Consider the following 140,943-nt stretch of genomic DNA (forward strand, 5'->3'; position numbering starts at 1 on the left):
GCTAGTGTAATATAATCAAACATGCACGTTAATCGACTGCAGAGAATATTTGAAATATCTAAGTAGACTTAAGTAATAGTGGCTATTCAATTAAGTGAGCCAAAATTAGCTGAATCTTACCTGCCTAGGAGAAAATGAGCAAAAGTGGCATCAGTCTTCAATACTCTGTTTTCAGCCATCTTGATCTATCAAAGTCCTCTCCTGGACAAACCTTAGTTTTTAATTTCTGACTTTTTCATGATGTTGTCAGGAATCATAGCAAGGATTTTTAGGTTGAGTAAAGTCAGATATTTGCGATTGGTGGATAGCAGGAGGGTGGAGCAACAGACTCAAAACCCAAAATGTAAACACTATTTGCAGGCTGACATTTGATTTTTTTGAACATTCTGGATGGACCACTGTTGTCAATGATAGAAGATTTTCAAATTAACATGAAATTAATGTGATTCCTTAAAGTCTGATATGTTGGGGCCATTTTATAATTACTTTAAATACGTTTATTTAAGACTGCTCCTTTAACTTATTTTCTTACAGTTAATCTGGGACGTTTGTTTGATGTTGATAGTCTGGAAGACAATGGGATTTATGTCAGTTTAATGTGAATCCTTGCATCGAAAATACAATGAAACGCAACTTCTTGCAGCACCGCCCCTCCGGATCGTACGGATGTCTGAACCAAGCGGCGCTGCCTCTGCAGTCCGGGCGGTGCTGAGCCAGCTCGGGGAGGGGAAAAGGAGGGGGACTGGTGGATTTGAGGACTCTGGTCCTGCGTTGCTTTTACTCTCTCAACTCTCTCCGTGCCGGATTCCACTGCGCTCCTGTCGGCCTCAAGGTGAGCGTGAACCGGAGCCGAGTAGGAACGGACCTGTTTGGTCTGACCGAGCCGAACCCCTATCTCGATGTTTTAGACTGCACCGGTTTGTTTGTTTGTTTGTTTTTGTTTGTGCGTGCTTGGAGTATTAGCATTCTGCTGAGTATTAGCATCCTGTGGCTGCTGCGGTTTGGCGCGCGTCCACTCGACGACATGTAAGCTCCTTCTGCGGCATAAACACAGTGTAGACCGGCCATGGAGCTCTCCTTCCGGCTACATCTTCGTGCTGAGAAGTGTGTGTGTGTGTGTGTGTGTGTGTGTGTGTGTGTGTGTGTGTGTGTGTGTGTGTGTGTGTGTGTGTGTGTGTGTGTGTGTGTGTGTGTGTGCGCGCGCGCGCGGCCTTTACTGTCCCACTGCTGATGGTTGTGCAGATGAACTGCGAGTTTATTTGCTGGCTCTCTGGTGATGATGATGATGATGATGATGGCTTGTCAGGCGTGGTCATCTCTTTTCTCATCAACATTCCCAGAATATTCTTGCTTTAATATTCCCAAAGCAGATAGCTTTGGCCTTTTGGGAGTTTCTGCTGAATTTTTGATGTGTGTTGTTGGTTTTGATTTTTCCTAGTTTGGGAAATTTCTGGCCTTTCCTTCCACTCCTGTGGTGATTCAGCAGCTTTGTGGGCTTTTCTTCTGTTAAGTTTTTGCTTATATATATATATATATATATATATATATATATATATATATATATATATATATATATATATATATATATATATATATATATATATATATATATATATATATTTTTTTTTTTTTTTTTTTTTTTTTTTCTTTCTGCGCAGACCCTCTTTCATATCCTGTGGAGTAATTATATAATCAGATACAGGCTGCCTCCTTCTCTCCTTCACTTCTCCCCCTTGTGCTCTTCTCTTTCCCCCCACTCCTTTCTCCTCCATTTGTCCGCTTTATTACCTCAGCCCATCTCCACCCTTCTCTTTGAATCATCCACAGCTGGGAAACAACTTGTGCTTTCTTCCTTGTCTAAACTAAACTGACTCATAAACTTTCCGTCTGTTAAAACTGCAAATGTTTATCATCATCATCATCACTCAAAATTCTTTACATCTCTAAGAAGCTAAAGAAGTGCACCAATGCATAAACCTGTTGTGAAATAAAAAGTATTTACCTAAAAATGCAGCATAAAATATCAATAAGGATTTTTATAAAGATAAGTGTGACACAGAATAGATACTCAAAAATATTGAAGAGATTCTCGTAGCGCTCCCCTGCAGGGTTTCTATTTTAATTTTTTGATGGAAAACGTATAGTTTAACTAAAAACTTCTCCTAAAGTACCCCAGCCTTATTCTTTATGTCCTTGGATTGCAACGTGTAGTTTGCTTAAAAAAAATAAAAATTAATGAAAAGCGATGAATTTTACTCCTTTGCTTGTTTGGATCTAAATTTGTTCGCTATCCCCTCAAAACAATCATAACTGGATCTTTGAAGGAAACGGCTGGATTGAACTGCACCCACTACTTTTTCAGAGGGAAGTTGCATCGATAACTAGACGAGTCTGCTCAAGCATAAATTGTTAACCTCTGTTTGCATAGGAAATGTTCAGGGTATCAAGGTGCTACGCGGAACCATCCTGACTATTGACAGAGGAGGGTGGGTCGGGGGCAGAGCCAGAGGTAGGGTCAGAGTTTGAGTATAAATGTACCAAAAACACAAATGAAGCTACAATAGTACTACAGTACTACTGAATTACTGTAATGCAGTAGTACTGTAATACTAATCTTGGACACTGATCACCTCAAAACAGTATCATAGATCCTGGCGCGCCTCTCTTTCTGCCTCTACCTCCTCCCTCCTGATCCTCCTCATGATGAAGGCTTTTTCTTCTCCTCTTTCTCTTATGTTGCTTGTGGACTAATTCTTAGGGTTACTTTTATGCTTCTTTATTTCACCTCCAACTTGAATTGAGGATATTTGTCAACTGCAGCTCTAACGGAGTGATGAAGAGGAGGAAAAGGAGAGGAAGGAGATAAATGTAGCAACTGTGACCAGATGAGAGGGAGGAATGTTCTGGAAAATGTCCAATGGACAGGAAGTGGAACACTGCAACACAGACAAGGGAGGGGGCAAAGATTCAGCTAACTATAAATAATTTGGTCACCATGGAGATAGAACAGTATCACCTGTCAAGAAACCTGTCAAGAAAAGCAGCTTTTGATTTAGTTGATCAATGTAGGTTGTCATTGAAATGATATAATTTTTAGAACTTTATGAAGACGATTATTGACTCAACCATTACTGCTTTAATGTACAATAATAGCATTTACTTTCACATCATTATGTATTTGCACTTAATCTGTTGCTGTTACAAGACAATTTCCACAGTGGCTTAGCCTAGGTTATTTTATTTTAGCTTAGCTTGTATACACACTTGTTAATGAATCATCTTAGATTAAAACACTTTGCTGGTTGGATGCAAGTTCTGTATGTGGAAGTTGACCTTTTGACTTCATTGTCAGCCAGCTGTACACACACACACACACACACACACACACGCACACACACACACACACACACACACACACCAAATGGAGGATTAAAGAATCCCTTAGCTAAAACCTGCTAATGTTGCTTCCAATATCAGTGAATAACAACCTGACCCCACCAGAGCTCCTGATTCTGCTCTGCTGCGGTTTGTTCCTCAACTTGTAGTAGGATTTCATGACGTAGGTCCTTAACTGTTACATCTCCATAGAAATACGCAGGTGAACCTGGGTTTGCTGTTTACACTGCTGCTCTGAGCCGAGCCCTTACGAACCATCGAAACACTAAAAACAGGTCTAAATGGTGATTTTTCTTTACTGCTCACATTGTCTCAAATGCTGATAATCTATCGTCAAGTTGGCCACCCATTGTCTGTGTTCAGAAAACTAGTGCTGTCAAACTATAGCCTCGTCTCTTTTCTGCCATTACTGTCCAAGACCTTTTAGTGACTGGTTTTGAAGCAAATTACTGAGTTCCTGTCAAGAAACCTCCTCCTTGACCAGAACTAATCTGGCGTCAATCTTGGCCACTCTGCAGAAACACCCTTGTTGTCTGGGATGGAGATACTCAATTCGGCCTCAGAATCTACTTGTTCTTCTGCTCTCATTTTGCTCGACTCGTCAGCTGTAGTTGATCCAGTCAACTGATCCTTCTCTCCATCCTCTCTGGCCTATGCATCACTGGCAGAGCACTTTCCTGGTTTGAATCTTACCAATCGTTCAGGGTGTCGTGGCAAGAATCAGCTTTCGTCTCCTCACTAGCTCTCTACTGGGGTCCCTCTAGGGTCATTGCGGGGGTCCTATACTATATAAATAATATCATATATACAGCCTCACTGGGGCCAGCAATCAATCAGTCATGGTTTTTCATATCACTGCTATGCTGTTGACACCCAGCTGTACTTGTCGTTTGCCTTTGCTGAACCATCAGTCTCAGACAAGATTTTAAACTGTCTTGGACACATCTGCATGGATGCAGGATCATCACCTCCAGCTTTAACCTTGGTAAAAAGGAGCTCCTGTTTATCCAGGCCAGCCAATGCATTAATCACAACATTGACATCAACACTAACACCTTGTTTCTTGCTCTTACAAAGGCTGTTCAAAATCTCATGGTTGAGGTTAAACTGACTTTTTCTGATCACGTAGCCTCAGTCTCCTGGTCATTCTGCCTTTGTCTTATTCAGCATCAGAAGAATTAGTTGTTCCTCACCCAGCACACCACTCAGCTGCTGGTACAAGTCATGATGAAGTCCTGCATGGATTACTGCAATTCTCTTCTTATGGGATTGCTGATGTGCGTGCTTCAGATGGTCCAGAATATGGTGGTGCTTCTGGTCTCCACCCAACTGAAGTGGGCCCACTGCTGCTGGTGCACCACTGGCTAGCTGTAGCTGTCCACATTCAGTTCAATACCTACAGCTGCTCTTCTTAATGGAACAGCCTTGTTGGAGCCCATCTGCCCCTCTTCTGCTGTGTTCCTCATGTGATGGTCATCTGCTAAAACTACTTCAGACATGACTTGATTGTATCTCAGCACAGGTCGCTTTCGACAAAAGCAAACTGTAAATGACTGAAATGTTCTGGTTGGCTGCATGTTGTCGGCATTTAGGTTGGCCGCCTCGTGTTGCCTCATGGTGAATTTAAAGCAGGATTTTTTGGGGGTGTGGCTTTTGGCCATGCTTCCTGTTGCTGTGTTAAAAAGATCAGGACAAACATTTCTCCATGTGACTGATGTCAGAGACGTGGTGTTGAATACAACACAGCTCTGCTGTGAGCCTCGGCTAATCAGTGAGGGAGGGGCCACAAGCTGACAGGAAGTGAGTGATTCTCTGGAATGAGGGTGCCGCCTATGAGCCACAGATGCTCGTTGGTGGGGGGGTGCAGGTTCTGGTATTCTTCTTTGTTTCTTCTTCAGGAGGAAATGAGGCAATTTCAAGCACCTGAACAACCTTGTGCTGTTTCAATATCTCCACCAGTCACTGCTTTACAAACACAGTGACCTCTGAACTTTACAGGCCTCCTTCCTGCTGGTGGAAATGTTCAGTCCTACTGTGGGTTCCTCACCTGCTGTCTGGTGCAGTGGTGCTTTCTCTCAAACTGGTGTTGAGACATTTTCTGCCTCAGTGCTTCTACTCTTCCTTCGTCAGTCCTGGAAGCTGCTTCAGCGCATCTGTTTTTTATCTCATGTTGCTATGGTGACAGAGAGGCTTACATCACTGACCTCCACCCTCCTCATCTCCAGGGCAGCAGTGTAACAGGAGCTCTGGTGACATCATAGTGTGTGTGTGAGTGTGTGTGCATGTGTGTGTGTGAGAGAGAGAGAATTTTAAGCAGATTTACACCAGTGTGTTTTGTATCCACAAATACACACACTGTGAGTCATGTGAAATGAGTTTGATGACATTGGACATGGAGTGGGGGAGGGATTATATGCCCTTGACTGTCACTCTCTCACTCTTGCTCTTTCTCTCCTGGATCATCTTTTAGAACTGTTTATAGCTGAAATGACACATTTTTCCTGATTTGCTGGATTGTTGTGACTGTGTTTCTGGGTGACCTCATTGCTGGTCTATCTGTCTGTCCGAACCCCCAGGTCTCTCTCTTTCTCTCCCCCCCCTCTCTGTTTCTCTTTCTCTCTTTCTCTTGCTCTTTCTCGTCTTTCTCAGTCTATTGAACAGATCAGGTCAGATGTCCCATAATGCACTGCTGTGGTACATGAGCAGGATTGTGGGCTGTGGTGAGAGTGAAAGGTCCTGGCAGGTGGCCAGAACAGCACTATGGGATGGATCACCATGACAACATGGCCAACCACCTGATCTGGATAGAAATAAAATCCTGTCTGCTCCACAGTCTCCTGTGTCTTCCATTCAGGTTATTGATCACCCGATCAATAAAGTGGATTAGTGTTTTGGTAGGAAAGATATTCTTTAGTTCTGCTGGAATAACAAACTGATGATGGACTGTGATTGGCTGATCAACTCAGCTGTTCTTGATTCCTTTCACAATAAGTGACTCAATGTTGCTGCTGGTGCTCAGTCAGCAGGTTAGCATGATGTCTGTATGGAGACGACTGACGTTTCCCTCTCCACATCTTTGGATTAATTTTTCAAACAGACTAATACACAAACAGCCTGGAGCCAGTTAAGGCATCACTGCTGGAAGTCAGAGGTTATTCATGAAGGAACAATCCAGCTGTTCATCAGAAAATGTCAGTTCTTCCCTGGAGCTCTTCATCCCAACTTTCCAGTGTGGGATAGCAACAGTTTCCGGAGCTGGGGACAAAGAAGCACTCCATGATGCACAACAGTTATCGGACCCATAAAATATTGCTCCCATATGAGGGAGAATGATGTCACTTTTTAATCAGCCTGATAAAAACTTATGAAACTCTATGAAATGCGTTCCGCTTCACCCCGCTAAATTAGCCGATGACGTTGATGTTCCTGCCTGATTTAGCCACTAGACATCCTGTCCACAGCCCCAGTGATCTCCTAAGATGTTTGCCCCATTTTTTCAGTCAAACAAATCAAATGTGTAGCTTCACGGTCTTTGAAGGAAGCTCATACGTGAAGTACGTCATGATTTTAGCTTCTGTGCTGCTCACAGTTAGATGGTAAGATTAGCAGCCTCTGACACTCTGAGAGGCCTAATTATGAACTTTGCTTATTAATATAGCACTCAGCACTGGCTAAACCTCCTGAGTGTCTCCAGCGAGCTGAACCACTGGTGTCCTCCGTGTCCTCCACTGTTAACAGGACAGTTACCATCTTTCCAGATTAGCTCCAAATTCTGTTTTCCTTGACTCAATTACCGTATTTTCACAACCATAAGGCGCACTGTAATAAAAGGCACGGTCTCAGTTATGGGTGCTATATCTGTATTTAAAACATACATAAGGCGCACCGTATTATTAGGCGCATGCTGAAACATACAGTAAAAAATGACAATCGAAGTAAAACAGTGAGTATCGACACATTTATTGAACAAAATATTAATTCTTCTGCCACAAAACCATCAAAGTTTTCATCTTCTGTATCTGAATTAAACAGCTGCACTATTTCAATGTCCAACATCCCGAATTCCTCTTCTTAATCATCTGAATCGAACTCACCGACCGGTTCCGGTTCAGCGTTGATTTTGTGAAAGCTCTTACAATACATGAAGACGGTATCATAGCCCACGCGTCTACAATCCACCCGCATATGATGGCATAACTTGCCCGCCGCTGCCTCATAGTCTTTGTGAAGGAGTGTTCGCTTTCCGTCATCCAGCACTCGGTCCGTTTCCGTGGCAGCCGAGAACCACGGTGAACGACGACTTCTCGTGCCCCGTTGTGCGTATCGCCACTGTGCTGGTCCCTTTTTCTCCACTTTGTGGGTCAAAGGGATGTTAAAAGTCAGAGGGATCTCATCCATGTTGGTGATGTGGCTGGGCGCGGTTATCTTGTCGCGGCAGTAGGTGCGGAAGATGGCCACCCTCTCCTGGTAATCCGCGGGCAGCCGCTGCGCAACAGTTGTCCTCGCGCATATATAGAGATGCCGCCTCCTCATAAAGTGAAAACACTAAGATTTCTCAATTTCCATTTTCAGCTGCATAATCAATGGCCTGCAGTTTAAAGTAAGCCTCATTCATACGCGTCTCACTTGACCGACGCCATTTTAGGGGATCCTTACGCGTAGGTGTGCCGCTAATCAATTGGCGGAGTGTTTACCGTAGTGCACCCACCAAAGGCGCACAGCAGATTTTGGAACTCGGTCCGCACACAAGGCGCTCCATATTATAAGGCGCACCGTCGATTTTTGTTTTAGGTGCGCCTTATAGTCGTGAAAATACGGTAACACTTAGATATTGTTCAATCTGTGCTGAGCTTGGAAACATTTCAAAAGGGCCAAAAGTACTAAAAAAAACAGGACTGACCATGGACTCCCTGACATGCATGCTGTCTGTTGACCTGGCAGTGTTCAGGCGCAGGTAAAGGCGCGATGATGATGTTGACGTGATGATGTATGAAAGGGAGGGACTAGCTACTGCTGGTCATGTTAAGATGCCCAAATTCTGAGCACAGGTGGGTCAGCCTGTGTTAAGATATCCTGCAATGAAGTGGTAATTTCGGTGAAAGCAGTATTAGTTATCCACGTGAAACCGGGAAACACTAAACCGCTGTTAAACAGAACTTCCTGTTGTCTGCTGTTCCAGTTTAACTTGTGAGGAAAACAACTCGCCCCAGTGAGCAAATATGACCACATGACTTATTGATGAGAGCAGCTGAGCGTGAATGAACTGCTCGGTTCTAAGAGCAGTTCAACAGAATGGTAAGAGCAACGGACTGGTCGCAGAATAAAATCCACTAAAATTTCCATACTTACTTTCCTGATTTTCCATCATGCAGCAGGGCAACAGAACCACACCGCATGTTGCAGAGATGTTGTTGCCATCCTTTAACCACACTGTCACTGTGCACATTAGTCCTTCTGCCCATCCATGTGGCTACTGGAAGGGCGCTGCCGTTGTTCCCACCCCAGGGGGAAGGGAACTGTGATGGCCTGATGGATGACTTCCTGCTCATGTTTCTTTAAACAATGTGAAGTTTAAAAACTGGGCTTGAAGCTAGAATTGATTAATTGAGCCTTTTATTCAACATTCAACAATCTTGTACGTAATTTACACGTTCAAAAAGGAGTGGGAAGAAGTAAATACTTTTAAGGCCCTGCCCTTGATCGCTGATCATTGTCAATAGTAACTTCGCTGTCCTTAAACCCTCAAATTATTTCTCATTAGATCTCCTGTACTTCATTTTTACATGCAGGTTGTGCTTCATGGAATCCTTAAAACATCTCTTTAACCTTTCCATTTGCCAATAAATGCTGATTTTAGTTTGATGCAGTTTTAGGTCAAAATTCAGTTTTAAACTCTAGATCACATGACCTTTTTTATCAAACGTTTGACAGATTATTAATATTAAAATAGATTCAAATTATTTTCCTTAAAATCTCAAATATTTTACTATTATCAAAATATCAACTAAAACATCATTGCCCTCTTCTATCTAGGTAAAGACTCTTGCATAACATAACACAGAATCCATCTCCTAAGGCTAAAATCACAACTACCCTAACCCTGACCCTAAAAGCAACTAACCTCAATTTTAAACCCATGTTTTACCCCTCACACAGTCCTTTGAAATTGTGAGGACAAGCTAAAATGTCCTTACTTTGCGAGAAGAATGAGGATTTTGGTATTCAAAATGTAACGTACAAGAACACACGCACACACACGTACTTGCTCTTCAGAGCACTGTGGCCTGTGTGGGAGTTTGCTCGGGACTTCCATTGCGTTGCCATGGTGAACAATCGCTACTGGAGAAGCAGAACTGTAAAAATGCAGATTCTTTTCTACATCGAAGCTTTGGAATGTTGGTGGGCAAATGCTCGGATCCTCCTACACATGTTACCCAATGTGAATTTTAGTTGTTTTAACCTGATTTTCAAAAATGTGTGCATCAACAAGAAAAGTGAATAAAATTCTTGAATATAACCTTTAGTTTGAGAAGACCGATCTGGTATAAGATCCCATTGAAGTGGCATCTCTTTTCTGTCTCTCCTTTGCATCACAGCCTTGGTAACCATGGAGATCTGTGGGCTGAGCTGGATAATGTTCTTTCAGTGAAAATAGAATAAGGAATAATGTCTTAAATCACGGTTTCTTTTTAAATAGCAGTGAGTTTGTTGCTTGGATGATGACAACTTGAATTTAGTTTTCTGGTTCTATGGTTCTACAAGTCATTGGTGGAAATAAAGATTGTTCTTGTTTCTGTGGGTCATAGCTGTGAACATAGTCTCCTGTTGTTCAACAATGTGTCCTCAGGCAAGGAGGTACAACAAGAACAGGACTGGTCCAAGTCTAGAACCTTGTGGAACTCCATGAATAAACTACTATAAGAAGAGGAACAAAGAGGAATCATCTGCTTAATCTGATCTGAACCAGTTTAATCCCAGTGGACTGCTCCAGTCTCTGGATCTGGATGCTCTGATCAACTGCATCATAGGCAGCACATAGGTCGAGCAGAACCAGTACAGAAAGCAGTCCACTGTCTGCAGCTCTGAGAAGCTGTTGATTATTTAGTCAAACAAATGAAATATGTTAATGAAAATGTGAAATCTATAGAAGTTTATTCTTCTGCAAATCAACAGTTTAGAGCAGGGGTGGGGAACCCCCGGTCTCCGGGCCATATATATATATATATATAGGCAATGGCCCCCTGGGTGATGAGTGAATTAATAGCCACGAAGCTGAAACCTCACGCCGAAGGAGAGTTCGTGAAGGAGAGTTCGTGAAGGAGTTCCTCGTAGCCGCCGCTGAGGCGCTCGCGCCGGACAAAGTAAAATTGTTTCAAAGCGTGATTTTTTTTTTCGTGAATAACTACTGAACTAAGACATATATGGTTATGATTCCAGTGGCTAACAGTATGGTTTTATGGTCAAGGAATCTAAATATGTAGTCAAAGTATATGTGGGACTAATATTTATGGTCGAAATCACGATATGCCAGGAATTGTTGCGCTTGCCGGAGGTCTGCGCTCTCCGAGTGCTTTCTAGTTGTTATTATTATTGTCTTTATCTTTCTTTTTTTCATTTATTTTCTTGATTATCTTGTTGTATTGCAGTTTTTGTGAGTAGAGGCCTCGAACAGGTCCTTACGGGTCTCTTGCCGCAACTCTGTCCCTCTTTTTTTTTTTATTGTTTTGTATGATCATGAAAACATATTTTACTTGTTTGTCATTTTATTCTATTTTTTTGGGTGATTTTATATGCATGTGTGCTAAATAAATAATTCAAACTCAAATGCAGCAATCATGAGACTTAGTAACACAGTGGTTATAGACTTTTTTTGTCTTTTTTTTGCATCCCTAGGTATGTGTTCATAATAGTATGGCCCTCGGAGGACTTTATAAAAATTGAAATGGCCCTCGATATGAAAAAGGTTCCCCACCCCTGGTTTAGAGACTCTTGAAGGAAATGTTGCAAAAGAAGGGGGGATGACATGGGCAAGAGAAAAGACTGAGACTGGAAGAGAATCCCTCTTGTTCTCCCTCCTTCCATCTTGTTCCTTTCTGTCTCATCCACCCTCACCTTGTTCCCCTTCCTGGCGCTCTTGCATTAATTCTCCCATCTGTTCACAATGATATCATGCTTTTACAGGTGATGTATATATTTCACTTCTTATTTTGTATTATCTTCTTTTATTTAAACACCATTTACCTCTAAATGAATGCAGTGTGAGAAAAGAGAATGACAATATTTAAAAAAATTACGATTCTGAATATTTAAAAAAAACTTTGAGTATGAGGTTTGGTGTTTTTCTTGTAACAGTCCTTGAAAGCATCACAGTTCTCTGGAACAGACTATGTAGTAACGTAATAGAGCCACAGGGTGACAGGATTTCATTGTTTAGCGATAACGATGCCGGAAATAGCTGCAGCCAATCAAAACACAGCCGTGGTCATGTGACAGTTCTTCGCTTTGTCTTGGAGCAAGAATTACTTTTAATCAATATTGTTTGTTATTGATCTGAAATCATTGAGATGTTCCAAACAAATATCTGGCTCAATTTTAATACTAATGAATATTAAGTGTGTTTACTATTGTTCAGTGTCCACAGTTGAAATCATGAAATGGGTAATTTCTGATTCATGCCGAGTTACACTTACTGAACATGATGCAGACACACATTTCCAGTCTTTTTTTTCTCTCGCTGCAGGTTTTGTGGTTTTTCTCAGAGGCCGTTCAATCGCTCAGCTGTCAGGACTCAGCAGTGGCGGGGGTTCAAGATGACGTCAGTGGCATCGGAGTTTGAACATATGGATATCCAGCAACAATTCAACGATGGCGTCAACAACCGCTGGGACACCGATGACTGGGACAATGAGAACAGCTCAGCACGCCTGTTCGAGCGCTCACGCATCAAAGCCCTGGCAGGTAGGAGGGGGCGGGGTCAGATGGTATAAAAATGATGAGTTTGGTCAGGCTGTGTTTGTGTGTCTTGCTACTGTTAGGAGGAGGTATTGCGTGTAATGTCTATGAGACAGCATTTGTGTTTGATGGATGAATAAATGACTTAGATGCACTGATGATAGAAGAAGTCAGTGTGAGGATGGATGGATGGCAGGTTGGATTCTGGAACAGCAGGACTTGGTGGAGGGGATGGTGGTCCTGGATAGAGACCTAAACCAGCTGTGACAGTAATAGAAAGAAGTGGCCTCCACTATAAGAAGCTGAAGGCTTCTGAAGGCACTGAAGGCTGCAGGCAGGAGAAGGTGAAGCACATTCTTCTATTGCCTCCATTACAACAGCTGCACCACAGTTGGCTTGGGGGCTCCTTCTATCAAAGAGGGGAATTTTGGTCCTTGAAAAAATCTAATGTTGGCCCACAGTGAGCCTTGAGAAGTATGTAAGTGAACCAGGAGGCAGATGCAGAAGAAGATTTGCACCAGTCAGGATGCCCTCAGGCTCTTCAGTGGAAGGTTCCATGAGAAGGATCTGATGGACTTTACTGACTTTACTCTATCAGCAGCCTTCTGGAGCAAATGCAGAAAGTAGACGTAAGTCTTTATAGTCCACACGCTGACTTGGGAATGTCAGTGGGATTGAAGTGTGAAATTTATCACCATGGTCACATCAATTACAGCCATGCATACAGGGCTCATTGAATGAGGCAAGTTTGTGTGTTTGTCCCCATAGCAACCACTGAGCAGAAGAAGGGAACATTTGGTTTATGTGCCAGAGCTGCCCTGTGGGGCTGAACCACGAGGACAACAGATGAGGATGATGGATGGTTGATTCAGTGGGCTCGAGTTCCTTCCTCACCCCAACCTTTGACCTCAGAATTGCAGTTTGATTGTTGTTTCAGTGCTGCTTCAGGAGTTCTTGCTCTTCACATTTTATTCAGCTAGAACTTTGTTTTGGTCTGGCATTTGAGAACTATTGTTTGATTAGTCAAAACTGTGGAGTGGACATGATCATGATTTTGTCTGCCGTCATCTCAGGGTCAAAAGAGCGTTTGTCCCTTCTATTGTTTAATGGTCTCAGGAAATACCCCCGTGCGGGTGTGTGTCCTAACATCCTCAGTATTTAATAGTCTAATTTTAGTGCCATTCTTCCTGTTAGAGCATAATGTTGAGCTCTCTCTCTCTCACACACGAACAGGCACACAAGCACACACACAATATCACCATTCTGCATCTCATTTAACTTAATTTTATCAGTCTTGGAATTCTCTCCCTGGTTCTCTCCGTCTCTGTCTCTGTCTCTCTCCCTCTCCCTCCCTCCCTCCCTCCCTCCCTCCTCTGTGTTAAAATCCGTGACATCACTGTTTGAATCAGAGCCAGTGATTGGCTGCATGTTGAAGTCATGGATGGCTCCTCCCTCTCTCTCTCTCTTTCTCTCTCTCTCCATCTGAAAGGTGTTTTCTCTGTCCCTTTCTCTGCTGAACTCGGAGCGTGCCGACGCTGGTTTAGGCTTTGCTACTTTGTCTGGACTCTATGGGCTAGTGAAGGGATGGATGGATGGAGAGAAAGTAACATTTCTCTCTGCTATGTTGCTACTTTGAAGGTTTGATCCATCTGGGATTGTGTCAAATTATTATCCTGAAACTCTGAAGCGAGTGTCCTCACTCTGAAAACCTTGAGAATCATCTTCTATGTGAACTTGTCTTGACTGAATCATTCATTCATGGAGCTCCAGAGTGGCCTCCCGGGCCCCCTCTCACCCGGCGCCCTCTCCCCCACCTTGGATTACTCCACCAATGCCTCCCCGGGATTCAGTGGTCCCGGCCCTTCTCATGGCAACCCAGTGAGGGCTCCCAGCCCCAGTCTGTCAGGCCAGGCAGTGTTCAACTACAACCAGCTGGAGGGGAGATTCAAACAGCTTCAAGGTAAGAGGAGGAGCCCCTTCCAAATCACACCCCCTTCACCACAACCACGTTTGGGACCCATGTGAGAAAGTCAGGAGGTTCAGATACACAGCCAGGGAAGCTTCAACCAAATCTGGATGAGGCAGCAGTTGAGAACTTCTCAAAGGTCCAGCTGGCGACTCTGATAACAGCGCTCAGTGCCGCTGGGGCTGCTGGGTAACATTGAAAGATGACACGTGTGAGCGTCAAGTTCTCTTACAATGTTTGGTCTAACCCTCATTGTGCTCAATGTGCAATCTAAACACCATTTTGTCAATTATTTGTCAGCGTCACACAGTATCAAATTTGAATGAAATTGAGGTCTTTAAGCCTCGTGAGGTCACGTTCTGATCTCTAACTAGAACTCCAAAACCTGCTCCTGCTGCTTCTAGAGCTGTTGGTGGGCGCACTGCGGACCCGAAGGCCATTGGGTCGATGCTACTGAAGACAAACATGGTCCCCTTCCTGCATCTTCACTGTGAATATGTGTGATTAATCCCTCATTTCAGGTTTCATCTCACTGTTGTTCCTCTGCCCATTTTTTTTTTCACACAAGCAGTAAAATTCCAGGCAGGTCAGATTTAGCTGATGGCTAATGGAGTCCAAAACCTTGGACTTTGATCCTGATAGTGCTTCTTTGGCTGGAAGCCACTGTGAAGGCGTGACAGAAGATCACGGCTAGTGTGTTTGTTCCCTTTTGTTTTATCGTGACCCAGACGTTGACTTTGACTCTGTTTGCAGGTGGTCTCATCTTTCTTCTTATCTGTTGACCTTCATAAAGTTTTACTGCTGACGTGTGGGTGGGGTTTAATTGTTTGGCAGAACCTCATTCAACCTCCTTGTCAACAGTTTTTCCTGTAGACTCTTTTAACTCGAACTTTTAACCTGAATCCCTCAAAATATGAAAAAAGTGGAAAAACTTTTTGCTTTAGATTAGCATCATATTACATATTCCAGTAATCAGTAGTGGCCCATCATCACCATCAAACATTAACCAACACTACATTCTTTTAATGTATTCACCTTAGACGGGATAAATTAAACTGACAGCAGAAAATATAAGAATAGCCAAAAAACAAAAAATAATAAATTAGAAAATTAGCTGATGTTTGTTGTCCAATCCAATGTGAAGCCCAAGTGGGAGGGGCTTCACATGACAAAGCAGAATTGCAGCTGATCTCTCATCTCCCAGCATGCATCCTATGTTTTTGAGAGTCAACCAATCACAGGGGAGTTTCTCTGAGCTGTGGGGGTGCAGATTAAAAGAGTAGAGGGACATGGTCTGCTGTTCCTCCCTCCTCTTCTCCTCTTTCCTCTCCTCATCAATGTTTCATGTGCTCCTGCAGAGCAGCTGTCATCCCTCCATCTCTCCATCTTCATAGTGGAATTAAAGGGAAGGTCCAGCAGCCAAAGTTAACAGATAACATGAAGATGTTGCTTCCCTCCCCATCCTCACCTTCTAAACACCGCCCAAACTAATCCTAACCAAGTATCCCTACGTAGCAGATGTGTGCGTGTGTGTTGTGTGTGTGTGCTTTTGTTTGTTTGTTTACTAGTACTGTTGTGATTCAGTGTTATCAGGAGGGCCTGCCAGAACCTCCCGCTGATTCAAGATGCTGCCCCTAAAGTTCTGACAAATGGCCACATGAGGTCACATGACTCTGCTGGTTTCTCGATTAGTTTGCCGATTAGTCTTTAGGTCACACTGTTTGTGTTTGGTCCATCAGACCTATAGGACCTATGGGATGTGTGTATGTGAGGTGTTTAAGAATATGTGTGTATCAAGGTGAGTCATTGGCTAATGGGTTCATTAGTAGTGTTGTGGCAGCTTTTGGTGATTGTGTGGAATTTCAGACCACAGCTGCTGGAGTCTGTGAGTTTGACAACTGTTTTCCTGATCGTCGCTCAGCTGACAGCTCAGTAAATCAGCTGAGTGGATCAGATGGCAGCGATGCTGAAAAGGCTTTGTTCATTTTTTTTTTTCCCTGAAGAGAGGAAGCAGGACATAGATGTTCTGCCATCAGATTTGACTGTAGAAAACACATTTATAGTCAAGTGGATACACAAATTCTGTGTGTGTCCAAGGGTGTTCCAGCTCCATAAGCTTTATTAGAAAATGAATGTAGCTGAGCTGCTCAGATTTATGAAGTGGACTCTATAACTTTACAGCTGAGCTGAGACTCTTGGTTACATTAGCTGGAGAAGGTGATGCTATTGTGTATCTAACCTTGAGCAATATACTCTGTGATCACGACTGAAGTTGCCTCTCATTTAATATAGGAGGGAACACAATCTTCTCACTAACTTCCTTAGTTCCTAATGTTGCTGTGTGAATGTCATCCACAAATCACTGGCAGACAAATCAATCACGTCAAACAGAAAGAGAGAAGGAAAGCGAACGAGTGGTTCAAACATTAAATGATCCAGGTGGCTTCAGTCAGTGTAACAGGCTGACTGTTTGTCAGTGACAGGTTACCTGTTTGAATCAGGTGGGTTCTTAGGCAAGGCCCTTTACGCTATATGCCTATACCTCAGAATAAGGGGAACCATAAATGATAGTCATACCGGCTTAAACACCGCCTGGGTCAACAAAGTGTCATGTCAGGGGTCGGGTAACCAGGGCTACCTGATGTCAAATTGGCTTCTGGAACAAGGCCTTCATGGAGCAGTTCAGAGAACCTGGTACTGCTGGACTGTTAATATGGGAGTAACCCCAGCAAGAGGGGTTACATGCAGAGGACTTGGGAGAAATGGTTGCTTCGAGACCCCACATCCTCACTGACTAAAAAGCAGCTCTTACCTCAGTGTTCGAATATTCGTAATAAGAAGTTGCTATCACAGCCAGAGATTGATGAGGTACAGCGTTGTGACTCATCCACGGTACAAATATGGTACTGCAAGAAGGAGCCAGGTCAGCTTGGGGGTGGTTTCATCATCACCCCCAAATATCGAGATTGGGTACAAAGCCCCAGTGACAGACGGACTCAACACAAGGGCAGCTAACCAGAGAGAGAGAGAGAGAGAGAGAGATTTTATTGATTTTATTTTTTTTAATTGACTTTTCAAAAACTCAATTTAATTTGCCATTACAAAAAACAAAAACATGATCCGAACAACAAGAAAAAAGAAAACAACACTGAGTTGAGGAGGCCTCCAAAGACCAGCTCCTCCTCCTCCACCACACATAGTTCATCATTTAGGCACCATGTGCTCTTAAACTCTTCAATGTTGTTCGTTGCTCGGTAAAAATTAAAGTCCGTTTTTATCCGAGCATTGACCATCCTAGCGAAGATGGTCTGAAGATCATAGTCCAGAGACCCGCCTATCTTGTTCCTCCTGCTCTTGTAGATGGCTAGTTTCGCCTGACCAATAAAGAGGTTCAGCAGCTGGCACTTAGCTTTCCCTCTCCTGTGGTATCTGAAACCCAGAATAAAGATGGTTTGTGAGAAAGCTTCACCAAGCAGGGAGAACATCTGATTCAGCAGCAGGAACAGCACAGAGAGGTGATCGCACTCGGAGAAACAGTGGAACACCGTCTCTCTATGGTCACAGAAGGGACACTCGGCACTGATGTTTGGGTTGATGTGCGATAAGAACCCGTTGACTGCGATGGCCCCGTGAAGGATTCTCCATTGTTGATCCCCGCCCCTCCAGGTTAGTGGTGGCTTGTACAGGGACCTCCACTCTGGCCTCTGAGTCTCTGTGAGGGCCAGTTGGGTCCTCCATTTGGTGTCGACACGGCCTGCCAGGCTGCGTTGGTTTAGAACCATGACCAGTGTGTTATACATAAGCTTCCCCGACGAGGAGCTTAAATCAACAGGCTGCACGTCTCTCAAGAGTGGTTGTGAGCCAGGAACATTCCCCAGCACAGGCGTTAACCTCACGTCTGGACAGGGGTCATCATGATTGGCTGGTTTCCGTCCTTTACAGAACTCGCTCACCAGCTACAGCTCACTGGCCGCCAGTTGGTGTCTCCATCCTCCTAGCATCTGGTTCAGGACCCTCACTGACCTCACGCCTGTGTGCCGAGCCAGTGCTGCTGCGTTGTCCAACCGGGGGCCACACACGTTCACCAACTGCCTCAGTGTGAATACACCTGCCTCTCGCATTTTTTAGGCCAGTTGTGGTCCTGCCTCACACCTGAACCGGGCCCCATAGACCACCGGCTCCTCCAGAAGCCAAAAAATGGAGTTGCAGGTGGCCCATCTCCCCTGTATAAACAACTTCCATACCTTAAAAAGTCCGTTGTAAAACCCTGGGAGTTCATCCAGTCTGACCCCTGTTAGGTCCATTAGGAATAGGGTTGCTGCCAACCCCATTCCACCACATCGCCTCAGCACAGCTTGAGCCACAGGTCTCCAGACCAGATCTGATGGACCACACAGCAGCCTTTGGACAAACTGGAGCCTGAAAGTCGCTCCTCTGCTCTCCAGGTGGACCAAGCCAAATCCTCCTTCCTCCCTCGGCAGAAAAAGGACACTCTGTGGTATCCAGTGCAGACGGTCCCAGAAGAAATCCACCTTAACCGCCTGTATCCTGGACAGGACGTTTTGGGGGGGGGGTCCACACATGCCAGGCGGTGCCACAGCATGGATGACACTAGATTATTAATGACTAGGACCCGGCCTTTGAAAGACATCCTTGGAAGAAGCCATTTCCATCTCTTCAGCCTCCCCTCAACTTTTTTTATAATCCCCTCCCAATTCTTGGTCATAAAGGCTTCATCACCAAGGTGGATGCCCAAGTACCTCAACCCCCCTGCCATCCAGGAGAGGCCCCCCGGTAATGTTAGCTGCTTACACCGTTCTCCCACTGCCAAGGCTTCACTTTTGGCCCAATTAACCTTCGCCGATGACAGTTTGTTAAACCTAGTAACAGTTTCACAGAGGTTAGTGATGTCGTTCTGACTATTGATGAAAACAATGATGTCATCGGCGTAGGCAGACACAACATAACGCCTCAGACAACCTGGAATGGTGAAACCCGATAGCTCTGCTCTCAGTCTCCGGAGGAGGGGCTCAATAGACAGGGCGTAGAGCATCCCTGACATTGAGCAGCCCTGCCTGATCCCCCTCCGGACAACGAAAGGAGCACTCAGGCCACTGTTGAGCTTCAGCACACTCTCAATGCCACTCTCAAGGCCTGGATTCTGGCTATGAAACCTGGGCTGAATCCGAAGGCCTGCAGTGTCCGCCACAGGTACTGGTGTTCAACCCTGTCAAAAGCATTTTTCTTGGTCCAGAGAAATCACACCAAGCCCACGACCCCATGAACCAGAGAGGTCCAAAATGTCTCGAATTAAAGCTATGTTGTCAAAGATTAACCTGCTGGGCACACAGTACGTCTGATCCTCATGGATCACCATCTCCATCACCTTTCTCAACCAAGTTGACAAAATCTTGGACAGCAGCTTGTAGTCGGTGCATAGCAAAGACACCGGGCGCCAGTTCTTTACGTCTTGTAGGTCCCCTTTCTTTGGGAGGAGTGTGAGGACGGCTCTCCTGCAGCTCAGTGGCAGCTGACCTTGGCTCAGACTGTTCCTGAGGACGCACAGCAGGTCCTCGCCGAGAACAGGCCAGAAGGCCCTGTAAAACTCCGCTGGAAGCCAATCAATGCCAGGGGCTTTCCCACCAGCCAGGCCATGCAACGCTGTTGTCAGTTCCTCAGCGGACAGAGGAGCATCCAGCTCCCTGTTATTGTCTTCACCCACCTGGGGTAGACCGTTCAGGAAGAACTGCTCCACCCCAGGCTATTCCCGGCATTCCTTCCTGTACAGATCCTGGTAGTATATCACTGCCCGCTGGCGAATCTCAATAGGGTCCTCAAGCACCTGTCCATTGTTGGCCCTCAGGAAGTGTATCATCCTCCTCTGGCCATTCTTACGTTCCAGGCCAAAGAAAAAGTGAGAGGGGGCATCCATCTGGGTGATGTGTTGGAACCTTGAGCGGACCAGAGCGCCCTGAGCAGCCACACCCAGCAGGTCAGCTAAATCTGATGATTTAGTCTTGAGAAATTTGAGAAAAGTTGGAGCTCCACCACTTCTCTCTCCAGGTCTCCAGTGTCCCTGCTGGCATTGAGGGTGTACTGCAGACAAAACTGTTTGATGTGGACCTTCCTAACATCCCACCACTGCTGGATGGAGCTGTAACTGCGTTTTGTCATTTGAAAATTGCTCCACAGGGTTTTGAAGGCACACGTCACACAACTCACGAGCCTGCACCAGCTTTGTGAGGGTGCTTTTTGATGGCAGATGAGGTTCCAGGTAGTTCCTGTCCAGCAGGGGGTTCTCTGTGCAATTAAAATCTCCGCCCAGGAACAGAAACTCATTGTTGTTACAACCGGCAACAACCTTCTCTACCTCATTTAGCAAAAGCAGCCTGTCCAACCCAGCAGTGGGAGCATACACATTCACAAAAACAAGCTTAACATTTTCAAAGACAGCGGTTATTTTTAACAATCTACCTGGTACAGGTTCCTCTACAGAGGAGGAGAGAGGTACAAAATCTCTGGAGAAGAGGACCCCCACCCCCCCACTGTTGCTGCTTCTATTGCTAAGAAACATCTGCCCCGCCCACTCCCTTCTCCAGCCAGGCTCATTGTCCGGAGTGCTGTGCGTCTCCTGAAGAAAGGTTACGAACTGTGTACATTCAGGCCCCTTGTACTATGGCCTGAATGTTATCATTAAAAGTCTCCTGCATGTCTCGTGAACTGTTGAGAGAGAGAGAGATTGATTTTTCAAAACTCAATTTTATTTCTCATTATAACAACCATGATCTAACACAAACATAGTTCAACCAAACATAGTTCGTCATTCAGGCACCATGTACTCTTGAAACCTTCAATAATGTTCGGCAAGAAATCAATCGGAGTGACAGACCCCCACCCCCCCCAACGTGTGTGTCCTTGTCGGCGCTCTCAAGCTGAGCCCGAATCTTGACCAGCATTTTTTTTAGGCGGAATGTCTCCCGGTCGGTGAAACAGGGCATGCAGTATCTCTCCATCTTTATGTACATCTTAACATGATCCTGGAAGAGCTGGAGGTCTGGAAATTGGTCCTCCACTTGTACAGACCTCTGCCCCTTTGTGACCCTGAGCAACCACTTGATCTTCTCCAGGTGGTAACCAGGGCGTACCTCCACCTTTACGTCATCACGATGCCATTTACGAGCCGATGCCTCCTGTATGCCCACCAAAGAGCTTTGTGTACTTTGTGTGTCCATTGGGGTGCCGTGCATGTCCTGTGAGCTGTGTGTGTCCTGTGGGATACGTGTGTGCGGTGAGCTGTGTGTGTCTTGTGAGCTGTGTGCATCTTGTGAGCTGTGTGTGTCCTGTGGGGTACGTGTATGTGGTGAGCTGTGTGCGTCTTGTGAGCTGTGCGCGTCCTGTAAGCTATGTGCGTGAGGTTCTTCTGTGGACAGTTTATTTACTTTGTCGTTGTTGACCTTTTGTATCCGTGCTCTTCCTTTTCGTGGCCACACTGAGGCTGCTCTCCTCCACTCCAACATCCTCATTGTCCAGGACGGTCTCTATCATTCTTATAGCCGTCTGCTCCACCATCTCTCCGGTGAAACGCTCATTCTGCAGGTCCAGGTGGTCCCCCGGGTGGTCCCCCTGTGGCCCTGCTGGCTCCTCCACCTCCGCGGTTGTGCCCGCGTCGCTCCGCGCGCACGGCGCTGCGCTGACGTGCAGGTTGGCTGGCCGGCGAGCCTCCGCGCCCTTCGGGCACGACCGGATCAGATGGCCCTCCTCCCCACAACCAAAACATTTTTGAGAGTCAGTAGGGCGTGTAAAAACAGTGTAATCGAAATCATCCACCCTGAAACGAAGACCCGGTTTGAGCTCTTCCTCATTATTATTTAGAACCATCGCTACCTGCCGTCTAAAGGACACCACGTGCCTCAGCAGCAGGGACTTGGTCCCGAGAGGAATTAACCTCATCGGGGACACTATGCGCCCGTGTCTGCTGAGCTTCCTCAACAACATATCGTTCTTAAAGAACGGAGGAACATTGGACACCACCACCTTTTTCGCAGGGTTCGACAGGGGGAGCATCGGTGTGTGTTCACCGTTGATTACCACCCCAGCCGCCACCAGCTGATCGGCTTTGTCCATGCTACCCACAAACACCACCACCATTTTATTCATCCTGGACGCGGACTTCACACTTCCGTGCCCCACAATGTCCCCCACAGCCAGCGCACACTCCTCCATGGACACACCGTCCGGTGGAGAGAGTTTGACACCGTGTCCGTGGGTAAGTTTCTCCAGCTCGGAGGCTCCCGCCGCCGCTGCCATGACCGGCATGGCGACCGTGGCCACCAAACAATTCCACCAAAGACAGTGAATAAACCTTGAAATTTCAGAATAGTGCTCCCCAATGTGATTAAACACCACCCAGTGTAACAATAAAGATTCAAATATAGGAAAAGTTTGGAAAAACCGCTGAAATCTGTCTCTCACTCCCAGAGCCGACACACTCACCAGAGAGAGAGAGAGAGAGAGAGAGAGAGAGAGACTTTTGACTTTCAAAGTGTACTTTATTTACAGTGCTCTGTTCACATAAAAACAGTTAAAACCCTAACCTGTCCCTCAGAGCAGCCATCTCCCCCTGCTCTGTTACCTTCACTAAAACCTCGTCATGTCCCCACTGCTGTTTAAAGGCTTCCAGGTTCTCAGCCAAAGAAGAATGTCGAGGGGGTATCCGGGACCGCACCAGCGCACCTTGTACCTTAGTGTCCAGCAGGTTGGCCAAGGCCATCTTTTTGGCCTTGAGGGCCTCCAAACACCCTCGATCTCCTCTGGACTCACAAAACTGCTCCAGTTCCATAATCCCGGTCTCCAGAGCTTCGATTGATCTGGTGATGTAGCGGGTGACATTGAGAGTGTGCTGCTGCCACAACAACCTGATCTGAACTTTGCCATGGTCCCACCACTGTCTTAGACTGGTAAAATCCTTCTTCCTCTGCCTAAAACCAGCCCAAAAGTAACTAAAAGCCTCCTTAAAACCTCTGTCGGCAGTCAGAGTTGAATTAAAATGCCAGTAGGCGCTTTTAGGGCGAATGTCCCTAACTAGCACGCAGCCTAAAAGCAAAGAGTGATCTGTAAAACCCACTGGTAAAAATCACACTTTTTAAAAGTACTAAAATGGTGTTTACAACAGTAAAAGCGGTCGAGGCAAGCCAAAGAGATGGTGTCGTCTCTGATGTGGGACCAGGTGAACTGTCTGTGGCTCGCATGCATCCTTCTCCACACGTCCACCAGACCATGGGAGCGGACCAGCTGCCTCAGAACCTGCTTGGAAACTGGATGCGGTTCTATTTGATTTCAATCTAAAACGTGATCTTCTGTACAATTAAGCGGTTCAATGGCAACAGAGTAAAGCATTCCGGAAAGCGAACACCCCTGCCGCACCCCTCTCTGGACAGTAAAGGGAGCAGCCAGACCACCATTAATTTTCAGTATACTCGCAACATCAGAGTACATGACCTGAACCCTGGCGATAAAACCTGGGCTGAACCCAAATGCGGCGAGCGTCTTCCACAGGTACTGGTGTTCAACCCGATCAAATGCCTTTTCCTGGTCCAAGGAAATAAGACCAGTGTCAATGCCCAAAGAGCTAGAGATGTCCAAAACATGCCGAATCAAGTTGATGTTATCACTGATTCGCCTGCCAGGCACACAGTAGGTCTGGTCTACATGAATCACCTCCGCCATTGCCTCCCTGAGTCGGATAGCTAGCACCTTGGAGAGGATCTTGTAGTCTCCACAAAGCAAGGAGACCGGCCTCCAATTCTTTAGATCCTGTAGGTCTCCTTTCTTTAGGAGCAGGGTGACGATTGCTCTCCTGCGGCTCCGTGGCAGCAGTCCAGTCCTCCAGCTCTCCAGGAATACCTCGAGCATGTCTTTTCCCACCACCGACCAAAAGGCTTTGTAAAACTCCACTGGGATGCCGTCGATGCCTGGAGTTTTTCCGTTTGCCAGGCTCATGAGTGCCACATGAAGCTCTTCCAAGGTCAAGTCCGCTGACAGAAGAGTGTTTGAGGACTCCCCCACCTGAGGAAGATCAGTCAAGAACTCTGTCTCCAGCCCTGGATTCTCCACCGCGCAACTTTTAAAAAGTTCCTTATAGAAGCAAGTGGCGTGTCTTCTGATCCTAGCAGTGTCGGTGATGTCGGAGCTGTCGTTGGCACACAGGCAGTGGATGACCTTCCTCTGGCCATTCTTCTGTTCTAGACAGAAGAAGAACTTGGACGGGGCATCCATCATGGAGGCGTTCATGTTGCGGGAGTGCACCAGCGCCCCCTGCGCTGTAGTGCCCAACAGGCTGGCTATGGCGGCGTTTTTGCTTTGGAGGACTTCAACATGTCCTCTGTTTTCTGTACAGCCCAGCAGGTTCTGTACCTCAGTCTCCAGGTCCTGGAGGGATCTGGTGACGTGCTTGGTGACGTTGCGAGTGTACTGTTGACAAAATTGTTGAATTACAGTTTTTCCAAAATCCCACCACCTGTGCAGCGACGAAAACATGGGTTTCCTGAGTCTGTGTGCCTGCAAAGCCTGTCTAAAGACATGATCCTCTAACAGAGCGGTGTTAACGATGTGACAGTTCTTAAAGATGCTAAGATGATGTTTGAAACAATAAAACCGATCTAGTCTGGCCAAAGACATGCTGTTGTCCCGACAGTGGGCCCAGGTGTACCGTCTGATGGCGTTGTTGAACCCTCTCCATACGTCCTTCAGGTCATAAGTCTCTAAAAGTCTCTTCAGACGGGCAGATGAAGCAGGATGGGGCTCCAGGTGATTCCTGTCCAGTCTTGCATCGACTGTGCAGTTAAAATCGCCCCCCCCATGAATAGGAACTCATCCTGGACACCTCTGACAACATTACACAGGACATTTAAACAGTTCATTCTGTCTCTGCTCAACACAGGAGCATAAACACACAGGAAGACCAGTTTCATGTTTTCATAAACAGCTTTTACCATCAAGACGTGTCCATCCATGATGTGGTGCGTTTCCGCAGACAGAGTCTTAAAGTGTGGGGAGAACAGGATTCCCACCCCAGCACAGTTTGTGGCTGAGAAAGACCTGGCCTGGCCACTCCCTCCTCCAGTCCCCCTCATTGTTCCCGTCGCTGTGAGTCTCTTGGATTAGTTTTAAAGACCAGTCAGTCAGTGAGTGTGAGAGTGAACCTTTATTACATGTATTCCTGACCGAATCTTGACCAACATTTTCTTGAGGCGGTACGTCTTCCGGTTGGTGAAGGAGGGCCCGTCGTCACTCTCCATTCTCATAAGCTGCTTAACGGTATCCTGGAAGAGCTGAAGGTCTGGAAAGGGGTTCTCCACCTGTACACACCTTTGCCCCTTTGTGATCCTGAGGAAAAACTTGATCCTCTCCAGAGAGTAAGCAAGACGTGTCACCTGTATATTACCATAAACGGAAGCCTCCTGTATGTCCCGCGAACTGTCCCTCTCCTGTACGCCCACCAAAGAGCTCTGTGTGCTTTGTGTATCCATTGGGGTGTCATGCATGTCCTGTGGGCTGTGTGCGTTCTGTGGGCTGTGTATGTCCTGTGGGTTGCGTGTGTCCTGTGAGCTATGTGCGTCTTGTGAGCTGTGCGTGTGATGTTCTGCTGTGGACATTTTCTGTACATTTTTTGTATCTGTGCTCTGCCTCTTGATGGGCGTTCTGAAGATGAACTCCTCCTCTCCCTCGTCCTCCGTGTCCAGGACGAACTCAGTCTTTCCTGTACCCGTCCGCTCCACCAGCTCCCCAGTGAGACGCTCACTCTTTATGTCTTTGCTCTGCCTCTTGATGGGTGTTCTGAAGATGAACTCCCCGTCGTCCTCATCGTCCGTGTCCAGGACGAACTCGGTCTTTCCTGTACCCGTCCGCTCCACTAGTTCTCCTGTAAGACGCTCACTCTTAGTGTCTGTGCTCTTCCTCTTGATGGGCGTTCTGAAGATGAACTCCCCGTCCTCCTCATCCTCCGTGTCCATGACGAACTCAGTCTTTTTTGTAACCGTTTCCAACTTCTGGCCCATAACTTGCCTAAGCACCGCATGGAAGCTCCTATTAGGCATTATAGCGGCTAAGATCAGCAGTCATGTGGATCAGTACATGAGCAGAGCACAGAAAGGCATAGGGAACAACACCAGAGGTGCCAAACACCAGCTACTGGTCGACAGGGCAATCGCCCAGGACTGTAGTAGGCGGCACACCAACCTGTGCACTGCCTGGATTGATTACATTAAAGCCTATGACTCAATGTCGCACACATGGATACTAGAGTGCCTAAAGCTGTATAACACCAACAGGACACTAAGAGAGTTCATCCAGAACTCCATGAAGCTGTGGAACACGACTCTGGAGGCCAACTCAAAGCCAATTGCACGGGTGAGCATCAGATGTGGCATATATCAAGGAGATGCTCTGTCCCATAGGCCTAAACCCCCTCAGCCAGATCATCACCAAGAGTGGCTATGGGTACCAGTTCCGAAGTGAAACAACCGTAAGCCACCTCCTTTACATGGACGACATCAAGCTGTATGCCAAGAACGAGCGCGACATCGACTCCCTGATTCACCTCACTAGGATCTACAGCAAAGACAGCGGGATGTCATTCGGGCTAGACAAATGTGGGCGGATGATATCTAGAAGGGGAAAGGTGATCGCAACTGACGGGGTTGAACTACCTGAAGGCAACATCACAAGTGTGCAGGACAGTTACAAATACCTGGGGATCCCACAGGCAAATGGTAACCATGAGGAGGCAGCTAGGAGGTCAGCCACAGCCAAATACCTGCAGAGGTTAAGAAAGGTCCTGAAAAGTCAGCTGAATGGTAAGCACAAGATCCAGGCCATAAACACCTACGCCCTGCCAGTAATCAGATACCCTGCTGGCATAATACCCTGGCCACTGGAAGAGATACAAGCCACTGACATCAAGACAAGGAAGCTCCTCACCATCACACATCACAGCAGGGTGCAAGATGCTGGCAGGCAAGGCATACATGGAACGGCATAACCAGGTGGCTGGCATAGTGTACAGGAACATCTGCACTGAGTATGGGCTGGAGGTCCCAGGGACCAGGTGGGAGACACCCCCGAAAGTGGTGGAGAATGAGCAGGCCAAGATCCCGTGGGACTTCCAGATCCAGACTGACAAGATGGTGGTGGCCAACCAGCCTGACATAGTGGTGGTGGATAAACACCGGAAGACAGTGGTGGTGATAGATGTAGCAATCCCGAGTGATAGCAACATAAGGAAGAAGGAACACGAGAAGCTGGAGAAGTACCAAGGGCTGAAGGAGGAGATGGAGAGAATGTGGGGCATGAAGGCAACAGTGGTCACAGTGGTGATTGGGACACTAGGGGCAGTAACACCCAAACTGAGTAGATGGCTCCAACAGATACCAGGAACCACACCAGAGATCTCTGTCCAGAAGAACGCAGTCCTAGGAACAGCTAACATCCTGCACAAAACCCTCAGACTCCCAGGCCTCTGGTAGAGGACCCGAGTCTGAAGGAAGGAAGGAGGCACCGCCCAGGAGGGCGAGGAAGCGATTTAAAAAATAAAAAAAATATATATATATATATATATATATATATACACCGTATTTTCATGACTATAAGGCACACCTAAAACACTGAGATTTTCTCAAAAATCGACGGTGCACCTTATAATATGGTGCGCCTTGTGTGTGGACTGAGTTCCAAAATCTGCTGTGTGCCTTTGGTGGGGGCACTACGGTAAACGCTCCGCCAATCGATTAGCAGCACACCTGCGCGTAAGTATCCTCTAAAATGGCGCCGGTCAAGCGACACGCGTATGAGGCTTACTTTAAACTGCAGGCCATCGAATATGTGGCTGAAAATGGCAATCGAGCAATCTTGGTGTTTTCACTTGCATTTGAGCATTTGAGGTGGCGGCATCTCTCCATACGTGCAAGGACAACTGTTGCGCAGCGGCTGCCCGCGGATTACCAGGAGAGGGTGGCCATCTTCCGCACCTACTGCCGCGACAAGATAACCGCGCCCAGCCACATCACCAACATGGATGAGATCCCTCTGACTTTTGACATCCCTTTGACCCACACAGTGGAGAAAAAAGGGACCAGCACGGTGGCGATACGCACAACGGGGCACGAGATTCTCGGCTGCCACGGAAACGGACAGAGCGCTGGATGACGGAAGGCGAACACTCCTTCTATGATACCGTCTTCATGTATTGTAAGAGCTTTCACAAAAGCCGGCATCAACGCTGAAGCGGAACCGGTCGGTGAGTCTGATTCAGATGATGAAGAAGAGGAATTTGGGATGTTGGACATTGAAATAGCGCAGCTGTTTAATTCAGATACAGAAGATGAAAACTTTGATGGTTTTGTGGCGGAAGAATGAATATTTTGTTCAATAAATGTGTCGAAACTCACTGTTTTACTTCCGTTGTCATTTTTTACTGTATGTTTTAGCATGCGCCTAAAAATATGGTGCAGTGTTTGCACACGCACACACAGAAAAAACACGGTGAACTCATAAATGATATTTTTCTTTTCATTCCTGTGACGATGAGAGTAAAGGAAAAGGTGTGTTGCCACATCTGTGCCGATGTTACTTGGAAGTCAACATGAGCGCGCTCTCTCTCTCTCTCTCTCTCTCTCTCTCTCTCTCACTCACTCACTCACTCACTCACTCACTGACGGACGGACTGACGTGAGGATACTTTAGTGGACAGTTTAAGCCCGGCTTAAACTTTAAGGGGTTTTAAGGTAAAATAACAATCAATCAAAACAAATTAAAAGGATAGAAGGGTGATCATCACTGAGAGTCCTTAGAATGATAGAAGACCTTACATTTATTTGTGGGAATGTGTTTTGTAATTGTGAATTCTTGTCAAAGTTCTATCCAGAATTTCTATTCCTGACACCTTTTCTTTTCGTTTTAATTCAGGTATTGATTGATGGTTTGTTCTCTAGTTTGTGTTTTGTTTTTTTTCTATCCCATGAAGACGTGAGGACAACCAGATTTATGTTATCGTTATTATTGTAAATAGATTTGAAAACCAATCTTCTCTCTTCTCTCTGGTCTTCTCCCCTGTCTCTCCTCTCTGGCCTCATCTCTTGTCTTTCCTCTCTGATCTCATCTCCTGTCTTTCCTATCTGGTCTCCCTTTCTGTCTCTCCTCTGTAGTTTCAAGACTTTCTCTGGAAACATTCAGTGATGAAGACCTGTGCTGGTCCAGGAGGTGTCACCGGCACAACCTTCTGTAGTTGAGACTGACATTGCTGTTGGTCTGGGTGTGTTTCAGATGAACGTGAGGCTGTCCAGAAGAAGACCTTCACTAAGTGGGTCAACTCCCATCTGTCCCGGGTGTCCTGCAGGATCACAGACCTCTACATGGACCTGAGGGACGGTCGAATGCTCATCAAACTGCTGGAGGTTCTGTCAGGAGAGAAACTGGTGGGTTCTAACGATAACAGCTGAAAGGCTTTTATTGTGAAAGTGGCTTTTTTCTGACAGAAAGGAAAACGGGGCCGATGGCACTTTAACCATCTAATGAAGATCTCATTTTGATTCCTGTTTGATGTTTGTGCTCTCTAATTGTGATGAAGAACAAGGACCAACACCACCTACCTGCATGTAGAGTAGCTTTCATCTAAAAACTAAAAAAGAGTTCTAAATTTTAATCTTATTTGTTCCCAAGCGTCATCCAATTGTTATTGGCTACACCCTATGCTTCCTTATGATGACCTTTAAATAATTAATTGGCTCTGATCAAAGAATTGCAGGTATTATGTGTAATCAGATCAGGAAAAGATTTCAGTCTGAAAATGAAACATCTTTTTATCATTTATTTGATCTTCGACGATTCTCATTTTTAGCAATATTCTTTCCATTAATTTTGCATTCTGTTGTAATTATTGTGTTTAATTTGTTGTGCTGGCACAAATGTGGCCATGCTAGTGATGAAAAATCTTTGACTGGCGCAATTCAGTGGTTTTAAGGGGGTTGGAAAGATGGTTGTACAATTAGAATCATTTGCTGGATGTAACTTGTGAGTCGAAACATTTCACAGTAGCCCCACACACCGTCATAATTCCTGCCTCCCCCAGGGGGCGCCTCCCTCAGTTTGAAGACAGCTGCTATCATTTTATGATGTTAGTGCTTTCTGTTTCTCTGTATTCATCTGAATGATTAGTTAGAACATCCACACAGTAGAAATGTCCAGTTTGAAGCTTCAAGTCTGATTTCTCCTTCTAGCCCAAACCCACTAAAGGACGAATGCGAATCCACTGCTTGGAGAATGTGGACAAGGCTCTGCAGTTCCTCAAGGAACAAAGGGTTCATCTGGAAAACATGGGCTCTCACGACATCGTTGATGGAAACCATCGTCTGACGCTAGGCCTCATCTGGACCATCATCCTGCGCTTCCAGGTGAGCTGCTGCTCAACTCTGCACACATAGATTTGTTAATTGTTCACTTTTACAGAGATGAGACACATAAATATTATTAGTTGTATTGGTGGTATTATTCTTACTATTAGTATTATTATTAGGACTAGTATTATTATAATTGTTATTATTATTGTTGTTAGTAGTAGTACTGTCATTATTGGTATTATCAATCTTATTATTATTATTATTAGTTGTAGTAATAGTATTATTATTAGTAGTGTCATTCTGTGTGTGTGGTGGGTTCATTTCAGATCCAGGACATAAGTGTTGAGACAGAAGACAACAAGGAAAAAAAGTCAGCTAAAGATGCTCTTCTGCTCTGGTGTCAAATGAAAACTGCAGGGTGAGAACCTAACCCTAAACTACATTTCCCATCAGCCCTTTCTGCTGCTGGACTAAAGTGATTTTATTTAATGTGAAAAAGACAAAGAACGTCCTGACTTCCTTCTACTGTTCAGATATTCCAATGTCAACATCCATAACTTTACCACCAGCTGGAGAGATGGAATGGCATTTAACGCTCTCATCCACAAACACAGGTAGTACTCTTCATCATCTTCATTATCATTTACTTGCCACACCTTTACTTACTGTCAGTTGGGGTTTAGATAAAAGATATTTCCTGCCAAATTTTGAAGGAATTCTAGTTCCCCATGAATCCAGTGAACAAAGGTGCCTTATTCTTTGGTAACTGTGAAATGAAAGTCAGCTGTAGTTCAGGTCATGTGCTGCTGATGCAGGCAGATGATTGAATTATTGATCTGATTGGTTTCTCTTCAGACCAGACCTGATAGACTTTGACAAGCTGAAGAAATCAAATGCTCACTACAACCTGCAGAATGCCTTCAACCTGGCTGAGCAGCACCTGGGCCTCACCAAGCTGCTGGACCCCGAAGGTGAGCAGCACACACCTGTGCATAAACACACACCTGTGAACAAAGACACACCCACACACACTACAAGGACCCTACTGCTGATGGACAGAGGGGTAAAGAAGAACAAGAAGATAGACCACTGGGAAGGACAAAAAGAGGAGAATGTGTAATTATTAGAGTTTGTCATCCTGAAGACGAAGAAGTAAATCTGAGTGGGTCTGTGGGGTCAAAGAGGACCAGGAAGACCCCCCCCACACACACACACACACACACACACACACACACACTGAGATTGAGAAAACCGAGCAGCACAACCGACCAGATGGGTGAGAACCAGGGTCAGCCCAGAAGGTCAACAATGTTTGAGACTTCACTAAATCAGTGGAGCTGCTACCTTTAATCCTCACTGAGAGGGATGTCCTGGACAGTAGACAAAAAATTGACAGACTGTACAACTGTTGCTCTGCGTGCAAATACAGGAGGTGTCCGTGTTGAAATAAGAGTGCTGCTCTAGGATAATTATCTTCAGTCAAACATTTAAAGGCTGCCCAGTTCCCATTTTTCCAGATGCTAGTAGCTTTGATCACCAAGATCATTTCTGCAGATTGTGCATGAATTTAAAGATACAGTCGATAGTTCTGTAAAAAATAGGGTTCTTCTTTGTGTGTGCAGACATCAGTGTGGATCACCCCGACGAGAAGTCCATCATCACTTATGTAGTCACCTACTATCATTACTTCTCCAAGATGAAAGCCCTGAAGGTGGAGGGGAAGAGAATTGGGAAGGTGAGTCTGGTTGGGTCCTGCCCCACAGGAATTTAAGATAACTACAACCTTTTCCGTGTTAACCTGTATTCAGGTTCTGGACCATGCCATTGAGACAGAGAAGATGATCGAGAAGTATGAGTCTCTGGCATCGGACCTTTTGGAGTGGATTGAACAGACCATAATCATCCTAAACAACAGGAAGTTCGCCAACTCTCTGGTGGGAGTCCAGCAGCAGCTGCAGGCATTCAATACGTACAGAACTGTTGAGAAACCTCCCAAGTCAGTCCACGCACACCGTAAATAACAAACTTCATCTTGCACTCTGTAGAGATGAACAAGAATTCAATGATGTGTTTAAATGATGTTTGAAGGTTCACAGAAAAAGGAAACCTGGAAGTTCTTCTATTCACCATCCAGAGTAAGATGAGGGCCAACAACCAGAAGGTCTTTACACCGAGAGAAGGAAAACTCATCTCTGACATCAACAAGGTGACATGATCGCAACTCAACCTTACCATTAGACTTACATCAAAGCAGGGATGGACGTGTCTATTGTGGGTGCATTTGTAGGCCTGGGAGCGTCTGGAGAGGGCGGAGCATGAGCGGGAGTTGGCCCTGAGGACGGAGTTGATTCGTCAAGAGAAACTAGAGCAGCTTGCCCGACGCTTCGATCGTAAAGCTGCCATGAGAGAGACGTGGCTGAGCGAGAATCAACGGCTTGTCTCCCAGGTAATGGTCAACATTCAAGGCCACAAGAGTCACTAGGCCATCTGATTATCTCAGTATATCTCACTGGATCAAAGCATCACTTGTATGTGACCTTGTTTCCTTTCCTTGTCACCTTAGGATAACTTTGGCTGTGACCTTCAGGCTGTTGAAGCAGCTACAAAGAAACATGAAGCCATAGAAACGGACATTGCAGCATATGAAGAGCGTGTCCAGGTTGGTCTGTTTGCATGACAACACCTGAAACAGTGACTGCTTTCTGTGATCAGTGAGATCAATCGGTTATGGTGAATCTGCAGGCAGTGGTTGCCGTGGCAAAGGAACTGGAGGCAGAGAGTTACCACGATATTAAACGTGTCACGGCCCGTAAAGACAACGTAATGCGTCTGTGGGAGTACCTGCTGGAGCTGCTGAAGGCCCGTCGGCTCAGGCTGGAGATGAACCTGGGCCTGCAGAGGGTCTTCCAGGAGATGCTCTACATCATGGACTGGATGGATGAGATGAAGGTGACATTATTAATCTGATTTCTCCTGATTTCTGATTATGATGGTTTTTTGTGGAGAAAACAGGAAGTGAGAATTAACTCCAGATTTTTGAATTTCAATCTCCAGACCAATCTTTTAAACCCACAAGCACAGTTGTTGTAGGTGTAACTCTTAATTCTATATTTTCATCAGTCACTAAATTAGCTTTTAAATGCTAAACGCAGCCAAAGTACCCGCTGACACTTGTGAGAGCTCCTACTTTCTCTGGTCTAACGTCCCCCTTTTCCTCAGATGCTGCTGCTCTCACAGGATTATGGCAAACATCTGCTTGGCGTGGAGGATCTGTTGCAGAAACACGCGCTTGTGGAATCCGACATTGCCATCCAGGCCGACCGGGTCCGAAATGTCAACAGCAATGCTCAGAAGTTTGCTCTGGATGTAGAGGGTAAGAAAACCTGTCCTTGCCGGTCATGTGATTGTTCATCAATCAATAAAAGGTCACTTTCCTCCTTCTGCTCAGATTATAAACCATGCGACCCTCAGGTGATTCAGGATAGGGTCACGCACATGGAATTTTGTTACCAGGAATTGAGTCAGCTAGCAGCTGAGCGCCGAGGTTGCCTTGAGGAATCTCGCCGCTTGTGGAAGTTCTTCTGGGAGATGGCTGAAGAGGTACACAATCACTCTTGATAGAGTAAGATTTCCTGGCACACAGAGGTCATGTGACCTGAACATATGTGTGTGTGGTCTGTAGGAGGGTTGGATCAGGGAGAAGGAGCAGATCCTCTCCTCCGAAGATCATGGGAAGGACCTGACCGGTGCATTTCGGCTCCTCAGTCAGCATAAAGCTTTGGAAGATGAGATGAGCGGGCGTGCCGGCCACCTACAGCAGACCATCCGCCAGGGGGAGGAGCTAGTGGCCAACAACCATTTTGGGGCAGACAAGATCAAAGAACGTATTAAGGATATTCAGGTTGTTCATGTTTAAAATGTTCTTCTCAATCCAGGATGAATGAAGCAGAATGATCCATCTTAAATAATAAATGGTGGTGGAAACATGAGACCTGATGTTTGTCAGCTATTTATAAATGATTAACTCCTCCCTTGCTTCCTCTCCTGTCGGTGCTGTAGAATCAGTGGGCAGCTCTCGAGCGTCTCTCCACTGTGCGTAAATCTCATCTGCTGGAGGCCTGTAACAAGCACCAGTTCCAGGTGACCTGCAAAACCACTGAAATAAATCCTACATCAAAAGGACATGTGTTACATGGCTTGATCATAGATGTCTGAGTGTGTATTTGTGTTGGTGTGTATGTGTAACATGTATACCTAATTAAATGTGCAATGTATGTTTTCATTTCCACATATTCAAGGTATAAGCCAGTGTTTTGTCATTTTCTGGCCATGTTCTGTTGTTCACTTGTAGTCTCACAGTCATTCAGTCCTGCTTATATTTCATGTGTCCTGAGGTCGGAATGCCAGGGAACTCCTGGAAGAGGTGTGCTGTTTCCACATGCATTTGACATCAGAGTCCTGTTTGTTCTGCAGGCCGATGCAGACGACATCGACACATGGATGCTGGACATTCTGAGGATTGTCTCCAGCGTAGATGTGGGCCACGATGAGTTCTCCACTCAGGCTCTGGTGAAGAAGCACAAGGATGTGGCCGAGGAGATCGGCAGCTACCGACCTGTCATCGACGCTCTACATGAGCAGTCTTGCACGTTTCCTCCTGAGGGGGCTGGCTCCGAGGCGGTAAAACCCCCCGGCTACACAGTGGCCAGGTGTTTATATATGAAGAAGAGATAACAGAACACCATCTGATGTGTCTGCAGGTTCAGATCAGACTGGCTGGAATCGAAGAGCGCTACAAGGAGGTGGTGGAGCTGACACGGCTGAGGAAACAGGCACTGCAGGATGCTCTGGCACTCTACAAGATGTTCAGCGAGGCCAACGCCTGTGAAGCCTGGATCGACGAGAAGGAGCAGTGGCTCAACAGCATGGAGATCCCTGAGAAGCTGGAAGATCTTGAGGTTGTCCAGCATCGGTGAGGATCTGACCTGACAACAACATCAACACACAGAAGGGTGACATTTTTAGTTATTGGCTGAAATTTAGCTGAATAACAGGCTGAAGAGGGCCGCAGCTCCTGAGGTCCAAATCTGGGACCCTGATTTAGCATCAGATGTCCTCAGGAGCTTACAACACCCTAAAACATAAACATACATTCTGTATTTAAGACAAGAGAACCTTTCAGAACACAAAAAGAACCTTACAGAACACAACAAGACCCAATACGAAAACAAGAAGTCTCCATATGTTGTTTGGGTTGTCAGGTTCGAGAGTCTCGAGCCGGAGATGAACAATCAGGCCTCTCGGGTTGCTGTGGTGAATCAAGTTGCCAGGCAGCTAATCCACAATGGGCATCCCAGTGAGAAGGAGATCAAATCCCAGCAGGACAAACTAAACACCGGGTAAGCCAACAGGAGTGGGACCAGCTGCTAAACTGGGAGAAGAATGTGATTTCACCTCTCCAAGTGGTTCTGTTTGATAGTGTTTGCCTGTCTGTCCAGGTGGAGTCAGTTCAGAGACCTGGCAGACCAGAAGAAAGATAGTCTGAACTCAGCTCTGGGTGTCCAGAACTACCACCTAGAATGCAACGAGACCAAGTCCTGGATCAAGGAGAAGACCAAGGTGCTCACACAAGCATGTTGTCCTGCTCTTCTACGAGTACTTAAACACGTCGCAGATTAGATTTTTCTTATAACAACATTCATGTCAACAAGTACACCTGTTGAACATCAGCTCATGACAGGTGCACCAATTTCATGTGGCGCAGGTGTAAAAGGGCATCGTTAGAAAACAAAATCCTGTTTTCATCATCAGCAGGAAGTGATGATGATGATGATGGAAAACATTGGTAGGATCGCCACTCTTGTCTGTCTTCCAGGTAATCGAGTCCACACAGGAGCTTGGGAACGACCTGGCAGGAGTTATGGCGCTGCAGAGAAAACTGACAGGGATGGAGCGCGATCTTGTTGCCATCGAAGTCAAACTGGGCGACCTGGGCAAGGAGGCGGAGCGCTTGGCCTCTGAACACCCAGACCAGTCCGAAACCATCAAAGGTCGTCTGGCAGAGATCACCAACGTCTGGGATGAGATGAAGGTACTGGAACATCACATACTTGCTATACTGAGTAAAGTAGCTGTATTAAAGTTTATCATCGTCTGCAGGACACCATGAAGAACAGGGAGGAGTCCTTGGGTGAGGCCAGCAAGCTGCAGCAGTTCTTGCGTGACCTGGATGACTTTCAGTCATGGCTTTCACGGACACAGACTGCCATTGCCTCTGAGGACATGCCCAACACGCTGGCAGAGGCAGAGAAACTGCTGGCCCAGCATGAGGGTATCAAAAATGAGATCCGAAACTATGAGGAGGACTACCAGAAGATGCGAGACATGGGAGAGATGGTAACTCGGGGCCAGACAGATGCGCAGTACATGTTCCTGCGCCAGCGGCTGCAGGCACTTGACACTGGCTGGAATGAGCTGCACAAGATGTGGGAGAACCGGCAAAACCTTCTTTCTCAGTCCCACTCATACCAGCTGTTCCTGAGGGACACCAAGCAGGCCGAGGCTTTTCTCAACAACCAGGTAAGCTCTGTATGGGGTCTTCTTGCCATCTAGTGGTGGAGACTCCTGACTGCAGCCTCACCTATGTGTGTACAGGAGTACGTTCTGGCTCACACCGAGATGCCCACCACCCTGGAAGCTGCCGAAGCTGGCATCAAAAAGCAGGAGGACTTCATGACCACCATGGATGCTAATGAGGAGAAGATAGTCGGCGTTGTCCATGCCGGCCGTCGCCTGGTTGCTGATGGAAACATCAACAGTGAACGCATCCAGGAGAAGTTGGATTCCATTGACCAGAGGTGATGATGGTTAAAGGTTCTTCTTTGCTAAAGGTGGATGTCACATGATGATAGTAATTTATGGATGTGTTTTGCTGCAGACACAAAAAAAACCGAGCTGCTGCTGTGGCGCTGCTGCAGAGGCTGAAAGACAATCGAGACCTGCAGAAGTTCCTGCAGGACTGTCAAGAGGTAAAAGTCCCACAGTCCTTTAATATTCATGTAGGAAACTTCTATTTCCTACTGACATTCCTTGTAATGTTTGCACATCTCTAGCTGTCACTTTGGATCAGCGAGAAGATGCTGACGGCTCAGGACATGACTTATGATGAGGCCCGGAACCTCCACAGCAAGTGGCTGAAACACCAAGCCTTTATGGCCGAGCTGCAGTCCAACAAAGAGTGGCTGGAGAAGATCGAAAAGGTGGGCCGCTGCTGCAGATGAAGCGATCCATAAGTGAATAGCAAAGATGTTTGTTATTGTCAAACATTTGATCTTCATCCGATAAGAACGATTCATAATCAGAAAATTCAGCGGCTGGGGCTGAAGTTCTAAAGTCTTCAGGACAAATTCATATTTTAAAAGTGCCTGTTTCAGATTAGTTCTATTAAAAATATGATGTTTTTCTGGTCAGAATTCCAGACATACTGTACATCAGTCTGTTTACATTTGTCTGTTTGGTGAAGGTACCTGTCTTTGTGTCATGTTTATATATACGTACTTGGGGAACACTTAAACCTGCTTAGAGCTTTCCCCAAAGTGGGAGAGATCATGATAATCTGACCTTCAGTCTCCCTGTTATTCTGGATCAATACCAGAGCACTATTCCAGCAAATCTGGATCCATCTCTGATCTTCTCTGTAATTTTAACCTGTCATTTACTCACTTCAGGGAAAGAAACCGCTATGATGTGGCTGAATTTACAGTAGGGCTGTAGGGTCAGCCTCTCTTATTTACTGTATGTTAGAGCTTAGCGCAGCTTACTTTACAGCCCCCCAAAACATTGCAAAGATTTCGGTGATCCTGTGGTTTAAGAATGAGCTTTATGAAGATGTTTTGTTTCAACATTGTTGGATTGTTGCAAATCATCTCTGTCATGTTGCTGAGGTCCACTGATGTTAGGGTCTAGCCCAATAGGTTTTTACTGGAGCAGCTAAATACCAGCGTATTGCTATGTTGATGCTGACCTGTATTTATTGGCTCCCTGTTCAGGGTTAGGGCGGAGCCTAACGCACCTGCCCATGCTTGGCTTACCCAAAAGAACATTGGGCCCGATTCACCAATATGTTCTTACGAATCTTCTTAGATTCTTTCTTAAGTTGTCCTTAAGAAGTTTTTTAAGAAAACCCTACGTCGGATTCATCAACGCGTTCGTAAGCCCCAGAATTGTTCGCAGCTGTGTTCTTAGATTGATGAATGCCATCTGTTCGTAAGTTGAAAGCGCGTGCCAGGTGAGTCTAATTAACATACGATTAGCATAAGTCACCGCCCACTAATGCCCATAAAAGGAACTGCAGCAGGACCCTGTAGACGGAGCAAAAAGCAGCGAAATGCCCAAAGCGAAATGCCCAAAGCTTGCCTCTCCACGCCTGATTTCTGACGCCGTGTTGAACAATCAAGAAAGGATGGCTAACACGCTTGATAAAATTGCCTCAACCCGGATGACTATAGCCAACACGCTTAAAGAAATCAACGAGAATGTAAAAAAAGAAGAATGTAAAAAAAAAAAAAAACGTGTAAAAGCTGTGCTCGGATTTTGACAATAATGCATTTTATTCACAAACGGGCAATTAATCGCGCTCGAACGTGAACCGCGTGCCTGCAGTCTGGCCCCATCATTGCGTCAGGACGCACATCCTCACGGGGTTGTGGCTCTGTGTCCAAACACATCCAGCGCCCCTTTAACATGCCGATGGTGCGTTCAATGGTGGAGCGACTGCGCGCATGCATCTGATTGAATAAAACTCCTGTGGAGTCTGAGGGTTGGTCAGTGGTGTCAACAACCAGGGCATATCCTCGATCCCCTAATAAAATAAATCAAGATAAAATCAAATAAAAAGACAGTTTTGGCATGGTTTCCAATTTGGTTGATTAATGTTAAGTCATTGGCACATTTACGTAATTTTAAAATTCTCCGTAAATCACCAAAAATAGGAAATAAACAAATAAATAAATATGACAGAATTATCATTGTAATATTGAATTTTATTGAACTGCACAAGAGAAGAAAACACAACCATGCCAACATGTCGGCACTGAAATGTGCGCAAGAGTACTCCTGAGTGTTCGTAGGATTTGTTCTTACCTACGAATAAATCCAGGATAAGAAGAAATTGGTGAATGCCACAATCTTCGTCAACTGTTCGTAAGTGGGACTTAAGAACAAATTTGTTCGTAAGAACGCTTCGTGAATCTGGCCCATTCTTCTCAGAAGTCTTCAAAAAGACTAATGAGCGTAACAACACTCTGGAACAGGGGTGATGTTGGTCCAATTGGTCTTCACTATTGAAAGCATCTTGTTTGTTAGCATGGTAATTCCAGTAGCTCTCTCATAATGTTGCATTAGCAATTCAAATATGTGCATCTTCTAGGATGGTCAGACACTGATGTTGGAGAAGCCTGACACAGAGACCATGGCCAAAGAGAAGTTGGCGTCATTGAAGACCATGTGGGCGGAGCTGGAGTCCACAACACAAACCAAGGCCAAGTGTTTGTTTGATGCGAACAAGGCGGAACTGTTTACACAGAGCTGCGCCGACCTGGACAAATGGCTCGCCAGCCTGGAGGGTCAGCTGCAGTCTGACGAATACGGCAAAGACCTGACCTCCGTCAACATCCTGCTGAAGAAGCAGCAGGTGACAAACTAAGGCGATCCGTCAATGTTCGAGACTGTTCCACCGACCCTCTCCTCTCATGATTTCGGCATGGCATGGTGAAATCTTTCCAGATTTCTTTCAAAAATGTGTCAGTTTATGTTAGGACTAAAAACAGATGACCTTGAATAGGCATATGTGAGGAGAGCTACTGTAATGATGATCTTTGAGCAGATGGTGCAGTGGTGAGCGGTGCACCATCTGGTGCAGATGGTGCACCGCTCACCACTGCACCATCTGCTCAAAGATCATCATTATAGTAGCTGGTGCAGTGGTGAGCAGTGTACCCTTACAACACCAGGGTTCTGGGTTTGAATCCCCTGGGCTCTTTTGCATGTTGTCCCTGTGTCTATGTTGGTTCTTTCCAGCTTCTTTGGCTCTCCCCCCACAGGTCACAGATGTGCCTTTAGAGTGACCTAGTCAAAAAAATGAAATCAGGTGTGAACATGACAGGTTGTTTGCTTTTGTCTGTTGTGCTCAAAGTGATGGTGGAATGTTGAATAATAACTTTTATCATTACTGTTGATGAAATGAGTTTCCTAAAATTCTGTCAGAATTTAATGACAGCAGAAAAAATCTAACCCAAATCTAAACTCGTAAATCTTCCTCCATTTCATTTGCGTTTTTCTCCTCTAGTCTGTAGTTGTCATGGAAACAGAACTGTGTGACCTATCTTCCTGCAGATCCTGGAGAGTCAGGTTGAGGTGCGTCAGAAGGAGGTGGAGGAGCTGCAGAATCAATCCCAGGTGCTCAACCAGGAGGGGAAGGGCTCTGAGGAGGTGGACGGCCAGCGCGTCAGCGTGGAACGCAAGTTCCACCTCTTGCTGGAGCCGCTTAAGCAGAGGCGCGAGAACTTGATGGTGTCACGCGAGATCCATCAGTTTAACCGTGACGTGGAGGATGAGATTGTAAGTGTCCTGACCTCTGACCCTTTTACCTTTCTAGTCTGGAGAAACTTCTTTGATGTTCTGCAATACCTGTCTGTCTGGTTCCAATTTGAGTGTTTCCTGAGTGTCCGATTGTTTCCATTCTGTCTGATTCCTGTTTGACTGCCTGTCTGACTGCTTCCCACCTGTAGCTCTGGGTAGAGGAGAGGTTGCCTGTTGCCATGTCCACTGACCATGGTCACAACCTTCAGACTGTCCAGCTGCTCATCAAGAAGAACCAGGTAACTACTGTCAACGATGACACGCAAAGCCTCACGTTAACTTGACCACTGCTAACCTTCTCTTGTGACCTGACAGACGCTGCAGAAGGAGATCCAAGGTCACCACCCACGTTACACTGACATCTTTGAGCGCAGCCAGCACGTGCTGAGGGAGGACGGCCCGACAGCAGAGCCGATTCGCCAGCGGTTGACTGAGCTACAGTTGCTGTGGCAGCAAATCAGGGAAGAGACGGAGAAGCGCCACAAGCGCCTTAGTGAGGCCCACAAAGCCCAGCAGTACTACTTTGATGCAGCTGAGGCCGAAGCTTGGATGAGCGAACAAGAACTCTACATGATGTCAGAAGAGAAGGCCAAGGTCTGTATGTCTCTCTCTCCTTTTCCCTCTCTTCTCTTCTCTTCTCTTCTCTTCTCTTCTCTTCTCTTCTCTTCTCTTCTCTTCTCTTCTCTTCTCTTCTCTTCTCTTCTCTTCTCTTCTCTCCTCTCTTTACCCAGCAGGAGGGTCCCCCTACATGAGCCTGGTCCTGCTCAAGGTTTCTTCCTGTTAAAGGGGAGTTTTTCCTTGCCACTGTTGCTTGTCTGGGGTTAGGCCCTGGGATTCTGGAAAGCGCCTTGAAACAATTTTGATTGTATAAGACGCTATATAAATAAAGATTGATGATTTGATGATGTCAGAACCCCTGAACGCTGACATTCAATCCGACTTTAATTATACCGTGTCTGTGAGCAAGGTATTGTTTCAACCGTGGTTAATGTTGCTTCTTTTCTCAGGATGAGCAGAGTTCTGTATTCATGTTGAAGAAGCATCAGATCCTGGAGCAGGCGGTGGAGGATTATGCGGACACCGTCCATCAGCTGTCCAGCACCAGCCGGGGCCTGGTGGCTGCCGGACACCCTGAGAGGTGAGGGGACGGGGCCACAGAGCAGAAAATTTTTGTCTCTTCTTGGAACTAAGAAGGTCTCCTCCTCTTCCTGGGCGCACAGTGAGCGAATCGGGATGCGGCAGTCTCAGGTGGATAAGTTGTACGCCGGCCTGAAGGATCTGTCAGAGGAGCGTCGCGGGAAGTTGGACGAACGTTTCCGTCTGTTCCAGTTGAACCGGGAAGTGGATGACCTAGAGCAATGGATCGCTGAGAGGGAGGTGGTGGCAGGATCCCACGAACTGGGACAGGACTACGAACACGTGACGGTCAGAACAGTCCAACCAATCCTTCGGCCGATTAAAATTAAAACTTAAATCCTTCAGATATATTTTTTATTTATTTATTGTTTTACAAAGTTTGTATCTCAAAATGTTTGTTTTCCTCATTTTTGGAAGCAGCAGCCTTTTTACTCCCACAAAGTAGAAATTTCCATTTTATAAAAATAATCTTGTTTTTGTTGTGTTTCAGAATAAATAAGTAACTTCAAAGGTTTTTACAGTAAAAATAAAATACAACCTTTTTATCACCTTCAGATGCTGCAGGAGCGTTTCAGAGAATTTGCCCGTGACACTGGCAGCATTGGTCAGGAACGTGTGGATGCTGTCAACCGCCAAGCTGATGAGTTGATCAACGCAGGCCACAGCGACGCCGCCACCATCGCTGAGTGGAAGGACGGCCTGAACGAGGCCTGGGCAGACCTGCTGGAGCTCATCGACACACGGACGCAGATCCTTGCCGCCTCCTATGAGCTCCATAAATTCTACCACGATGCCAAGGAGATCCTCAACCGCATTCTGGACAAACACAAGAAGCTGCCTGAGGAGCTGGGTCGCGACCAAAACACCGTTGAGACGCTGCAGAGGATGCACACTGCCTTTGAACACGACATCCAGGCCCTAGGAACACAGGTACCACCATTGCTGTGGCACAGCACTTTTATACACAAAGGCGCAAGTTCTCTGGGAAACTTGCTCAGGCAAACGTATTTTGCAGGTGTGGCAGCTTCAGGAGGACGCCGCCCGTCTGCAGTCGGCGTATGCGGGAGACAAAGCTGATGACATTCAGAAAAGAGAGGCCGAGGTGAGCGTTAGTAAACGAACGTAGGACGAGTTTCCAGGAAAATGTCATCACAGCGTCAGTCAGCATTTTCAGGAAGTGCCACTTGCTGCTGAACGACTGTGACAACACACCATACAACAGATCAGTGTGTGTTCATGGTGCAAATATTTGACAGCAGAATAAAAGTCAGATTTCACAGATCAAAACATTTAAAAATTGTAAAGGAGAAATAGAATTGAATAGAACTAGTTCTTAAGAAGTTCTTTATATTGTTTGCTAGTGAATAAGTTATTGGCTACTTTAGTTGGGCCATTTGAAGTTGAATTATGTCTGTGAGCAGTTTGTAGTGAAAGGAAAGTTTGGTCCAGATAGCCTGCCTCATGTTTTTCCCTTTGATTGCTTTTCTCTTTTAGAATAGGAATAATTGAACTGACATCATTATGGTGATTTGCTGTCTAAAACCTGTTTTACTTTTTTAAAGATTGAGATAAATCTTGCCTGGTTAGTTTATAGATGTTTGATGTTTCCAGCTGATTTGATTGTCTATTATTATCATCCTGAGGAACTTGTTTTTTTCATCGACCTGTGTTTATTTGCACCCCATCTTATAGATGAGGTTAATTTCACTTTTTTCACAATTTTAATTTTTGTTTAATGTAAATTTAATGACAATTTATTCCTTGAAAAGAAGTACATTTTGTTGATTTCATGAGTAACAAAAGACAGCTGTGTTATCAGGGAACTGCACCAGAATCGATATCTGTGGGACAAAAAAAAAATCAGACTAGTAATGATATAATTTCAGAGCCATCCTGGATTACATCCTGGTTTTCAGTACAGACTTTCCCTAGCTTTGCAGAAGTCACATAAGAAATAAGTGGTTGTTCTTATTGTGGTTGTTTGTGATGGCTTGTTTTTTGACCATCCCCTGTATGTCCATTTTTTCTGTCCACCCAGAGGAGGAAGGGCGAGGTGAGACACCGTTAAACTGAAAGTGACTTCAGCTTTGCATCAGTGCTCCACTGGCTGCTGATTTCCTGTTAATGTGTTGACTAAAATGTTGAACCATTTTAGTCGCAGTTTCACACTTGCAGAAGTCTGCAGGGTTTGTTGAGTTTTACTCCTGTGACAGTTGGGTGGATAGTCTTTAACACAAACATCTAAGCACCACCCACCTGGAGCACTGAGGAGATAAAATCAAATGCTACTGATTGGTTAGATTTGGGCTTAGTTGCTGAGCTGAAACTGAAGTTCTAACATGGTAGGTTTTAACAATGTTTCAATGCTAAAATAAAACTTTGTTACTTGTTTTGGCTTAAGTGTAGCTGCTTCATAGCTGTGAAAAGTCCAGCGTGTCTCTGCTGATGATCTCCACAGTTCCAGGGGATTGATAAGATGTATCCAGGTCACATGATGATGACCTCATGCTGGTTTTGAACTCAGGTTGTAAACTCTGGTATTTCAGGTTCTAGAGGCCTGGAAGAATCTACTGGCGGCAGCAGAGGCGCGTCGCTTAAAGTTGGTCGTCACCGGAGACAAGTTCCGCTTTTTCAGCATGGTACGCGACCTCATGCTCTGGATGGAAGATGTGATCCGCCTGATTGAGGCCCAGGAGAACCCCAGGTCAGATCCACACAGCAGGTCCAGAAAATCTTATTATCAAATCAAGATTCAAGATGTACTTTATTCATCCCCGTAGGGAAATTGAATTGTAGTAGTAGAGTCTGATGGCGGACGGCAGCAGTGACTTCCTGTACCGTTCCTTAGAGCAGGATGGCTGCAGGAGTCTGTTGCTGAAGCTGCTTCTCTGTTTGTCCACTGTTATGGAGGGGGTGGGAGGGATTGTCCATGATTGTCCGCAATTTCAACACCATCCTGTCCCTCACCACCTCGTCCAAGTTTGCAAGTTTACAGCCAACAACAGAACCTGCCTTTTTAATGAGTTTGTTGAGTCTTTTGGCATCCTTTGCTTTAATGCCTGCACCCCAGCACACTACAGCAAAGAAGATGGTGCTAGCCATGACAGACTGATAAAACATGTGGAGCATCCTGCTGCAAACACTGAAGGACCTGAGTCTCCTGAGGAAATAGAGTCTGCTCATGGCCTTCTTGTAGACAGCATCGGTGTTTGTGGACCACTCCAGTTTATTGTCCAGCTGAACACCCAGGAACCTGTAAGATGGGACTATTTCCACATCTTTCCCACTAATGCAGACTGGGGAGGGTAGGAACTTGCTTTTACTGAAATCCACCACCATCTCCTTCGTCTTGGTCACGTTGAGCTGCAGATGGTTCTCCCTGCGTCACCTAACAAAACTCTCCACAAGGTCCCTGTATTCATCCTCTTGTCCATTCTCCACACATCTGACTATGACTGTGTCATCCGAGTACTTCTGGAGGTGACATGTCTCAGAGTGGTACTGGAAGTCAGCTGTGTAGGTGGTGAACAGAAAGGGGGACCGCACAGTTCCTTGGGGAGCCTCTGTGTTGCTCATCAGGGGGTCAGACACACAGCTCCGCAGTCTCACAAACTGTGGTCGACCTGTCGGGTAGTCCCCGATCCAAGAAACAAGGGGAGCATCCATCTGCATGTTCTCCAACTTAGCCCTCAGCAGTCTTGGCTGGATGGTGTTGAAGGCAGAAGAGAAGTCAAAGAACATGACCCGCACTGTGGTGTTTAGTCTGGCCAAGGAGGAGTAAGCCTTCTGTAGCAAGTATATCACTGCGTCATCAACCCCCACCTTGGGTTGATAGGCAAACTGCAGAGGGTCTTGAAAGGGGCTCACCAGAGGTCTGAGGTGTGTCAGCACCAGCTGCTCCATGACCTTCATAATGTGGGAGGTCAGTGCTATTGGCCTGTAATCACTCGATGCCACAGGATGGGTCTTCTTCAGCACCGGGACCAGGCAGGATGTCGTTCAAAGCACTGGGATCCTCTGAAGATGAAGGCTCTGGTCGAACAGGTGCTGCAGTATTCCACACAGCTGCCTGGAGCAGTTCTTCAGCACTCGTGGGCTGATGTCGTCCGGTCCGGCAGCCTTTCTCTGGTTGAGCCTCTCCAGCTCTCTCCTCACCTGGCTAGACGTGAAGGATAGTCCTGTTGGGGGGGATGGGTGACATGTTGGAATCTACGTAGGGTGTCAGCAGGGGGAGGGGGAAGAGGTTGGCAGAGGTGTTAGGGGCACTGGGAGGTGTGAAGGGGACCCATTGTTATCCAGAGGAATATTGAGACAGCTGGTGGAGGGGGAGCTAGAATCAAACCTGTTGAAAAACTGGTGCAACTCATTAGCTTGGTCCACGTTACCATCAGCTGAGCGTATTCCTTTCTTCTGGAAGCCAGTGATTGTTCTCATCCCACTCCAAACATCCCTGGTCTGGTCTCTCCTCCAGCTTCTTCCTATAGGCGTCCTTGCTCTCCTTCAGACTGCGTTTCAGTTCCTTCTGTACTCTCCTGAGCTCAGCCAGATCTCCCTAGCAGTGAAGGCCCTCTTCTTCTTGTGCAAAAGGGCCTTCAGGTCTCTTGTCACCCATGGTTTGTTGTTTGGGTAACAGCGTACCTTTTTGGTGGGGACGGAGTTCTCAGTGCAGAACTTGATGTAGTCAGAAACACAGTCTGTCAGTCCTTCCAGGTCCTCACCATGTGGTTCACAGAGAGCAGACCAGTTGGTGGTCTCCAGGGCATCCCTCAGACAGTCCATGGCACCATCCGACCATTTCCTAACAGTCCTCACAGTGACCGATTGCTGCTGAACCACAGGTGTGTATGATGGGGAGAGCAGCACGAGATTATGGTCAGACTTGCCTACTGGAGGGAGTGCAGTGGAGGTGTTTGCATTGGTGACATTAGCATACAGTAAATCCAATGTCCTATTGTCTCTCGTGTTGCACTGGACATACTGATGGAATGTAGGGAGAGTGGAGGAGAGTGAGGCATGATTGAAGTCACCTGTGATGAGGATAAAGGCTCCGGGATGTTTAGTGTGCAGGTCAGCCGTGACAGAGTGAATAACGTCACGGGCCGTGTTCGCTTTACTGGTCGGAGGAATATAAACAGTGATGGTGATGACATTAGTAAACTCCCGTGGCAAATAGTATGGACGGAGTCCGATAGCAATAAGTTCCATGCGGGACTGCACACGCGCTCCTTGACGTGAATATTCTCCAGGTTGCACCACCTGTTGCTAATTAACACGGCAAGTCCCCCTCCTTTCTTCTTACCGGCCGTGGTGGTGTCTCGGTGCGCTCGCACAGTGCTGAAGCCAGCGATCGTCACATTAGAGTCCGGTATCAGTCCATGGAGCCATGTCTCCGTGAAACACATGATACTGGCCTCTCTGTACTCCCGCTGTGTCCGTGTGAGTGCCTCCAGCTTGTCCATCTTATTTGCCAGGGACCTGACATTCCCCGTTATGACCGCGCGGACGCAGGGTTTAAAATGTTGCCTCTTCATCCTCTGTTTAACTCCAGCCTTACTCCCTCGTCGTTTCCTCCTCAGCTCCTTTGGGATTTGGGCCTTCTCTCCAACCACAAAGGATGGTGGTCTTAGAGCCATCAGCTGGTCTCACGTGTAAACAATACTGGTTCGCTTCTCGGCACAGCTGATGGGGGCCGCGAATAACCCAAGCACCGCAAAACAGAGAAAAAAAGTGTTCGAGCCTCCAAAACATGGTGTCTGAATACTCCAATTGTAAAAGGAAAGAAAGAAAGTAAATACCAAATAGCAAAGAATGTAAACAAGTATAGCAAACACTACGAAAATTTAAAATAGAACAATTAGGTGTAAGGAGCTGCTACTACTGGCTGCCGCCTGTGACAGCGCCATTTTACAATGATTTAAAAATCATTAAAAAATAAAAAAATAATTGTTATTATCAAAAAAAAGTTTGTGTGTGTACGTGCAAGCGCTTTCTGGGATAATCTGATGCTGTTAGCTTCTGCACATATGATGGAGCCTCAGTGGACCTTTCAGATCAGCAGAAGTTTATCCAGGCTCCAATGAAGACAAACCAGCAGAGTCATGGGACCGCCTGCTAATTTGTCGTAACTTTAGTTGCAGCATCTTGAAAGAACATCTTGGAGACAAACTAGAGACTGCAGAGATGATCCTCCAGAGTCACGATGAGATAAGGTGATCTGTTAATGAGAAGTTTAAGACCAAACGCAGCCACCTCAGTTTGGTCTGAGTGAAGCAGAAGGAAGTTTGAGACCATCCTGAAGTTTGACTGACTGTTCTGGTTCCTCTGGTTTCATAGATAAACATAGCTGAGTGTCATTGGCATTGATCGTGTTCTCCTGCTGCTCAACAATGTTTCCTCTGGTAAGCAGGTACAAAAACAACAGGAGTGGTCCAAGTCCAGAACCTTGTGGAACACCATGGATAACCTACTACAAGAAGAGGAACAAACTCTGAATCACTCTGAAAAATCTGATCTGAACCAGTTTAATCCCACCTGCTCCAGTCTCTGGACCTGATCAACTGCATCATAGGCAGCACTGAGGTCCAGCAGAACCAGTGCAGAAAGCAGTCCAGCATCTGAAGCTCTCTTAAGATCTTAAGAGGAACTATTTGTTACGATACATTGTGGTAGCGGACCCGAACGCAGGCCAGGACACAGTGGTGGAGAAGTCAAGGGCTTTATTTACAGGGAAGGGGAGCACACATCAACAGAAACAGTCCTCCTGGACCGCATGGGGATCGGGAGGCAGCGTCCGCCCGTCCCAGGTCCATCGGCGAGTCCCCGAACCAGACGCAGTCCCCCTGGACTGCCGGGAACTCGGAACACCGGTGAGTCCTCAAACGGCTGCAGTCCTTCTGGACCGGCGAGGACCCGGGAGTCCGGCGCGACACGCTCGCCTCACGAACGTGCCCCGAGACCCTGAGGGCAGAGGCAGTCCTCCTAGACTGCAGGGGAGCAGGAGCGGTCCTCCAGGAGAAACGGAACAGCAACAGGAGAGGCCCTCCAGGAAAACCGGAAGCTCGGGGACAGGAGTGGCCCTCCAGAGCAACAGGAACACAGGAACAGGAGCGGTCCTCCAGGGAAACCGGAAGCACGGGAATAGGAGCGACCCTCCAAGGCAACAGGAACACAGGAACAGGAGCCAACACCAAGGAACCCAAACTAGCTCCCAACACGAACAGGAACACTCAGGAAAGTGAACAGACACCCCGGCACTGACAGGCAGGCACAACCTGCTTAAATAGGCAGCAAGATGTAAATTGCCTACAGGTGCGCCCACCTGCAGTGCCAGCTGCACCCAATTGTGCTCAACACCACACCCTGCAGGCCAAAGACAGACACAACCCAGAAATCCCAACACTATTTCTGTTACTGGAATATCACAAACAGGATCTTCCTCATGTGTGTTTTTTCATGCTCTTACAGAGACGTGTCATCGGTGGAGCTCCTGATGAACAACCATCAGGGAATCAAGGCAGAGATCGACGCTCGTAACGACAGCTTCACAGCCTGCATCGAGCTGGGAAAGATGTTGCTGGCCAGGAAACACTACGCATCAGAGGAGGTGGCGTTCAGGAGTTTAAACATCACTGGATTTACCAGCTCACATTTAATCTAAAAGATCCACCTATTTTCTCAGATTAAAGAAAAGCTGCTACAGTTGACAGACAAGAGGAAAGAGATGATTGACAAGTGGGAAGATCGATGGGAATGGCTTAGACTGGGTAGGAAATGACATAATCACCTCATCTGTTCGTGTTCAGTAGAAAATAAATCGCAAAATCTTTCTTTTTAATTCACTTTCATCTACATGTATTTATTAAAACATATTTCATATGTTTAGCAGATAGACATGACAAAAATCACATTTTCTGTTTGATCTCCCAACATTTGTGTTTTTCAACATTTAAAAGTTTTCAAGTTCAGATAGTTTCAAGTTTTTTTTTTTAATACTGTGTGTGTGTGTGTGTGCGTGTGCGTGTTAGTCCTGGAGGTGCACCAGTTCTCCCGGGATGCCAGTGTGGCCGAATCGTGGCTACTGGGTCAGGAACCGTACTTGTCCAGTAGAGAAATGGGTCAGAACGCAGATGAAGTGGAGAAGCTCATCAAACGTCATGAAGCCTTTGAGAAATCAGCAGCCACCTGGGAGGAACGCTTCGCCGCTCTGGAGAGGTTGACCACGGTGAGACACCACAGATGAGAGCAGCTGATCCTGACAAACACTGTTGTGTCTCTGCTGGTATGTCATGAGTGTGTGTCTGTGTGCGGTGTGTGTCCAGATGGAGTTGTTGGAAGTGAGACGTGTGCAGGAGGAAGGAGAAAAGAAGAGACAAGCCCTGCCCACTGAGTCCCTGCTTGTGGATGGTGCTACTCAACAAAGGTCAGAAGAGTTTCACCAGTATCACTCGCCAGACAGCAAACACAACAGACAGATCATTAATGTTAATGACTTTATACTGACACTCATATCCTGATCAATTGTTATACTTTCCACCTTATTTTTATATTATTGGAATCACCTGTGTGTATCTGTGTCTGTGTGTGCACACGTATCTGTGTCTTTACATCTATGTGTGTGTCTGTGTGTTTGCAGGGATGGTAACGTGGGGTCTCAGAATGAGCTGGCGTCTGATCAGGACTCTCCCAGGGTTAGTTATCGCTCACCTGCCTACCAGAAATACAGCAACACCCTGCAGAGAAGCAGGACCACCAGCACACCATGACAGACACAGACACACGCACACTCACGTATACGCACACACAGACACACACAAACCCAGTTTTATTGTTGTCAACAGTAATGTTAATGAAGAATGACCACATTTTCTCCACATATCTCTTTTCCTCCCCTGTTCTTCTCCTCTTCCTCTCTTTCTCTCCCAGCTTGACATCCCCCTTTTACTCTCACCTCCACTTTTAATGTTCCTACTTGTGTATGTTCTTATTCATAAACTTTCACTTGAATTATAGCAAAATCAGCAACAAATCTCTCAAACATCTGCATATAAATGTGTCGTTAGCATACAAATACAGGTGTAAATTGCATGTAACAAATAATAAGCGTATGTAAGCGCTCACAGCGTTAATACACTGCTCAAAAAAATTAGAGAAACACTTCGACAACACATCAGATCTAAACGGGGGAAAAATTATCTTGAATATCTTTCCTGATAAAGTAGGTGATGTATTAGTAACAAAATGATGCCACATAATTTGATAGAAATGAAAATGATCACCCTATAGAGGGGGGAAATCAAAGAAACCCCAAAAATGAAAGTGGAAAAAATGATGCTGGTCCATTTTGCCAAAATGTCATTGTAGCAACTCAAAACGATTCTCAGTAGTTTCTGTGGCCCCCACGTGCTTGTACGCATGCCTGACAAGACGTCGGGCCCTCAGGCCACCCTCATGGAGCCTGTTTCTGATTGTTTGGTTAGAAACATTCACATATAGTTTCAACCCTTATTCATAAATAGTATCCAGGTTTATCCTTAATTAAAAGTGAACGTAAAGAATTTAAAAGATGTAGAGGTTAATTTTGATTTTCTTTAGTCAAGCCAAAAATCGAAACATTTGATTCAATTTGAATATAAAACTTGATTTCAAATTTGTTTTGGCTTTAATCATTTCAAATCTGACTTTCCTGTTTAAAATAAACAGAAATAAAATGAGTCAAGCTGCTAACATTAGCTTTAGATAACTTTGTTTTTTCTCTGTGCGACATCTTCATACTTCATGAATATTTTTTTCTCTGATATTTTTGCATCCTTGGGTTCAAACACAGATGTTGGTGTGAATTCACACTTAGTGAAAATGTTCCATTAACCTCTTCAGTCATCTGAAAGGAAGGTGTGAGTTTTCCATCCTCGCACTCGTCTTTCATTCTTTCCTTTATGCTGATAAAAGCTGACAGAGGTGAAGACCTGTTTTAATCACGTTAACGACATCATCCTGTCTTTATTTTGGAAACACCTTTTTGTTGTCTTTTGTTCTGTCGTTTTCTGACTAATACTCATTTTTAATAAACTGTGAGAAGTATATCTGTTTGTTATTCATAGTGTCATTTTTTGTTGATCTCACCATTGGTTTTTTACATTTTCACATCAACATGTTTGTGTCCCTCATCACTAGCCATCCGCACCCTCAACTTTGTTCATGCTTTTTTAGAAAATTGCATCTCTCAATTTCTCTTGATGTTTCACAATCAGCTGTGTAACAGCTAAACTTCTTTACTTATTCTTTTCTAATGAGTTTATAATGAGTTTATTTTTTCCTTTAAATGATCTTTTAAGCCCAAGGACATGTCATCATGAAAGGGGAGGGGCTACAGATACTTTCTCAGTTATAATTTGTCTTTTCACAGTTGTTTGTGAGTTTTCAACCATTTAAATTACTGAGAATATCTAAAAACCATACTCTTTGGTTTCGCATAAATTCTGTATTCTGATATAAACATATCCAAGGTGGTTTTCTCTGTCAACTGGACTGGGTTTCTTCTCTTGAAGACGTTTCGCCTTCTATCCAGAAGGCTTCTTCAGTTCTGATCTTCAGCTCAAGAGATGATTGACAAGTGGGAAGATGTAGAGCCTTCAGGCTCAGAACTGAAGAAGCCTTCTGGATAGAAGGCGAAACATCTTCAAGAGAAGAAACCCAGTCCAGTTGACAGAGAAAACCACCTTGGATACAATGACCTGGATGACTGAGAATTTACACAGAGATATAAACATACAGAACATGTTTTAGCTTCAGCTCATAGCACAGCTATGCTACTGTTAAATTTTAAAGCCTTCCCATGAAAATGAACATTTGTGGAAACAACACAAATCAAATCAATTAGTTTTTATGTAACTTTTCCATTGTGGACTGGTACGATGACTGGGCTGCATGCTAAAGCTCTCAGAATTGGTCCAGCTCTCGCAGCTCTTCCACTATAGATCCCAGGATTGGTCCGCCTCTTGAGGCTCCGCCGTTGGACGGTTCAGTTTGAGGGTAACGCCTCCAGTCTGAGTGGGTGTGGTGTGAAAATATAATCCTTAATCCTTGGCCAATCACGCCAAGTGCCAATAAGGCTGAAACCCAAACCGACGTCTAAACAAACCTTTGATTTTTTGGTGTTTTCACCGTTTGTCTTTGCTGTTAATGTTACTTTGAAGGCATGTTGCATGGACAGAGTACGCGTGCGTTCTTTTCACCTGTCTCACCATATTTCTAATCATCACTGGTGGCTCCAAGCGCCCTTGATCACATGATCATTGTTTTTCTACAGTATTAATAGTTACATTGTAAAGTCAATAAAATCCAAACTAAACTGACTATTTCTGTTCAGTTTTATACATCATGAATGGAAATTAGATTTATTTACTTTGCCATTGAAATTTTACATATGAATCACTATTATAGGTTCCTTTATGCTCAACGATGTTTATTCTAAACTTCAACCCAGAAGTTGATTTTGGCTGCCTGTCATGGTCAATGCACTGCATGCTTCATTTCTGGATTGGATGCATCTTAACCACTTTTCATTAAAGTTTTTCTGTTTCGCACCATTTCCAGGACAATGGGGACGAGGCAGCGAATGGGGTGACGGAGCCCAGCCCACCGGGGTCACCCGTGGCAACCCGCAAGGGCAAGGTGAACCAGGCTGCGACTCTGCCCGCCAAGACCCAGCGGAAACTGTCTACATCGCAGTTGGAAAGCTTCCTGCACCGCAAACATGAGTGGGAGGGGCATAACAAGAAGGCTTCCAACAGGTGAGCACGTCGTCTTTACCCTCCAAAAAGCCTTTCAGGTAACTTCTTGATGATGGTGGCACTGAATGTGTCTCTGCAGGTCCTGGCACAATGTCTACTGTGTGATCAATCAGCAGGAAATGGGCTTCTACAAGGACCAGAAGAACGCCAGTCAGGGGATTCCATACCACAGTGAGATTCCAGTCAGCCTGAAGGACGCCATCTGCGAGGTGGCGTTAGACTACAAGAAGAAGAAACACGTCTTTAAGCTCAAGTGAGGGTTCTGATGATGATGCAGAGAAGTACTAACCCATGTTTGTGGGTAGAGCAGAGGCCAGAAGGTGGATCTGGGTTCGACCACAGATCCACCTGTCGAGTTCTTTTTTACTGATCAGAAAAACTTTAAGGGTTCTGATGTGATGTTAGCAGCTCTGTCGGTGTTTCCTACACCAACCCTAACCTGTGTTGGTGTGAATGAAAAATTTTCACTTCTGTCTTCAGCGGATCATTCCTGCAGTGGCAGGACGGTGGGACGACCTGTCCGGGCTCCTCAGAACGGAAATGATAAATGTGTTTCCATTAAGGTTCCGTTCCAACATGAACAATATCAATAAAACTATTTTGTCTTCACCAGGATCACAGATGGGAACGAATATCTCTTCCAGGCCAAAGATGATGTATGTTCATTTAATGATTTCTGTTTGTTGTTTTTTTTTGGTTTCTATCGAAGTTGATGATTTTTAAAAACAAAAAGTCACACTACAGATGTGACTCTGCCTTCTCTTCCAGGAGGAGATGAACACATGGATCTCGACCATCTCAGCCGCATTGTCAGGTGACAAGTTGGAGGTCACCACCAGCAGCCACAGCACGCCTGCATCCGCCGCTCGTGCTCAGACGCTGCCAGCCTCTGTCACCACGGTGACAGCTGTGGCGGCGACGACTGAGTCAAGCCCCGGAAAACGAGAGAAAGACAAGGAGAAGCGTTTCAGTCTGTTCAGCAAGAAGAAATAACTCCTCCCACTTTCCTTCCTCTTCTGTTCCCCCTCTTCCCCTCTCTTCCTCTTTAGGTGCTGTTTAAGGTCAGTCCTCACCATCCATTGATCTGATGTATGTCACTCTTTGATTGGGTGGCTGATAACAGCTAATGTGTTACCATAGTAACGTGATGACTGGGCTGACCAGTAAAATAGACCCCCCTTCCTCCTGAAGAGTGACTCTAGCGTACACTCCGAGCCAGAATTCTCCACTCCGTGCCTCTGGACCTTCTGGTCCGGCTCAGAGCGACTCCACCTGGACAGACACTGAGTAACAACACGTAGAATTGTTCCTCCTCTTCCTCTTGGTTTTTTCATCTTCATCTCCATCTACTGTTGTTTGTGATCCGCCCCATCTCTTTGCTCTTGCTACGTGGAGAAGTTGTCCTTCCTGTTTGGGTTCAGTGTTTGAGAGACCTTGTCTTTGCAGGGACGGGGTCAAGATTTAATGCAGCACTACGGAGCTGTTTAGGGCCAGTGTTAGATTCAAGTTAGGACTGTTGGGTCGGGTTTCCTTTTTTGCTTAAACCCTGAAGTTTGGAAAGGTTAAAACTCCAAAGCTTTGAAGTTCTTCAAACAAAATGGTCATTTCTCAAAGTTTCTCAGCATTTCTGCCCTCAAACAGGAATCTCATTTTTTTCATGGGGGTTTTTCTACTCTGAGCTGAAGGAAAAGAAAATTCTAAGAAATTATTTTTGAAAATAATTTTCTCTCTCTAACTTGAAGTTTTTTTTACTTGGTCCTGATCAATTTCTGTAAAACTGTTGCCAGTGAGGGTTAAGTTCTTTGATTACAGCTGTCAATCATCAAATCCCAATCAGTCGACACTCAAAGTTTCTTGAATATTCAGCTTCAGTGTTTGGCTGTAATCGGAGTGTTACTCCGTTGCATTTTCAACTATATGTAAAACTTGTGTATAACTGTTCAAATTAAACCTGTTTCACCATAATATTATTATTATTGTTGTTACTAAAACCTTCAGAGTTTATTAGGATTTATTTGTGTTGCTATATACTAATGACATAAGCTAATCTCAATGAAGGAGCCACCATTGATGGTGAATACATCACCAGTAAGACCAGTTACAATGATTGATTACACAGAAGTGAGTTTTGTTTTCTACTCTTCATATATTATTATTATTGTTGTTATTATTATTATTATTATTAAAAAAAATCATCTCATAACTTTGATCTTTGTTGCAGTCGTTTAATGTTTGTTTGGTTGAACCTGTACGGAGGCCTCAATGCACAATGTAAAGCTAAATTAGTGTAGCAGTGAAGCTGCTTCTGAACAAGTAAACCTGAATTATGTTGCAAATGAACAGTTGCTTGCTTGTTAACTTCTTTTCTTGTCATTTGTCATGGATGACCCCCAGCCCCCCAAACTATTTCACCACGAAATAAAAAATGGTCGCAAAATAAAAAATGAAGGGGGAAGCTGAATAAATGGTTGGGTCAGGTGACTGGGGAGGGCGGGGGGGTTGTTCTGTATTTCTTACATTCTCTGGTAACCTGGTGACTGTAGTTTGCATTCTGTAACCATAGCAAAAATATATTAATATTGCACAATCAACATGACCTTGATGGGGTGAGGGTGGGTGAGGTGATGGGGGCTGGGGTCACTGCTAGTTGGAGCTGCACCTTTAGACTTTCCTCCTCGTGTGTTCCACCTGTGCAAAAGCCATTAAAGTGCTTTCAAACAACCTATCTTCCCTTTCTGAGACTCTTCTTCAACCCTAACCCAGGTTCATCAAAATCCCTGAACATACATACAGTATATGCATACAAGACTTCACAACACAAACATCAAACATCAGCTACACATAAGTCTCTGCCTTTTTGTGCCTTTTGAATTTCTTGAAAAGTGCTCTAGGAATAAAATTGTTACTCCTATTGCTATTATTATGGTCAGCACATTGATGTCACAGATGAGTTTTGACAACAGGTTATTTCAGTAAACTCAAAATTGCCATTTTTCAAAGACCTGCCCACCTTCTCCACAGTTGTTTGTCTTAGAACAGTGTTTCAAGTGTTTCGGACTGCCACAATATGAAGGCCCTGCCTGCAGCGAGGTGGTACCATGGTGTGATGAAAAGGGTTCATGTTGGGTGTAGAGCCCGAGTGATGAAGCACCTGTACAGCTGATATTGAGAGGTGAGATGGCAGCTCTGTCCAACACCATTATGTGACTCATGTCTTCCACCATTTGGTTCTTCTAAAACAATCCCTGGAAATGCCCCCAAGTGTGGAAAAGTCCCGGCTCCCTCGGTCAGGACAGGAAGACTGCGCCTCCCTTCAGATTTACAATACGACAGCAACAAAGCTGCAGTATTCAACCATTTTCAGATGAAAAGCATCCAGATTTAAAGCGGCTGGTTTCCTCCTGTTCTTTAATAATATTAATATTCACACCTTTATTCAGCAGCAGCTGCCAAAGTGCTGTTCACTTTAACGGAAATTGAGTCGAATCATCTTCCTGGCTTTGTTTGTCCTCATAGAAATGATTGAAAAAGAGCGTGTACACACAAAAAAGAATGCTTGTGGACTTCCTGCGTTATCACTTTCAAAGGAAGTGGAGAAGAGCAAAGCACATGACCTTACTTTACAATTAAAAAAATGTTGAAACTGGTTTCCATGTCTGAGAGGAATAATATTACCATCACAAATCACTCTATGGCATTAGCATGTCATTAGTACGCTGTGACAGCTAGCAAAATAAAAGAACAATTCTACTATAAACCACTAAATATGTTATCCATAATCTGTACTTTCACCATTTGTTTTGGTTTTCTTTCTTTTTCCAGGTCATGTGACCTTAGAAAATGGTTAATTTGATGTGTGTAGTTGTTCGTTATGCTGACAGCTGGATCCTGTTGCCCTGTGGTCAGATGTTTCAGAATCTTTTGGATGAAGTTTCTTCTTCATCTCTCATGAACAGGACATGTGGCCTCCCCCTCCTTGCGCTCCCTCCCTCCCACCTCCGGTTATATAAAACTGGCCGATAGTGGTGCAAGCTTCCATTCTGCGAACCAAGACATGAGTAGACATGAAAGTGGTGCGACAACTGGTGCTGGTGGTGGGTTTACTTGTCAGTATTCATTATGAGGTTAGAGCAAAAGATCCTGATGTGGTGGAGACGGATGAGGAGAAGGAGCAGGAACTGGGAGGAAGACCTACAAGAGGATCAGCAGAGTTCTCTCATCACATGAAAGCAACCAAGACCCCCCCTCTGAAGGACGGAGAGAGAGACTCGGCCCAGAGATGGTTAGTCCACCACCTGACAGAAACCAAACGGTAACTGTTAGGGTTGGAGGGGTAAGGTTTGGGAGGTAGATTTAAGAATGTGGAATAGATATAGGGCTGGGAGGGTTAGGGGTAGGAAGAAACTGATGTTGCAAGTTTAAGTTGTCAAGTGACCAAATTTTGATCATCGTTAATTAATAGTCTGACTAGTTAATAGTTGTCATTTATAATAATTGTTGCTGTCACGTTTCACTTTTTATTTTAGAAAATTTTCATCTCAACCCTTTCAACCCTTTTTCATGACATGACGGATTTATTCAGGTTTAAATCGGAAGTCAAAAGATGTCAAACTACTTTACTACTATTTTATCTGACCTCAACGACACATGATGGCTGATATATGATTATATAACAGCTCCACCCATTTATCACTCTTCATTAATCTGTTCATTAGTCACTTCTGCTTTTGATGGTTCTCCTTTATCTTCTGATGGTTAAAGCATAAAGTCAGACAAACTTCTGCTGAGATTGAAAGATGTCTCTGTCTACCTGCTACCTAAGACACACCCACCCACACATACACACACACACGTGCACGCACATGCGCGGTTAACAGATCATCAGATACAAAATGAGTGAGCATGTGTTTTTTTGTGTGTAGGTACAAGCATTCCACCCAGACGGCCCACAGACCAAAGCAACAGATGGTTGCCACCACGCTGCTGTGGTGTTGTTGTCGAGGAAACCACTGTGAAGACAGAGGTGGGTCAGCATCCTGTTACCTCCTTGTTGATAACAACTCTTCTTTTTTTTTGTTTTCTTTGATGGCTGTATGGCAGGGAGGGAGTCTATCCCAGCTACATAAGGTTGGAGGCAGGTCCCCCTCTGAATGAGTCTCCTTCTCATCAGGGGAGCACGTGGAGGTTCGGTACTTTGAGGATTCTCCTTCAAACTTGTACTGAAGAAGACTGAAAGTGAATCAAAATGCCATCTAAACACCAAAGTTTCCACCTTTGCTTTTCTCATTTTTCCTTTTTTCCTAATGATTTATCTTTGTTAGACTTGTTCCAGGAGAACCAGAGAACATTTCCTCTTCCTGTTTTGGTTTTCAGTGGCTGATTCACTTCCTCTGATGTCATCTGGTTTTTCTGCTGTGAAAGATCAGCCTGACCCTCCCTGACCTTAACCCCTGACCCAAACACACCCTCAACAAGACTACTGTAAATTTCCTAATTTCTGTCATTTTCCCGAATAGTCTCTCCCCGTCTATACCTATGCATCTACAGAACCCCCCCCCCCCCCCCCTACACACACACACACACACACACGTACAACAAAGACAGGAAGTTATGATGTGATGTCAACTGAACTTTTAGAATGCTCAAAGTTCCACGCTGGCGTCTCACCACAGAACAAAAACATTGAAGAAAGCTGGTCGTGACCACAAGGGAGAACTGCACAATCAGTAAGGTGAACATTACATAGGAGATGAAAGAAGCTGTAGCACTAGTCATCTTCCTGTTGTTAGAGATGCTACTCTGCCTCCTGGGTCCACTTGGTTATAATGGGATGTAACATATCAACAAGAAAGGGCCCATAACCCTAACCCACCCCCTTCTAATCCCCTCCTCTCCTTCCCTCTCCTCCCCTCTCCAGATTTTGCTGGACACCCAGTTCCCGACATAATGCAAATGGTCATGGTGCAGCTGCAGCCACTCCTGGATGGCTTCAACCATTCGCTGGAGCACTTGAGTCGGCATGTAGCAGAGCTGGCCAGAAACATAGACCTGATGAAGAGCCGGCAGCAGGAGGTGGAATTCCAGGTAACACCACTGGACAGCTCTGCTCGTGATGAGGTGGTGCAGGTAGTGGAGAAGGAGACGGAGAGAGAGAACCAGCATGCCAGCCTGGAGCAGGTGCTTGAGCAGGTGATGGACATCCATTGGCAGATGAAGAACCAGAGGACACAGGTGGAGAACAGGCTACACTCCCAACATGTAATGCTACACTACAACCTCACCAGCTTTAAGACGGATGTGGATGCGAAGTTGAAACGTCACCATAAGATGCTGCAGGTAAAAAAAAAAAAGATTGTCTACATTAAAAATAGCGACAAAACCTGAATCATCTCTCTGTTCTTAGGTCAACCTACAGGCAATGAATACCACCCTGGCTGAGCTCAAGCTGGTAGTGAACCAGCCCACAGAGGCAGAGGCTGAGCCCCCGCAACCCTCTGACCCCACAGCACTCTGGGAAGCCATCAAACGACTGGATGATATGATGGTGAACAACACAGTCAATGTGAGTCGCTCACAACCCATCACATGCTGTTTGATGTCACTCAGTACCTTTCCAGGGCATCATGTAAATCCAACGTGAACATGTGAGCTAGGGGAGCTAATGCTCCTGGATCATGTGACTGAAGGTCCATCTACTCCTGTATGTAAATGAACCAGTTAGACTGGAACCAGACCAGTGCCAAATAACATCCAAAAGTCATCAGAAGAGCAATAGAAAGGTGGAGAAAACTGGAGTTTGTTCTTCAAGAGACTTTTCCTGGGGTCTCAGCTAAAGGAGTATTCATATCCTAATGCAGGTCACCAGCAACTTGATTTCAACACCAAATCCTTTTCAACAACAAGGAAAAATACAACAATTAAAAAATGGACTGTTGTGCCACTACGAGAAAAGAAGGGCTGAGCAGTATGCTCACAAACAGCATTTTAACACATGATGGACTGTATTTGATATTTTTGATGTCTGAACTTTGGCAGCACTTTGTTACTGTCTGGTTCCAAATAAAGGTTTAAGAGTGAATTATTTTTGTATTATCTCTTGTATTATTAACTGAGGCCCTGATCAGCTACCAAATGTGATAAGAGCCTCAGATTTTCATTACGTTTTGGTGGTTTTGCTCTGGTACTTCCACAGGTCAACAGCTTGATAGAGGATGTAGAGATGACCTCAAGAAACATCCAGATGCTCAGGCAGGATTTCAGAAGTCTGGAGAAGCAGATCAACCAGACGGCCCGTAACAGCCAAGTTCAGTTCATGGAGACAGGACTGGAGGTTGAGGCGGCAAGGGAGGTGGTGCTGCAGCGGGTGGCACAGCTGGCAGGGAACCTGAGCAAGCAGAGTGAGCGGCTTCAAGAGATGGATGTGGACCTGGACTACGTGTACAGCATGCTCTACAAAGACAACTCTTCTTCAGATTGTGGATGCAAATCCCTGAAAACTGCTTTGGCTGGACTGGAGAGGTCTGTGGCTAATGTGACAGAGTTAGCCAATAAGAATCAACAGGCCTTGGAAGAAGAGAGTGAGGGAGTGGCAGCACAGTGGGATGTAACCAGTGACTGGGAGCCAGCGGTGCAGGTGGTCCAACAGGATCTTCAGCAGGTACCAAAGTGTGGCCAATCATTTTGTTTCACACCATCCATTCATTAAACAGATTTGTGTGCACAGTCATATATGTATATATTCTCAATAAATAGGGAATTGGTTGAGGCCACTACTTACTGCACTCACTGGTTAGATAAAAACATGCTTTCGGAGACCTTAAATGGCATCATAGCATTGATTACAACTTATTAATTAAAAATGAACATCATGTCATACTACTTGACATGTGACCACAAAGGGAACATCATTTATAAACCACTTTTCATATCGCGTTATGGAATACATCAAGTGCACTAAATAGGTACAGCGATTCGGACTGAGCATTAGAGCACTAGTTAGGAAATGAGTGAAACTTGCTGAGGTCAGAGAAACAGTAAGTTCATACACAGAACATAGTCTCTGTGTTTATGTTATCATTCGGAATACAGTATAGAGAAATTATGTTCAAATTAGTTGTTCTCATTGGAGTTATTCTTAAATACACAGATGAGAGAGTCCATAGTCCTGGAACAGTCCAGGACACAGATTCTGGACCATAGCCTGGCCCAGCTCAGCAATTCGGTCAATCTGCTCACAGCTGAGGTCTCAGTTCTGAAAGATTACAACAGAAAATTGGCTGAGAACATGCAGCGATGGTCTGGCTCCTTCAAGTCTCTGCTGAAAGATGTCGTCCGACACAACGATGTGCTGGGGTTACTGCTGGGCGAAGAGGTGCTGGAGTTTCTGGAGTGGCCCATTCAAAACCAGAGGGAATACTCAATTCTGGCTCTGAAAGAGCAGCTGGGTGTCCTACAGGAGCAAATGAGAAGCCACAACCTAAGCATCAGTTCCCTGCTGGCTCTGCGAACAGGTGAGTTCTCAAACGTCAAAAATCCCATGTGCAAAGCCAGGACAGGTCTTGGTTTTCTTGACCTGCTGGTTAAACACAGAAATGTGTTAGATCTGCAGGATGCAGTTATAATCCATCCATCCATGCATGCATCCATCTATCTTCTACTGCTTGTTTTAGAGGTAGGATCTATCCTCAAAATTCTCCAGCTCAAGGCAGGGCCAACATACACGGAACAACCATTCACACTGTGGTCTGTGGGAGGAGCCAAACTGAACCCACACTGATAGGACACACAAACTCCACCCTGAAAAGCCTGTGACCACCATGTACCATACATGTCATATACTACCATATATACACATATCAGTCTTTACAGTATGAGCATATGATTTGTATTTTCATATTATGTTATTTTTTTTATAGAAATTACTAATAATTAGCAAATCATGACTAATGCAGCTGTAGCTGCTGGTTAGTATTTGGATAGAAATACATAGTGTCAACAGAAATCAATGAAAAACTTCAGGAAGTGAAATTTTGATCAAGTTCAAATGATTTAAGTCACTGAATGTAGATCTTTCCTTGTAGGAACCAGAGAAGAACTGCCATCTGCAGACCAGCCATCATCCTCCCCCCTCTCTTTGCCCATTGAAGACTGCCCCCCCCGTGATAAGAGGAGGGGCAGAGGCAGAGTTTCTAGGACAGAGCGTCAACACATTCAACAGGCCGCACGTAATCCAGAGCAAAGAGCAGAAGGCAGCGACTTGTGGAGCCTGGAGAAAAAGGTGGATGAACTTAAGCTGAAGGTTCTATGGCTGGAGGACAGAGAGTCCAACACATCTGCTGGGAGAGGAGCCACAAATGGTGGTGTGGAGGATAAGTTGCAGGCTGAGGTGACGTGGCTGAAGAGAGGTCTGGAGGAGCACCTGAGGATGTTCAGGAATGTCTTTAGCAATGCTGACCTGCTAGAGAAAACCCAGGCTACACTGGAGCTTGACAAATTGTGGCAGCTAATGAAGACCAAGGATGCAGAAAAAGAGAAACAGAAGCAGAGAGGGGAAGGGAGAGGAGTAAGACAGGGACCTAGAAAGGGCGGGGAAATCCATTGAGGTGGCATCTAGACATCTAGATCTCCTTCTTCTAGCCAACTGCACTATAGATTATCAACTCCTCCTGACATTTAAAAAGTGGGATCTGATTCTTCCAGAAAAAGGTGCAGAAGCCCTCAGCTCGCACATAAATTGAGACAATTGAGTGGGACTTCAATAATGATGATGCTGAAAGTTCTATCTTATCACTCATCTGAAAAACTTTTTAACAGTGTAACTAATTCTTTCTACTGTCTCCAAATTTTGAGCTGAGTTTTGGTAGCAGTTGCTCAGCACAAGCTTGACACTGACAATGGTCTCCAACCTGCTTCTGTTGGTGGATAAAAGTGTACCTTACCTTCCTTCAGGTGTGCTTCAGGCATCTGGCTACTCAGAAGACTCTCTGCTGCAGGGTCAGAATCACTGATGGGACACAATTTCCTTCAAGCTAGCACAGCTTTACTCCAAAGCACTGCTGTGTTGGATTATTTTTTTCAAAGACAGTCAGATATTCAGAGAAATCATTAACCCACACACTGTTGCTGAGAAGACCAACAGAGGCACAAAAATGACAGAAAAGTTTTGTTTACTTTTGGGGAGATTTTCTTTATTTTGCTATTTGGGGTTAGGAAGTGTGGTTGAGGTTAACCCCTAACCCTCCATCAAAACCTTTTTTTCACAGTCAAGAAAGTTATGACAATATTAAAGTTAATTTACATTTTATTTAACTGTTTAAATTGTATTTCTTCTCAAATGAAGTTTAGACTATAAAGATTGATTTAATTGCTTTTAGACACAGTATTTGTGCTAAGCTATGCTAATGGTAACCTGCCATTAGCCTGCCACCAAACCTGCTCAGAAACCATGGAAACATTTTATAATAGAGATGTATATGTAACACAAAATGCAATAAAGATATATCATCTATTGATGTCTGGTGGCTCAGGACTGTGTATTAAAGTAATGATGAACTTTTGATCAAAAAGAGGTCTTTGTGAGGGTTCATTTTAAACCAGAATTGCATAAGATCAAAAAGAATTGAGAGTGGCATCCATCTCCCAAATGAAACATACAGATCATCCTAAGTAACTATGCTGACCTTTTCAGCAGCATTTAGCAGCAATCTTTATATGTTCGAGCCAGCACGTTTCCGTGTGACAGCAGACTGAACTCACGGTGCCCGCAAACAACCACATGGGCTGATGTTTCTGATTTTACAGCAGCCCCGAAACACAACACATTGGAAAAAATGGAAAAGCAAGTCTGAAAACAAATAAATAAAAAGTTGGCGTCCATGGGAAATAAGGTTGCTGTCTGACTGCATGAGCTCAGTGTCTGAGTATGAATAATGGAGGTGGCTCTGGCTTCCATTCCTGAATGAGCAAAGGGATAAAACAAGGACACGCTGATATAATGGATTCTAAACAAAGGAGGAGCCCCAGAATGATACAACCAATCACAAGCAAGCATTCTTCTGCCTCAGGGCCATGGTGTCAACCAGCAACCTATTGTGACTACTCACTGCTCTACCACCAACAGCCATTCAGCCCAACCTTGATTTAAAATGCCTTTGGGTTACACTAAAGCTGTTGTACTGTATAACAGTAACCTAACCTCTCTCCTCCTCTTGTTATAATGTATTTTTATTATATTCATGTGGTTATTACTGGGACATATACATGGTGCTTTAGGTTATCTTTTCTTTCATTACTTGCTGGTGCAGAAAATCAACTTTATTATGTGACATTTACTATCAGATTTAATTAATTTGAGGAACTTTTGTCTTATTTCAAACAAATATATTTTCCCTCCTTGCACTCTGACCGGGGTTGTTTTTTGAGCCAAGGTCAAAGGGGGGGTTAAAAAATATTTTCACTGAAATAAATTATCTTTTTTGACAGAAGAATCAATTGAAATACATGTTTTGTGTCTTTAGATTTGCTGTAGGCAAAGATAATCTTAGAATTGCCAGCATGCTGGGTATTGCAGTTGACTAACTTAATAATAATTTCATGAATGATTATATCTGTCCACAATGAGAAAATCGGAGAGGTTTATAACGATGCTTGTGTGTGAATTTAAAGTGTCCGGGAACCTGACGCGTTTGACACCATTTCCCTGGATGCGCCGATGTTAACGTCTGAGGCGCGGCCATGTTAGGAGCTGTTGTCACTACCCGATTTGCAGCGCAAACCCAATTTGCAGCGCAAACCCAATTTGCAGCGCAAACCCAATTTGCAGCGCAAACCCAATTTGCAGCGAGCATGCGTAAATAGGTCACCATCAAACGTCATATGTCCGAAACCACTCACTACATAGGAGACTTGGATTGAGTGCACTATGTAGTGCACTGACTTTGAAATCCGGTTTTTACACTACACCGGCCCACGTTAAATGACGTCATAGCGTTGCATAATAAATAAGAACCCAGTCGCAGGAAAAAAGTGGCCAGGCCCATTTAATTATTTTAACCTATCAAAAAAAAAAAAAACACTTCCAGCGGTCGTTTATTTTCCCCTTATAAAATACATTTATATCAATATACGAAAACAATATTAAAATTAAGTCCAGTGACATTTTTGCACCATGATGTAATTGTATGTTCTCAAGTGTATCAAAATTTAAACCGTTTTTTGATGAAAAAATGGTTCTTAAACCGTTTATCATAATGCTGAAAAAAATATTTTGAGATTCTCTCAAGAGCCTTCTCAATTCCACGCTCCAGCCAACTTCATCATTCAACGAGTCTCAGATAAAGTACTTGCCCTAAATAAATGTTCAATTATATTTTCCAAGCAGGACAAGTTGACAATTTCTATAGGCTTTGCTGGATCACCAGCTTTTGCCAAAGTGCTGGGCAGTATGCAGCTGCTCAGTGTTACTACAACGTTGCAGAAAACTGTTTTAATCTATTAAGCTTCAAGCTATGTGTGACCACCAGTACCCACCTGAGGGTTATTGTAACCTATAGGGGACGGGTTATCCCTGTATGTCCAGGCCTGTAGCATTGATAACACCATTTAGAGAGCATATGAGACATTTGATAGTGGCCAGATATCATGCAAACAAACACAACAGACATCATGCAAAAGCTCGATCTATCATATAAAGAACATTGTGGATCATGAAGACCAGATGGCGGGCAATATTGAGTTGAAGCCTGCCTTTGCAAATGTTATTGCACGGTGCCCCATTTTGTACAATGTCTGCCTGAGGAACGGTGAAAGCCTTCAGAAAACAGAAAGCCTCTTCCCAGAAAACAAGTGACTCAACAATATCTTAAATCTCCATTGAAAGTGTAAAAACTCTAGAACAGTATAATTAAAATGGCACAGGAGAAGAGTACCAATATGTCACTAAAGTGAAAGAAGCACTACACTTCTAAAAAGTTAGTTATCTCCTTCCAGGCTTTTGATTTGCCTGCCTCGTCACACTACCGCTAATTGGCGATAATAAAATGTGTTATTTTTAAAAAACTCAACTTCACTCAAAATAATCTCCATCTCTGCTTCAAAAAACTTCTTTCGCTCCTTTCGCTTGTGCCATGACTGACAGGTAAACCGGATGCATCAACGTACACCTCCTTTTATGGGGCTCATGCCAATTCGGGGGCGGAGATTTATGCAACTAGCTAATTACCGGGAACGCGCTGTCAATTTACGATCATTTGGCATTCATGATCTTGTTGGATTGCAATACCTCTCGTCTGTCACTGCCAATTCGCGTGTTCTTTAAATGAAGACTTCAAGTAAACAAATGCCAATTTCAAAATGTATTTAGCAATAGAACCAATTCAAGATACAAATATTACAGAGCTCTTGGCCAGTTCATGACCCTACAAACAACAGAGTCAATTGTCAGGGCATGAAGTCTGACAACCTAACTATTCCTTAACCCAGTCTTTATAGAAAGACATATGTAAATTATTGATGCTAATTCAGTCCAATCCAGTCCTTCTTCTTGGTTGACCTCATCTTCTTCTTCCAGCCTCCTTTGGTGTTGGTGCGGTCCTTCTTCTCCATTGTCTTCCCAGATGGCCAGGTCAGAGGTCATATTCCTGTCCAGGAACTTATCAATCACCAGTAAATTATGCTGTCATATTTTATGATGGGGTCTACCATTTCCTGTCTGCCTGGCTCCAACTGTCTGAACAGTATTCATGTCAAGGAAGGGTCAACTGATTTATGATTATTCCTACTAAAGATTATATACTATCCCTAACTTCTAAACTAACTGTAACATAAAACAAAAACATATAGTATAACACATGCTAACAAGATAAAAGATCCTAACAAGATCAAATAATTCTCTTCAATCTAGACACGTGTTTACGATCAGATCTGAGTTTCCCGTGCAGTTTCCCGTGTTCCTGGATACGGAATATGTTTTTAGTGGAGTAGGCTATTATGTGTAATTCTGTTTACAAATTTACTAACGTCTCATGAATGAGACCCACTCTCGACCTCAATCAGACAGTTAGCAATCAAATGAAAATGTCGAATAATGTCCGAGAGAGCCAGAGCGGAAACGGATTTCGGAAACGCTGCTGCGCAAACTCTGCCCCCGTGGGACTATAGAGCGTGCGTAGTAACCTTTTCCTCAGAAATTTCTTGCTTAATTCGCCACTGAGGGGCTCCGCCCCCAACACTGGTTCGGCTCTCTGACAGCTCCATAGTTAAAACCACAGGTTGTTATAAATTAGCTTCAAAAGTGGTCAGTAACACGCGCCATGTTCATAACAACGTATTTACTTCCGTGTTTAAATCTTTCTCCATAAAGAACGAATCGAGCACTTGAATCAGGAAACGGAAAACCGCACTTTCGGAGCCTTTGCAAAGATTGCAAAAACGACAGAGCGCTCCTACCCTCCTGATTTTTAGTAAACGATACAAGAGTGTCGCTTAATTAACTTAAACTAAGCTTTCAAGCCAATTTAAAATTTAGTCTCATCGTAATGCATTGTAGGTATACCTTCTACATGTTTACTCGGTAAAGAGATACAGCAAAAACGATTTAGTACAGTATAGTAATGATTTAGAATAAAAATTTAAACAGCATTTATAATGCTGGTTTACATTTTATTTGTTTGAACACTCTACTAAAGAGATACAGCAAAACATTTTAGTACAGTGTTTGAACAAATAAAATTTAAATCAGCATTATAAATGATTTCTAATGTATTTTTTCCCCTCACTATTTTGTTGTTCGTTTGCTTTTCTCTTGTTGAAAACACGCTAAATGTAAGAGTTAATCGTCACACCAGTTCAGACGATCTTTGCTGGTAGCTAAAGTGCTAACGGTCGTCCAGAAACGAAGCTTATCGGCGTTCCTCGCCTCACATGATGCCTGGTGGCGAAGACATGGCATCCATTGTCCAGCGGATCGCTCGGCAGGCTCTGGCAACGTATCGAAGTCCGCCTCGGCTCGGTGAAGAGGCCGGTACAACATACCTGGATAACCACAACAAACTCAGGGGTCTGATGGCGGAAGTACGAGCGGCAGACCTGAAACTAGTCCCGCGGAGAGCAGACTGCTGCTCTCCTGGCGTGCACGCACCGTCGTACGTGCGTGGTATACCCCCCGTCACCTACATGCATATTTGCGAGACGAACCACTTCAGCATGGGGGTGTTCCTTCTGAAAACCGGGGCGTCCATCCCTCTGCATGACCATCCGGGGATGCATGGCATGCTAAAAGTCGTGTACGGAAAGGTGCGAATCAGCTGTTTCGATCGAGTGGACCCGATGGATCCGTCACCGGTGGACGCCCTGCGGCGCTCCGTTCTCCGCTCCACCGGGGAGTACACGGAAGAGAGCGGCCCCTGCGTCCTTTCTCCTGGCCGGGACAACTTGCACCAGATTGACGCAGTCGACGGGCCCACGGCCTTCCTGGATATCCTGGCGCCGCCGTACGACCCGGACGACGGCAGAGATTGTCACTATTACCGTGTTCTGTCGGCGACGGAGGTGAAACATGGCGAATTGAAGGAGAAGGAAGTCTGGCTGCTGGAGGTCTCACAGCCGCCTGACTTCTGGTGCGGAGGTGAGCCGTATCCCGGCCCGGAGGTCTCCTTGTAATCCAGATCGGTTGCTGTCGTCCTGGAATGGTTGAGGTGACTCTATGGCTTCGGACTTGGTTTTCGCAGCTGATTCAAAGTTCCCTCAGGCGAATCCGGTTCTGAAACTTCACTTTAGTTCCTGTGAATATTTGGAATGTTGATCAGAACCAAACTTTCACGAGAACCCACCTGTGAGTGGGACATATTATAGGGTGTTATGAGGACCAACGGAAAAGAACACAGTATAGGAATTCGCAAATTATTTAATTTGCGTGTTTGCTGTGTCACAGAAACAGTTAAATTAGAATCTATTTCTGTATAAAAGGTTGCATTCTGCATCAAAAGTCTTTCCCTGTTTGCATAAACTCTTCCACCTTTCCATCCCATTGTTCTTCTTCCTCCTGCTCAGTTTGATCTCTGGTTCTGTCCAAAGGGGTCAGGCATGTTGCTAAACTCCCCACTGAGCTTCTTGACAAGCAGGCTGAACCTTCACCTCAGAGCACTAAGGTCTGCAGGAGCCAGAGCTCATAACACCAATCTAGACTACGGAGTAGACCGGAACGTTATTGGGCCACAAAGACCACGTGAGGTGATGAGATTTGAAGAGTTGAAAAAGTGGAAGCTTGTTTGATATGATTAATTTTTTGGCCAGAAACTTTAAGATTCTTAAGCAGGTTAATGTTTTCTAATCCGTCCTGGAACCATCTCAGCAGAACCTTGAAGCTCTGTGTCGTTTAATCATCTTAGTCCTCTTGTTTGAGATTTTGAAAAAGCTTTTCAAACATTTCCAACCGGAATCCTCCACCTTTGTTTCATCAATCACCAATTATTGATCTGATGTTAATTTGATAAATTAACTTTTAATGTAATCCCAATTTTAAAAATAATCCTTGAAATACCTGATTTGAAGTAATGTGAATGTTTGATTTGTGAAATTTCATGTGTGAAAGATGACAAACTGCTGCATCTGCGTTAATGCTGTTATTTATATGTTAAATAAAGCTGTCAATCATTTTAAGGACTTGTTTTATCATAAATCCACAACTGTCAGTGGCTTATCAGTGATAGATCACTAACATGAAACATCCTGCAGCGTCTCTAACGAAAGCCCAGATGTCTTCACAGCCAACAGGACAACTCTGAAACAGGTCTGAGACACAGCTCCACCTGTCAGAACCAGGAGAACAGGCAGATGAAGGATGGAGAAGCAGAACAGACCCAGGAGGTGTGTTTGTCAGTCAGTTGGAGGTGAGCCTCTTATTTTTATTGTCAACAAACATCATAAGCCTATGAAATAATTTAGAGCTGTTGAGATTAAAATTTCAAAATTCTAAAAACAAACCTGATTTATAAATCTGACTAAAATGCAGTCAAAGTTCACTTAAGGTAAAGTCTATTTTTATCTGTCATATCATGTCTGATCCGCTGAAGAGACAAACAAGCATGGACTGAAGCACACAGGGAACCAAGAGTGCGCACTCACATCCTGCAGCTGTACCGAGCACGTTTGGTCCCAAAAGTGCAGATTGGTTGGCTTATTTGTTAGTCTGACCATGCTTGAGCGCAATCGGGCACAGTTGGAAGTGGTGTGGCTACACAGTCTAGGTGGTCATTATGTCTGAACCCTGGGAATCACCACCATGCCCTGGTGGGTCTTCTGCAACATAAATTGAGCCAACATCTGTGTCAGAATGTTCCAAAAATTTAGACTCATAAGTTTTGCATTATTGCAAAATGTTCCTGTCCTTTTTCTCTGACATTCTTCTGACTTTGGTGTTTTAGTGGAATTCAGTGAGGGACAGAACTGAGAGCAGGTGGCCATTAGGATGCAGACTTTGTCTCCTGTCGCAAGTGAATCTTCATGTGTCTCCTCCTCTCATCACTCCGGGCGAACTTCCTGCCGCACTGCTCGCAGGAGAATGGCTTCTCACCAGTGTGCGTGCGAATGTGCGTGGTCAGGTGGTCGCTGCGGCTGAATGTGCGCATGCAGATGCGACATTGGAAAGGTTTGTGGCCGGTGTGTATGCGGAGGTGCCGACTCAACTCGTCTGAGCGGGAGAACCTGCGGTCGCAGCTCTCCACCGGGCAGGGGTACGGCCTCTGATGCACCGGCGTTTTGCTTGGTCGATTTGGGTATTTCCTGGGTCTTGCAATCGGTCTGAGGGGAAGGTTCTGGTGGGTGGGAAAAGCAGCACTCATTGGACTGTTAGCAGCTGGGGAGGGAGCGCCTAGCGTGAAGTTCCTGATGGTGTTAAGGGGTGTTAGCGGTGGAGGCACTCTGAGGGGATCCAACGGGTACGTCAGGGACTTTCGGTCTGGAAAAGCTGTCTGGATTTCTCTCTGACAGTTCTGCTGGTAGAAGTTTCCGTACTCTGGCACGAGAGAGAGCAGGGCGGAACTGTCCACAGTTGGTTTGGAAGAAGAACTGTAGGACGAAGCGGGATGGTAGGACATTGCGCACGTGGACGTGGCCAGATAGACACCTGCTGACTGGTCCTGGTACATTTCTCCACTGCAGGAGTAGGAGGGGCCAGAATGTGGAGGGGGGTGAGAAACAGAGTACATGTGGCTTATGTCCGGCTGACCATGCGCCATAGTGGAAATGTCCTCGGCCTAAAATACAGCTGATTGCGAGTGGCCCCCAACTCTTGATGTCTGCACCGAGCACCTGTAAGATGTCAGCGTGTTGGAGTCCACCCAGATCTTCCAAGCGCCTCCTGCCACAACTGTGATTGGAAGATCAGCTGGAGGGAAAACAAAGACAATATCACCATTTTCATCACCACCCTTCCAGCAGTGAGGTGGGAGGATCCCAGGCGGGGGGGCACAGCAGACCCCACCAAACTGATTTACCAATGTATAAAGCCTGTAAACACAAAGGTACCCTGCCGTTACTTGTAGATACAGTACAAAAGACTTACACAAGATAAAGTTTTTAACTTTTTAATGTAAAAACTTTGTTCAAAACTGAAAAAGAACCAGTGATGTTTGTCATATAGTTTAAAGTAAGCAGACGGTGCTTCTGGTCTCCACTCAACTGCGTCAGCCCACTGCTGCTGGAGCACCACTGGCTACCTGTAGCTGCCCACATTCAGTTCAATCCCTTCTGCTGACCTACAGAGAACCAGCTGGATATGCTCTTCTTATTGTAAGAGCCTTGTTGGATCCCATATCCCCCTCTTATGCTGTGTTCTTCACATGATGGTTGTCTGGCAAAGCTGCTTGTTGAGACATGACAATCCAGACTCTTCTCTTGTTTCCCGATTGTGGAACAACCTCCAGAGCTTCTATCAGAGCACAACCCTCTTTACCTTCAAAAAGCTCTTGAAGACTCAGCTCTTCTGGGGGCTCCTTCTCTTCTAACAGCACATCTACATCTCTTACTGTATCTCCTCGTCTCTCATCTCTCCTCTTTTTATCCCTCTTCACTAACTCTAAACAGCTCTGCTCTGATAGCTGCACCAGGTAGTTTAGGACTGTAAGCTTTCACTCACTTTAGTCTCAGTTACATAGTGACTTGATTGTGTCTCAGCACAAGTCGCTTTGGTCTGCCATTATTTATGACTTCCTCTTTTGATTGAAAGTCCACTTTTATGAAATGTTTAAAATCAGATTTCTAAGCTTCCTTTTTTGCTAATCAGCTTTTGCTTCTTTACTGCTCTTTTATGTTCCATCAACAATGCTAAATATATTATACACACGTATTGAATACCAGACTGTAGGATGTGAGGTGGTGTAATTAAAGTGTGTGCAGAAATCATAGTGATATACAAAGACCTGGCAACTGGCCTATTAAATCCTCAACCTGGGACTGATTAGATGCTGCCTCTGAATCAGTTCTACACTCAAAACATGTGAAACCTGCATCAAAATCAATGAGATCATTGAACCATATAGGAAATAAATGTATATTACAATATCAACAAGTACTTATATTGTTCAATTTTTATTATTCATTTTTCATAATGAGGCACTCTGCCTTCCCTGACCACACATCCTTGAACCTTTCCAACCTCCAGAAGCCTCGAAACCTTTTAAACCTCCAGAGCCTTCACACCCTTAACAACCTCCAGAGCCTTCATGCCCTTTAGAACCTTCAGAACCTTCGTGCCCATAACAACCTCCAGAGCCTTCATGCCTTTTAGAACCTTCAGAACCTTTGTGCCCATAACAACCTCCAGGTCCTTCACACTTTTTAGAACCTCAGAAACCTTTACAGCCTTTCACAACCTTTATGACTTCCACACCCTTCACAACCTTTCTACCTCCAGAACCTTCACAGTCTTTAGAACCTCCCCAACCTCCCGAATGTTCACACCCAACACAATCTTTCAGAATTCCCAGCATGAACAACTATTGATTAGCCATTATTGGTGCCATTGCTGATATTGATGACCAAAGAAAAACTGATAAGTAAAACCATTAAAGCATTTATAAAGTTAATAAAGAAAAGTCTGAGCCAACTAGAGAGATTAAAGCAGAAATGGGATGTTTTACACACCAGCCAATACATGAGAATGATGACCGATGGCAGCAACTAATTAACTGGACATTTAATTGATTTATTGATCCATTTCAGCCAGCTAAAATTCAGAAGCAGAAGTGAAGAATCAGTGTTGGAGACAGAGCTGAGAACTACAAATGCAGTGTGAGGACATGAGGTCCACTGTGTTGTGTTGCTACATTAGCAGTAGCTCACAAACGTAGCTGTAGACATCAGATTCGTGCCCATTTCAACCTTTCAACCCTGTTTGTTCCCAAATTCACTTGCACCATGTGATAGTTAAGAATCTTTGTCAAAACTTCAGAGTGTGGATGAGACATACTGTATCTTTTATTCTGGGCTCTTCCAAAGCTCTCAGCCCTTCTCTTGGATCTTAAAATCAAGTGATCAGAAAATTGGTCATCCCACGGTAAGCTGACGATCATTAAATGACTATCTGAAGAAGAGTAGAAGGAACGCTCATCTGTCAACGCCCACGGCAACAAAAATGTTGCTTTGTGTTATCGTGTGAGCCGCCCACCCTGTGGCAGATGGGGGTGAGATAGCTACCCCAAACACATATACACACCCCACAGACACATGCAGCCACACACTACACACACAAACCCAGTTTTATTGTTGTTGACAGCAATGTCAAAACTGACAAACACATTTTCTCCACATTACTCTTCCTCTCCTCTTTCTCTCCCAGCCTGACATTCTCCTCTTCCTCTTGCGCCCCCCCCCCCCAACCCCCCGCCTTAATGTTCCTGCTTCTGTCTGTTCTTATTCATATACTCTCACTGGAATCACAAGAAGAACCAAATCATGATCATCCATTACCGCTGTAGTCAATAAAGCCCTACACCTTCACGATGATGAAGTCAATGACCAATTTAGGCTTTTTATCGTATCAACTTTAGAGAGATTTTTGGAAGAGGTGGAAATTTTTAAGTGACCTCTGAATTTAAGGTGTGAACAGTTGAGAAGAGGTTGTTTGTGAGAGTGTGTGATGGCTTCTGGATTCGAAGACCAGGAGCAGAACACTGGACTGATCTGATGAGCGTTTGAAGACAAAGATCCACATTAACAACAAAAAGAAAAGAAAAAAGCACAGATGACAGATGATTAATCGGTGCTGTGGGGTATGCAGAGCCTGCTGGAGCCCCGGCTGACACCCAGAGCCACCAAACACAAAACCAGAGTCCCGTCGGCCCGAATGAGCGTGGGCGAAGGGTGGAAGCAGGTCAGCGTCCCCACGGAGATGTGAGTGTGAGAGTGTGTGTGTGTGGGTAGATTTGTGTGTGTGTTTTCTTGTACATGCTTCGTACTGAGACAAAAAAAGTGAATGTGAATGTTACTATCAAATGTGATAGTAAATGTGAATGTTACTATCAAAGTGAGGACAATTTTTTTGCTCCACACGCCTTTAAAGGTGGTTTTGAGGGTTAGAGTTGGGGGGAACATGACTGCAAAAGTCTTCACAAATATAGAAGGACAAGTGTGTGTGTGTGCGCGTGCGTGTGTGTGTGTGTGTGTGCGCGCGGGTGCGCGCGCGCATCTCTATGGAGTTATTGTGTTCAAGTCAAATGTGTTATCTTTTCATTCATTCAGATATCAGGATCTCAGCTTTTTTCTGATTTTTCAAAAAGTGCAGCAGAAACTTAACACACTAATCTTGGCAAATCTCTTAATCTTAAAATGAATGATGATTGAATTTGAACTCAAAGGCAGTTTATTGTCAGAAAAGCAAAAATCACCAATCAATGCTGAAAGTCTCTAGTTATCAATATTTTAAAATCCCGAATTAGCTTGAAAATTGTAAAAAAGAAAATCTTCTCTCAAATGTTTGTGTCATAAAACATGACAAAGGATTTTTGCTGAGTCACAAGGATCGTAAACAAGGATTAAAACAGAATTTCTCACTGTTCTTAATGTCAGAATTACTGGTTTAAATTTAAACGGAAAGCAGATTCATTGCAGATGCAAATGATCCAGTTTGTTCTCCAGGGAGGAAAGAAACAAAAAGCTAATCTCAGACTCACTTAGATCTGTTGATGATGGAGAATCGTTCAGGCCTTCATCTAGTGACTCTCATCCTCCTCAGCAGGATAGAAATGAGCGAACTAAACACAGAAGTTGCGTCGCGACACTACTGGAGGCAAATAAACTACAAAATTACCACCAACTGGATCTCTGCCACACCCCCGGAAACAGTCATCATCTCCACCGCCACCATCACCCAGGTCCGAGTAGGCAGTTGGCAACAAAAAGATGGAGAGAGAAGGAGTGTAGGAGGAGTAACAATACAATTGTTTCCTTCCACCCTTGCGGCTAAAATAGTTATGTTAATGACTCGCACTCAGAGAAAGAAAAGACAACAGAAGTCCTGGATCATCCACACGAGTACTTTTAACCACATCCAAAATGGACTTTCAGAATTCTGAAACAACACCCACACCCAGCAGAAGAGAAGCCGCTAACAGAAGAGCGTAGATGTGGAGGACGCATGGATGTTTACACCCTGAGAAGAACCTCCTGAAAGCTGGACAAGAATGGTTCCTCCAGAGGATGCCTATTGACTACACATCAATATGGGATTCTGGAAAGCGCCTTGAAACAATTTTGATTGACTGTTAGATCCATTATATTAAAGTTATCTCTTATTTGCTTTTACCTTGTTATATTCTTTATTCTTGTTATATTGCTTCTCATTACTTAATGTTTCTTATTATTTGCTAATGCTTAATGTTCATGATGCTTGATGTGTCAACTCGAACTTCTCTGGTCAAGGGCGACAGAAATGCAGCTGCTGTGGAGAAGTGGCATTGACTGGAGATATAGCTGCAGGGCATGACCCAGGAGGTGTTCTTTTAATCTGTCTGATATGGAAGAATGTGCTGTGTGCGAGCTAAGCTAATCAAATCAGTGAAGACCTATGTATAATCTCACCATTATGATTTACAGTCTTTTGCTTTGTATGGGACCTGCTATCTTGTGTTTTCCCCCTCCTTTTAGGCACATTTGAATTCTGTGTAACTAGGAACCTCCTAATTTCAATAAAAGAAGGATGGCGGGAGGTGTGCGTCAGAACGTGTTGGAGATCTGTAACTGAGCACATCTCCCCGTTCTCCTTGCAAGTAAAATTCAAAACTGTTGTCTTTGCCTCATTTGTTTTTCTCGTGTTTCAGGTCGTTTGAACCTAACAAAGACGCTATATAAATAAAGATTAATTGATTGAGATTGATTGACATCAGGTCCGTGGGTCAGTTGCCTCTCAGGGTCGCCACCCCCCAACCAGCACTTTTTAAATCTTAATTTCTTGTGGTGGGTTTGCACACAGCCACCAGAGCCCACTCGAGGAGGGCATTAGTCAGAGTGCAGACCAAAGCATGGTGCAAGCCCAAGACATCTTCTCACCCCACAGACAGCACCCCCACATCAGTAAATCATGGTGGTGGCAGTATCCTGCTGTGGTGATGGTTGGGAAGCTGGTCCAATATGAGGTGGCTGTTCTTACTATGGGGATGTTCTTGAGCAAAACTGTTTGTGTCGGCCAGTGATCTGATTCTGGGAGGAAGGTCCACTTTCCAGCAGCACAGGCACCCTCATCTTACTGCTAAAACAACACTCCATGGATCCAGTGCTGGAATGACCTATCAGGGAGTTCAGTCTAGTTTAGAGTCACTGGCCAGACTTGAGGATTTCTGTAAACCTGTGGAAGCACACACAATTTTATTCAGATTTGGATTCAGATTCAGATTCAGATTCAGATCCTTTATTGTCCCACACGGGGAAATTTACAGTGCAACAACAGCAAAAGCACGCAGGGAAAAATAAGATAAAATCAAATAGAACAGGATTTGGGATATACAAAGAGGATGTATATTTACAATAATCCAGATAAATGGATACTCGGCCTCTGTATACCTGTACATAGTACAGAGGGTGAATACAATATACATATCAGAATATATAATATTCAGATTGTGCTAGCGGGTGTTATGTTTATTGTGCAGCCTGACAGCAGCCGGCAGGAAAGATCTGCGATACCTCTCCTTCACACAGCGAGGGTGGAGGAGCCGCTCACTGAATGAGCTGCCCAGTGCTGTCAGGGTGTCCTGTAGGGGGTGGGACGTGTTGTTCAACATGGATGACAGCTTAGCCATCATCCTTCCGTTTCCCACCACCTCCACCGAGTCCAGGGGACATCCCAGGACAGAGCTGGCCCTCCTCACCAGTCTGTCCATCCTCTTCCTGTCCCTGTCCGTGATGCTGCTGGACCAGCAGACAATCCCGTAGAAGATGGCTGATCCCACCACAGAGTCATAGAAAGTCCTCAGGAGTGGTCCCTGCACTCCAAAAGACCTCAGCCTCCTGAGCAGGAACAGTCTGCTATTGCCCTTCTTGACAAGGACGTCTGTGTTGTGTGACCAGTCCAGGTTATTGTTTAGGTGAACACCCAGGTACTTGTAGGACTCCACCACGTCAACATCCGTTCCCAGGATGTTCACTGGTGCAGGCGGGGGGTTGTTGCGCCTGCGGATATCCACCACCAGCTCCTTGGTTTTGCCAGCGTTGATCTGGAGGTTGTTCCGCAGGCTCCAGTCCACAAAGTCCTGAATAAGTTCTCTGTACTCCGTATCGCCCCCATCAGTGATGAGGCCGACAGCAGCGGAGTCATCAGAGAACTTCGCGGTGTAGAGGGTGAACAGGAAAGGAGCCAGAACTGTTCCCTCCGGGACACCAGTGCTGCAGAGAAGCCGATCTGACTCGGAGCCCTTCACCCTCACAAACTGTGGTCTTTGTGTGAGGTAGTCCAGAATCCATGTTGTGAGGTGGTGATCCACCCCAGCTACCTGCAGCTTGTCCCCCAGCAGCCTTGGCTGGATGGTGTTGAATGCACTGGAGAAATCAAAAAACATGATCCTCACAGTGCTTCCAACCTTCTCCAGGTGAGTGAGGGAGGTGTGGAGGAGGTAGATGACGGCATCATCCACCCCGATGCTCGGCTGGTAGGCGAACTGCAACGGGTCCATGAAGGAGCTCACCAGTGGGCGCAGGTGATCGAGGATGAGTCTCTCCAGCGTCTTCATCAGATGAGACGTCAGAGCTACCGGCCTGTAGCTGTTGAGCTCCTTGGGGTGCGGTGTCTTCGGCACTGGGACGATGCAGGATGTCTTCCACAGCTGTGGCACTCTCCCCAGCTTCAGGCTCAGGTTGAACGTGTGACTGAAGATCCCACACAGCTGGTCTGCGCAGGACTTCAGGAGCCTGGAGCTGATGCCCTCTGGACCTGTCGCTTTCCTGGCCCTGTTCTTCTTCAGGGCCTTCCTCACCTGGTGTGGTGTGAGGGACAGGCTGGAGCAGGCAGGTGTTGGTGGGGGGTACGGGCATGGGCCAGGGTGTGAAGTGTCGGGAATGTATGGGCTGAAGTTCATGAGAGAGGGGGAGGGGGGACCGGAGGAACAATGGATTGCGGGCACAGACAGTGGCGGGGGTAGCAGCAGAGGAGACTGGGCTGGGGGAGGGGTGGGTACCTGATCAAATCTATTGAAAAACAAGTTCAGGTCGTTAGCCCACCCCTGGTCACCCACAGGTTGGGACTTCTGCTCCTTGAAGCCCGAGATGGTCTTCAGTCCCTTCCATACGCCACAGATGTTGTTCTGTTGCAGCTGGTTTTCCATCTTCCTCCTGTAGTTGTCTTTCTCCTGTCTGATCTTCCTCCTCAGTTCCCTCTGCACAGTCTTCAGCTCTTCCTTGTCTCCAGACACAAAAGCCCTCTTCTTCTCCTTCAGGAGGGCCTTTATGTCTGGGGTGTGTATGTTATGTTATGTTTTTTCTGTTAAGAGAAAACATTTATTTTTGTTTTGAGAAATTATGAGCAGTTATGATATGGTCCCCCAGTGTGGACAAATCATGAGAGGTGTTCTGGTAGCAGGGGGAGTGCCATGGTACCCTTGAGCAAGGTGCCAAACCCCCAAATAGGGCCCTGGATTGGGCTGGTAACTGGCTGCCTTCACCCATATGCAGCTTTGCATATCCACCCCCTCCCTGACACTACAAAAGGGATAAAGTGGTTAAGAAAAAATAAATATTCAGACTGTCAAAGAGATCTAGTTCTGGTTCTGGATCTGAGTAATTTTGGATAGGGTGGAGTAGGACTTAAGGACTAATGTTGTGGATGTCAATGTCATTAACTGAGACCATTAAAGGCACCAGTATTAATTTATTATAAGTTTTTCATTCTTTTCCTTGTCTCAGTTGGACTGTGAGCAGCCATTAGACAGGTGAAAGAACAGTCAGCACATTTATGAAAATTTCTAGGCCAACATGGAGACGACAATCCAATACGAGTGAGCGAGCTGTACGTTCATGTCAGTTATAAAACAACACCAACAGGCTAAAATGTTCTGCTACAGTTGAGGAAAAAAGCCAAACAAGGCTCAGCGGGTCTTCTATGTGGCGTCTGGGAAATGCAGTTCTGTCCCTACCCTGTGTGGTTTTAATTTCAGTCATATTAACATAACCTCCCGTTGATTACCGAGAATTACAACAAAAAAAAGCATAGAAGCAGCAACAGCATCACACAATGAGTCTATCAGACTTTTTTCATGAAACTATTCAATTTCTCATCTTTGCCTCCTCTCCATTGTTTTGAGACCAAAGATGTCGCCTCCTAGTGGCCGGATCTCGGACCCGACATGACCATTCCCATAATGCCCCGCGGTATGTCTTATTGACCAATGACGCCGTTTGTTTGGTTATTCCTCTTATTTTATTGGCTGAGCTAAATTCAAAAATAGTTTAAACTATTTCTCCATTGCACGCGCCAGATACAGTTCGGCGTGAAGACTCTCAACACTTTAGCCGACTTTTCATTGGAATAATAACGGATCGTTTTCAGAGAAGGTGACAAAAGTGCGAAAGTCGGTAAATTAACGCCGGTTAGCGTCTGTCTTGCTTTAGCAGACCGCTTTTCTTTGTCTTTTTTTTTAGTTTGTTTTTCTTTATTCCACAGCGATTTTCGCAGAGGAAAATATCTCTGCAGCCATGGCTTCACAAAACCCCAACGGAACAAAACGGGAGGAGAAGGGGAGGAACATCCAGGTGGTTGTCAGGTGCAGGTAAGTCCAGAAGCGTCTAGTGGATTGGAAGATCACCAGGTGTGAAGGCTGGTCACCCCTGAGCTGGTGACAGAGCCAGGGTGTAAACCCAGTCTTGCTGAAAGGCACCCCACGCAATCCTGTTAATGGAGAGTGGTTGGAGATGGTTTGTAGTTTCCAATAAATCGATACAAAATAACTGGTTTAATAATCTTCAGGATTATTTTAGGTGACCTGTTTACATTGTTATACATTTTTTCTTTGGAGAAACATAGAATCAAATAATTTGTAGAAGGAGCTAACTTCTAAACAGTTGTTTTCTCTCTTACATGGAGTCAAAGGTAGTTGATCTATAATCAAAAATGCAAACTGCCACTCTGGATTACTTCGGTCATGGGTTTAACTCAAATCAGATGAGATGTTTCTGCTTCGGGTTTCAGGCCTTTTAACACCGCTGATCGCAAGTCTTCCTACGGTTTGATTGACTGTGACACCAACAGGAGAGAGTTGATTGTAAAGACAGGAGGGGTCAACGACAAGGCGTCACGGAAGACTTACACCTTTGACATGGTGGGCACCAAATCAACACGTTTTCATTGTATCGCACAAGGGTCAAACATTGATGTTTCAATTAGCCATAGAAAAATCCCAACTGATTCAGTGGGGAAGGGAACAAAAGGTTTGAACAGATTTCTGTTTTTGTGGTGACGGTCAGGCCTCATATATCATATATAGGCCGTATATACTGTACTACTATAACTTGGGTGGTTGGTTCTGCAGGTTTTTGGTCCTGCTGCCAAACAGATTGATGTGTACCGGAGTGTTGTCTGTCCTATCCTGGATGAAGTCATTATGGGATACAACTGTACTGTTTTTGCGTGAGTTCAACTGCTGTTATGATTCTTAGAAAATAACATTTTCATTTTTAACTCCTATTTTTGATCCTGAAGAGTAACATTGCCCATTTTTTTTTTATAAATGTACTGCAGTTACGGTCAGACAGGAACTGGAAAGACATTCACAATGGAGGGAGAGCGAAGTCCCAATGAACAGTTCACCTGGGACGAGGTGGGTTGTTTGGGTTTCAGCTGTCACTGCAGGGTAAAAAAAGGTCTTGTTTGGTGATTTTTTTATTTTTATTATTATTATTTTTTCTCTCTCTTCCAGGACCCTCTGGCTGGAATCATACCAAGAACGCTGCACCAGATCTTTGAGAAGCTCTCTAAAAACGGCACCGAGTTCTCAGTCAAAGTATCACTGTTGGAGATTTACAATGAGGAGCTATTTGACCTTCTCAGCCCCAGTGATGATGTCAGCGAGCGGCTTCAGCTCTTTGATGACCCCAGAAACAAGGTAAGCGTGGGTCCAAAGAGTGTAATGGCCTCTGTTTGGGTTGCCTTGTGTTTTATTCTCCTAGATGATTTTTGTAACCTGTAGAAGTTACATTAATCTTCCTCTAGGTATTACCATGTGACTCTTCAGGTGTGTTCTCTTGGCAGCGAAGCGTGGTTGTGAAAGGTCTAGAGGAGGTGACGGTTCACAATAAAGATGAAGTGTATCAGATCTTAGAGAGAGGAGCAGCCAAGAGGAAAACCGCCTCCACCCTCATGAATGCCTACTCCAGGTGGAAGGATGCATCAGAAACTGCACATGTTGCTCACCAATGATTTCCTGTAACATGTTAAATTTTGTGTGCAGTCGCTCCCACTCGGTCTTCTCTGTCACTATCCACATGAAGGAGATCACTCTGGAGGGAGAAGAGCTGGTGAAGATTGGAAAACTCAATCTGGTAATGAAACTTCCAAGAAAAACCACTGGGTGTTATTGGGACATGCAGCTGTTCACACTTATTTCCTCACATTTACGTTCTCAATAACCATCAAAGCAGAGCTCACATATTTGGTACTACATTTCAACTCCGTTTGCAGATAGAAAATCATTTTGTTCCTTCCCTCCAGGTGGATCTCGCTGGAAGTGAGAACATCGGGCGTTCAGGTGCGGTAGACAAGCGTGCTCGTGAAGCAGGAAACATCAACCAATCATTGCTCACATTGGGGCGAGTCATCACTGCTTTGGTGGAGAAGAGGCCTCACATTCCCTACAGGTGCAGTCATCTTCATCCATGCACATGACACCTTCATCAGACACATCTGTCTATGCTGTCTTGTGGTGTTCCTTCAGTCAGAATACACATTTTTATTTCTTTTCCTTTCATGAATTAACAAAAGTGACTTTTATTGACCTGCAATTAAATGACTTCAGATGATTAAAAAAAGACGTGGATATTTCTTGAAAAAATACGGAATATTTGTTGGGCTTTTCACATGAGTGGTCTTGTTTTAAATATTTTGGTTTTTATCTTCTAGAGAGTCTAAGCTGACCAGAATACTGCAGGACTCACTTGGAGGTCGAACAAAAACATCAATCATTGCCACCGTGTCGCCGTCCTCCTCTAACCTTGAAGTCTGTCCATTTTTTTCCCCCAAGCCTAAAAAAATAACATTTTACAGCCCTTTCAAGTTTATGTGTTGAGAAAATATGTTTTGATGTTTGGGTATCTGCAGGAGACTCTGAGCACGCTGGAATATGCCAGCAGAGCCAAGAACATCATGAACAAACCTGAGGTCAACCAGAAACTAACCAAGAGGACCCTCATCAAGGTGGCCAAGGCAGCCTTGTCTCATGTGCTGCCATCAAACCTAAACTCAACTAAACGTGTACCTTCTTGCAGGAATACACTGAGGAGATAGAGCGTCTGAAGCGAGATCTTGCTGCCACTCGAGACAAAAATGGAGTTTATCTGTCTACAGAAAACTACGAGTATGTAAAGACTGTTTCTGATAAATGCTCTGGCAGTTGACTTGACCTGACTGCCGCATGTGTTTCAGGACGATGATCAGTCAGATCACCTCCCATGAGGAGCATGTAGCCGAGCTGACGGACAGGATCGCCTTGATGGAGGAGGAACTAAGGCGGGTAAGAGTTGACTCCGTTTGGCCAGAGAGGGACATTTTTGCACGTTTAACAAAGTGGACAGAACGCTTGAAATCTGGTAAATGCACAGTTGGCTGTTTCTGTGATTACATGTGTGTTATTCAGGTGATGGAGCTTTTCACAGACAACAAAACCCAACTAGATCAGTGCAGTCTGGATCTGACTGAGAAGCAGCAGAGGTGAGAGCTTTTTGTTAATGAATACATTTTATTATAAAGTAACTGTGTAAATGTAGAATGTTGTTGAAAATATAAACAACCTGGTCTTGCATGTCAAAACAAGACAGTGAAGCATTAATCTGAACCTGTGGGTCCAGATAAGGAATTAATGCACTTCCCAATTTCAGGTTGGAAGAGACGAAGCAGAATCTTGAGCAGACGAAAGAGAAGCTGTGTCAGGAGGAGTTCATCTGCTCGGAGCTTGCGTCAGCTCAGGAGCACCTGTACAATACTGCAGGACAAGTACAGTACCTACAGCATTGGTAGCAACATCAACAGTTTTAGTGTTTATTTGATGTTTGTTCTGATTTTCTCTTTCCAGCTTCTGAGTGCTGCAGACACCAGCACCACAGATGTGTCGCGTCTTCATGACAAGCTGGACAGGAAGAAAAAGGTTACCTTTTCAAAAGAAAAGCCTGCAATTGGCTGAATATTTCCTGATGGGTTGCTGCCAGCATGCCTTGAGTCCATGCTTTAATTTTGCCCTCTTTAAGTGAGCTAAACATTCCAAACAAAAAAAGGTATGTTTAGCAAAATAGTAACCTATAGTTACCGATGGTGTGGAAAATCGGAGATTCTCAACTGCACGCTAGTAAATAATTCCAGAACCATCTGCAAAATCTACAGGTTTCTTTTAAATCAAACTATATTTCAGCAGTAAAGCATTAAAATAAGTTTGAATTATTCAAACAGAAATTGAAAAGAGTGAGCCATGGGTGAGTGAGGTGTGTTTGGGCATCTGCAGGTGGAGCAGCACAACAGTTATGTCCAGCACAGCTTCATTCAGCGCATGGCTGGAGCCTTCAGCAGCATGCAGCACTGTATTCAGCAGCAGGAGGCTCAACATCGCAGCAATCTGAGCAACTACTCCAAGGCTGTTGGTAAGGCCTCGTTGAAGCTCTGCAGCATTGACGATGGGACGACCTTTTGGCTTTAACTGATTTTCCAAACAGATGGTCTTCTCGTTACAAATGAGGCGGCGCTACAGGGAGCGATGTCCACCGTTGAGTCGTTTGTGGGTGGAGTCGGTCGACTGCTGGCTCAGAATGTCAGTCAACGTAAAGAGAAAATTGAGCATCAGCAGCTGCTGTGTCTGCAGGACAAAGAGAGGATTGTTCAGATGCTGGTGAGGAAAGCAGTGTGTTTTAAAAATCGCTGTTGGTCAAACTCTGGACTATGGGTCAGACCCTTTCTAAGTTAACTGCCTGGTTATTTGGAGGTCATTTTCCTCACAGCATCGCTCTTGTTCTGTAGGACGAGCACTGGCAGGATATGGAAGAGGTCCTGGTTGAAGGCACATTAATGGGTCTGTCAGCCATCCAAGACTTGAGCACCAGTCTGAGAGCTATTGCCCAAACACAACGAGTGCTTGCCCAAAAAGTTGGTCCAAATCTGTGTCCTGTCACAATCCTGATGTGTCCAGACGAAAATATTTTATAGTGGTCCAATCTTTGCCAATAGGTGGAGGCCATGAATGCGACGGGCGTCTTATTGGGCAGCCTGGTTCACAATCTGGCTCGGCTGCGTGAGGAGTCTGTGCTAGGCCTCAAGTCACTGCAGGCTGAACACGACAGGTTGGAGGAAGAGATCAGAAATACCCAGGAGAGACACCAGATGGTAACTGACTCCTAAATTTCAGGTTTACTTTGAATTTTTGCCTGTCTAGTTTTTAAAGGGAACCTAACGATGAAGTGAATTAAGCTAAGGCTTGGCGGTACACCAGTTTCATGACTCATATCTATGTATTTTCAAAGATTAGAGAGAATATCATCACACCAGTTTTAATATTTATTATTGATGTCCTGCTCTCTGCTGCTTTCTGATTGGGCAGCATTTTTTGCTCAGGGCCTTGGCACTGTATAGTATGTGCCAACTACAAAACAGGCTGTGTTAACAAAGGCTAACAAAAACCGTAGCCTGCTAAATTGAAACAAGGGCTCGATGGTCCAGTCGAAGCAGACATCTTACTTATGAAAAAAGGAAGCTTGATGTTTTTAAATGGCAAGGACCAGTGGTTATTTGCATTTTTGCACAAAAAATAAAAACCCTTGAAAGCATTTCATTTGCTTAGTTACTAAATAAGTGTTTATGACATGCGTGACATGGAGCCAAAACTGACTATTCAACACAAAATAATACTGGTATATATTGCTACTCGTAATGACTTAAGACCAAACCATGTGACGTTTCTCTATGTTGCATAAATGCAGAAGCTAACCTTTGCAACATGCAAATGCAGCTTGTGTACCTGGTGCGGATATTTCATGGTGCCCGGTGTTTTCTTTCACTAGGGTATGAAGCGCACCATTCAAAGCCTGCAGGACCAGCTTAACCTGCTGACCACAGAGGTCCAGACTGACTTCTTTAATCTGCAGTCTGTATCCACATCGATGCAGAAACCTTTCCAGAGTTTGCAGGAGAATATCAGCAAGTGAGTCAGCCTCACAAGTGTCCTTCGGTATATGGCTTGCTGGTCCTAACCCATAAGCCTCTACTTGCAGTGGCTGTATATTGGTTGAGGATCAAATGTCGGCCCAGGCAGCTCTCCTCTCCTCGACCACCTCCTCTCTGGCCTCCTCTCTCCATTTGGCGACTGATGAAAGTCTGCAGAACCTGGAGAAATTAACGGGCCGCTGCTCGCACCTTCATAATTCTGTGTCAGGTACCTGGTGTCTCATTATCCACAGTTGGTTCAGGACACAGATTTGGTGATTGTTTGAATTTTGTGCCCCAGGCCTGGTTGAACAAGGCCTCCAGTGGAGTTCCAGGTCCAGGGAGCAGGTGGCAGCTCAAGTCCAGGGTCAACTATCCTTCATGGAGATACAGTCGTCTGACACTCAGACCCTCCAACAGGTATCTTTTTCCTTGATTCAGACTCCTGCCTAACCACAAGTACCTTAGTTTATCTGGCGAGAAAATAACTTTTGTGGATTTTTTTTTTCTCGTCACAGTTTGTATTTCATTAAATTTAAGACTTCTAATTTTTGTAGAATTTTATTTTAATCTGCAGACAAGTTATTTCAGATTTTTTTTAAGTAGTTCATCACTAAAGAAAATGTTCCTCTTTGCTTTCTGGTTTGACTTTTTACTCTACAGATGTTGAAATTGTGTCTGAACTGGTTTGTTCTAGAACATGGAGATGTTCTGCAAGGACCAGGTGAGAGCAGTTGGAAGGGAAATGTCAGGACACCAAGTGGTGGTGAAGCATGCTGTGGCAGCAGTGCAGGACCACCTCTCTCAGGACCAATCCCTCATGGATCAACAGCGGAATGAGCTCCTACTTCAGGTACAGCTCAATCGGCAGCTGGTCCAGGACTTTCTGATGGAGGAGCTGCAGCAGGATGTTCCTACAGGTATGAAGGTCATGTGATTCTTCACCTCTGGTCTCTGGACTTTCGGTCACTTGGGTCTGTCGATGGCTTCAGGTACTACCCCACAGCGTCGGGAATTGGTCTATCCCAGAGAACTGATAAAACTTCGGAGCCGCTATGAGCTGTTGGAGACCCTGCGGAAGCAGCAGGAGGCGCTACATTCCGCTCTGCAGGAGGATGAGGACATGCAGGATACTCTGGAGGATGAGCTGAGCACCTGTAACGAAAGCTTGGCCACAGAACCGTCCTTTGTTGACGAGAATCTCGTCTTTAACGAGAGCAAACGCCTCCCCTTCTTCAAAGTGAGTGACAAAAGCATTCCATCTGTTTGCCTGACGGCTCATATTGTATGTTAATGTTGTTTCATTTGGATTCTTCACACTCCTGAATGAATGATAAACTTTTACTGGCTATTAATTAAATTCATCTTGGATTTTGATTAATTTCTTTAGTTTTACTATTTTAAGTGTACAGCTTCTGAAGCTCAAGCTGACAAAATCTGGTCCTAGATTTAAAGCAGATTTCAGCTTTCTCATGTAAATTTTCTTCTTGGCAAAAGAAAGGTGGGAAGGAGTCCAAGATCCCTGCCAAGTCAAAGGTGACGGAGACTGAAGCTGGAGGGACGCCTCAGAAGTCCCGCCTCCCTCTGCGCTGCCAGAACTAACCAGCATAGTCTTGTTCAACCTTTTCATCATTTTAATTTTATCTAAATGTTTGGATGGCTCATGTACTTGTGTCTCAGTATTTACATTGGCTGTAAAATTAGACAATAAAGAAGACATAAAGACATTTATACTTGCTTTATATTTTCTGCGCCTCAGCTGATGATTTGAGAATAAAACCTCCTTTTAAGGAAATCAAAAATAAGGAACTGAAATGCAGTGAAGCAATATCAAGAACAGAAGTCTTGTTAATCTGATCCTTTGGACACCCTTCAGATTGTTTCTTCCACCAAAGTAGTTTCCCAGTCCATCACTGTTGACCCCTCCTCTTTGCTAGGAAAGTGGAGGGGGTCCCCCTGGACAAGCTTACTCATGGCATGGGACTAGCAACCAGCCACACCTGTGGTCCACACATGCATGTCTTTGGACAGTGGATAGTAGCCATCATACCCATGAGGGGTTTGAAAACCCCTGTCTGTTGATCCCTGTAAAACTCAGTTGTAACTACAACAGTAAAATTTATACCTTTATCTTGACAACAGAGTAATAAATAGGTTTTAAAAATGAGTATTTTGTCAGTGGCTGCACGAGAACCATTTAATATTTTACATATTCCCAGAGCACATGACCACAACAGCTTCAGTGTTCCAACAAGATTCGGGCGGGGGTCGGAAGTCAAAAAGGGTACGAGGACTTTACATCTACACGTTAAATATATCCAGCACCCAGTGAAGACTTCAGTTTTGGACTTAATCTGTTTCAGAATTAAGGTTTAATGAAGAAAATGCGTGCAGATGATACTAGAGATGCTAATTTCTGTGCTTAATACTAAATTGTCGGAATGTTTCATCACTTCAGATCCAATTGCTGAGTCCTGGCTGTTCAGCAAGCGCCTGATCCTTGACTTAATTTATGTTCGTAAGGACGCACCTATCTGTAAGATTATTTTTACATTAAAAATAATTATTTCTGAGTTACAGAAAAAGTTTTATCATTATGTTGTGTTTATCATTATGTTGTGTTCACACAACTGCCGGATTTATCAGGCAGTTGTGTGAACACCTCTTTTCAAAAGGGAAACGAAACAACTACGGACTAAGGATGGGCGATACCACACTTTTGGGATTCGATACGATACCGATACTTTTTCTTGTATTTTCATCGATATCGATCCCGATCCCGATACCGTTCATTTCTTACTGGCAATTTTTGTCAGTCAAAATATTATTACATTTAAGACAAATACAGACCATTTATATACAATTTATTATGGTCAATTGATTACTAGGATTTCCTTATCCTTTAAACCTGCATAAGACAGTTGTTCCATAAAAAAATAATTAGAACAATGTCTGACACCATCACACCTTTAGTGCACTTGAGGTATGTCATCACACTTGACTGAAGTCTCAGATTGCTTTTCAGAAATCGTATCATATTCACATTTTCTGCTTTAACACGATTGCGTCTCTGGCTGATTATTTCCTCCGGCTCTGCCTTTTGCTGACTGTGTCGGCTCGGCGCAGGCTATGTTGCAGGTTGATGCTCGTTCTCTATCTCCTGTCACGTGACATGGGCCAGCTCAGTACGCCGCCTGGTATAGGGGTGTCTTGGCACATATTAATTTAAGTAACTAATCTAAAACGGCGGAAAGTGATGCATACACCCCAATTTTTTTTTTTAGTTAGTATCGATATTTATAAAAGAACATCGATACCAAATGAGTAGCTTGTGAGTATCGATATATCGATACCACGGGATCGATCTGCCCATCCTTACTACGGACCAACTTCGGGGCGTGGGCCTGTCATTGGCCGTGTCAGCCCGATCTTCTGTGGTTTGGGCCCGGCCGTGATCAATGGTCGGTGTCGTGAAAAAGTCCAGATGTTTGCGGGGCAACCGGTGCTGCCATTGTTGTTGCTGGCAGCTGTCAGCTACGCAGCAGAACAGACGGTGTTTTGCCCGGTTGGCGATACGATAACGTTGAGTCTGGTTCTTCCCATGTCTGAGAGAATCAGCAGAATTCTGTGGAAATACGACAGAGATATGGTGGCAGACTGGACCCACGGACACTTTCTATCTTATGGAAGGTTTAAAGACCGTACGACGGTGGACAATACGACCGGGCTTTTGGAAATTAGAAGCGGAATGACAGAAGATTCTGGGAGGTACGAAATGGAAGTCAACAACAGGCTCCATGACCTGGTCTACGAGGTGAAGGTGATCAAAAGAGTCCCCAAACCCATCGTATGGATCCAGCCGCTGAAATGTTGCCCCAGCTCTCTTCAGTGTACTTTGAGCTGCGACGGCTCTACCGAAGGGGCCGAACCCATCACCTACAGCTGGGCGTCGGCGAAACTGTTTCCGATAACTAACAATACGGCGAACGTTGCAACGTTCTCATGTCGGATGGAGAACCCCATCAGCCACCAAGAGAGCGACCCGAAAGCTAACCCGTTCTTTCCGGAAGACAAATCGCAGCCCATCATTACCACCATCATAGCGTGTGTGATTATTGTGGTTGCCATAGTTATAATTGGGTTGCTGGTCTGGTATAGAAATCGAATCAGTACTTTGTTTTGTCAGACGTGCCCACATTCCAGTTATGCAGTGCCCACCACCAGCAGAAAATAACACCGTGTCGGTGGGACTTGAATGTGTTTAGGGAGCCTGGTATTACTTTTATCGGCAGTAAAATGATACATCATCTGGCGCTGTAGCAGACGGCAGCCACTCCTCGCGCTCTACAGCACTGTGTGTTTTTTTACTCATTTTAGCTTGTTTTTTTAGTATTTCACTTCGTCACGAAGTTACTTTTTATGCATCCCATGGATACATCGACCGCACAGAGAAGAACCAGACCTCTCACTTACTCCAGAGAGGAGTTACTGGAACTTGCAAAAAATAAACATGGACTGAGACACCGGGTCCCAGCTGAGCTGCAGCGGCGCTACAGAGGCTGCAAAGCCGGGGCTAAAGTACAGGCGCGGCGAACAGAAAACCGGCGGAGGCACAAACCATCGCTCCCCTCCGTGATTATGGGCAACGTCAACTCTCTAACGAACAAGATAGACGAGCTGGCAGCCCTGGGAAACCAGCGGATCTACCGTGAGTGTAGCTTGTTTATTCTCACAGAGACGTGGCTAACCGCTACCATACCCGACGCTAACGTGGACCTGCGAGGATTCACCGCGGTGAGAGCGGACAGGGACACAAAGGCATGCGGGAAGAGCAAAGTAGGGGGACTAATCATCTACACCAACAACCGTTGGTGTAACCCTGGCCATGTCTCTGTGAAGGCGGTTTTGTGTTGCCCAAATCTGGAACTGTTAGCCGTTAGTATGCGGCCATATTACCTGCCCAGGGAGTTCAGTCACGTGATCGCCCTGTGTGTGTACATCGCCCCCACGGCCAACGGAGCAACTGCGTGTGAAAAGATCCACAGCGTCGCCGCACGGCTGCAGACCAAGCACCCTGAGGCCCTCCTGATCATCTCTGGAGACTTCAACCATGTGACCCTGGACTCCACACTGGCTGCTCTCCACCAGGTTATTGACTGCCCCACAAGAAACAACAGGACGATCGACCTACTGTACACCAACGTCAAGGAGGCATACAGAGTCATCGCTCTCCCCCCACTGGGCAAGTCGGACCACAACCTGGTGTACGTGCAGCCCCAGTACACCCCACTGGTCCAAAGGCAGGCAGCCTCCACACGCTCCCTCAGGAGATGGACTCCTGCAGCAGAGGAGGCTCTGAAGGACTGCTTCAACATCACGGACTGGGATGTACTGCTGGGGGAACATGAAGAGGACATAGATGGGATGACCGACCGTCTCACAGACTACCTCAACTTCTGTGTAGATGTGGTTGTCCCCACCAAGACTGTACAGTGTTATCCTAACAATAAGCCATGGGTAACACAGGAAGTCAAGGATGTCCTCAATAAGAAGAAAAAGGCCTTCAGAAATAAAGACAGGGAGGAGATGAAAGAAGCGCAGAGGGAGGTGAAACGCTGCTTGAAGGAGGCGAAGAACATCTACAGGAAGAAGGTGGAGAAGAAGCTGGCTGATAACAACATGCGGGACGTCTGGGAAGGTGTCAGGACCATCACTGGTCACAAAGCCAAGACCAGCACGGAAGGGGGAGGAGTGGAGAGGGCAAACGACTTGAACCAATTCTTCAACAGGTTCAGTCAGCCCACTCCACTCCAATCCTCTGCCCCCCACCTCAGCAGCCCAGCTCCCCTCCACCCCTCCCCCCCCTCCCCAGCAGCCGAGCTCCCCTCTACCCCCCCTCCCTCCAACCAGCCACCCACCACAACTTTCCCCAACCCCGCCTCCCCTCCTCCCTCCTCCACCTCCCCTCCCTCTGCTGACCTCCCTCCTCCCACCCTTCCACCTTCTACCACCCCCATCCCCCTGCTCTCACCATCTCCACATCCTCCCTGCATCCCCCTGCTCTCACCATCCCCACATCCTCCCTGCTTCACGGCTGACCAGGTGAGGGGAGAACTGAGGAAGCTCCGGCCCCGAAAAGCAGCTGGACCGGATAGAGTCTGCCCCCGGCTCCTCAAGACCTGCGCTGCTGAACTCGGGGAGCCGCTACAACGGGTCTTCAACCTCAGCCTGGAGCTGGGGAAAGTGCCCACCTTATGGAAGACGTCCTGCATCATTCCTGTCCCCAAGAAGAACAGACCGAGTGAGCTGAACGACTTCCGGCCGGTGGCACTCACCTCACACCTGATGAAGACTCTGGAGCGGCTCTTCCTCAACCTCCTCAGGCCCCAGGTGCAGCACGCTGAGGACTCCCTACAGTTCGCCTACCGGGACAAGGTCGGTGTAGAGGACGCCATCATCTACCTGCTGCACCGAGTCCACTCGCATCTGGACAAGGGGAGTGGCACAGTGAGAATCCTCTTTTTGGATTTCTCGAGTGCCTTCAATACGATCCAGCCCCTTGTCCTACAGGACAAGCTTCTACAGATGCGAGTGGACCCCTTCCTGGTTGCTTGGATCTCCAGCTACCTCACTGACAGGCCGCAGTTCGTCAGGATGAAGGACACCACGTCTGACACTGTGGTCAGCAGCATCGGGGCTCCACAGGGGACTGTGCTGTCCCCCATCCTCTTCACTCTGTACACCTCGGACTTCTTTTACAACTCTGAAATGTGTCACATTCAGAAGTTCGCTGATGACACAGCCATCGTTGGGTGTATCAGAGACGACCAAGAGGAGGAGTACCGGTGCCTGGTGAGGGACTTTGTTGCCTGGTGCCACAACAACGGCCTGCAGCTCAACACCTCCAAAACTAAAGAACTGGTCATTGACTTTGGGAGGGACCGACCGAGACCTAGACCAGTTCAGATAGGAACGGAGGAGGTGGAGGGCGTGCAGACCTATAAATATCTTGGGCTGTGGCTGGACAACAGGCTGGACTGGACAAGCAACACGAGGCAGCTGTATAAGAAGACCCAGAGCAGGATGTACTTCCTGAGGAGACTCAGATCGTTCAACATCTGCAGGAAACTCCTCTGGATGTTCTACCAGTCTGTGGTCGCCAGCGTCCTGTCCTACGCTGTGGTCTGCTGGGGGGGGAGCGCAACAAAAGCAGACCTCTCCAGGCTGGAGAAGCTGAACAGGCGGGCCGGCTCGGTGGTGGGGATGAAGCTGGAACCTCTGGCGACAGTGGCAGAGAGGAGAACTATCGACAAACTGCGGAGCATCATGGACAATGTCCGCCACCCTCTGCACACTGTCATCCACAGCCAGAGAAGCCTGATCAGCCAGAGGCTACGCCTCCCCAAGTTCAGGACCAACAGACTGGAGAACTCATTCATCCCCCGAGCCATCAGGCTGTTCAACTCATCACTGGGGGGGAGGAGGGCCAACAGGAGAACCGGAACATTTTTATAGTTTTATATTTATATTGTTATATTCATATTCTATTTTTAATTTATTCTATTTTATTTTATTTCTTATTTTCTTATATTCTATTATCTTTAATAGGTTTGATGGGGGGAATGGTGGTGGGAAATTTTGTAGATGCTGTAGATCTTTGGAGATGCTAATTTCCCTGGTGGACACCCCCTAAAGGGATCAATAAAGTTATCTTGAATCTTGAATCTTGAATCTTGAAAACGAAGGGAAATGCTTAATTAACCCGCCCTTATACTCAGCTGTTAACACACGCACTGTGCGTTTGGTCACTATTTTCTTGACGGACTAGGGGTCACAGGGATGGTGCTGGAGTACATCACAGCTACATATGGGCGAAGGCAGGGTCCATCCCCGAATGAGTGACAAGCTCAGGGCCCAATGTGAACATGTGGATGATCGGTTCCTTGTGCAAGGGTACGTCGGCGATGCTCTGAAACTGTTAATATTTCTACTAGTTAATGTGGTATGAATCAAATCATCTGCTGCGGTGCGAAGAGTATCATAAAAGAATCAAATTCAAGATTGTTAAACTGGACACTGTTATTGTCATCTGACTCGCGTCATATTCTTCGGCTGTTTTTTGTTATTGAAGCGCTTTGTTACTCTCTCTATATATTGTTTTTAGATATTGACTGGATCTTGGTTTTGTAAAATTAAACTCTTCAACGTGCCAAACTACCAGTTTTAAATTTTCTTGTATATGATAAACCCGGAAGTAAACGCGGATTGTTCTCTTATCTCTGCCGGTGATGCTAACTGGACAGCAATCAAGTCGCGTTCGACTCTTCCGGGATGGATGTAGAAGAAGCTTTTCGGACCGTTGGCGAGTTTGGACCATACCAGAAGCAAGCGGTTGCCATTATTGTGTTGACTCAGGTCGGTTTATTTGTAATTTTTGCCTTGGCTTCCTAGTCAGAGGGCACGCGTGCGTTAACACGGCAGCTAACGAAGAAGAATGTCGCTACGTGGCGTGTAGCCCACGAATTACAACTAAAATATTAAAAATACTGATATATGTAAGAACGCCTTTGGGTGGCAGGAAAGACGCTGCAGAGTGCACAAGGGTGTTGTGTAATTGTTGTATATATGGGACATTTCCATGTTATCGTTTAAATCACTTAACTCAGTCGTGTTTATTTGCAGTCTGTGCAAATACTGAATCTCACTCCGGTTACCTGCACTCGCTCGTAGACACATTCGTGCACGCATAGGGTTAGGCCGTTAGGGTGTATACACAAACCTATACAAAACAATGCTATACAAAACCAAGGAGCCAGTGGCGTAAGGAGTGCAATAATATAGAATTAGATGTACTGAATTAAGTCCATGTGAGAAAGTATGTGCGGCAACAGAGAAAGAAGAGATAAGTAAAATATATACGGAATAACACTGATTTTACAGCAGGACAATGTTGAAAAGATTTAGGTGTTGATGAGAGTGACGGATTGTGCTGGTATGTAGTGTGACTTGTAGCGCTCCCCACAGTGCCTCCTGGGCGCAGCCGTTACTATCCTAGGAGCTCCAGCGCAAAAAGTGAAATCATTCGGGAACCGTAGGTCGCACCGAAACGTGCGCGCGGCGAATTTTACTGCAGGGATCAAGACCGTGCAACGGCGCCCGAGCAATCCCCCCAAAACCTCCACTCCCTCCATTCTGTCACCCAACAGGAAGTGGCTTTTTTTAATTGGGTGTGCCTCCTACACATGACTGTGCGATCTACGGTTCCCGAATTGTAGTTTTGGGTACCGGCCAGAGGGTGTGGCATACCCTCACAATTTCTGCGGAATTGTCTAGTGACTAAACATCACGCAATCATCGCAGAAGTGTCGCATCTGCTCATTGTTTTTACATATATATATATATATATATATATATATATATATATATATATATATTTTTTTTTTTTTTTTAATATCCACAGCTCTCGTTAGTAAATCTTAATTTAAGAACCGTCTCATTTAAAAACTTGGTTAGGAAATCGAGTCCCCCAATAAAAATTTTACAAGCTGCTGATGCAGCTTTGAGCTGGATAAAACATAAGATGATTGTTTGATTTACAAATTTCTGACTGATTTTGGGCTTAAGGCTGTTAACACACACAATGATTAATTATCAGAAGTTAACATGTTATCTGCGATGGAGCCTTAAATGAGCCAGCAAACTAAGTAGCTGACATTTAACAAAGTGTTGCTGATATTTTTCAACACTGCAAAAAAATTCCACCTTGTTCAACACTTTCAGCTCATTGATGTACATGGACACACTAAATTAAGTCACATGTCAAATTAAACATACAAACAAATTTTCATTGATCTCTGCAAAAATTCAGTAGAAATAATATGAAGAACCAGTAGACTGCTGGCAAATGCCAACATTTGGACTCTAAAACAATGTCAATTAAACTAATTTGCACCATGGAGAATTTAAAAATCCAAAGGTTCAGATTAGCCAATCGTGGCTGCTTGTGTTGGGATGTGTTTTCTAGGTCTACATGGCCTTCCAGTCTATGCTGATCGTTCTGATTGGATCCACACCTGAGTACCATGTGGAGCAGCAGCAGGTCCCATCCAGCTCACAAGAGCTGGTCCAGAGGGTCGTGTTCACAGAGGACTTCGACTCCATTGTGACTGAGGTGAACTGTTGGCAATCGTCATGTTACCGCTTGCTGTGTGAGATCCCATTGGTTACATCTGTCTGTCTGCTCCTCAGTGGTTCCTTGTCAAGCAGCAGGCTTACAAGGTGAATCTGGCTGGTTCACTCTTCTTTGCTGGGCTTCTGGTTGGGAACATCGTCTTTGGGCCGCTCTCTGACAGGATTGGCAGGAGACCGGTCTACCTGTCAGGTGAGAGCTGGTGAATGTCCTGGTGTCTCAGAAAGAGTGCAGGATGCATTGAAATTAATGACTAATTGTAGAAATATCTGTTGAATTCTAAAAGTTGTTGTAAACCTTCTGGTTAATCGAGTCTCCGTCCTTCAGGGCTGTTTCTGGAGGTGGTTTTTGGATATGTGACCGCCTTCGCACCCAGCTATGAGGTGTTTGCCGCCTCTCGTCTGCTGGTTGGGCTGATGAACGGAGGTATAAGTGTGGTCTGTTTTGTCCTCGTGCAGGAGTACGTTGGTAAATCCTACTGGGCCATGACGGGTACGAATCTCTCTCTCTCTCTCTCTCTCTCTCTCTCTCTCTCTCTCTCTCTCTCTCTCTCTCTCTCTCTCTCTCTCTCTCTCTCTCTCTCTCTCTCTCTCTCTCTCTCTCTCTCTCTATATATATATATATATATATATATATATATATATATATATATATATATATATATATATATATATATATATATATATATATATATATATATATATATATATATATATATATATATATATATATATAATAAATCCAAAGTCAGTTTTCTTTATTTTGTGAGGTGGGTGGGATCTGATCTTCTCTGCAGGGACACTGACCAGTTTGTGTTTTGCCATTGGCATCGCTCTGTTTGCTGCTTTGGGCTACTTGATCCGACCGTGGAGGAATCTGACCACCGCAGCCAACTCTTTTGGTGTCCTGTTCTTCTTGTTGTCTGTGTAAGTACCAGTTGTATGAAATTTTGTTTAGACTGGATTTAAAAGTAATTTTTATTCCCAAAAATGAGAAACAGCAACAGTGTGAGCTGTTTGACCATTCTGTTGACTGTGCCCTGATGTCTGCTAACCTCTTGTATTTCTGTGTTTGCTTCCCAAATAGTTGCCAAAACTGCACTTTATGCTAGGCTAATATGCTAACATATTTATTTAGTTTAAACTCGGTTCCTCTGGTCACTCTAGAACTCTGCCCGAGTCTCCCCGTTGGCTGTACTGTCAGGGTCAGACAGACCGAGCTGAGCAGGTAGATTGGATCACCTATTTTTATGGACATCTCAAGAATAGCTCCATGAGTTCTTTCTTATTTGTGAGTAACACTGAGTTCCTTATAGGTCCTGCGTCACATGGCAATGAGGAATGGAAACACTGTCACAAACTTAATGCTGCAGCGTGTAGTTGCTGCTAAAGTCTCGAGTCCTACAAAGAGACAAACGGGACTCCTGCAGCTGGTGGTCCATCCGGTCCTCCGGATCAGAACAGTGGTGCTCATGTATGTGTGGTGAGTCTGTTGAGCACCATTAGAGAAGAAGAAGCCAGGGTTTCATCCTAATCAGAATCCACATGTTCAGCAAATGGATGAGAACTCTTTCACATTAAAGATATGATTTTGATATGAGATACAGACAGAAAGCTCTACCTTACAGGTCTGCATTCTCTCTTTTACACAAAGAAGCAGTTTCCGGAGAATTTTCACGGTTAAGCATCTTGCTCTTAGACATGTCTTATGCCAGGTTCTGGGATGGAACGACACATTTCCAGTGATGCACTTTAGCTTGACAAGCCGTTTCCTGTGGCAGGTACTCCTGCAGTTTGGTGTACTACGGTCTTACTCTGGGAGCTGGCGACTCTTCTGGGAGCCGCTACATGAATGTGGCCATGTATGGTTTGGTGGAGGTCCCTGCATACCCTCTCTGCATGTACTTCATCAACAAACACTGGTGAGAGCCCACTTCACGCTTCTGGAAGACAATTTTACAGCCATTTGTGTCAGATGGTCAAACAACAAGATTGTTCCGAACGACAAGAAAGGGTTTTGTGTGAAATGGAGAAATGTGACTCAAACCTTCTCTTTGTCTGTCACACAGGGCTGGAAGGAGGAAGAGCATGTCAAGTTTTCTGTGTCTGTCTGGTTCTGCCTGCTTCTGTACAGTTCTGATCCCCGATAACACAGGTGACACAAACACCCACACACATGTTTATTCAGGTTTTTGTCTCTAAACTAATCTACCTTCACAGACATATTGCCACTGATACAGTTGATCAGAGCATCCAGGTCCAGAGACTAGAGCAGGTCACTGGGGAATAAACTGGTTCAGATCAGTAGGCTATTCATAGTGTTCCACAAGGTTCTGGACCTGGACCAGTCCCGTTCTTTTTGTAAATGCTTACCTGAGGAAACATTGTTGAGCAGCAGGAGAACACGTTCACAGCTATGATGATGACACTCAGAAATGTTTATCTAAGAAACCAGACGAACCAGAACAGTCAGTCAAATTTCAGGATGGTCTCAATCCTCCTCCTGCTTTAGACCAAACTCATCAGTAACAGATCAGCTGATTCTCATCATGAATGTTGGAATGACCTTTGACCTGTCCCGGACCTTTAACCCTCATATAAAAGGTCTGCAGGGGCAACTTTTTGAGAAACTTTTTGATCACTTAACATTCAAAAGAGCAGTTCAGAATAACTCTGGATGATGCTGAGAAGCTGCTCCAGCATTTGTTTCTCCAGGCTGGACTGTTGTGATTCATTGTTATCAAGAGGTCGAAAGAATTCTGTCGGAACCTTGAAGATGTTGATCCAAGATGCTGCAGCTAGAATAGTGGTGCTAAACGTCTTGGTTCTGACAGTTCCAATGGTGGTGATGGTTCTGATCAGTGCTTCTGACTCTGTAGGTTCTGTGCTCAGCGTAACCTTACTGGCTCTACTGGGAAAGCTGATGGTCAGCGCTGCTTTCAACATTGCCTACATTTACACCTCTGAGCTGTACCCCACCGTGATCAGGTGACCTGACCGCAAGGGGGCATCTTCTGAAGGTCATGTGAACATGATTTTTCCAACTTTAATATGTTTTTAGGAACGCTGGTTTAGGAGTTTGTTCAATGTCGTGCAGAGTAGGAGGAATCATGGCTCCATTCGTTCCTTCTATGGTAATATTATTTGATACAGAAAATCGTTGATGATTCTCATGTTTATTTTGGTTTTTGTCACTAATCTATACATTTTTCTGTAGGAAATATGCAACAACTTGGTTTGAATGTATCAAATGGAAAGATGTCATTTTTAAACGTGATTAGTTCTGATCAAGTCAGGACAATTTGTAATATTGGTAAATATCGATTATATATAGAAGTTTCTGGTACAGAAGTTAAACCAAGGATTCATCAGAGATGAATGTTTCCCACCTCACCCTTATCTTCTTGTGTGTCCCAGCGGGTCCTCCATTCCTCTGTCCCCTTCACTGTCTTCTCTCTGAGTGGTCTCTCTGCTGGATGTCTCGGCCTTATGCTGCCTGAAACCCTAAACGGTCCCACAGCAGAAACTTTGGACGAGCTCACCGGCCCGACAGGCAGCCGAGTTCTGGAAAACAAGGTCAGGCAGCTGTGCTGATACCAGTCCCAGTACCTGATCTGAACTGGATCTGGTACTGGATTCTTCTGTGGTGCTATCACAGAAATCAGCATCTTAACTTTTTATTCATGTAATTCTGATGAAAAAGTATTAAACTTTTGTTTGGACAACTGGGACTTCCAGATGTGGCGCTTGAGGGATGTGTGTGCAGTGTTGTGACCTCAGTATGTCAGCACAGCTCAGCTTTATTTGTAGATCGTAGACGTACTCGTGACTGGTGTGTACTGCTGCACTGATGTTTGATATCATCATGAAAAACTTGGTTGTTTATTTTTGTTCTTTCAGGCTCTGCTGTACGAACATGACAAATAAACACAACACTGGTGTCCTCTTCATCCTCCTCATCTTCATCGCGGGTTGGAGGGGCATTACAGATGAAAAGGAGGCTATTTTTGGAAACATCCTCCTGCCTTTCACTGAAATCAGGTGACAACAGACCAGCATGGAGGTGGAGATAAAACGAAACTGGAGCAGATTAGCATTAACTCATTCCATCATCATTTCAGCTACAGAAGCTTTCTGCTCCTTCAGAACACTGAATGGACCAACACACTCAAGGCTGTTACACACTCCACAACAAGCAGGAAATGTGTTATTGCTCCCAGGACCAGAGGCAGTTGTTCTCTACTGTTCTCTGCAAACTCTGGTGTGATCGATCCTAAGTGTTGGGTGGGCGTGGTTAGAATGGCAATCATGATGACTTTCCAACTGGTGCTGAGGTTCAACCAATTCAGTCAGTCAAGTTTTATTTAAGTCTGCACTTTAAAAAGAAATCCAAGAAGGTATTCAAAGCGATGTGTAGACGATGAATAAAATCAGTGAAAGTTCAGAAAATGCTGCAGGAACAATAAAATAAGTAAGATTAAAAGGAACAATAAAAATAAGATATAGATCATGTTTAGAATTTAAAAAAAAAAAAAAAAAAAAGACAGAATACTAGTCAGTTAAAAGCTAATTTAAATAGATGTGTCTTCTGTTTGGGTTTGAAAAGGCCAGAATCTGTGGTTGTGCAGTATCAGAGGGTAACTTGTTCCAAAAGTGGAGTGTCTATAAGACATTGGCCAAAGGACTGCAGAACACTGCTTTGATGGAGTATGGTTAAAAGATCTCTGCTAACTAGACAGCAGCCAGACCGTTAATGGCCCTAAAAACAAACATGAGTTTAAAAGGATCGAGTGTGACCAATATACAGAGCACTGCAGTCATCCAACCACGAACTGATGAGTCATGGATTAGGTTATGAAAGGCTTAATTTTGGCCTGTAGTTGAAACTGATAGAAAGTCACCCTCAAAACAAAACTGATCTGCATGAGCCATCGCCATACTCTAAAATTGCTTATTCCAGTTTCTAGCAAGGAGGTCAGAGCACCAAAGTTTGTTTCTATAGCTTCAGCATGGATGAGATAAACAAAATGCCTCCAAGTGTTCATCTACATTGAAGGAACTGTTGGCTTGGTGCACAACCTTAACCACTGAAGAGCAGTCCCACATATACTATATATATATATATATATATATCATGGTGGGTTTTTTTTAAGGAGGAGAAATGGGTTATTGATGATATTCTGCCTAATAGATGCTATCATGCTAGTCAAAAAAGAAGCAACAAGTTAGTAGTGGAATCATCAGATGAGGTAAACCAGGGACCTGGCTTCAAGTTTGTAAAGAGAACAGAACAGGTTATAGTTAAAGGAAGAGCTGGTCATAATTGATGGATGGACTGAAAAATGACAGAGGATGGCACCAGTCACAGAAGGTATGCAGAGGTGAAAGGCTTGGAGCTGCAGGGGGAAGGGCCCCTCATTGGGGGCCGTTGGTGGGGGAAAGTAGGAAGTGTTGAGATGGGACAAAGTTGTTCTTGAGAACATCAAAAAAAGTGTTCTTTTTGCAGTCTGAAACAACTTTAAACCATCAAAGTGCTCATGTTTGTCCCAAACTGAAATCATTCATTTTGCTCAAATTGGCTTCTACAGAAAAACATTTTAGACCTCAGTCTATCGTGTGAGTGACCCGCTAGCTGAGGAAGACCAAAATACACATTTTAAAGTCAAAGTGAGTACATTTTTGTACAGTGAGAATGTTTTATCTGGACCTTGCAATGTCACGAAAGCTGTGTTCTTGGTTCAAACTTGGTGTGAAAGCTAATCTTGGGTCCAGGTATTTAGTGGGGATGGGTTAGGAGCCGGGGTGGATCTATGAAAGTCCTCACAAAGATACAAGTACAAAATGACTGTGTTCTTGCATGTGTTTAAGTGTGAACAGTGTGAGAAGAAGCTTAGCACATTAAAATACAGGTGAGATGAATCTCAGGTTTACTTACTGTATAATATTGAACAATTTTGAGATTAGCCAGTGATCAATCAGTTATTGGTCAGGTGTGTTCGTACAAGGTTCAACACAAATGCCTCTCCAAAGCAATTACAGTTTGACCGTTTGTGCCTTAAAAAATTCCTAGATTTTTAAGTTAGTATTTTATAAACCACTATTTTGTCTTTAGTGTTCAATCTGTGTTTTTGACAGTAAATAACTTCTGCAGCATTTCCTGTCACCTGATATCTTTTCTTCCTGATCTAATTAGCCATCTACTAATGCCACAGCGATAGTCTCATTACAATAGTACAGAGAGAGAGATTTCCCCATGTCATGAAGGGCAGAGAGGGAGTAGCTCAGTCTGTATGACTGGGATGAAAAAGCAGAGGGTTCTTGGTTCATGCAGCAGTGTAGACAAAACGGGAAAGGTGTTGTGGTAGTAGAGGAAGATGCCAGAAAACCTTCAAAGCACTGCCAAGGTGCCCTTGAGCAACACACCAAGCCTTCAAATGCTCACTTAGGGCCCCTGCACTGAGCTGGCCACTCATTCAGGGGCGTACCTGCCTTTGCCCATGTGAAGTTGGGATAGACTCCAGCACCCTCTCTGTGATGGAGTCATACCAGCAGCATTTGGAAAAAGCCAAAGCACATTAAGTGGATGTGTTGTAGAACATCATTAAGATTTCCTTGTTGAAAGAAAAGGATGTCAGTTTCCAGAGTAAATGCCTCCTCAGTGTTGTAGCAGAGCCTCAGCTGCTTGTCAAAGGTGTTACCCAGGTATTTGTTCTCCTCTGATCTAGACAAGTATCAAGAGTACCTTTAGAACGCATACTACTGCATTTCATAGATTTTCAGAGCAAGAAGCACCGAGAAAGTGGTATTTGGTATGTACCCGCAGTCCTCGTTATTTTAGCAGCACGTACTGCCTTACATACTGTAAGTCTATGACTTCAGGCCTCTGTATTTAACTGTTATGGCATTACTGTGCTTTAATGTCATGATCATTTTGGACTTAGACTGCAGACGATTACCTGTCTGATCTAGCAGCACACATTGCACTGCTATCTCGCAGCTGCCGAGTTCTTCAGTCCTCACCAACTCGGGGCTCATTGGTACAGTTACACGCAGATGCCAGTAGGTGTCACTGTAAGGCTTCGACCGTAACTCAAAGCAGCGAGTGAGTCGGGGAGTGACGTCATTATTGGTGTGTTTCCAAAATGGCGCCTGGGTCTCAGCAGCTGTTGCGATTAAAGGAGGGATTTAAATAATCTGCTCGGTGGACAACACTGACTTGGAGCGATGGAGGATTTTTTCCTGTTTACATCGTAAACTTGAGTGCGTTCTGCCCGGTAACATTCGGGGAAGTGCAAGAAAATGAGCAAAAAAAAGCCGATGCTTCTGCGGAACTTGGCCGACCGGCCACGGACACTCGTTGCAGAATTCTACGCCTAGATCGGAGGCTCTCCTTGCGGACTGAGAGCGGAGGGGCCATGGATACATCCGAGGAGAACGGGGGACCGTTTGATATGAGTGACGATAAAGATGGAGAAAAGGCTATTAAATCGTGTTTCTCTATGAAAGAGCGCAGCGTCCCGCGGCTCCTCGGTGTCGTCGCGGCTCCAGAAGCCGGGAAGGTTCATATTTATTTGACCGGTATCGGCCGGAATGTACACAAGGACGCGGCGGTGCAGCCGCCCTCACAGGGCGGGGAGAGGATTTGGGGACTGACCCAGAAGTGCCTCCCTGCTCAGTTTACCCGCGGCTGCGTCATTTCTAGGGTTTGTGGTGACCTGAACAGATTTACTGAGTCATTCGGTGATGAAGAAGCGACTGTGGTTAGTCTGGATGGGGGAGTAGCGGGGGGACTGCCCGGCAGAGGAGCCGCTGCCTTCCCAGCTGTCATTCGGGGTCCAGTTTCGCCGGAGACCCACACAGAGGAGCCCCCGGGTTCAGCCATGAAAACCGCCCCGGAAGAGTCCGCGAACCGCGTGTCTTCGGTACACTGTCGATGCACCTCTGCGCCGCCTGGTCGCCAGACATGCGCGTTGGAGAAGCAGCAGAGCTACGGACGCGTCAGCGCGGCCTTGTCCTGCCCAGATGTCAACAAGCTAAACGGTGCTTCGGTTCTTGCGCACAACAAACCGACTGGATTGTTTTCCAACCCAGTGCCGGATCACAGCTTGGCTCTAGTGGAGGCCGCACTGGTTCACCGTGGTTTCCACCCCAGCATAGCAAACTGTTACTGTTCCGTCCAGAACGACACTGGGGTAGGACCGGTGGACAGGACCGAATGGGGATCCTATGTGACAAAACAAAGCGGAACTATGGTGTGTCAGTGTTCCCTGACGAAGTGGTCTGACTCCAAAGATGCTCCCAGACACTCCACCGCCGCCCCCGAGGAGAGCAGAGACAGGCCGGCCTCTGAGCCCAGTTTCAGGGAGAACCAAGTGGACTTATATCCCCGCAGTTTCCCACTAAGACCGAACAGTTTGAGGACTAACCCGAACCTCACGGTGTCACTCAGTTGTGACGCCACTCCACTGTCCCCCGATGAGGAGAACGGCTTTTATTTTGGAGAAGAGGGATACTCGGAAGACTTCCGAAACGTTTTGGAAACGGGTCGCAGACGGAGCGCCCCTGATCAGCTGCCCGACCTGAGCGGAGTCGCAGGCTGCTCGGACATCCAGGTGATGCCAAAGAGGTTCGACATCACGGATTTCTTCACCAGGTATATACGCGCGCGCACACACGCTTTTGGATGGTTCTGCTTTAGGAATTTGCAACACCTTTTTTTTTTTTACCCTGTTTCAGCTTGTTCACCTGTGCGAACATCATTCTGTATGGTAGGCTAGCAGCAGTTAGCAGCTAACTAAATAAACAACACATGAAGTCTGGAGTTTCTGGAGCACGTGAGCTGACACCTTGACATCCAATCTCCACGGTAACGTAGTGGGCTCCAACAGTCTACCATCAGTCTACAGGGAACACTAGGACTGAAATGGGGGAACTTTTCTCAGGTGCAACAGCTGTTTATAATGGTTGTGAAAGGTGTTCACGAGTATTTTGAGCATTGAGAAGTTTCAGGCTTTTCCTGCTCTGGTGGGATCTAGACCTCCAGCTGCTCTGCTTCTCATCTGTAGAGTTAAGAATACTCTCAATTAGCCGTGTCACAGTGAAGATATCTGATCTTCTGCTCTTCTTTCCCTCCTGTTTCAGTATTTGTCAGTAATAATCAATATTAAACACAGCAGATCAGAGTCAGTCACTTATATCATGACATTTGCAGAAGATGACATCAGGGCAGTTCAGCTGCTGGGTTTGGTTCTGCTCAGATCTTTCCAAAAACATAGTTTCAATGTTCAAATACCAGCTGAGTTCTCAGGGCACCATTATCTTGAAGACATTTTCACATGTAATATTTTTAATTTTAATCAATTTTTCAAAGGTCTAGTAGACCACCTTTCATACCATTACCAATAATTATTCCAACAATAATAATGCTTTGTAAATGTTCACACTCTGCTTGTCTACATGTCTTCAGCAGATCCACTTCTTGTTTGTAGTTCTTCCACTTTCTTCTTCTTCAGCTGACTGAAGTCACAGAAAACTTTGAATTCGGCAGATTTTCTGCTGAATCTGCATGTTGACCGGAAAATTGTCAGAATCCCCTGTTGTTGACTGACTGCGATTTAACATGGGTTAGTTTTGCTTTCCTGCATCTGTCAAATCAAATCAATCTTTATTTATATAGCATCTTATACAATCAAAATTGTTCCAAGGCGCTTTCCAGAATCCCAGGGCCTGACCCCAGACAAGCAACAGTGGCAAGGAAAAACTCCCCTTTAACAGGAAGAAACCTTGAGCAGGACCAGGCTCATGTAGGGGGACCCTCCTGCTGGTGGCCGGCTGGGTAAAGAGAGAGGAGAGGCACAGAGCACAGAAACACACAAAAATACACTATACAACGGGTCAGCGGGGCCGGAGGTCATCATGCAGCTCCGAAAGGCGGCGATACCTGTAAATAAACAGAGGGGGAGGGGGGGAGAAGCAGAAAAACTACACAGGAATCATCATAACTAGTCTGCTTGATGAGGAGGAGGAAAGGAGAGGAGAGGAGAGGAAACCATGACCCAGTGGGGTGACAGAGGCCTGTCAGGTGATCATGTTTCCGGACCCCGGCAGCCTTGGCCTATAACAGCATAGCTAGGATGTGACCTAATGATTAGACGACCCCCTAAGTATGATAATTTTTTTTATCTATGATAGTAACTGGAACTACAAAATTAACAACAATAAGCTTTTTCAAAGAGGTATGTTTTAAGTCTGATCTTAAAAGTAGCGATGGAGTCAGCCTCACGTACCTGGACAGGGAGCTGGTTCCATAGCAGGGGGGCCTGGTAGCTAAATGCTCGGCCCCCCATTCTACTCCTAGAAACTCTGGGAACCACAAGAAGACCAGCATTCTGAGAGCGGAGTGGTCTATTGGGCTGATAAGGTATCACTAGCTCCTCCAGGTAGGATGGAGCTAGGCCTCTGAGGACCTTGTAGGTCAGAAGAATTATTATTATAATTAGTATTATTATAATTAGTATTATTAATTATTATTATTATAAATTATTCTAAATTTAATGGGCAGCCAATGAAGCGACGCCATTACAGGAGTTATGTGATCTCTTTTGTCAATACCTGTCAGAACTCTGGCTGCAGCATTTTGGATCAACTGGAGGCTTCTTAAAGAGTTGTTTGGACACCCTGATCATAAGGAATTACAATAGTCCAGCCTGGAAGTAACAAAAGCATGAATTAACTTTTCAGCATCAGGCCGCGTCAGTAGCTTCCTGATCTTTGAGATGTTCCTCAGGTGAAAAAAGGCACTTCTAGAGACTAATTTAATGTGTGAGTTGAAGGAGAGATTTTGATCAAAAGTTACTCCTAGATTCCTCACAGAGAGACTAGAGACTCACAGAGATACCATCTAGAGCAGGGGTCAGCAACCTAAAATGTTGGAAGAGCCATATTGGACCAAAAAAACAAGAAACAAATCTGTCTGGAGCCGCAAAAAATTAAAAGCCTTATAGAGGGCTTATAATAAAGGCAACACATGCTGTAAGTGTCTATATTAGCTGTATTAGCCTACTTTCCAAATGATAAGTAGGCTACAAATACATAATGAGCATTCATGATGAAATGAATATTTTCCCTGCAGCGCATCCTGGAAGGAAAGAATGACGCACCATGTGGCCACTCAGCTGTATGATGACGCTTTAAGTTTAACTTCCATTATAATGAGATGTTGAAATTAAATATTTATTATACACATTTATACAGCATTGGAAAACTTTAAGAATGTGTGTCAGGTTTTTTCGCCTACAGAAATTATATTAAAACAATTTCCATTTTCATATTTTTGAAAAAGCTCCAGGGAGCCACTAGGGCGGCGCCAAAGAGCCGCATGCGGCTCCAGAGCCGCGGGTTGCCGACCCCTGATCTAGAGTGATCATGTGATCTAATCTATCCCTGAGAGGTTCAGGACCAAACACCATGACCTCAGTTTTTCCTGAGTTAAGGAGGAGGAAATTTGAAGACATCCACGACTTTATGTCTTTAAGACAGGTCTGGAGCTTCACTAACTTCTCTGTCTCCTCTGTGTCTCTGTCCAATCACAGCCCAGTATGGACAAAGCTGGCATGGCACTCCCAGATAATTTTTTTTTCGAGTGTTACGTTCTGCTACCGTATTTTCACGACTATAAGGTGCAACTAAAACACTGAGATTTTCTCAAAAATCGACGGTGCGCCTTATAATATGGAGCGCCTTGTGTGTGGACTGAGTTCCAAAATCTGCTGTGCGCCTTTGGTGGGTGCACTACGGTAAACGCTCCGCCAATTGATTAGCGGCACACCTACGCGTAAGGATCCCCTAAAATGGCGCGGGTCAAGCGAGACGCGTATGAATGAGGCTTACTTTAAACTGCAGGCCATCGAATATGCGGCTGAAAATGGCAATCAAGCAATCTTAGTGTTTTCGCTTTATGAGGAGGCGGCATCTCTCCATACGCACGAGGACAACTGTTGCGCAGCGGCTGCCAGCAGATTACCAGGAGAGGGCGGCCATCTTCCGCACCTACTGCCGCAACAAGATAACCGCACCCAGCCACATCACCAACATGGATGAGATCCCTCTGACTTTTGACATCCCTTTGACCCACAAAGTGGGAAAAAAAGGGACTAGCACGGTGGCGATACGCACAACGGGGCACGAGAAGTCGTCGTTTCAGCTTTCACAAAATCAACGCTGAACCGGAACCGGTCGGTGAGTCCGATTCAGATGATTAAGAAGAGGAATTCGGGATGTTGGACATTGAAATCGTACAGCTGTTTAATTTAGATACAGAAGATTTGATGGTTTTGTGGCGGAAGAATGATTATTTTGTTCAATAAATGTGTCGAAACTCACTGTTTTACTTCCGTTGTCATTTTTTACTGTTTGTTTCAGCATGCACCTAATAATACCTAAGCCTTATGTATGTTTTAAATACAGAAATAGCACCCATAACTGAGACTGCGCCTTTTAATACAGTGCGCCTTATGGTTGTGAAAATACGGTACTTTCTCTGTTGAGATTAATAAATTAATAAAATTAAAAATGTCCATTTCCATCTGACTCTCAGGAGTCTGTTTTCCAGGAAATCCAAAGAGTCTAAACTATCCCCCCACAATGCAACAGGGTGGCGACTGTTTGGCCGGACAGCAGCCATAGACGTTCATCCACACAAAGACTCTGCCTCCATGCCTTCCACGAAACATCAGGTTTGTTCTTCAAACTGCAGAAACACGACAGCTCTGCGTGTGTGTGTGTGTGTACATACGTAAATGCACAGGATTTTAAGCTGTTCCTAGGACTGTTTCTAAGACTGTGCTCTTCTGGACAGATTTCTGATGTGGTTCCTGGTATCTGTTGGAGCCATCTACTCAGCTTGAGGGTTACTGCCCCTAGTGTCCCCATCACTACTGGGACCACTGTTTCCTTTGCGCCCACATTCTCTCTATCTCCTCTTTCAGCCCTTGGTATTTCTCCAGCGTCTTGTGTTCTTTGTTCCCGAAGTTGCTATCACTTGCTCTTGCTACATCTGTCTTTTGATGTTTATCTACCACCACTATGTTGGGCTGATTGGCCACCACCATTTTGTCAGTCTCGATCTGGTCCCACAGGATCTTGGTCTACTTGTTCTCCAGCACTTTCGGGGGTGTCTACCACCTGGACCCTGGGACCTCCAGTCCACACTCAGTGCATATGTTTCTGTACACTATGTCTACCACCTGGTTATGCCAATCCATGTATGCCTTGCCTGCCAACATCTGACACTTTGCTGTGATATGCTGGACTGTCTCAGGGGCATCTCCACACAGCCTACACCTGGGGTCTTGTCTAGTATGGTAGACCCCAGAGTCTATTGCTCTGGTGTTCAGGGCTTGTTCTTGTGCAGCCATGAGTAGTGCCTCTGTGCTGTCTTTCAGTCTAGTCTTTTCCAGCCACTGGTAGGTTTTTTCGATATCAGCCTCTTCCTCAATTTGTCGGTGGTACATACCATGCAAGGGCTTGTCCTTTCTTGATAGCCCCTCGGGCTCCTCCTCCTTGCTGGGCTTTTGTTGCTTGAGGAATTCACTCAGCAGCTGGTCATTTGGGGCCATCTTCTTGATGTATATAAACACATCAATCATAAAGGATACACTTAAGAGACAAAGGCAGCAGTTCTGAGACCATCAACTCCGCCCTCAACTGAGTCTGAGCCACACCCACTACGACACCTCAACCTGTCAGATTATGCCATTTCTGATTTAAATAATTTGTTCTATGAAAAACATGATACTTGTCAGATGAAACATCTCAACAAGCACACAGGTTTGCGGCACACCTTCAGGTCAGCAGCTGAGGAGCTGCTCTAAAAATGCTCCTCTGTCTTTAGTGTCCACAAGATGAAGAAGACCAGGTGATGGGGAAGGATGTAGGTGTCTCCTCATGTCCCACTGTCATCCTGACAGCAGCAGGAAGGAGGAGGAATCTGGAGTTTGAGCCCCTGTCCACCACAGCTCTCATCCTGGAGGACCGACCAGCGTGAGTAGTACTATGTTTTGAGAGGGGAAAGGGCATGACCACCACTGACTTCCTGTGTGTTCCTTAGGAACCTGCCGGCCAAATCTGTGGAGGAAACTCTGCGACACAAGATGGAGTATGAGGAGATGGTGGCAGGAGCCAAGAGGAGAGGTGAGACACAGTTCCTCCCATAAGTTCTGATCATGTTCCAGACATCAGCCTGTTCTTCTGCATCTCTTCAGAGATGAAAGAAGCTCAGAGGAAGAAGCGTCAGATGAAGGAGCGACACCGACGTGAGGACAGCATCTCCAACGCCATGGTGATCTGGAACACCGAGATATTGCCTCATTGGGATGTCATGTATGTCTGCAGTCGCCACGCTGCCCCATCACGATTGCAGCATGTGTGTTTATCTTTGTGCGTGGGTTTGTGTGTGTAGGAAGGGAACGCGGCGGGTCAGGGAGCTGTGGTGGCAGGGACTTCCTCCCAGTGTCAGGGGGCGAGTGTGGAGTCTCGCCATCGGCAACGAGCTTAACATCACAGCAGGTAAGTGAGCGCCAGCCCCTGATGACTGGCTGCAGGATGGATGAATGATATTCAGGATGGATGGATGATGTTTAGGCTGGATGGAGGATGTTCAGGATTGAGGGGTCGCCATCTTGATTTGGTTGACTGATGTTTTTTTTTTTTTTAACCAGAGCTGTACGAGATTTTCTTATCTAGAGCCAAAGAGAAGTGGAGGAGCTACAGCGAGACCAGCTCGGTCAACGACAGCGAGAAAGGTATGACGGCATCACGGACAGACTAACATCACTCGTATGATCCTGAACATGTTGTGTTTGTTGTAGAAGCTGTGTCTGCGGCAGACAGAGAGTCCAGTCTGGACCTGATCAAACTGGACATTTCTAGAACGTTCCCATCTCTTTTCATCTTCCAGAAGGTAACGTACCTTCATCCCAATGCCCTCCTCTTCTTCCTCCCTTCATTAATCCAGCCCTCTTGTGCACATGCAGGGTGGGCCTTACCATGACCTCCTCCATAGCGTGCTGGGAGCGTACACATGTTACCGACCTGACATCGGCTATGTGAGTGACCACATCTCCTCCTCTTCCTCCCTGTGACAACAGCTGAAGCTTCCATCCAATAAGAGATCGGCGTTTGTGCTGCTTTTAGGTTCAAGGCATGTCCTTCATCGCTGCCGTCCTCATTCTCAATCTAGAGGAGGCAGAGGCCTTCATCACCTTTGCCAACCTGCTCAACAAACCCTGTCAGATGGTATTCTTCAGAGTCGACCACGAAATGGTGAAGATTTACCGCCTTTATCTCTTTACCCCCCCTCCTTCACCTCTTCTTTGTCCTTCCTCCTCTTCTTCTTCCTGCCTCCTTTTCTTCATTGGCTTCTCCTCCTGTCATTTTCCTCAACTCTGTCACCCCTCCTCCTTATTGCCATCTCTTCCTGACCTTCAGTTCTCCTCCTCCTTCAGATGCTGAAGTATTTTGAGGCCTTTGAGGTTTTCTTCCAGGAGAATCTTCCTCAGCTCTTCAGTCACTTCCAGAGCAACAACCTGACGCCTGATCTCTATCTGATTGATTGGTGAGCGATCAACCACTCTGATCAGTCCTGGTTTCATTCAAGATTCCTCTGGCTGATCCATATCTATTGATTGTTGTTCAGATATCAGCTTTAGTTTACAAGTTGATCAATGTGATTGATGGATAATCTTTATGTCATTTACATTATGAAATTGGTGAAACTTTGTTTGCCAGGATCTTCACACTCTACAGCAAGTCCCTCCCCCTCGACGTGGCGTGCCGTGTTTGGGACGTGTTCTGTCGCGATGGTGAGGAGTCTCTGTTTCGGACGGCTTTGGGAATTCTTCGTCTGTTTGAGGACGTTCTGCTGCAGATGGATTTTATCCACATTGCTCAGTTCCTGAGCCGCCTGCCAGATGACTTACAGTCACACACGCTCTTCACCGCCATGGCCAACACACAAATGCTCAGCAAGAACCGTCGCTGGGTGCAGGTGGGTGTGGCACTCGAAGGTGGAGTCACATTCCTTCTATCAGATTCTGATTATAAATTTCCTCTCAGGTGTTTTCCACACTCATGAAGAATGGAAATAAAGAGATGGAGAAGAATGTCAGCCCATCTTCCAGAACGCTAACGCTAGCTGACAGCAGGTGCTAGCTATGGGGCATGCTTCAATCTTCCTCTGACTAGATCAGTGTTTCAGATTCTGGTAAATATGGTGTTATGGTTCCAGTGGAGCAGATACTCTGTCTCCATGTTGGGACACAGACGCCGAATGGTGCTAATCATTTCACATATAAATGTTTCTTATTTGCCGCTTGTTTTAGCTTCAACTCATCATGTTAGTGATACAAAGGCTGAGTCATGAGTTTGCCTCCCATTAACTTTAGCATTAGTTCTTTCAGTCTCAGAGAAAAGACTAAATATTTAATTTAGAGTTTAACAGAAATTAGTTTTTTGGATGGACTTGAAACATTTCAGACATTATATGACCTATTTTTGTTCAGTTTTAAACATGGGAAGAAAAATTCTCATTTTTATTTTCTGTAGAGAAGAGTGTAGGTGTCATAAATTGCATTGTGAAATTTCTCCATGAATTTGTCGTTTGAAAAACCAAAGGCAAAAATTAAAAAAACAAAACCTTTTATTTACACATTTATCCCTTTTTTGTTTTGACAGAATTAAAAACAGAAAAAGTGAAAGATTAACAAATATTCACAGTTCTTTGAAGTAGAATGTTTTTGGTGCCAAATGATAAAATGCATTAAACTGCATTTTCATGCTATTAGTTGTGTTTATTCTGTTTCTCACAAAAGGCAGATTTGACTTTAAACTTGTCAGTGATTTAAAATTGAATGATGGACAATGTTCAATCGATGTTCCAAGATTACATAATAGGAGGATTACATTTTTGTCACCATCTCACTCCTGTTGTTGCACTGATGAATCACCCAGAATTCGCAGCAGGTCTGTGTAATGTTAGTTGTTCAGAACAGAAAGAAGCCTTCTGGATAGAAGGTGAAACGTCTTCAAGAGAAGAAAAACAGTCCAGTCGACACAGAAAACTTACCTTGGATAGCGTTAGTTGTTGAAATATTCCTTAAATTTTCCTGACTCTCACACCTGCAGTACATTTGTGTGTTCATATTTGTTTCTTTGTTTTTGTATTTTTCTGTAATCTTTTTTCAGCTTTTTTTTCACAGATGATGTAAATAAACTGTAAAAATGTTCTTGTTTTCATATTAACGCTCACATGTAAAATGTGTAAATAAAATCTAGGAAAAACCTTTGTTTCTGTTTTTGGCGGTTTCCAATAAAATGTAGTCCCTCTCCCTGGGTGTGGCATTCCATGTGTGGGACGTGTTCTGTTAAGGAGTCTCTGCTTTTGACAACTTTGGAAATTCTCCATTCTGTTGCAGATGGATTTTAGTTATATATGGTGCTATTAGAAAAGCAGCTCATGCTAGAAATAACTGCACCATTTTGTCACATTTAATTTCAACGCAGTTTCCAAAGAACAGTCTTGCTTTTTTTAAGTAATTTTGAGGATATTTATAACAACATTTTAAAAATATATTAAACAGCTCAGTTTTCTGAGTTCTGGTTCTAGGGGGGAGGGGGGTGCCAGAAAACATTCAGTCAAGAAGATGAGATTCGAATTCTTCTATTCAGATTCCTTTATTTGTCCCATACATGGAAATTTACAGTGCAACAGCAGCAAAAGCACGCAGAAAAAATAAAATTTGAGATAAGGATAGAAAATATACAAAAATGGATGTATACAATAATCCAAGATAAATGGAAAATCAGCCCTTGTATACCTGTACATAGTACAGAGGGTGTATACAATATACATATCAGAATATATAATATTCAGTGTGTGCTAGCGGGCATTATGTTTGTTGTGCAGTCTGACAGCAGCCGGCAGGAAAGATCTGCAATACCTCTCCTTCACACAGCGAGGGTGGAGCAAATGCTCACTGAAAGAGCTGCCCAGTGCTGTCAGGGTATCCTGTTGGGGGTGAGATGTGTTGTTCAACATGGATGACAGCTTAGCCATCATCCTCCCATTTCCCACCACCTCCACCGAGTCCAGGGGACATCCCAGGACAGAGCTGGCCCTCCTTTCCAGTCTGTCCATCCTCCTCCTGTCCGTGATGCTGTTGGACCAGTAGACTATCCCATAAAAGATGACTGATCCCACCAGTCATAGAAAGTCCTCAGGAGTGGTCCCTGCACTCCAGAAGACCTCAGTCGACTGAGCAGGAACAGTCTACTATTACTCTTCTTGACAAGGGCGTCTGTGATGTGTGTCCCGTCCAGGTTATTGTTTAAGTGAACACACAGGTACTTATAGGTCTTCACAATGTCGACCTCCATTCCCAGGATGTTCACCGGTGCAGACAGGGGGTTCAATTCAATTCAATTCAATACAATTTTATTTATATAGCGTCTTTTACAATCAAAATTGTAAAAGGCGCTTTACAGAATCCCAGGGCCTAACCCCAAACAAGCAACAGTGGCAAGGAAAATCTCCCCTTTAACAGGAAGAAACCTTGAGCAGGACCAGGCTCATGTAGGGGGACCCTCCTGCTGATGGCCAGCTGGGTAGAGAGCGAGGAGAAGGGGGGAGGACAGGTAGAGGACAGAATAGGTAGGAGAGGAGAGAAGAGGTGAGGTAGAAGGAGAGAATAGACATAGATAATAAGGAATACATACAGAAATACATTATATTAAGTAAATTGTGCTGCCGGTGGAGTCAAGTTGAGTGGGTCAGCGGGGCCGGAGGTCAGTATGCAGCTCTGAAGGCGGTGATACCTGTAGATGAGTACAGAAGGGGGGGTGCAGAAAAACTAGCATCACTAGCAAAACTAGCATCACACTGTTAGGTCCATTATATTAAAGTTATCTCTTATTTGTTTTTACCTTGTTATATTCTTTATTCTTGTTATATTGATTCTCATTAATTAATGTTTCTTATTATTTGTTAATGCTTAATGTTCATGATGCTTGATGTGTGAACTCATACTTCTCTGGTCAAGGGCGACAGAAATGCAGCTGCTGTGGGGAAGTGACATTGACTGGAGATAGAGCTGAAGGGCATGACACGGGAGGTGTTCTTTTAATCTGTCTGATATGGAAGAATGTGCTGTGTGCGAGCTAAACTAATCAAATCAGTGAAGACCTATGTATAATCTCACCATTATGATTTACAGTTTCTTGCTTTGTTTGGGACCTGCTATCTTGTGTTTCCCCCTCCCTTTAGGCACATTTGATTTCTGTGTAACTAGGGACCTCCTAATCTCAATAAAAGAAGGATGGCGGAAGTTGTGCGTCAGAACGTGTTGGAGATCTGTAACTGAGCACATCTCTCCGTTCTCCTTGCAAGTAAAATTCAAAACTATTGTCTTTGCCTCATTTGTTTCTCTCAGGTTTTAGGTTGTTTGAACCTAACACACGCAAATATCATCACTAGTCTACTTGATAAGGAGGAGAGGAGAGGGGAGGACAGGAGACGAGAGGAGATATTTTTTGATTTTTACAAAAATACTTTAATCTCAAATTTACACAGGGGCACAAAACCACAGAACAATGATAATAATAGTAATAACAATAATAATTATAATAATAGTAATAATAGTATTAATAACAACCACAATAATAAATAGATAGACAAATAAATATTAAGAAAACAACAATACAATTTATCCCACAAGGGGATGTGCAAAGTGCAAATGATCCTCCGCAACAGTGCATAAGACATTTCTGTGACACCATATATCGCGGAATTGGCCGAGGTCGTTTATCATTTTATAAAAACCAAACTCCAACCTCAGCTGACACCGGACATTGCAGCGCCTCACTATCTCCAGTTTTTGAAATTTTGTTTTTCCTAGAGATGTAAATTGCCATTTTGGCCTCAATACAGATACAATTTAGGAGTTGCCACTTGTTGCGAGCAGCTTTGTTGTACCCTGCACCGAAAATAAAAGTTCTAATAGAAAAGGTTTCATTAAAACCATTAAAACACCTTTCATGACATTAAAAAGCACAGTGAGCCTCTCGCATTCACTGTACGCATGGAATGCATTCTCTCACCCAGAAGAAAACGGGCACTGGTCCGACACAGCAGTGTTCATTTTAGAAAGAAGAGCGTTCAGGGCAATGGCCCCATGTAAGATCCTCCACTGGAGGTCCCCGGTCCTCTTTTTCCGGGGTGGCTTGTAAAGGACCCTCCAGCAGGGACGGGGTCCATCCCTTCCCAGCCGATCAGCCCATACGCTGGTGCTCCTGTTCCACAGTCCTCTCCTGTTTAGTACCCTCACGCACTCTTCTTATCGACCGCTACTAGGGAGAAGGTCTTTGCTGGTCTGATAGAGAGGACTGTCTAGATTCCCGAGATGGGCGGCCAGCCTGATCTCCGGGAAGGGGTCGTTGCTGTCGGGTTCGGTCCCCTGGCTGTAGTCCTCAAGGAGACCCCTCTCCCTCATGCTGAGTCTGTTCCTCCATAGCCGAAGCACCCCCCTCGGCTGCCTGGGTAGAGCGGATGCCCAACAGGGAACCCACCGCCTCCGCGCCCGTTAGGTCTGGCCCTGCCACGGCCACTACCTGCTGGAAGAGTAAGGTCAGGGTCCGCCACAGTGCAGCTGTTAGTCTTGGCGTGGCTTCGGCCGAGACGTCCAGCCTGGCTCCGTGCACCGTGGTTTTCCTTATCAGCCAATACAGAGAGTCAGAGCTGGTTCTTTTTTCAACTTTAAAAAGGGCCCATGCCTTAACAACACTTTGATAAAATGGAGGTAGCCCGTTTAATTTTGCAAATTTAAAGTCAGTCAAAAACAGAGCATCATCCAGCCCCAAGTTACTCACCCGTCTGAAGACACATCTGGCCACATCTCTCCACATTAGGTTCGTCGGCCCTGTTAAAAACCTCTATACAAACTGTATTCTAAAAGCGGCGGATGAGGCCCTGTCCTCCCTCCTCTGTAGGCAGGTACAACACCCCCTGCTGGACCCAATGCATGCCGTCCCAGAAGAAAGCCAGAATCCTTGTCTGAAGTTGTGCTAGCAACCCTGAGGGTGGCTCCATGCAACTGAGGCCACCAGGTCAACGACCCCGCCTTTCACTCCAAGTTCGCTTCCTACTTCCCACAGGACCTAGCTGCACTCGTTGATTCAGGTGCTGACGCCTGCCTGATCAGCGGAGAGGTGGCTCGGCAGCTGGGTCTTGGACACGAACCACTGGCATCCGCCATCCCAGCCCAAGCGTTGGACGGGCATCACCTGGGGAACATCCATCTCCAGACGGGCCCGGTGACAATGCTCCTTCAGGGCAATCACCGGGAGGAGATACGCTTCCACATCCTGGAGGGGACACACTTCCCCTTGGTCTTGGGCTAGCATTCCGGGAGCTCAAGGGGTGGTTCGCGACTGCCCCCATCCTGCAACTGCCAGACCCTAGCCGCCAGTTCGTGGTCGAGGTGGACGCCTCCGACACGGGGGTGGGTGTGGTGCTGTCCCAGAGGGCTCAGGAGGACCAGAAGCTGCACCCGTGCGCATTCTTCTCCCGCCGCTTGACGCCAGCGGAAAGGAATTACGACATGGGAAATCGGGAGCTGCTCGCCGTCAAGTTGGCCCACGCTGCCTTTCATCGTGTGGACAGACCACCGCAACTTGGAATACCTTCGAACAGCCAAGAGGCTGAACTCCCGGCAGGCTCGGTGGTCACTGTTTTTCATCCGATTTAACTTTACCCTTTCCTACCGCCCAGGGTCCCGCAACGGCAAGGCAGACGCTCTCTCTCGACAGTTCGCGGGGAAGGAGGACGAAGGCCCGGGGAGGACCCCGGAGAACATGCTTCCCTCCTCGTGCATCGTGGCAGTATCCCTGGGGGGATTGAGGGCGGCTGCCAATCAACCTGGGCCCAGCGCCTGCCCCAACAACCGGCTCTTCGTGCCTGCCTCCCTCAAGGCTGAGGTCCTGGAGTGGGCCCACGCGTCTCGACTGGGATGCCATCCTGGAGCACGTCGGACGGTGGGTATGCTGAAGCAGAGGTTTTGGTGGCCTTCCCTGGGGGAGGATGTCCAGGAGTTCGTCAACGCCTGCCCTGTCTGCAACCAGCAGAAACAACCACGCCGAGCACCTGCCGGGCTACTGCAACCTCTGCCGGTTCCTTGTCGACCCTGGACACACATCGCCCTGGACTTCGTCACCGGGCTGCCCCAGTCTGCAGGGAACACTGTTATTCTGACCATCACCGACAGATTCAGTAAGATGGCTCACTTCGTGCCCTTGCCTAAGCTGCCGTCGGCAAAGGAGACAGCCCAACTTGTGATCCAGCACGTCTTTCGGCTTCATGGATTACCAGAGAGTGTGGTGTCAGACAGGGGTCCTCAGTTTGCCTCTGTCTTTTGGAAAGAGTTCTGCGGGCATCTGGGAGCCACCGCCTGTCTGTCCTCTGGATTCCACCCGCAGACCAACGACCAAACGGAGAGGATAAATCAGGACCTGGAGATGGCCCTCTGGTGCATGGCGACACGGGCCCCGGCCACATGGTCGACCTTTCTGGGCTGGGTCGAGTATGCCCACAACTCCCTGATCAGTTCCAGTGTGTTTTTGGATATCAACCCCCTCTATTCCCAGAACTAGCAGGCGAAGCATCTTGTCCCTCTGCAGCAGCTTATGCCCGCCGCTGCAGGCGGACATGGGCCCAGGCTCGGGCCAATCTTCTGAGGGCGGGCGCCCGGTACGAGGAGTGGGACAACGCGTGTGGCTATCTACGTGGGACCTGCCTCTTCGGGGGGAATCCAGGAAAATGGCCCTGTGGTTTGTGGGACCATTCCCCATCGTCAGAGTCATCAGCTCGGCGGCAGTCAGACTCCAGCTTCCCCGGTCAATGCACCCCACCTTCCACGTTTCTCGGATTAAGCCTGCCCACGAGAACCCCTTGGTCCCGGATTGCCCCGCCCCACCTCCCCCGCTGCTAGTGGATGGGGGCCCATCATACACCGTCAGTCGGCTCCTGCGCTCCAGACCCCGCGGCAGGGGTCTCCAATACCTGGTCGACTAGGAGGGTTACGGACCTGAGGAGAGGTCTTGGGTACCGGCACGTCACATCCTGGACAAGGAGCTAATTCGTGACTTCCACGCCAGACACCCGGATCAGCCTTCACGACCCAGGAGAGTGGGTCGTGCCAGACTTCGGAGGGCCGGACCAGACGTGGAGGTGGAGGTGGAGGACGAGGACCGTGGGTTGGAGTTGTCAGGGTCGCAGGAATTCTGACCCCCCCCCCCCCTTCCCAGGAGGGTGGCCCCGGACTTTCTTTGGGGATGCCCCCTGAGGGGGGGGGGGCTCTGTCACAGCTGCGGGCAATCATGCCCGTGAGCTGCCTCGCCCCGCACACCTATTGTGCATCAGGACTCTAATGAGCACTCATCTCAAACCCCGGAGGCACACCTGCTCTCTGCCAGATCGTTATTCGTTCCCGATGACTTTCCAGCGTGTTCCTGTTTGCCTGCCTGCCCGGTTCCGACCTTGCCTGTTCCTGACCATTCTGTTTAGCCTACTCCCCTGTAAACTCTGTCTGCCTTCTGCCCGATCTCGACCTTGCCTGTCCCCGACTATTCTGTTCTGCTTACTCCCCGGAAACACCTGTCTGTTGTCTGTGTCCGACAATAAAGCGGTGTTCAGCCAGACTCGTGTGTCCCATTTGGGTTCTTATCTGGTTCCTGACATATTGAGGACAAGAGTTCTGCCTCTGTACGACATATGGGGGAGGATCCATTTCCATTTTAAAATTTTTTCTTCTACCTTTTCCAATGTCCATCCATCCATCCATCCATTCTCTACCGCTTATCCGGGTCGCGGGGGGCAGCAGCCTAAGGAGAGAAGCCCAGACTTCCCTCTCCCCAGCTACTTCTTCTAGCTCATCCGGAGGGATCCCCAGGCGTTCCCAGGCCAGTCGAGAGACATAGTCTCTCCAACATGTCCTGGGTCTTCCCGGGGGTCTCCTACCGGAGGGACATGCCCTGAACACCTCACCAGGGAGGCGTCCAGGGGGCATCCTAACTAGATGCCCAAGCCACCTCATCTGACTCCTCCTAGAGCAGCGACTCTACTCCGAGCTCCTCCCGGATGGCAGAGCTTCTCACCCTATCTCTAAGGGAGAGCCCAGCCACCCTACGGAGGAAGCTCATTTCAGCCGCTTGTACCCGTGATCTTGTTCTTTCGGTCATGACCCAAAGCTCATGACCATAGGTGAGGGTAGGAACGAAGATCGACCGGTAAATCTCTTCACCACTACGGACCGGTGCAGAGTCCGCATTACTTCGGACGCCGCACCGATCCGCCTGTCGATCTCCCGCTCAATTCTTCCCTCACTCGTGAACAAGACCCCGAGGTACTTGAACTCCTCCACTTGGGGCAGGATCTCCTCCTTGACCCGGAGAAGGCACTCCATAAAAATTATGAACAGAATTTGTGACAAAGGGGAGCCCTGACGGAGACCAACCCTCACCGGAAACGAGTTCGACTTACTGCCAGCAATTCGGACCAAACTCTGGCACCGATCGTACAGGGAGCGGAGGGCCCGTATCAGCGGGCCCGACACCCCATACTCTCGGAGAACCCCCCACAGGACCCCCCGAGGGACACGGTCGAATGCCTTCTCCAAGTCCACAAAACACATGTGGACTGGTTGGGCAAACTCCCATGCACCCTCGAAGACCCTGGTGAGGGTGTAGAGCTGGTCCACTGTTCCACGCCCAGGACGAAAACCACATTGCTCCTCCTGAATCCGAGGGGGCCCCGGTGACCCGCATCCGGGCAAGGGAAACGTAGGACCAATGCTGTTCTTCATCATAAGGAGGTCTGGGCTATGCTTCGTCTGATCCCTCACCTAGGACCTGTTTGCCATGGGTGGCCCTACCAGGGGCATAAAGCCCCAGACAACGGAGCTCCTGGGATCATTGGGACACGCAAACCCCTCCACCATGATAAGGTGGTAGCCCAGGGAGGGGCTTTTCCAATGTGTCTAGCCAATTTCTTTTTTCAGTTTCTTCGTCTCCAATAAAAACACCTAGGTATGTTAGGCTGTCCCTCTGCCAGGCAAGATCCTGGGGAAGGACCGGCAGACGATTTGTCCACCTGCCAATGGCCAGGGCTTCACTCTTGTGCCAGTTAACCCTGGCCGCGGACAGGTGGTTGAATAAAACCGTTAAATTAAAAAGGGTGTCCATGTCACTCTGCCTACGCACCACTATTATTATATTGTCTGCGTAGGCAGATAAAACTATTTTTTTTGTAAAAGGACGGCAAAACCAGGCCGTCCATGTTTGTACGGATCCTAGGACCGGCAGACGATTTGTCCACCTGCCAATGGCCAGGGCTTCACTCTTGTGCCAGTTAACCCTGGCCACGGACAGGCGGTTGAATAAAACCGTTAAATTAAAAAGGGTGTCCATGTCACTCTGCCTACGCACCACTATTATTATATTGTCTGCGTAGGCAGATAAAACTATTTTTTTTGTAAAAGGACGGCAAAACCAGGCCGTCCATGTTTGTACGGATCCAAGAGAGGAGGGGTTCGATGGAGAGAGCGTAGAGCATTCCAGAGAGGGCGCAGTCCTGCCGGACGCCTCTATGCACCCTGAAGGGAGCACACAGACTGCCATTGAACTTCAGCATACACGCAATGTCACAGTACAGGACACGGATCATCACTATGAAGCCAGGGCTGAAACCGAACATCTCCATCACCTTCCAGAGGAACTCGTGTTCAACCTGGTCAAAAGCTTTTTCCTGGTCTAACAAAATGAGACCAGTATCAATGTCTAATGAGAGACTTCCAAAATATCCCAAATTAGGTGGACATTATCTACTATGGACCTTCCGGGCACACAGTAAATCTGGTCCCGGTGGATGACCTGCTCCATAGCTTCTCTGAGCCTGGAGGCCAAAGTCTTGGACAGAATCCTATAATCCATACACAGCAGAGACACAGGGCGCCAGTTCTTAATCTCCTGCAGGTTGCCCTTTTTTGGGCGACCACTGCTCTCCTACAGGACAACAGCAGGGTACCCGAGGCCAGGCTCTCGTTGAATACCTCCAGCATGTCGTGGGCCACAATATCCCAGAAGGCTTTGAAGAACTCTATCATGAGCCCATCGCACCTGGAGCTTTCCTTCCTTTCATGCTGAGGAGGGCGGCGTGGAGCTCGTCGAGTTGCAACGGCCTGTCCAGCCGTGAGTTTGTTTCCTCAGAGACCCGAGGAAGGTCCCAGCAGAACTCAGTGAACAGGCTGTCATCCCTGCAGTACTCACTCTCGTATAAGGAGGAAAATAACTCCACTGCCTGCTTCCTTATCTGGCCCGGCTCCACGAGTTCCTGCCCTGTGCTCGAAAACAGTGAATGGATAATTAGGTTCTGGCCGCGTTTTTTCTCCAGCCCAAAAAAGAAGATAGAGGGAGCATCCATCTCGGTGAGGTCCTGGATCCGGGACCTGACCAGTGTGCCCTGTACCTGATTGTCCAGCAGGCTGGCCAAGGCCATTTTTTTGGATTGGAGGATTTCAATACACCCTCGATCTCCTGTGGAGCTGCCAATTGCCTCTAGGTCTTTTATCGACCTGCGTGTGTCCTGCATGGCATTGAGAGTATACTGCTGGCACAGGAGCTGTATCTCTAATTTACCACGGTCCCACCACTGTCCTAAGCATGAAAAATCGGATTTTTTCCTTTGAAACTCTGACCAGAAATGACATAAAACCTCTCTAAAACTATTGTCCTGGGCTAGGCTGGAGTTAAAATGCCAATATGCTCTCCTGGGCAAAATGGGCTGCATTCACCAATATGTTCTTAAGAATCTTCTTAGATTCTTTCTTAAGTTGTTCTTAAGAAGTTTCTTAAGAAAACCCTACGTCGGATTCATCAACGCATTCGTAAGCCCCAGAATTGTTCGCAGCTGTGTTCTTAGATTGATGAATGCCATCTGTTCGTAAGTTGAGAGCGCGTGCCAGGGGAGTCTAATTAACATACGATTTGCATAAGTCACCGCCCACTAATGCCCATAAAAGGAACTGCAGCAGGACCCTGTAGACCAGGGGTGGGGAACCCCCGGCCTCCGGGCCGTATACGAGACCATTTCTACCGGCCCGCAACGCAATAAGATTTTTATATTTTATATGTGCACGTATACAGTGGGACCGTTCGCTAAACTCCGCGAGCTGCGAGTAGCAGCGGTAGCGTATTTTTGCCTTTCGTGTCCTGAAATTTCTTTCGTAACAAGAGGAAATATTTTCCCGTTTTCTGAGATAAAACAGACGGTTATGTTATGTCCGAGTCAAGGTCAGGGTCAGTGAACCTGCATGTGATGTACGTAGTGGGCTGGACTGATTGACACGGACGAAAAATGCGTAGCGAAACACGCTAAACTCGACGAGTTGAAAGGACAGATGCGTTTGGATAAAATTAACGCTCTTCGTCGGAGTTTGGAGGCTCAATAAGCAGCTTTCACACGACCATGTACCGACAGAGAGAATATTACGCGTGCAAATTTTGTGATGAGTGAATTAATAGCCACGAAGCTGAAACCTCACGTGAACGTGCCTCGTAGCCGCCGCTGAGGCGCTCGCGCCGGACAACGTAAAATTGTTTCAAAGTGTGAATTTTTTTTCGTGAATAACTACTTAACTAAGACATATATTGTTATGATTCCAGTGGCTAACGGTATGTTTTTATGGTCAAGGAATCTAAATATGTAGTCAAAGTATATGTGGGACTAATATTTATGGTGGAAATCACAATATGCCAGGAATTGTTGCGCTTGGCGGAGGTCTGCGCTCTCCGAGTGCTTTCTAGTTGTTATTATTATTGTCTTTATCTTTCTTTCTTTTAATTTATTTTCTTGATTATCTTGTTGTATTGCAGTTTTTGTGAGTAGAGGCCTCAAACAGGCCCTTACTGGTCTCTTGCTTCAACTCTGCACCTCTTTTTTTATTGTTTTGTATGATCATGAAAACATATTTTACTTGTTTGTCATTTTATTCTATTTTTTTGGTGATTTTATATGCATGTGTGTTAAATAAATAATTCAAACTCAAATGCAGCAATCATGAGACTTAGTAACACAGTGGTTATAGACTTTTTTTTTGTCTTTTTTTGCATCCCTAGCTATGTGTTCGTAATAGTATGGCCCTCGGAGGACTTTATAAAAATTGAAATGGCCCTCGATATGAAAAAGGTTCCCCACCCCTGCTGTAGACAGAGCAAAAAGCAGCAAAATGCCCAAAGCTTGCCTCTCCACGCCTGATTTCTGACGCCATGTTGAACAATCAAGAAAGGATGGCTAACACGCTTGATAAAATTGCCTCAACCCTGATGACTATAGCCAACACGCTTAAAGAAATCAACAAGAATGTAAAAAAAATAAGAATGTAAAAAAAAAAAAATGTGTAAAAGCTGTGCTCTGAAACCGGTCTCTCTTATTTTTTCTTTTTGAAATGAGTCAAGACTGTTAGACTGAAATTGTGACAATAATGCATTTTATTTACAAACGGGCAATTAATCGCGCTCGAACGTGAACGCCACAATCCAGAGAGAGACGCTGAAAATCATCAGCACCGTCCCTGGGTAGGTGGTCATCAGCGTTTTCCTACAGTCTGGCGCTATCATTGCGTCAGGATGCACATCCTCACGGGGTTGTGGCTCTGTGTCCAAGCACATCCAGCGCCCCTTTAAAATGCTGATGGTGCGTTCAATGGTGGAGCGACTGCGCGCATGCATCTGATTGAATAAAATTTCCTGTGGAGTCTAAGGGTTGGTCAGTGGTGTCAACAACCAGGGAGCCAGGGCATATCCTTGATCCCCTAATAAAATAAATCAAGATAAAATCAAATAAAAAGACAGTTTTGGCATGGTTTCCAATTTGGTTGATTAATGTTAAGTCATTGGCACATTTACGTAATTTTAAAATTCTCTGTAAATCACCAAAAATAGGAAATAAATAAATAAATATGACAGAATTATCATTGTAATATTGAATTTTATTGAACTGCACAAGAGAAGAAAACACAACCATGCCAACATGTCGGCACTGAAATGTGCGTAAGAGTACTCCTGAGTGTTCGTAGGATTTGTTCTTATCTACGCATAAATCCAGGATAAGAAGAAATTAATGAATGCCACAATCTTCGTAAAATGTTCGTAAATGGGACTTAAGAACAAATTTGTTCGTAAGAACGTTTCGTGAATGAGGCCCATTCTGTTCAGCAAAGTCGACTTGCGCAGCCACACCTTCAGGCCCAACACACAAACACGGTGATGTAATCATCCAGAAATTTCCCTATAACTTTTTTTCTAAACGCATCCTGATACACCTCATTATTCCCACGGTTGTAAAATAGGGTGACATGATAGGGATCAACTGGCGGGGCAAAAGGACCTAGCATCGACAACCAGGGCCTCCAGCTCTGAAACAATGCCACAACACCGACACCAGGTGAGGTCTCAGGCTCAAGTTCTCCCCAATAAATGTCCGCCCACACCCCCGGTTCTGGAAAGGGTGTCGGACTAATCAGCATTTGTCCGTTTCATTCCTTGGTGTGAAATACAGCAGTTCAATTTCATTTCATTAGGAAATTGCACCACCAGACCTTTGTCTCCACACAGAATAGCTGCTCCTGTCCTCACCAGGAGATCTCGTCCCAACAGGTTGATAGGGCAATGTGGTGAAATTTAAAAAAAGGGTGCAACACAGTCTGTCCGGCAAAACGAGTCACTAATGGCCCAGAAAACGGCAGTCTCTCCGGTCTCCCTGAGAACTCCACAAACTCGACGGTGTCAGATGAGATCGGCTCCGGTGATAAATTCCATGAGATGGTGGAACACTGCCTGGTACCTCCAGGTAGTTGTGATATGGACAGTCCCTTTGCCAATGACCATACCCTTTGCAGGCGTGACACTGATCTTGGCCCAAGTACCCGCCTATCAAGCCGTATCCCTGCCCGCCGCGTCTCCCACACATGGCTCCCCTTGGACTGACCCAATACGGGTTTATCGGAGCAAAATCTTGTTGCGGACCTAACTGATCTGGCTGCACCTGCCGAGAAAACTGCTGAACCATCTGTTTCTCTTCCTTTTGTTTATCATTAAGCTTTTTCAGTGCCTCATCTAACTGCATTTTTAGGAGCTGTTCCTGCGCTGTCATCACCCCCTCTTTCTTTCCCTGTTGTTTAGCTTTAAATGTGTTGATGTGGTGAGAGAGATGTCTCTCCCTGACATCTGTTGTACTGCCTGGAAAGTCAGGACTTCCTTCCATGGCTTCTTTCACTGACTGTGGAAGTCCTAAAATTATGGCCTGACAGAACAAAGTGGTGTGTAGATTATCTGAGCCAGGATGGCACCCTGTGGCACACATCCATTCCTCTTTACACCTCATAAGGAACCCATGTGCCGACTCACTTTCCTCCCACTTAAATCTTAAGTTCTGCATTACTCCTGGAGATACTGGAAATATCTGTCTCATAGCTTCACCAACCCTGATTGCACAAGGCCCAAAACGTGCAGCATTAGGACTGTCTTTAATGCCTGCTGCTACCTCAACTTTATCCAAATCCCAGAGAGACACTTGTCTCCCTAAAATTCCTCTAAAGTCTCCCATCGCCAACTGCATGCTCTGTGTTAAACTAAAAAGGCTGTACATCCACTTGCCGCCTCCCTCTGCAGATGGGGGCATCTTATCCACCAAACAATTAATGTCTGTGATAGCAAATGGAACATATACTGGGGCCTGTCCTCCTCTTTTCTGTATCAGAGGGGCCTGTAGCTGCGGTCTTCTTGAACTCCTTGTGTGTATTCCTATTTGATTCACCTCCGCATTGTTTATGGCCCCTGTCAACGGTAAACCTCTATACTCACACTCACTCTCTTCCCCTGATTCTGATTCATAATTTTCCATACTTGAACCTGGATTTTTTTCATATAATTCGGTCTGAGATTCAACAGGCTCCTGAAGCTCCAATTCCCCAATAAATGTAGCCGGAAGTTTGAGGGTGTCTGTCTTACCCTCACTCTCCTCTTTATCACTGCCATAAATCAGTCTTGCCTTCTCCTCCCTGCGCTCAGCCCTGGCAAATCCTCCTGAGGGATCAGCTCTTTTCACTTGTTTTGTTTGATTGCTAAGTGTTTTAAAGACATTTAATGTAGATTTCTGACTGTCCTGTTTTTTAAATATAGTTTGTTGGGAGATTTTAGGGTGAACCACCTGGGATTCTTCTCTAAATTCAATTTTTCCTAAGTTATCTTCAACCTCTTCCTGTCCCTGTTTGATCCTTCTAACCTGTCTCCGAAGTTCACCCACTGTCTCTCGTAACTCCTGTATTTCTTCATCTCTGTCCACATCTAACTGACCACTATTAATAGTTAAGACTGGCAATTGATACGGGGGTGGGGAAGTGGTAGTAGGTAATGCTGGATAAAGAGTGGTGTTAAATGTCAGTGTCTGGTTTGGATCTTCTAATGGAGGCTTCGCTTCATTGGGCACTCGTGTAACTGTGAGGGTGATGTTTGGTCACCCGCGCTGTTCGTTTACTAGACTCAGATCAACCACACAAACAACAGGAGGCCTTGCAAGGGAGAGCTGACGAGCAGTTCAAGCTTCCTCTCTCAACTCCGTCCGTCTGCTGCTCGCTCTCCTCTTTTATTTGGTGCACACAAGATTTGTATCAATCTGACCTCATGATTCCTTCTCCTCCTATCTCTACGACTTCCTCGTGTCCTTGAACATGATACCTCCCAGTGCTGGGTACATAACAGCTACAATACTTGGTTCAAACACTCATACATTCCTTTTGATTAAACATTCTAAATCTACTTACTATACTTATTATAGCATTGAAACGATAATAGTAATAACAACAATAATTCTTCTCACATAACCCCCCTAGATCTGTAATTGTGCACTGCTGCACCTGCCACAGCCACAACATGTATCCTTCGAGGCTTATCTTCTAACTCCTTACCCTGTTTTTGCCACGATTTTCCTGCTATAAAACCTAATTTTGGATTATCAAGATGATCCTGTAATATGGCGTGAGTTTCTGACTCCCACTTACACAATGCTTCAGCTAAATTAACCTTCACCTCTGGAGGGGGAAGTATCTTTTGCTTCTGAGGTTCCTTCCACAACTTTTTTATTGCATCCAATTCTCTTTCCCTGTCCTCTTCTTTCATGCCACTCACCACCTGATCAAGAGTCCACTTCCACTGTTCTTCCACAGACCGGGGATAGGGAGAACATTCTCCCTGATTTCAACACGCTTTGCCACATTCTAGTTCCATCTTAACTATGCTCCCAAGTGAGATTGAATGTGAATGACTCCAACGGTCAACTCAATGCCTCAGTGAAACAAGCTTCTAGACCAAACTTCGTTGGTCAGGTTCCACTCTGGGGGTTAATTCCCAAGGACAAAGAGCCTTTTAATTCACGTTCACTCTGGCACTTTTCCAACCCACACAAAAACACAAATATCGGGCGTCGGGAGTGTCCGTCCCGTCCCAACCCAAATCTTTTTCATATACAGTGCTGTGTATACAGCAATACAGCACTGTACTAGTTCCGGTTTACTCTAACTGTCTATTCCCTGTTTTTTCAACAGTACTTCCGGCCTCTAACCGTCTATTTTCCGGACTCGAACCGTAATTCCTGCAGTTGTTTCAATATTTTCTATATTTGTATCTGCAATTTATAACTAGGACACTTCAGTTGACAGTGACAACAAATTTTTGGGAAATTGCCAATGTGCAGAGCTTTGATTAAACAGGTGTCTGCTTACCTTTTATTAGGGATCCCTTTGTCGTCAGTTGTCCTCCGAAGTGACCGTTGTTGAATTCTTTGCCTCAGATGACTTCTCTGTCTTCATCACCTGACAGGCCTCTGTCACCCCACTGGGTCATGGTTTCCTCTCCTCTCCTCTCCTCTCCTTTCCTCCTGCTCATCAAGCAGACTAGTTATGCTGATTCTTGTGTAGTTTTTCTGCTTCCCCCCCCCCCCCCCCCCCCCCCCCTTCTCTATTTATTTACAGGTATCGCCGCCTTCGGAGCTGCATAATGACCTCTGGCCCCGCTGAAGTGATTGTATATCTTCTTTTTGTGTGTGTTTCTGTGCTCTGTGCCTCTCCTCTCCTCTCCTCTGCTCTCCTCTCCCTTCCTCTCCTCTTTCCCCTCCTCCTCCTTCTCCTCTCCTCTACCTCCCCTTCACTCTACTTCTCCTCTCCTCTACCCCTCTCCTCTACCCCTCTCCTCTGCTCTCCTCTCCCTTCCTCTCCTCTTTCCCCTCCTCCTCCTTCTCCTCTCCTCTACTTCTCCTCTCCTCTCCTCTCCTCTCCTCTCCTCTCCTCTCCTCTCCTCTCCTCTCCTCTCCTACCTATTCTATCCTCTACCTGTCCTCCCCCTTCTCCTCTCTCTTTACCCAGCCGGCCATCAGCAGGAGGGTTCCCCTACATGAGCCTGGTCCTGCTCAAGGTTTCTTCCTGTTAAAGGGGAGTTTTTCCTTGCCACTGTTGCTTGTCTGGGGTTAGGCCCTGGGATTCTGGAAAGCGCCTTGAAACAATTTTGATTGTAAAAGACGCTATATAAATAAAGATTGATTTGATTTGATTTGATTTGATCACGTCAGGGTCACCAAATTGTTGGATTGCAATACCTCTCGTGTGTCACTGCCAATCCGCGTGTTCTTTAAATGAAGACTTCAAGTAAACAAATGCCAATTTCAAAATGTATTTAGCAAATAGAATCAATTCAAGATACAAATATTACAGAGCTCCGGGCCAGTTCATAACCCTACAATAACAGAGTCCATTGTCAGGGCATGAAGTCTGACAACCTAACTATCCCTTGACCCAGTCTTTTATAGAAAGACATATGTAAATTATTGATGCTAATTCAGTCCAATCCAGTCCTTCTTGGGTGACCTCATCTTCTTCTTCCTGCCTCATTTGGTGTTGGTGCAGTCCTTCTTCTCCATTGTCTTCTCAGATGGCCAGGTCAGAGGTCATATTCCTGTCCAGGAACTTATCAATCACCAGTAAATTATGCTGTCATATTTTACGATGGGGGTCAACCATTTCCTGTCTGCCTGGCTCCAACTGTCTAAACAGTATTCATGTCAAGGAAGGGTCAACTGACTTGCTTATGTGTATTCTTACTAAAGATTATATACTATCCCTAACTTCTAAACTAACTGTAACATAAAACAAAAACATATAGTATAACACATGCTAATAAGATAAAAGATGCTAACAAGATAAAATAATCCTCTTCAGAGGGGAGTTTAAGTTGCCGCACCAAGGCAATGAGCTGCAGGTTCGTCAGCGGCTCAGCGCTCCCCAGGTATCGGCCCGCCCCTGGCTGCCGCTCCTGCAGATGAAGGGAGGAGGAGAGAAACCCGAGTCACATTCAAGAATTGAACCACAAGTAGTTTTCTAATCCTTGTGATGTTCCTCAGGTGAAAAAAAGGCACTTCTAGAGACTACCGTATTTTCATGACCATAAGGCGCACTGTATTAAAAGGTGCAGTCTCAGTTATGGGTGCTATTTTTGTATTTAAAACATACATAAGGCACACCGTATTATTAGGCACATGCTGAAATATACAGTAAAAAATGACAACGGAAGTAAAACAGTGAGTTTCGACACATTTATTGAACAAAATATTCATTCTTCCGCCACAAAACCATCAAAGTTTTCATCTTCTGTATCTAAATTAAACAGCTGCACTATTTCAATGTCCAACATCCCAAATTCCTCTTCTTAATCATCCGGACTCACCGACTGGTTCCGGTTCAGCGTTGAGTTTGTGAAAGCTCTTACAATTGTTGAGAATTGTCTTTATCTTGTTGTTATGTGTTTCACCATATGTTCCTGTCTTCCCTTAGAAGTTAGGCAAGGTAGACTAAATGTAATTAAGAACAGAGACATTTGCAGGATTGTTGTTTGATCTACTGTTATCTCAGGAGCCAGTCAGGCAGGGGGTGTCAAACACTCATTGTAAACAGGACATCAGGGGGGTTGATGATGATCACATTTGCATGAAGAATGGGATCTGGCCTGGGAAAACAATGGAAGAGAAGAACTCTACCAACACCAAAGGGACTGGAGGAAGAGGACGAGGACATCTCAGCAGGGGATCTGGAGTGGATTGCATGGACATTGTGAATTTGCATGTGTGTGACTATAAAGGACTGGGCCAAGGGATAGTTAGGTTGTCAGACTTCGTGCCCTGACAATTAACTTTGTTGTTGCTAGGGTTATGAACTGGCCCGGAGCTCTGTAATATTTGTGTCTGGAATTGATTCTATTGTTAAATACATTTTGAAATTGGTACTTTACTTCTCGAAGTCTTCATTCAACGAACACGCGGATCGGCAGCTACATACAGGAGGTATCGCGATCCAACAATTTGGTGACCCCGACGTGATGAAGAGAGAAGTCATTTGAGGCAAAGAATTCAACAACGGTCACTTCGGAGGACAACTGACGACAAGGGATCCCTAATAAAAAGGTAAGCAGACACCTGTTTAATCAAGCTCTGCAGATTGGCTATTTCCAAAAATTTGTCGTCACTGTCAATTGAAGTGTCCTAGTTATAAATTCCAGATACAAATATTGAAACGACTGAAATAAGTACGGTTAGAGTCTGTAAATAAGTACGGTTAGAGTCCGTTAAGAATTACGGTTAGAGTCCGTTAGGAATTACGGTTAGAGTCCGGAAAATAGACGGTTAGAGTCCGGAAGTGCTGTTGAGAAAACAGGGAATAGACGGTTAGAGTAAACCGTAACTAGTACAGTGCTGTATTGCTGTATACAGTGCACTGTATATGAAAAAGATTTGGGTTGGGACTCGGAGCGCAGTTGACGGGACGGACACTCCCGACGCCCGAGATTTGTGTTTTTGTGTGGGGTGGAAAAGTGCCAGAGTGAACGTGAATTAAAAGGCTCTTTGTCCTTGGGAATTAACCCCCAGAGTGGAACCGGATCAAAGACGTTTGATCTAGAAGCTTGTTTCACTGAGGCATTGAGTTGACCGTTGGAGTCATTCACATTCAATCTCACTTGGGAGCATAGTTAAAGATGAAACTGGATTGTGGAAAAGCGTGTAGGGATCAGGGAGAATGTTCTCCCTATCCTCGGTCTGTGGAAGAACAGTGGAAGTGGACTCTTGATCAGGTGGTGAGTGGCATGAAAGAACGGGACAGGAAAAGAGAATTGGATGCAATAAAAAAGTTGTGGAAGAAAGCTCAGAAGCAAAAGATCCTTCCCCCTCCAGAGGTGAAGGTTAATTTAACTGAAGCATTGTGTAAGTGGGAGTCAGAAATTCACACTAGATTACAAGATCATTTGGATAATCCAAAATCAGGGTTTATAACAGGGAAATCATGGCAAAAACAGGGTAAGGAGTTAGAAGAGAGGCGTCGAAGGATACATGTTGTGGCTGTGGCATGTGCAGCGGTGCACTATTGCAGATCTGGGGGGGTCACACGAGTGCCTAATGTTGAGAAGCCTCCATTAGAAGATTTAAATCAGACATTGACACTTAACACCACTCTTTACCCATCATTGCCTACTACTATTTCCCCACCCCCATATCAATTGCCAGTTTTGACTAATAACAGTGGTCAGTTAGGTGTGGACAGAGATGAAGAACTGCAGGACTTACGTGAGACAGTGTGTGAACTTTGGAGACAGGTTAGAAGGATCAAACAGAGACAGAAAGAGGTTGGAGATAAGTTAGGAAACAATGAATTTAGAGAGGAAGCTCAGGTGGTTCGCTCTAAACTCTCCCAACAAACTACATTTAAAAAACAGGATAGTCAAAAATCTACATTAAATATCTTTAAAACACTTAGCAATCATATAAAACAAGTGAAAAGAGCTGATCCCTCAGGAGGATTTGCCAGGGCTGAGTGCAGGGAGGAGAAGGCAAGATTGATTTATGGCAGTGATAAAGAGGAGAGTGAGAATAAGACAGACACCTTCAAACTTCCGGCTACATTTATTGGGGAATTGGAGCATCAGGAGCATGTTCATCCTCAGACAGAATTATATGAAAAGGATCAGGGTTCAAGTATGGGGAATTGTGAATTAGAATTATGGGAAGAGAGTGAGTGTGAGTATAGAGGTGAACCGTTGACAGGGGCCATAAATAATGAGGAGGTGGGTCAAATACACACGCGGAGTAAGGGGCCCGTTTCAGGAATGCCACAGTTCCAGGCCCCTCTGATACAGAAAAGAGGAGGACAGGAACCGGTATATGTTCCATTTGCAATTACAGACATCAATTGTTTAGTGGATAAGATGCCCCCACCCGCAGAGGGAGGCGGCAAGTGGATGTCCAGACTTTTTAGTTTAACACAGAGCATGCAGCTGGCGATGGGAGACTTTAGAGGAATTCTAGGGAGACAAGTCTCTCTCTGGGATTTGGATAAAGTTGAAGTAGCAGCAGGCATTAAAGACAGACCTAATGCTGCACGTTTTGGACCTTGTGCAACCAGGGTTGGTGAAGCTATGAGACAGGTATTTCCAATATCTCCAGGAGCAATGCAGAATCTAAGATTTAAGTGGGAGGAAAGTGAGTCGGCACATGGGTTCCTTACGAGGTGTAAAGAGGAATGGATGTGTGCCACAGGGTGCCATCCTGGCTCAGATAATCTACACACCACTTTGTTCCGTCAGGCCATAATTTTAGGACTTCCACAATCAGTAAAAGAAGCTATGGAAGGAAATCCTGACCTTCCAGGCAGTACGGCGGATGTCTGGGAGAGACATCTTTCACACCATATCAACACATTTAAAGTTAAACAACAGGGAAAGAAAGAGGAGGTGATGACAGCGCAGGAACAGCTCCTAAAAATTCAGTTAGATGAAGCACTGAAAAAGCTTAATGATAAACAAAAGGAAGAGAAACAGATGGTTCAGCAGTTTCCTCGGCAGGTGCAGCCAGATCAGTTATGTCCGCAACAAGATTTTGCTCCGATAAACCCGTATTGGGTCAGTCCAAGGGGAGGCATGTGTGGGAGACACGGCGGGCAGGGATACGGCTTGATAGGCGGGTACTTAGGCCGAGATCAGTGTCATGCCTGCAAAGGGTATGGTCATTGGCAAAGGGACTGCCCATATCACAACTACCCGGAGGTACCAGGCAGTGTTACATTTAGTGATGGGTCACGCTCTGACGGTACTTACAACACATAGCGTGGTATCACTGGTCAGCTCAGCAGCATTCACCATGACCTCACTTAGACAGACCAGGATGGACAAGATTTTAACTGCACCACACATAACACACACACACATGAAGGGATAAATATGGCAGGGTTTAACACAGCATCAGGCTCACCTATAAAACATGAAGTAGAGATGAGGCAACTGACACAGGCACTCATGGAGCCAGCGGAGGTCGCAGTTGTAAAGTGCAAAGGTCACAGCAAGGAGAATTCTTTAGAGGGAAAAGGTAATGAGGCGGCAGATCAGGCAGCAAGGAAGGCAGCAGGTTATAAACAAAGTTTCAGTTTGTTGATGGCAGAGAAAACGGTTCAGGAAATTCTTCCAAGATACGACAGGGAAAGAATAGGTTGTGATCAAGAAGAAGCTTCTCCACATGAAAAAACAGTTTGGAAGGAAAAGGGGGGCTGTGAAAGTTGAAGGAATTTGGCGGGCCCAGACGGCAGACCTGTTCTCCCGCCCGGTCTGTTAGATGCCGTTCTGGAAGAGGCCCACGGCCTGACACACTGCGGGAAACCACGAATGATGCAGAGAATAAAGTTTCCAGTTGCCCCAATGGGCAAGAAAATTATAGATTTCACTGATATGTTAGATAGGGTCAATAGGTTCCGATACCTCTTGGTCGCAGTGGATGCATACACTGGCTGGCCAGAGGCGGTTCCCGTAAAAGTAGAAGAGGCAAAAAGCGTTATTAAATTTTTGATTAATCCGACACATGGTTTCCCCAAACAAATTAGATTTGACAATGGAACTCATTTTAAGAATAGAGATTTACAATCCATAGGCCAGCCCAGCATTTTTATGAAATGTAGATTTTATTTTGTTCAACTAAAAACGAATCTCTAAGTTCTCTCCCAACAGGCAACCTCTGTAACCAGTCAGTAAGGATCCAGGAATTCCACACACAGCTGAGTGGGTTCTTCTGAGAGTCATCAAGTAAAAGTGGTCAGAGCACAGGTGGACGGGCCACTTTGAAGTTGCAGAGTGAACATTACTTGTTAACCCTAACCCTAACATACTAACACCCTAACACATTAACCCTAACACTGGTATTACTGGAATCAATGTACCCCAGCAGATAATTCACAGAGAACGCTTGGACGGATCGAGGAACATCTAAAGACGATGGCACCATGATTAAACGTCTATTATTCTTCATTACATCAAGAGGAGTTGTCAATGAATTGTTGTATTGGCCTAGCTTAGGCTAGGCCAAAAGGGGGATTGTTGAGAATTGTCTTTATCTTGTTGTTATGTGTTTCACCATATGTTCCTGTCTTCCCTTAGAAGTTAGGCAAGGTAGACTAAATGTAATTAAGAACAGAGACATTTGCAGGATTGTTGTTTGATCTACTGTTATCTCAGGAGCCAGTCAGGCAGGGGGTGTCAAACACTCATTGTAAACAGGACATCAGGGGGGTTGATGATGATCACATTTGCATGAAGAATGGGATCTGGCCTGGGAAAACAATGGAAGAGAAGAACTCTACCAACACCAAAGGGACTGGAGGAAGAGGACGAGGACATCTCAGCAGGGGATCTGGAGTGGATTGCATGGACATTGTGAATTTGCATGTGTGTGACTATAAAGGACTGGGCCAAGGGATAGTTAGGTTGTCAGACTTCGTGCCCTGACAATTAACTTTGTTGTTGCTAGGGTTATGAACTGGCCCGGAGCTCTGTAATATTTGTGTCTGGAATTGATTCTATTGTTAAATACATTTTGAAATTGGTACTTTACTTCTCGAAGTCTTCATTCAACGAACACGCGGATCGGCAGCTACATACAGGAGGTATCGCGATCCAACACAATACATGAAGACGGTATCATAGCCCATGCGTCTACAATCCACCCGCATATGGTGGCATAACTTGCCCGCCGCTGCCTCATAGTCTTTGTGAAGGAGTGTTCACCATCCAGCGCTCTGTCCGTTTCCGTGGCAGCCGAAAACCATGGTGAACGATGACTTCTCGTGCCCCGTTGTGCATATCGCCACCATGCCGGTCCCTTTTTCTCCACTTTGTGGGTCAAAGGGATGTTAAAAGTCAGAGGGATCTCATCCATGTTGGTGATGTGGCTGGGCGCGGTTATCTTGTCGCGGCAGTAGGTGCGGAAGATGGCCGCCCTCTCCTGGTAATCTGCTGGCAGCCGCTGCGCAACAGTTGTCCTCGTGCGTATGGAGAGATGCCGCCTCCTCATAAAGCGAAAACACTAAGATTGCTCGATTGCCATTTTCAGCCGCATATTCGATGGCCTGCAGTTTAAAGTAAGCCTCATTTATAGGCGTCTCGCTTGACCGGCGCCATTTTAGTGGATCCTTATACATAGGTGTGCCGCTAATCGATTGGCAGAGCGTTTACTGTAGTGCACCCACCAAAGGCGCACAGCAGATTTTGGAACTCAGTCCACACACAAGGCGCTCCATATTACAAGGCGCACCGTCGATTTTTGAGAAAATCTCAGTGTTTTAGGTGTGCCTTATAGTCGTGAAAATACGGTAATTTAATGTGTGAGTTGAAGGAGAGATTTTGATCAAAAGTTACTCCAAGATTCCTCACAGAGAGATTAGATATTGATGAGATACCATCTAGAGTGATCATGTGATCTAATCTATCCCTGAGAGGTTCAGGACCACCAACACCATGACCTCAGTTTTTCCTGAGTTAAGGAGGAGGAAATTTGAAGACATCCAAGACTTCTTTAAAACAGGTCTGAAGTTTCACTAACTCCTCTGTCTCCTCTGGTTTCATGGATAAATATAGCTGAGTGTCATCAGCATAACAATGAAACTTTATTCCATGCTGCTGAATAATGTTTCCTAAGGGAAGCATGTACAAGGGGAAAAGGATTGGTCCAAGTACAGAACCTTGGGGAACTCCATGGCTAACCCTACTGTATGAAGAGGGAACGCCATGGACACGAGCAAACTGGTATCTATCAGATAAATATGATCAAAACCAGTCTAGTGCTGTCCCTTTAATCTTAATCACATGTTCCAGTCTCTGTAACAGGATGCTGTGATCAACTGTATCAAAAGCAGCACTGAGGTCCAGCAGAACCAGCATAGAGACCAGTCCATGATCTGAAGTTATAAGAAGATCATTAGTAACTTTAAGAAGTGCTGTTTCTGTGCTGTGATGAGCTCTAAAGCCTGACTGAAACATCTCAAACAGGCTCTTTCTCTGCAGGTGCTCCAGTAACTGAGTCACCACAACCTTCTCTAGAATTTTAGAGATAAAAGGAAGGTTCGATATCGGCCTATAGTTTGCTCAGACATCAGGATCCAGTGATGTTTTTTTAAGCAACGGCTTAATCACTGCCACCTTGTAGGACCAGGGTTCATAACCTGTCACTAAAGAACAATTGATCTGGTCCAGGACAGAATGGTAAAACATCCTTCAACAGGTGTGTTGGGATGGGATCTAAAAGACACGTGGTCTTGGATTTCTGAATTAGCGAAGACGCCTCAGAGGCTGAAGGAGTTTAAGGCCTCGTTGGAGAACCTGTATGTTCCCACAGTCAGCACATCTGGTGATGGTCCAGTTGTTGGGATGGCCTGGTTAGCTTTTTCTCTGATAGCTAGAACTTTATCAGTGAAGAAGCTCATGAAGTCTTCACCACGAAGGGAAGAAGGGATAAGTGGATCTAAAACACTGTGACTCTCGGTTAATTTGGCCACAGTGCTGAAAAGAAACCTGGGGTTGTTCTTATTTTCCTCATTTAAAGAAGAAAAATAAGCTGTTCTAGCTTTACGGAGGGCCTTTTTGTAAACTAACAGACTGTCTTTCCAGGCTGCATGATAGCTGTCTATTTTACAAGAATGCCACTTCTTTTCTAGTCTGTGCATTTTCTGCTTGAGGGTCCTGATATGTGAATTATACCAGGGGGCACACCTCCTCTGATTTACTATTTTCTTTTTCAGGGCTGCAACAGAATCAAGCGTAATTCTCAGTGAGGTTGCTGCACCTTCAGCAATAGAGTCAACCTCAGCAGGGCTAAGATTATAATGACTGATCCCTGGGGAAACACACAGTGGTCCTGGGATTAGCACAGGGATCACTTCCTTAAACGTAGCAACAGCATTATCTGAAAGACATCTGCTATTGTAAGACTGTGCTCTGAGGATAGAAGAATCCTTAATCATAAATGTAAAAGTGATCAAAGAATGATTTGACAGTAAGACTGTGTTCTGAACATAGAAGAATCCTTAATACTCATAAATGTAAAAGTGATCAAAGAATGATCTGACAGGAGTGGGTTTTGAGGGAACACTGACACATGTTCTACCTCAACTCCATAAGTCAGAACTAGATCAAGGGTGTGGTTGAAGCTATGATTTGGTTGATTGTTGAAGGAAACCAACTGAATCAAGTAATAAAATGAAGCCGTTTCTAAAGCTGTCATTTACAATGTCTACATGGATGTTTAAGTCTGCAATAATAATGACTTAATCTGTTCTGAGGATCAAGTCAGATAAGAAGTCAGAGAACTCAGACAGGAACTCTGAATGTGGCCCAACAGGGGGGCCGATATACAACTACAATCAAAAGTGGCTTTTCTGTTCACCGGTTCAGATGGGTGATGCCAAGAGTTAGGCTTTCAAATGAACTGGAGCTGTGTTTGGGTCTAGGATAGGACCAGTAGCATGAGGAGTATGATAATTAAGATAGGTAGAAGGATTAGATTCATTTAAGCTAACACACTCCTCCTCCTCAAGCCAGGTCTCAGTAAGACAGAATAAATCAATGTGGTGATTGGCTATCAGGTCGTGCACCAACAGGCATTTACACAAAAGAGATCTAATATTTAATAGTCCACATTTAATTGTGCTGTTAGTTTCTTCTATTTGTGCTTTGGTATTAATTTTAATAAGTTTAGGGAGATTGACCGCTCCCTTGCTCTGTGCTTGGTGAACTTTTAACCGTGGAACAGAGACTACCTCTATAGTGTTAAATATGTTATTGTTGGTGATGAGTGTTCTACAGAAACAGCAGAGAGGTGTGTAGGACTACAACTCTGCATCCTGGTCTGGACCCTGGTTTGTCCAGTCACTTTGGGTCTAATAAAATTGGCCAAGTTTCTAGAAATGAAAGAGGCACCATCCCGGGGGATGGACACCGTCTCTCCTAATCAGACCAGGTTTTCCCCAAAAACTGTTCTAACTGTCTACAAAGGCCACCTGGTTTTTGGGGCACCACTGTGACAGCCAGCGACGAAGCGACGACATGCGACTAACATTTTCATCGCTGGCCAGATTGGGGGAGGGGACCAGACCATGACTCTGGACA

At 45.4% G+C, this 140,943-nt stretch overlaps 8 protein-coding genes and 1 long non-coding RNA gene across 26 annotated transcripts in view; 7 read left to right on the forward strand and 2 right to left on the reverse strand.

Moving 5' to 3' along the window:
• The first annotated feature begins 700 nt into the window (after positions 1-700).
• On the forward strand, positions 701-56,994 carry LOC101071033 (spectrin beta chain, non-erythrocytic 1-like). Of its 5 annotated transcripts, none has more exons than XM_029834779.1 (44): positions 701-832; positions 12,137-12,354; positions 29,633-29,784; positions 30,586-30,759; positions 31,032-31,123; positions 31,239-31,319; positions 31,561-31,676; positions 32,328-32,440; positions 32,514-32,701; positions 32,794-32,911; positions 32,993-33,151; positions 33,269-33,364; positions 33,448-33,654; positions 33,925-34,078; positions 34,154-34,305; positions 34,388-34,606; positions 34,765-34,845; positions 35,179-35,385; positions 35,466-35,677; positions 35,967-36,104; positions 36,204-36,324; positions 36,581-36,796; positions 36,865-37,284; positions 37,360-37,562; positions 37,643-37,733; positions 37,818-37,964; positions 40,133-40,396; positions 41,098-41,322; positions 41,493-41,582; positions 41,659-41,937; positions 42,351-42,481; positions 42,564-42,768; positions 43,036-43,410; positions 43,496-43,582; positions 45,027-45,202; positions 49,945-50,083; positions 50,159-50,243; positions 50,505-50,701; positions 50,799-50,899; positions 51,113-51,167; positions 54,073-54,269; positions 54,349-54,522; positions 54,883-54,925; positions 55,038-56,994. In XM_029834779.1, the coding sequence occupies exons 2-44, from the start codon at positions 12,207-12,209 to the stop codon at positions 55,260-55,262; spliced, it is 7,053 nt and encodes a 2,350-aa protein (XP_029690639.1). In that variant the 5' UTR covers positions 701-832; positions 12,137-12,206; the 3' UTR covers positions 55,263-56,994. The 5 variants fall into 5 exon arrangements, 4 of the variants coding, with proteins under 4 accessions (XP_029690639.1, XP_029690640.1, XP_029690637.1 ...); XM_029834780.1 differs by having other exon boundaries at positions 45,027-45,184; XR_003888173.1 differs by lacking the exons at positions 701-832; positions 12,137-12,354 and adding an exon at positions 13,857-14,308 and having other exon boundaries at positions 55,038-55,330; positions 55,410-56,994.
• A 1,309-nt stretch (positions 56,995-58,303) lies between these two features.
• On the forward strand, positions 58,304-64,777 carry mmrn2a (multimerin 2a). 2 transcript variants are annotated; one of them, XM_011602997.2, is made up of 7 exons: positions 58,304-58,581; positions 59,192-59,292; positions 60,187-60,605; positions 60,673-60,831; positions 61,462-61,926; positions 62,416-62,779; positions 63,350-64,777. In XM_011602997.2, exons 1-7 carry the CDS (start codon positions 58,334-58,336, stop codon positions 63,868-63,870), a joined length of 2,277 nt encoding a protein of 758 aa, XP_011601299.1. In that variant the 5' UTR covers positions 58,304-58,333; the 3' UTR covers positions 63,871-64,777. The 2 variants fall into 2 exon arrangements, with proteins under 2 accessions (XP_011601299.1, XP_003963820.1); XM_003963771.3 differs by having other exon boundaries at positions 58,304-58,551.
• Positions 64,778-68,955: 4,178 nt separating this feature from the next.
• Positions 68,956-70,925, forward strand: LOC101064686 (2-aminoethanethiol dioxygenase-like). The gene has a single exon (XM_011602998.2). It carries the CDS (start codon positions 69,189-69,191, stop codon positions 69,924-69,926), a length of 738 nt encoding a protein of 245 aa, XP_011601300.1. The 5' UTR covers positions 68,956-69,188; the 3' UTR covers positions 69,927-70,925.
• Positions 70,926-71,482: 557 nt separating this feature from the next.
• Positions 71,483-73,703, reverse strand: LOC101071500 (early growth response protein 2b-like). The gene has a single exon (XM_029835357.1). It carries the CDS (start codon positions 72,500-72,502, stop codon positions 71,729-71,731), a length of 774 nt encoding a protein of 257 aa, XP_029691217.1. The 5' UTR covers positions 72,503-73,703; the 3' UTR covers positions 71,483-71,728.
• A 7,501-nt stretch (positions 73,704-81,204) lies between these two features.
• On the forward strand, positions 81,205-88,872 carry kif11 (kinesin family member 11). 6 transcript variants are annotated; one of them, XM_029835395.1, is made up of 26 exons: positions 81,205-81,323; positions 81,412-81,517; positions 81,937-82,066; positions 82,277-82,374; positions 82,486-82,564; positions 82,664-82,849; positions 82,957-83,120; positions 83,195-83,285; positions 83,455-83,600; positions 83,863-83,959; positions 84,061-84,156; positions 84,228-84,316; positions 84,385-84,472; positions 84,596-84,669; positions 84,837-84,951; positions 85,031-85,102; positions 85,454-85,589; positions 85,662-85,834; positions 85,963-86,088; positions 86,170-86,325; positions 87,000-87,139; positions 87,210-87,370; positions 87,443-87,561; positions 87,839-88,061; positions 88,134-88,381; positions 88,639-88,872. In XM_029835395.1, exons 2-26 carry the CDS (start codon positions 81,444-81,446, stop codon positions 88,741-88,743), a joined length of 3,186 nt encoding a protein of 1,061 aa, XP_029691255.1. In that variant the 5' UTR covers positions 81,205-81,323; positions 81,412-81,443; the 3' UTR covers positions 88,744-88,872. The 6 variants fall into 6 exon arrangements, with proteins under 6 accessions (XP_029691255.1, XP_029691254.1, XP_029691257.1 ...); XM_029835394.1 differs by having other exon boundaries at positions 81,205-81,302; XM_029835397.1 differs by having other exon boundaries at positions 81,205-81,302; positions 88,643-88,872.
• A 1,137-nt stretch (positions 88,873-90,009) lies between these two features.
• LOC101071945 (SLAM family member 9-like) lies at positions 90,010-91,412 on the forward strand. Its single transcript, XM_003963774.3, has one exon. The coding sequence runs from the start codon at positions 90,626-90,628 to the stop codon at positions 91,373-91,375; it is 750 nt and encodes a 249-aa protein (XP_003963823.1). The 5' UTR covers positions 90,010-90,625; the 3' UTR covers positions 91,376-91,412.
• Positions 91,413-94,754: 3,342 nt separating this feature from the next.
• On the forward strand, positions 94,755-101,871 carry slc22a15 (solute carrier family 22 member 15). 3 transcript variants are annotated; one of them, XR_964494.2, is made up of 14 exons: positions 94,755-95,556; positions 97,166-97,312; positions 97,390-97,522; positions 97,658-97,822; positions 98,127-98,256; positions 98,497-98,557; positions 98,646-98,812; positions 99,111-99,251; positions 99,399-99,484; positions 100,209-100,317; positions 100,391-100,463; positions 100,747-100,905; positions 101,230-101,370; positions 101,451-101,871. XR_964494.2 is itself a non-coding variant. In XM_011603002.2 (14 exons), exons 1-14 carry the CDS (start codon positions 95,473-95,475, stop codon positions 101,254-101,256), a joined length of 1,407 nt encoding a protein of 468 aa, XP_011601304.1. In that variant the 5' UTR covers positions 94,755-95,472; the 3' UTR covers positions 101,257-101,851. The 3 variants fall into 3 exon arrangements, 2 of the variants coding, with proteins under 2 accessions (XP_011601304.1, XP_003963824.1); XM_011603002.2 differs by having other exon boundaries at positions 97,658-97,713; positions 97,789-97,822; positions 101,230-101,851; XM_003963775.3 differs by having other exon boundaries at positions 101,230-101,851.
• Positions 101,872-103,619: 1,748 nt separating this feature from the next.
• Positions 103,620-114,016, forward strand: LOC101072383 (TBC1 domain family member 12-like). 5 transcript variants are annotated; one of them, XM_029834840.1, is made up of 14 exons: positions 105,842-105,982; positions 106,066-106,195; positions 109,925-110,063; positions 111,221-111,369; positions 111,437-111,519; positions 111,591-111,708; positions 111,788-111,894; positions 112,047-112,130; positions 112,197-112,288; positions 112,362-112,433; positions 112,522-112,650; positions 112,833-112,942; positions 113,116-113,374; positions 113,443-114,016. In XM_029834840.1, the coding sequence occupies exons 3-14, from the start codon at positions 110,043-110,045 to the stop codon at positions 113,536-113,538; spliced, it is 1,320 nt and encodes a 439-aa protein (XP_029690700.1). In that variant the 5' UTR covers positions 105,842-105,982; positions 106,066-106,195; positions 109,925-110,042; the 3' UTR covers positions 113,539-114,016. The 5 variants fall into 5 exon arrangements, with proteins under 5 accessions (XP_011601305.2, XP_011601306.2, XP_029690698.1 ...); XM_011603003.2 differs by lacking the exon at positions 106,066-106,195 and having other exon boundaries at positions 103,620-105,982; XM_011603004.2 differs by lacking the exon at positions 106,066-106,195 and having other exon boundaries at positions 103,620-105,982; positions 112,872-112,942.
• Positions 114,017-131,601: 17,585 nt separating this feature from the next.
• LOC115249657 (uncharacterized) overlaps positions 131,602-140,943 on the reverse strand; it is a 22,799-nt gene continuing 13,457 nt past the window's right edge. For both annotated transcript variants that reach the window (XR_003888346.1, XR_003888345.1), the window contains one exon: positions 131,602-131,790. This is a non-coding gene — a long non-coding RNA (uncharacterized lncRNA). The remainder of the gene's footprint in view (positions 131,791-140,943) is intronic.

The sequence above is a fragment of the Takifugu rubripes genome, chromosome 4 (genome assembly GCF_901000725.2).
Source record: "Takifugu rubripes chromosome 4, fTakRub1.2, whole genome shotgun sequence".
NCBI classification, from domain to species: domain Eukaryota; kingdom Metazoa; phylum Chordata; class Actinopteri; order Tetraodontiformes; family Tetraodontidae; genus Takifugu; species Takifugu rubripes.

Bases quoted from the DNA above. Each gene is read 5' to 3' on its own strand.
- LOC101071033 (XM_029834777.1), top strand. From the start codon at position 14,107: ATGGAGCTCCAGAGTGGCCTCCCGGGCCCCCTCTCACCCGGCGCCCTC. The intron at 32,912-32,992 runs GTGACATGATCG...GTGCATTTGTAG, and splicing joins TCATCTCTGACATCAACAAG to GCCTGGGAGCGTCTGGAGAG. The intron at 50,084-50,158 runs GTGGCGTTCAGG...CTATTTTCTCAG, and splicing joins AACACTACGCATCAGAGGAG to ATTAAAGAAAAGCTGCTACA.
- mmrn2a (XM_011602997.2), top strand. From the start codon at position 58,334: ATGAAAGTGGTGCGACAACTGGTGCTGGTGGTGGGTTTACTTGTCAGT. The intron at 60,832-61,461 runs GTGAGTCGCTCA...GTACTTCCACAG, and splicing joins TGGTGAACAACACAGTCAAT to GTCAACAGCTTGATAGAGGA. The intron at 61,927-62,415 runs GTACCAAAGTGT...TTAAATACACAG, and splicing joins TCCAACAGGATCTTCAGCAG to ATGAGAGAGTCCATAGTCCT.
- LOC101064686 (XM_011602998.2), top strand. From the start codon at position 69,189: ATGATGCCTGGTGGCGAAGACATGGCATCCATTGTCCAGCGGATCGCT.
- LOC101071500 (XM_029835357.1), bottom strand. From the start codon at position 72,502: ATGGCGCATGGTCAGCCGGACATAAGCCACATGTACTCTGTTTCTCAC.
- kif11 (XM_029835395.1), top strand. From the start codon at position 81,444: ATGGCTTCACAAAACCCCAACGGAACAAAACGGGAGGAGAAGGGGAGG. The intron at 84,157-84,227 runs GTGGCCAAGGCA...ACCTTCTTGCAG, and splicing joins CCAAGAGGACCCTCATCAAG to GAATACACTGAGGAGATAGA. The intron at 88,062-88,133 runs GTATGAAGGTCA...CGATGGCTTCAG, and splicing joins GCAGCAGGATGTTCCTACAG to GTACTACCCCACAGCGTCGG.
- LOC101071945 (XM_003963774.3), top strand. From the start codon at position 90,626: ATGTTTGCGGGGCAACCGGTGCTGCCATTGTTGTTGCTGGCAGCTGTC.
- slc22a15 (XM_003963775.3), top strand. From the start codon at position 95,473: ATGGATGTAGAAGAAGCTTTTCGGACCGTTGGCGAGTTTGGACCATAC. The intron at 97,523-97,657 runs GTGAGAGCTGGT...TCCGTCCTTCAG, and splicing joins GAGACCGGTCTACCTGTCAG to GGCTGTTTCTGGAGGTGGTT. The intron at 99,485-100,208 runs GTGACACAAACA...CTGACTCTGTAG, and splicing joins TCTGATCCCCGATAACACAG to GTTCTGTGCTCAGCGTAACC.
- LOC101072383 (XM_011603003.2), top strand. From the start codon at position 104,745: ATGGATACATCCGAGGAGAACGGGGGACCGTTTGATATGAGTGACGAT. The intron at 111,370-111,436 runs GTGAGTAGTACT...TGTGTTCCTTAG, and splicing joins ATCCTGGAGGACCGACCAGC to GAACCTGCCGGCCAAATCTG. The intron at 111,709-111,787 runs GTATGTCTGCAG...TTGTGTGTGTAG, and splicing joins TTGCCTCATTGGGATGTCAT to GAAGGGAACGCGGCGGGTCA.